The following is a 144,179-nucleotide window of genomic DNA, read 5'->3' on the forward strand; positions in this document are numbered from 1 at the left end:
TTTCTCCAACAGTCAACTATTTTCATAAAGAATATATATATTTTTCAAAGTCAACTTTATTGTCAATCTTACTCAGTTTGTGTTTATAGACAGAGAGATCAAAAAGACTTTTAAATCAAATAAAATTATACAATTTACAGATATGTATACAAATATATATATATATATATCCTATATACACCATCATGTATAATGATGGTGGACACTTCACTGTCTGGATGGCAGCTTGCTGGTCTCTGCTCAGTCGCATTGAAGCAAGCATTGCCTCAAGCCCCCGACCCCCATGCCCCTTCATCAGCTCCGGCACGGTGACAATGGCCTGACAAAAGCCATGCCATGCCACACTGTGCACCCCTCAGTGCAGACCTGAACCAGTCTACATCCTGATTGGCGATGTCTCTGGCCAGTGGGTTGTATGTCTCCTAAAGTTGAGACACCGGCTGGACTACTTTGGAAGTGCCAGGCTTCCTCCACTGGCTGACCTGCCAATGCTGCAGCGTGGCTGCATTTGTACATCCCCCGTGCACAATCACAGACAGCACTCTGCATCGCGCCATCGTTTCCCATGCAGATCTGTACAAATAAAGTAAGTACCATGTTTGTTAGCATGCTATAATAGATTGAATGAGCAATAATACAAGGATGGTCTGGATCTGGGGGTGGGAGGGGTTATTTTTCCATAGTTTTGTCCTCTTGTCTGATTGTTGTTATTGTTTGTTTTTTCTGTATTTTTTGTAATTTGTGTTGTACTGGTTGTGATTGTACATTGTATTTTTCTAAATGTGTATGAATACATTTTTGAAAAACATTTGATCAACAATAAAAAAGGATGTGGTCAGGATCTAGACTCAGTGTGTAGTTTATTAATTAATCAATGCTCTCTACATTAGGAAAACACATACCAGTGTACCAGAGGGAGTCACACACAGCTGTGCCTGGATAACCAAACAAATTGACAAGATAACCAAAACCCTTGACTCTACACACAGCAAATAAACTCAAATGACACAACGAGATGTAAAAGGATATCACACATACAGTATAGTCGATATAAAACTGGCCGCTTCAATCTGAAGAGCAACTAAAACAAAACACGGGAGTGTACCTTGTTCTTGTGAACACTAATGTTATCCACAGCATACACAGAGACCACGAAGTTCTTAAGGAGAAAACTAGTTACTAAAACAAAACACGTTAGTGTACCTTGTTAGCTAATGTTAGCTAGCTGACATTAACGTTACACATTGCACTCATATTACTCACCGAAACCTTGTAAAGCCGGTCCCGCTACAGAACCGACTAACTCCCCTTTCGTGTATGTCCAGCTCTCAACGTGTCCAGACTTGTAGTGATGTTCACCTCGTTTTATACTTTTATTCTCATTCTGAAAGAAACAGGTGAAATTTGCTAACGTGACGGCCGTCTTTGTGATGGTGACGCGTATTGTGCGAGACCAGAGAACTGTAGTTCACTCAGCGGTTTCACACGAAAAAATGTGTAACTTCACAGTTTTACGACACATTTTTATTTTTTTGACTTGCAAAATATTCTTTTAAATTGACAAACATCATATGTGTCATTCGTGGCACAATTCAAACGGGATCAAAAGATAACCTTTCTCTCTCCATTGACTTCAATGTATAATTTTACGCTTCCGGGGTCCCATGGAGGCTCCCGGAAAGGGAGGGACTTCGCCTCTCTATAGACTGAGAGTTACGTCATCTCCGTTCACTCCAATGGACCACTTTTTTACAGCAATGGCGGATCGTGGAGCCTCTCAATCGTTCCCCGGAAGTTAGCGCCAAGGCTAGCAGAGCTGTAGAGTTGCAGCATAATAGACCGTTCGTGACGGACTTTTAAAGGTAAGAAGAAGTTTAAAGATTTATATTGCGGATATTATCAGTACATCTGATTCAAATTAACATGTGTATTAAAGGATGTCAGTGGATTATCCCTAAATTAGTAGATTTAGGGAACGTTTACAGATAACAGATTAAGCTAGGATACCGAATCAAGTTAGCAACACACGTTGAACAGCCTTTTAATTGTACATTCCGTTCTCTTAATTAGACCCTCCAGAAAAACGCGATTCTGCGATCGCAGAAATTACCGCATAATCAGCAAAATGGCGCATATTTTTAAAAAGCCGCATATTTATCAAAAGGCCGCATAATCCCCGCATTTTTCCACACAAAGTTGAAAAAAAAAAAAGTTAACTCGTCTTGACGTGAAGTAGTGATGATGCGCGACGTCATTAGCTCGCGCATCACAGAAGGTAAACAACACCGTAGAGTGAACGTGTGGAGCTCACACGAGTTTCTCTTCACCAAGATGAACAAATCTAATCCATCTCATTTACCGACGAACATTTCTGCTAAAGACCGGGCAAAGCAGTACCCCGATGTCTGGGGGGAAACTATTCTGCCCCCCGTGCAACTGTGTGTTGGAGCATAAGAGAACATCGACGGTGACGACCCACTTTGATTCATTCAAACATTCGAAAATGCTTTCTGCTGCTGCGGACAAGAAAGCCAAACAACTCACGTTCACCGAGGCATCGACCTCCAAAACCCTTTCGAGGGCTACACGAAAAGAAGTGAGTAGCCGACAAGATTGAAGCTGGTCAGATAACGAACGAGTAAATGAAAACAGAATGAGGCGGAGAAGTGTGTGTGTGTGTGAGAGAGAGAGAGTGTGATTTAAATAGCCCAATTGCTTTTACAATAAATAAACATTGAATGTGTAATTGAATAGTAAAGGGGTTTAACGTTAGTGGCTGGTTGTGTGTGAGAGAGAATAAATAAATAAGACAGCCCAATATTTATTTTTTCCGCATATTTCGCAACTTTCCGCATATTTCGCAACTTCCCGCAATTTCACCGCATAAAATCACATAAAACCCTGCATGTTTGATCGCATAATCAAGGATTTTAGCCCGCATAATCAAGGATTTTAGCCCGCATAATCTAGGATTTTAGCCCGCGTTTTTCTGGATGGTCTACTTAATGTCATTTCGTCCAACGTTGTTGAATTAGAGAAGAGGGGCTTCTAAACGGGATTGTATGCGGGGGTGGAGGGAGTTAAATATTAGATAAATATAACTTTGGTGCGTGTAAGAGTGAGTGTTTTTAGCAGAGCCATATTGTGTCCTTGTGATTATGTTAATAATAATGGGTTCCATTTATAAAGCACTTCATATTTGAAATTCAAATCCCGAAGTGCTACAAGTAGTGAGCATGAACAGTATAAATAAACATTACACAACACGGTAGAATTAATAAAAAAGCAATACAAAAATAAAAAATAAATAAAAGGGTGATAAAAAGGTCTAGGCAAAGGCTCTTTTGAAGAAATGGGTTTTGAGGCCTTTTTTAAAAGCCTCCACGGTCTGTGGTGCTCTCATTTGGTCGGGGAGAGCATTCCACAGGCTGGGAGCAGCCGAGCAGAAGGCCCGGTCTCCCATAGTACGGAGCTTAGTCCTGGGGGGTTTGAGGAAATTGGAGTTGCTGGAACGGGTGGTCCGCAAGGAGGTATGGGGGGTGAGGATTTCCTTGAGGTAGGGAGGGGCAGTTCCATGGACACACTGGTGGGTGAAGACGGAGACCTTGAATTCGATCCTTAGTTCCACGGGTAGCCAGTGTAGTGCTTTAAGGATGGGGGTGATGTGATCATATTTGATGTTGATTATTACCTGTCTGTATAATGTTGCAGCTCAGCTGATTTTGGATTGATGGCAAAGGGAGAGGGACTTAAGTGAGAGTGAAAACACAAGGTAAGTTTAATACTACTGTTTTATATAAGTAAACACCTTATCTCCCCAAGGCAATTTCCCATCCAATAGGTGTGCTATATAGGTGTGTATAACCCTTTCTCCTGTCTGTTACTCCCTCTTTCAGCACAAGAACCAGAGGGGGATTCAATGGAGCCTGAATACCTGCACTGAGACCCTCACCCTGCACGCTGAGGCTCAACTCTGTGTTTTTCAAGCCTTTCCCTGTTTTTTTGTATTAAACAAAACATTAAGCTTTCCCAATGGTGTGGTTTTCGTTTTGTGAAAAAGTGCAAATGCAGTGTTTGTATATAATTACATCACATATTTTTTTGCTGTTGGTCGTGAAATTGCTCCTGCTGACTTGAGCCAGCCATTTTTTCCTCCGCTTTGTGTCAGTGGGGAAGCCGTACTTTCGTACTCCTTTCTCGGAGCGATTTGAGCATCCCCAGGCAGCACAGTAAACCAGGACAACACGGAGGAAAAGGCACAGACAAACTGCATGATATGCTATTCAATGTTTATTGAATTCCATGTATTTGCAATGGATGTTCCTAAAACAACACATTTAATATCATCATCATCATGCTGCTGCTGCTGCTAGTCCTTTGATAGTCACCTGTCCTTTCTGAAAGCCATAAAGATGACATTAGTCATTTAGATAACTTGTGTCCTCAATTACCATGGGATTACTGAAACTACCATGAATTTAAGAAAATGGTAGAAATTAATCTAATCTGAATTTTAAAGCATTACTTTAGATCCCCTCCCTCTAAATATATCAATAAACATTAGAAAGTGATGCTCCTGACTACCATACAAGTTTAAGAAGATAATATTGGTTTTAAAGAATTCAAAGCTATAAATAAACAGCAACAGGCTCTTTAACCAAGGCACTGTTAGCCTAACATGTAAACTAGTTGTTCACACTAATCCTAATATTATCACTTAATATTAGCAAATTCTATTTTATTTTTTAAAACATATTGATGTAAATACATACACATATCGATTTGTTGTATAAATATTGCAAATCAAAACCTTTATTCACTAATAATTATCAAAAATCGTAGTTCTATCTCCTGTTATCAATGCATTCACATTGCCCGCCATGAACTTCCGGGGAACGATCCTCGTCTACATGAACCACGTGACGATAACAGTTTTTGGACTTCCGTTGTCGTAACTCTTCTATCTATATGGCGCTGGGAATAACGATAGACGTGAACCGGCCCTGGAACCGCGTTGGTGTTAAAGGGGCAGTAGAGAGGTTGTTGAGGCAGTGTGATGCCGGCAGGAGGAGGCTATGAACACAGGCTTTACACTCTGCATTTAAGTGATGGGCATTTAGATTCCCTTCGGGGACACAAATCTTTTGATTCAGGTCACTTTAAAGATTCGTTCACTTATTCGTTCACCGGTTCGCAAACGACTTCTGGTGATTTGCACGTTTGCGAACGATTCGTCTTTGTACTTAATTCGTTCAGTGAGTCTTCACTACTGCCGAAGTCCGTACAAGACGTTTGCTGGCGTAACATTTATGATATTAAAACACATTTTACACCTCACCTTGTTGCCCCATGAATTATGCTCTGGGAATAGGATACATATTATTTAAGAAATATAATTGGCCTTTGTTAAATCTCATACATTTGTGCCTGACTATATGATGTATTACAGCAGGCTAGCACGTTATACTTTGAAACCCATGCACGTAATATGTGGCCTAACTTAAATCCCAAAGCATTAAACTCCATTTGGCCGAGTTCAAAGTGAATTCAAAAATATATCCTCTACATCGGTGACGATGTATTCATATTCAATGTACCCATCTAGCGGCTAAGCTAGTGGGACACTACGGAGCCCAGCTATCCGCCCTCTGAAGCTTTTAGGGCCGACAGGGGGAGGAGAATGTCCCGCTAACGCTGTGTGTGTTTCACATTAGCGGGACGCTATGGAGCTCAGGTATAATAATAATAATAATAATCCTTATATTTATTATAGCGCTTTATCAAAGACTCTCAAAGCGCTTTACAAATACACATTACATATATACATGTAATGGTAATCTACTGTGGACAATACCCACAGGAGCAAATTCGGGTGAAGTGTCTTGCCCAAGGACACAACGGCCTGACGCAGTGGGGCGGGAGCGGGTTTCGAACTGGAGTTCCCCAACGCCCCCTTGATCTGATGATCAAACGCACAGACCACTGCGCCACCCGTCCCTTAATATATATTAAGTATATATGGTATCCGCCCACTGAAGCTTTTAGGGCCGACAGGGGGAGGAGAATACAACGCTGTGTGTATTTATCGTCCAGCTAGCGGCTAAGCTAGCTAATAACGCTAATAACGCTAATGACGCTACGGTTCAGGTATCCGTCCTCTGAGGCATTTATGGCGGACAGGTTGAGGAGGATGTCCCGCTCCTGTGTGTGTGTGTGTGTGTGTGTGTGTGTGTGTGTGTGTGTGTGTGTGTGTGTGTGTGTGTGTGTGTGTGTGTGTGTGTGTGTGTGTGTGTGTGTGTGTGTGTGTGTGTGTGTGTGTGTGTGTGTGTGTGTGTGTGTGTGTGTGTGTGTGTGTGTGTGTCCTAGCATTACTATACTTGTGGGGACCTACATCTGTCTACACAGTCACGTGTCGGGACTCGCCTCCCTTATGGGGACAAAATGGAGGTCCCCATGAGGGGAATCATTAATTTTAGGGTGAAGACTTGGTTAGGTTTAGGATTAGGGTAAGGTTAAGGGTTAGGGTTAGGCATGTGTTGGTTATGGTTAAGGTTAGGATAAGTCTCCAGGAAATGCATGTAAGTCAATGTAATGTCCCCTGAAGTGATGTATACATGGTGTGTGTGTGTGTGTGTGTGTGTGTGTGTGTGTGTGTGTGTGTGTGGTGTGTGTGTGTGTGTGTGTGTGTGTTTGGTGTGTGTGTGTGTGTGTGTGTGTGTGTGTGTGTGTGTGTGTGTGTGTGTGTGTGTGTGTGTGTGTGTGTGTGTGTGTGTGTGTGTGTGTGTGTGTGTGTGTGTGTGTGTGTGTGTGTGTGTGGCCTAGCATTACTATACTTGTGGGGACCCTCGAAAAAAAGAAGAGATATTACGTCACAGCGGAATATCAAAACAGAGGCCCGGGGTGCAAAACGCATCAATGACAGCGACCCTCTACCACACAGAACAACACCATTTATATAAATACCTATCATGGGCACCCACAGCCAAGTAACAATTACAAATGAATTAAGTCGGCACGGCGGCCCACATTGAAAATGACTTAGGCATACCTTCGATGATAAATCACTGAAACACAAAGTCCATCCTCCTGTCCTTTTGGATGAAGCACTTGCGGGTCATTCAGTTGATCCTTTGCCACTCCAGTTTATCATTGTAACTCAATCTTGAAAATGACTCGGTTAATAATTTCGCAACGATGTCATCACTATCACTGAAGTGAGCCATCATGAACGAATTTATGCTAATCATAAATCTATCCATCATAAATCTATCGTTTAGATTTATGATTCGAAAATAATAATAATAAAAGTAGGGTAGACATGTGGATATTATCCGTCTGAACAAAACGTGCATTTATCTAACAGGTTCGTTGTCCACAGACCTTATTTCCAGCTATTTTCCAAAATCCTATGGAGAAATTCCAATGCTTTCTGTCGAGGGAATCCGAGCGCAGCTTACTTCCGGGTTTTAGGACGCGTCACTGCACCACTTGCATAGACCTCACAGCGGGCGGAACTTGTCATAAAGTCCGCGAAAAGAAAGCCCGCCCATTTAGAGGGAAGATATGATTGGTCAATTGTACTGTCATTTGACATTACTCTCTGGTTGAGTTACTATAGCTGGCCCTCTGTGAATGTAGAGAGGGACCAACAAGCCCTCCCGTCTTCACAGAACTCGCAGAGACGGCATTTAACCCTTCACATTCCAACAGAAACTGAACAGGCGGATTCGAAGGATTTATTTCTTTGGAAATATTATTTTACACCCAATTAAATCAAGTTATTTTGGTAAAACTAATGAAAAACTACAAAAACATATTAAAAAAAAATATTATTTCTTAGAATATCTTAGGCCCTCACAGAGGGCCTAGAGGGCCCTGACGGCTCGCCACTGGTTGGTTATGGTTAAGGTTAGGATAAGTCTCCAGGAAATGCATGTGTGTGTGTGTGTGTGTGTGTGTGTGTGTGTGTGTGTGTGTGTGTGTGTGTGTGTGTGTGTGTGTGTGTGTGTGTGTGTGTGTGTGTGTGTGTGTGTGTGTGTGTGTGTGTGTGTGTGTGTGTGTGTGTGTGTGTGTGTGTGTGTGTGTGACTCAAACAAACGAATCGTTTTGTGGGAGGAATTAGTTCATCACAGAGGGCCTAGAGGGCCCTGACGGCTCGCCACTGGTTGGTTATGGTTAAGGTTAGGATAAGTCTCCAGGAAATGCAGTGTGTGTGTGTGTGTGTGTGTGTGTGTGTGTGTGTGTGTGTGTGTGTGTGTGTGTGTGTGTGTGTGTGTGTGTGTGTGTGTGTGTGTGTGTGTGTGTGTGTGTGTGTGTGTGTGTGTGTGTGTGTGTGTGTGTGTGTGTGTGTGTGTGTGTGTGTGTGACTCAAACAAACGAATCGTTTTGTGGGAGGAATTAGTTCATCTCGTTCACTTCAAAGATTCGTTCGCGAACGACCCATCACTACGCCCCTGAGTGTGGCCATTTGTAATGTGTATAAACAGATTGGCCTTTAGATGTGACCTGACTAAACTAATTACAAGCACATTGAACATAAATGTTTTCCACAGAAAGTATGCTGAAAGTACTTCCACAGAAGTATTTTCTGCTTATGGATTGGGCGCCTGCACTCTCTTACGATTTTAAACTGTATTCGTGCTTATCAATCAAAGCATCAGTGAACTCAAACAGGAAATGTTTTTCAAATGACCATGCTGTCCTTGTACCGTAACGCTGTGCTAGCCAATTAGCTGCCAATAATTACATGCTTGTGTGTATTTTAGAAATGGAGCCTGGCTCTGAGCGCTGTTATTAGTGTTGTTTAGACAGTGAGGGGGGTGACAAAGTCACAAAAGGTCTCTTTGAGAAGCTCCTCAGGTGCTTTCTGTCACTGCAGTCTGCGTTTTTATCTGATGAACTGTGAGATGAAGCTAGCATTCTGTGGTCCGCTTTAACATTTCCTAATTGCGAAAATACAACATTTTGTACTGTAGGTTGTAATGGCTGTGGAGACCTAGTGGCGCACAGAAATAGCGATAAGAATCAAATTGCTCCTGTCAGCGACAAAAACTGTCTCTGTTCCTCACAAGTTGTTGCCCAGGGCCTAGTGCACCATAAGAGCGCTTTTTGAAATGGAGCTGAATAAGAAACATTATGGCAAGTAGGAAACAGAGCTTGCATCACAGCGTTTAGGTAAGGAATGACAAGTGGCCAAACCATTTAACATCTACTTTAGTATACAAGTACAATGTATGACTGGGGAGTTTTCATAAAATCACTTGGTTCATTTCCTTTGCTGTATTTGCATCCTCATAAAGGATTTTTTATAGGGATTCTGAAAAATGAAGTAACTCCAAAAATGAAATCAGCATGTGTGAGCAAACAGCTAAAATCCCTCCAACTTCTAAAATGAAGTGAGAGAAGCCTCACAGACTCTTTATAATAGCTGGAATTGTGCAATATAATTCACATATTGCATATTTACCATATCATTCATTCTTGATATTTTCAGTACTCACTGGAGATGCTCTATCAGCATGTTCTGTCCCGTCACTGTTACTGAGCAAGTGTGTGTACAGTTTAAGATAAAAGGCTGCTCCTATCTGTTGGCAGAGGGTGTGTACAGCAGATCAGCACGCACACTATTTACTCTCTGGCCCTGTGCCCTGACTTCTCTCTCACGATGGCATCTGACGTGGATTCTCTGCCGCTATGTCCCGACACTTTGATCCGTCACATTTTTTACCTTCCTGAACATCAGCAGAGCTAGGTTGGATATTGTCACTTGGACAAGCTGATCCAGTGACAGCATTCAAACTTTGTGGAGCCAAGTGTAATAGTATTGCTGGCAGCGTCCACTGTGACATTATAATTTAGCTAACACCCTCATTATGGTTTAATGGGGCTGTAAGAGTGACATAATACTTCAGAGACCCTCAGCTCAATGGAAAACCCCCTCAAAAATGATCTGTCTTAGACCCAGAGTTTTGTTACTATGTCGCTAGCACCTGCTGCTTGCTACCCCCCCCCCCCCCCTTCATACCTCTTTTCTTTTCATTCTTCTCTGCTGCCTAGCTATTTTTTCAATCTTGCATCCGCCTTTTTTTCCCCTTTTGCTATTTGTTGTTTTTGTATTCTGTAGTTGTTTTCTGACTTCAGGTTTAGGCTCATTCCTATACCTTTGTTTTGTGTAAACTAAAGCGCTACACTGTAAAAGAGAAAGAAACGGCTAAATATTTTCATGGAAATGCATTATCTACGTTCAGATCTAAACCTGGATGCCAGTCTGTTTTTAAACATTCATTCACAGAAGCCTGGCACAGGGTGCTAACAGTACAGCGATGATGAGGGTGATGACGATGAAGACAATAATAATGTTAAAAGTAATGGAATACTACTCTTAGGTCTGCAGCGGCTGCTTACGCACATATAGGAGTGAGTCACAGGGAGGGGAGGGTCCTCCCTCCTTTGCAACACTTTGGTGAGGTATTCAAATAGTGGAGTGAAAAAAACTGGTTTGACAGACAGTTACACAATCTGGATTATTTGTTATGGAATGCAGGGTAATTTGTGGTGATGTGTTGATGAGGGGTATGCGTCCACATTTCTTCATGAAAAACAAATAAACGGGCAGAAGATGAAGAACAAGTTGAAAAAGGAGAATCAATATGATGAGTCGATTTAAAAATCCATAAAATAATCTTGCTGTGTACTTTACATCAATTTACATCTTATTTTCATAGCTTTGACCATATTTTAAAATTGAACGCACCACAGTTCGAAAGAGATCAGAAAGGTTGTGGACAAGCAAATAGTTAAGCATTTAAGGTTAAATGTAAGTGAGCTCATGTAGCTGCTGCGTCTTTTGGTCGGTTGAAGCAGGACGTTGCTCTACAAACATGTTTGAATGTAACCTTGATGGATGTTTACAATGGACAGTTTTTTCAGTTGGCTAATCCTAACCCGTATTGTGTCTGACCCGGGGGTTTGTTTGTCTCAATTATGCAAAATCATGTGTTTCTGTCCTCTTTCTTTTTAGTCACACAAGCTCTGTTGGCAGTAGCAGTTTGTCAGACTTAAATACCTCAACAATTATTTGATGGATTCCCACGATATTTTGTTCGGATAATCAATGTCCCCAGAGAATGAACTGAAATAAGTTTGATGATCATATGACTTTTCATGTAGCGTGATCAACATCTCTTTGAATAACAACAAACATTAACAAAACATCCTTATTAAATGTTAACAATGTTTTGTGTTGATATGTCATGCCATTGACGTATTTAAAAACCCTCTGAGGCAGTCTTTTAACCTGGATGGGTAACTGAGGTGTGACATGCTCCAAAAATAGCTTTATGTCCTCCCTGCAGTGGTTCCCATGCCTGTGACAGAGAAAAGAAAGTAACACACTAAACTCTAATTTTCTCAGGTATACAATACACTGCTCGTCCATTCATGAATCTATTTCAGCCTCACACAGTATGGAGGATGTGGAAATAAGGATACTCATAGCTCCGGGGTATGTGTGAGCACTATAACACAACCGTTTAGGTCTAATGACACTTCAGTCGCAGCAGACACACACTACTGATTGTTCTCCTCACTGTGGAGTCATGCACTTGTTTGCTCTGTGCAGAATGAGCCCCTTACTTATTTAACAAGAAAACACAAATAAAAGGCCAGCTGAAAGAGCCCTTTATTGTCAACACGAGTGTGCTTTAAATACCTAGATGTCTTTTTCTTGCTGTATGTGAATGTGGCGATACTGGTGCTGAGGCCTCCAATACAAACAAAAAGTTGTATTTTTCCCTCAGTGTTAGGAGTGGAGGTGTGCCCGAGAGTGTGTGTGTGCATATGTCTGCGTGGTGTGTGCATGCATGCCCACGTCTAGTTCCATAATATGTCCACATTTCACCACAGCGCCATATCCTGCATCACATTTTCCCTGGTACAGATGTAGCTGGCCCATGTCTGCCTATATGTGAGCAGGCATACATACTGTAGCTTGGCATTGTGGGGTAGTGGAATAAGTACACACACACACACACACACACACACACACACACACACACACACACACACACACACACACACACACACACACACACACACACACACACACACACACACACACACACACACACACACACACACACACACACACACACACACACACACACACACACACACACACACACCATTAACAAGCTGGATAGCCTCCATTTTGGCTGTAAGGTCTATAAACCAACGCAGTGCAACAGGGTCACACAGTTAGAAACATGACCGCTGCCTGAGTCACACGGTTCTCTTAAAAAGTCTTGTGGCTTGAGGTATTGTTGGGAAAGCACATGAAGCATTTAAGGTATATTAAAGCGCGAGAAAAGTTAGGTAGGTATTGATTCCTCCAACAAAATATCTCCAATTGTGTATGTTCACACAGAAAAAATGGCATTGTCGCAACAAGTTATGCTTCAAAACTGTAGCTTGTGGATGCAATAGCTGGCATGTCAACATGCTTCATTGTGTCTTATTCACCATCTTACAATGTACCCTCAACTGACATATGTCAACAATGGCGTCTGATTACCAGTTCCTCATTTAGTGCGTGGATTTTAAAAGTTATACGTGAACATGCAAATAATACAAAATAAATCTTTGTTTTGGTTTAATCATTAATTTGTCCATTTCTCGCAGTGAAAATGCTAGGCCTTAATATTGTTAAATGAAATATTTGTTAAAGCTCTAAAGCCATTTTCCCTGGGCAGCTGCTGAAGAATATATAAGTATATAATTGATCAAGTTGTATAATTTCAAATTATCCAAATTAGGCTTTTTCCAATATGTTCATGAATACATAAATTGTAACTTCTTCTCCTCCATGCCATCTTTACACAATGTTCCCACTTCCCCAGCAACTAATATAAAACAAATATGTTGGCAAGAAAAACACTATTCAGAGTAAAATCTGAATTGCATGAATTTCCACTGATGGCTAAGCTTTAAAAATCACTATGCTTTTATCATGTTTATTGATATTTATGTGGAAGGTTTGCCAGGGGAACCCTGATTTAATTTGTAAGAACTTCCAGCCTTTTTTATTAGTACAGTCCCATAGCCTACACAGGCTGCGTAATGGATGTCTTTAACAGTTGGTAAAATGACTCTAATGACTTCAAAGTGCACTATTGATCATAGCTGGTATGACATCAAAAACTCTCTGAAGTCTTTTAAAAAATGCCTGCAAATGAAGAGTGTTTTGCTGATGTGGCACATTTCCCATTTTGCTGCTAAAGAAATCCATGTGAATCTCTCTCTCTCTCTCTCTCTCTCTCTCTCTCTGTATAAGTGTGTGCACATGTGTGTGTCATGTTAATGCTCCGCAGTGTAACTTTACTTTGGGCTCAAAGGAGTAGTTTGAATTTTTTTTGAATGGGATTGTATGCTGATTCCATTCACATACACTCAGTATTTAGCTGAAGCAAGCAGCTGGTTGGCTTAGTTTAGCATAGAGTCTGTAAAACGGATAAGCTAGCATGGCTCTGTCCAAATATAATAAACCCACAATGAACACCTCTAAAGCCCACTAATAAGAAGTAAAAATAAATTGTTTGGAACATTTTTAAACTTAGTTCTTTTAATTTACAAGAAATTACTTCATTAGCTTTAGATACGCTGATAGTATGAGGACCAAGTTAGCTGCACGTTCCCCCAGTTTGCATTCACTTTCAGCTAGTTAGCAGCTAGGCTAACTAGCTGCTGGCTCCAGCTACATATTCAATCTTCTCATCAACCTCTCAAGAAAAAATAATAAGCATATTTTTTAAATCTCAAACTATTCCTTCAGAGGGATTCATTAGTCTCTACGAAAAAGAACATTATCCATTGAGTTCGACATGCGAAGATAATGCTTGCACCGGTTACTTTCCACTGCCAGCTGTAAGTATCTTTATGATAAATGGCATGGTATCAGATTCCTACAATGAACATACATTTGACCAAATGGGTCAGTTTTATGATATTTAATAGTTAAGGATTTCACTAAGCCAAAATAGCTTTAAGAGCGTGAGAGACGGTGAGGGAGAGTGCGGAGAGAGGGGGCTTTTAGTTCATGAGCTGGTGGCCCATCTGGTTTGAGTTACTGAAACCCCCCTACTCAATTAGACTCAGCATGATGTAAATTAAACGTCAGACTGGAGAAGCTATCACTTAAATTGGGCCTGTCAAGTATTGTTCTCTCTCCTCAGCATTCCAGCGGGGACCATCAGTCCGAAATGATTTGTAGTTAGATTAAGGTTACCACCATTTCTGATTTGATTTGGGTGCTTGGTTTGAAAGCAATGTCACAAAAGTGATTTGCCTATTATTGGGGATATTTTGTTTGTGCAGCATATGCATTGCAGAAATATATATCTTGTTTTCAGAAAGAAAAAAGCACGTCAGTTTACATTTTCAACTTTCTGATGATCATTTGTTATGTCCCTCCTCTTAATCCTCCACAACATTCCTCTTAATGTTACTTAAAGTTTTGCCATCCAACTCCTATATTTATGCTTGAATATTAAAAGTCATTCAATAGGAAGGTTTAGAGAAGCAGTTTTTATGTTTTATGTTTCTCCTCTCTTGTTGCAAGGCAAATGTATTAGGAGTTCCCTGGTTATGGCGATGGGATTTTCCCAAGACTTTCTCCTCTTTCCTACAAGCTACAGCGTCTGTACAGTACATGCTAATATCCAGGATTGTTATTGTAATTTAACTTTTCTCAATGTTTGCACCGTTTCCAGAGAGTAAAACCAGGGCCTGAAAAACGGCGATCCGTAGAAAAGGTCACACATTCCCAACTGCTCCCAGTGGGAAAAAAGGAAAGTCCACACCTTCTCAGGAACGCAGAGGCCTACTACCCTGAAATCTGACAACAATTACCACATGAATCTTGGCATATTAGAATAACACTTTTCTGCAGACCTCAACTCAATGTTGTTTAGTCAGTCTGGAGATCATGTGCAGGCTATTTAGTAGTTTTAGCTGTAAAAGCTATCATTGAGAGTATTTACGCTTCAACCATATCGGTTGCAGAGCTTAAATCTCACACCACAGATGCTCCACGTTCCATGATACGCAGGCTCAAAGCTCTGTTAATCACAAACGTAAGACTGCACGTGTTTGTCACTGAACTATGGAGCCTCTATCAACATTGCATCTCGAATTCCAATGTACCTCACGAACATAAAGATTGAATCAAGTGTTATGAAAATGTGACAGCCACGGTTTAGCAACAGCACACGATGAGAGCATAGACGAACTACTGACTCGATGCCAGAGCACTCTCAAAGGTGTAAGACTGCTGATGATTGCCATAATTGTTGGAGCAGAGGTCTGATTCAACTCATACAGAGAAATGAAAAGCTTTCAAACTCTTATGTTTCCATAGGAACCTCTCTAACATTATAAAGATGTGGTCTTACTTTACTGACAGCCTATACACTTTGCTTTAATGTTTTAAAGTGTGACTCAAAGGGTTTGTGTTAAACCGGATTTCTCTGTAGCGCCCGATCCTCTGAAATATACTTTACAAGGAGGTGGACAAAATAGGGGGAACATTTGAAGATAATCCACTTTATTGCTAATATGACTGCAGATGTGGGTCATATTAGGTTGCTGATTTGCTGAACTGTAGGGAAAAATTACAATAAAAGTCAAACACTATATGCCTCTCTCCATTGCGTTTCACCGTGTTTACCGCATGTTATGACAATTTCTTGAAATTGTTCCTAACGTATTGAGTTTTTTTCTGCAATTGCACTTTAGGAACTTGGAGCTGGATGATTTACTACTTTGGCGTCAAAACATAAAAAAATATCAAAGAGCTGATTTCTAGATCTCTTTTATAGCAGACAGACACTGACTTACAGTCAACCTTAGACGACCCAATTTTGAAGCCGCCATGTACATATGATTAAAGTACCGCAGGAAGTTCTTTTCCATGTTTACATTATGTTGTCTACACCCTGTGGATAAATAGTACACACATTATGTCTTTTATTAAGGACACTGCCTTGTTTAGGCTGTGAGTCACTTTTAAATAAAACAAGGGGTTCAGTAACTTAATGCTCAGCTCAATCATTTTAAATCCAGGATTACTGGAATTCACAATCTTTTCATTATTTTTCTATCCTTAAAGCCTGTTCACAAATAAGTTTGAGGTTATTTCAATAGCATTATGTTTCAGCGTGACATCTCACAGATTGAATATGAAAGAGTTTCCCTTGATGTTCACTTTATTTCATCATAGGGCTCAAAGATCTAAACTATCGCAACATTTGAATCCTGCTTAATATAGCACTGACACAGAACTCCATGAAATAAACAATGTTAGTATTTTTTATTAAACTATTGCCACAAAAGAATCCAGAATTTTTCAAAACTGCAAAGGATACACAACCATTTTTCAAAGTTTAAAAGAAGACTGTAAGAGATTGCAAACATACCATATGACATTTTTAGTAAGTGTTCATGAGACAAACATCCAATGGTTTCATGTGTAATTAAGCTAAATCGAGGCTGACATATTCTTCATGCTCTTCTATTTAACTGACATGTGTCCACTATGAACTTGAAGCAAAACAAATCTGTCAAACATTACAGTGTACGAGGTGAAGCTGGTAGTAATTTAGCTGGTTGTGAGGTGGGTGCAGATTGAGACACGGACCAGGCCAAGTTCTCTGTGTGTCAACAAGGTGAGCTCATGGGAAGTCCCTGATTCTCCCATGTCAGACAGACAGAGACACATTTTCTCCAGCTCTGGAAGCCCAGTCCCAGGCCTTTTCTTTTTAGAGGCTTCTAATCCTGGCTGGTGCGTGGTTCTGACGTCACAGGGCCTTCCCCCCTCTGTCTGCCGATGTGCCGTACCCACACTCTCATTTCCTCCACAGCTCACGAACACCAATCTCTGCCCTGGTCGTTTTGCCTCTGACGTCTGAGCATCTGATTAAAAGAGACGGCCTCTTCTGGCCAGCTGAGGGGCTGAAGCTTTGGGGGAAGGCGGTGCTGAGTGAAAGTGTGGGCTGGTGTGGGTATGAGGCAGCCAACCAAGCTCCCTCCACTCCCCTCATTCGATCTTCCCCACTTCCCCTGCTGTATGTCTCCTTGAGCTACATCATGTGACCAGGAAGTGTGGCTCCCCTCCACTTCCCCTCCTGACAGAAAGGAAATATTGTAACAGAGTGGGCCGGCGCTGGGCTCTGTTACGTCGCTGGTTAAAAATAACTGGCATATTTAAGGCTGCCGAGGAATCCCAGGGCAGGCAGAGGCTGGACAGCCTGCCGCCCGGCAGGAGCTCTCCTCCCTCGCAGTGTGTTTCTCGCTGACTTCTCGCTCTCGCTGCTTCCTCTTCCTAACCCGTTTTAAACCCTGCTACATGACCACGACCACCACCCCATACCTCAACCACATTTTCCAATGCCTGTGGAAGCCCACCACAAAATTATAGGACTTGATGAAAGCCCAGTGTTGGTTGGTCGGTTGCGTTCCAGCCTGACCGCAGCTCTGTCCAGCTTCAGAGGCTTGGTTGGGACTGTCCAAACAAACAACCCCCCTGACTCAAACCTCACCCATATGCATACCATCACACAGCACAACTGTCAACCAGACCCGTCTGTTAGCATAGGAGCTTTGGAAAACAAATACAGAACTATTTTGTCATGAAGCTGACCAGAGCTAATTTTTAACTGTGATGGTTTATATACAATGTTCCACTTGCTGGTGGATGTCTGGACCACAGTAACAGGTGTGGGGAACTCTTCGGGCCTACAAACTGGTAAAGCTGAACTCCAGGCCTGGATCCATCATGTGTTTTCAGATCACATAGCAATTTAGATTATTATAGGCTGGGAAAAAAAGATGTGAAGTCATTGCAAAACAAAACAATTACCGCTTCACTGAAATCCTACCATATTGTAGATATAAGAGCTGATCAAATAAATATACAACTATTTAGATCGTCATTTTAGTCAGATTTATTCTGACATTCACTGTTTCCATTTTCTCAAATCGGTTAAAATGTTGCTATTTGCCGTTTTATATTACTGTTTTAATTGTATCTTTTTTGGGACTTCGAAATCTTCAAATAATTTCCAACAATGAGAAATGATGACTCTGAACTAAAAAACACAGTACCAGAGGAAAGGATTATCGCAGTTAGACCTGTAGTCGGCTCCTTGTTGCCTGACCTGTTCAAAGGTCCCTTGGCTTTGAAATGACAGAAAGTTCCTACATATATAATTTCATTACAGATAATGTGAGTTGGAGTGGAGGGAAGTGCAGCAAGATAAATCAAAAAAGCTTGACTCAGCTCTCAAGAATTAAGGAAAGAATGAAAGCTATTTTTTAATTACTGATCAGCATCTGGAAGAGAGCAGTGAAAACCTCAATATCTGGAGTTATGATCCGCTGGTACTCATATTCACGTGGGTGCTTTCCCAGAGGGGGGACTTATCTGAGGGACACCAGCAAAAACCGTGTCACTCGCATACAGGCAAAGTGGAGTGGAAGCCAAAAAGAACTCAAGAGCTCAGCCATGGAGTTATTTGACTAATACATCAATTTCACAACTGTGGGACTTTATTACGTGCCGTTTGATCTTGATTTGATTATTAGCTTTCTGAATAGCTTAACCACAGATCATGTCAGCTGCACAGTGACGTTTTTTAAATATTAAATGTCTAAGCTGTCTCTCAGCACGGCCAAGAACAAAACCTGAAGAATGACTTACTACAGAAGATGCTTCCTCCTGGAGAAAGTGTCATGACATCCACACTTGATCCAAACTGAGGAACAACTTTATCAGGACATGAATGAGAGGAAAATGCGATCTAAGTATCGAGTTAGTACTCATCATTTATCCTTGTTTTTACGACAACATTACATCAATCTCTCCACATCCCAATCTTGCAGTTATCTCACCAATGGCGTTAACATAGCGTAAATATCTGGAACTGTGTAACGTTTAAGAATGATTCATTATGTGGGCAGGCTTTTATATTCTCAGCACTATATATACTGTAAATAAATGTTGCATTACCATATCCCACACAAGGGTTTGGTGTGAGTTACTAAATTACCATGACTTCATTGTGCCAGGAAAAGCACCCAGTGGTGTCATTTTCTCTTCCTTTATCTCTTTTCTCATCTCTCTGTCATTATTGCGATGCAAAGCAAGTCAGTAGTCAAAGTCAAACCTTTGTTTTCAGGATCATTTTCAAAACCATTATCTCCCACCATAAAGAATATGGCTATAATGACATGGCTGCCATTGTGTTTCTACCTGCTGTAGGAAGCAGGTCTTCAAAAACAAGACATGTTGTTCAAACATTGTAGGTGTAAGGCCAACACATCTAACCACACGATTTGAATAAATTGCAGAAGATACTCATATTACTGTTTGAAAATCCGTTGGATCAAATCTTACTGTCAATAAAACAAACATTTATAATGAGTTTCTCAACAGGATGTACTTTTTATTGACCAAGTTCAATTTTTTTTCCACCAGCTTTTGTTTACGGACTAAAGACAAAAGCATTCATGCGTGCACACCTTTGAATGAAGACACCAACATACACTGACAGTAACTGTGTGTTGAAGTGACGGCATGTTTGTTGACATGCCTAACGGACAAGATCCTGATGCAGCAGGATCAGTCGCTGGCCCTTTGTTTGCTCTTGCACTGAACACTTGAGCCAATGTGTCTAATTATGCTGGAGAGAGAGAGGTTTGTGTTAGCTCGTGAGCTCTGAGCAAACACTGCCTGGACTCGATTCAAACAGAGAACAGTTCTCAGGAAACATGTTCCCAGGTAAGGTATGGCTGTTATTTTCCCTTACATAATGTCCATTATAATTGAGTTTTTTTTCTCTTGGGGCTTTTTTTTTTTTTTTAAAGTAGGCAAGAGTGGGATTTGCAAATAATATAATTGAAATATGATTAGTTAGGGTTGTTTGCAATTCAATAATTGTAAACGCAAGAAAGACGCACAGCCACCATAGGTATTAATTATTATGTTTAGATCTATCAATATTTATAAATGGCATTAGTCTGATTACAAAATGTTTTTTAAGACTAGATTATCTTTGAGAATGCTAGCTATGCATTATTTATGTTATATAAGTTATGTATGTTTGCATAATAGTTTGCCTAAATAACTAGGCTACATGTATAATGTGGAAATATAGGCTTATTGTGCTACCAGCTTAAAAATAGGATATTTTGATAAACATTAAAACACTATAATCTTGCTTTGCAAACTGTACTTACATCTGTGCTATGGGGGTGGAAACATATTGCAATCCAGTGGTGTAATGATAACCCAACGTCTACCCACAATACTTTGCATGATTACCTTTGGTAAAATCATTGCACTTGTCTATTATCACAACAAACAGGTGGAGCATGAATGACAAAGTTTTATTTAATTAATATATATATTTAATTAATATGAGAGAATTATTATTTTTAGGCAGAAGACTAACATGTTTGACCACCCTGGTGTCGCCATGCCTGCACGTGACCCTCCTAACTTTATGAAATAGTGCTCACTCTTATCCTCATGTATGAGAAATATGCGCTTCTTCACCTACATTTTCTCAGGGATCACAGAATAAGGATAGGTGCCGTTGCTATGAATAGGCTACAAACAACCCTCCCTCTCCTCCCTGCTCACCCCTGCCTCCCCCACGTGCTCTCTGCCTTGCGCTAATGTTTTGTATCCAAGCAACGAGGGCGTGGTCTACCATCCTGCTCCAGTTTATTAAGGATACATCTAGCGCGGCTTCCTCAGTTCAGGCCGCTGGTCCCTGCATGGCAACAGGCGCAAGGGGTTCCCCCTTACCAAATATCTGTTAGTGTTTAAAACGCTCTGTGTGTCTGCTTCTCCCCGGCGCGCCCTGCAGCGGCAGCATGTCCTGGAATATAGTATAACGCGGAGCAGAAACTTTAAACCCGGGATCTTGAACCCAGTGCAGCGAAGATCCGCCGAGAGGACTCCGCATACCGATTCTCATTGATGAGGTGTGGACCTGAGAAACTTTTCATGCACATCTACCTGTGGACTACTCACTGTTCCAGGATCACTCCGCAAGGATTTACTATATATTCTCTTTTATTTCAGGCAGCCTGCAAATGACGTCGAGATGGCTTTAGGGGGTATTCTCCCTTCAATTTCTACGTTCGCCAGCCACCCCACTCTCAAGAGCAAATCTATAGGAAGTGGCAATTTGGTAAGTAGCCTGTGGTCACTTTTTATGCCGAATAACATCACCGATATGTTAGAGAATTGTGTAACCTGTTTTCTTTTTACTGTGTAGTTGTTTTGTGTCGCTCCCGTGTTATTATGCTCAGTCAGAGCTTGACAGCACGCTGCTGGGGCGTGCACCGGTGTACACTCCAGCAGGTTCCTAGCGAGCATGGAGAGAGTTAAAGGCGCACATGGGATACTGCACCCTTCCTTAGAAAAACATCCTGACACCCACTGTTATTATTATTATTTATACATTGTGAGTTGTTCAATAGACCACACATTGTTTTCCTAAATCAAGTGTTACCTATTTAGCCACTAGTGCTTTCCAGTGTATTTGTGAGTGAGAATAATGTGTTTTATAGGAAGTGCCACAGACACTTGCTCCATTAGTCTGAGCTCTGTAGCCTAGCTGTCAAATATAATCACTCTTCAGATCTATCTTCTTTTCCGTTTGAAGCTTAGAGGAGACGGATGTCTTTATATATTCAAACAAGCACTTGTATCTAAGTAAAACAGTTTGATATTCTCAACTACTCTCTGTATCTTTCCCACACCAACAAGCAGCTCAGAAAAGCATTCGATAACGCCTCTTTAACTTTCTTGTAGAGATGGAAGGAGGAGTTGTCCCATCTTAAGAAACCCAGTGTGCCAACCGGAAGCAGCCGCTCGGACCCCGACCGTCCCACTGCTACCAGCACAACGAGCCCCAGCATGTCCACGAAAGAAGAGCCTGACCTGGACTTGGACTACGACTTTATTCTTTCTAACTCTATCCTACAGCAGCAACAACAGCAACAACAACAACAGCAGCAGCAGCAGCAGCAGCAGCAGCAGCAGCAGGAGGAGGCCATGGCATGCAGCTCTGCCCAGACTCTGTCTCCTTCCCCCAGCTCTTTCTCCTCATCCTACCCTCTCCCCTCCCCTCAGGACACTTCCAGTGACCTCCTTTACACCATCCCAGACATCAGCGACGTCTCGCCCTCTGGAGGCTTTGTGGCAGAGCTCATGAGACCCGAGTTGGACCCGGCATACCTCCACCCCACCAGCCTCCACGGCAAATTTGTGGTAAAGACAACAATGGACATGGGGGAATACAGCCAAGGCTTGAATGTAAGCAAAGCCTGCGTGGCTGCGGTGTCAGACCCCACTCCTCCACGTGTCTCGCCTTCCTTTGCGTGCCACAGGATAAAGCAGGAGAACCTCAGTAACTGCACCATCTCGCAGCCCATCGACCTACACCTGGGCCGGGGGGGCCAGCAGCAGCGCCCCTGCCAGCTGGAGCTGCATGGCTTCCCAGGCGGGGGGAGATCCATGACAGGCGGCAGGTTATCCTCGTCCTCGTCCCTCTCACCGGACCATCCTCTCAGCCGGGAGCACCAGATCCTGGGACACCCCCACGCTCAGATCCCCCCCCAGGGATACCACCACAGCTCCCCGCAGGGCTACACCTCCTTCCCTCAGCCCTCCTCCCTGCAGTACCAAGGTCAGAACACGTTTATTTCCCTCATTATTTAGAAGGTCTTATTGTAATCTCTTATAGCTACTAATGCAGTGACTTAAATGTGGGACGAAAAAACTCACATCGTGGTTAAGACAACAGGGATATAAAGTTTGTAGATTCTAGTAAAATACTTCTTATTATATTCTTCCTTTAGGGCTTTAATTATAAGAAGTTTGGATTGAAACCTACATGCCATGGTCTTGTCCAACACACTTTGTTTTCATCATAAAGTTCTTTAAAGATAAGATAAGACTTTATTTATCCCGAAGGTTATTGTTGTGCCAAAGTTACAAATATACAATAAACATGGCAGCAGCATAATAATAATTTGACTGCACTAAAAGTGCAGTCAAAAGAGCAATTAAATATCAACCACCCATAAAAGGAGATTAACAGATGCTAAACAAAACATACCAGATATCTGTTTGTTATTATAGGATCAGTATTCATTTTCTATTGTTGTGTCCCTTTACGTTAACTTTTCACACTTTCAACTTTAAAAAACGATTTTAAGATGTTATGTTGCATCTTGATGTACCTCAAAGGAAAAGAGTTATATAATTTAAAGAGACATATTGCAACTCTACTACGGTATACCGAAGTATGCGTTTGTGATAAAATGTTCTCTTTAAAAAATGATCATCCTCGTTGTTGAAGTACTTAAGCCCTGAATATTGGTACCGTGATGATGACGGTGATGTTTTGACCCCACAGATCCCCTCATGATCTCCAGCGGGGACTTACCGGAGGAACCAAAGCCCAAACGCGGCAGGCGCTCCTGGCCGAGGAAGAGAGTCGCCTCACACACTTGTGACTATGTTGGCTGTGGCAAAACGTACACTAAGAGCTCCCACCTCAAAGCACATCACCGCACACACACAGGTATGAACTGTATGTTTCTGTCTGCCATTTATATCTGGCTTGAATAAAGGATGACACATGCAGGCAGCTTTTTATATTCTTAACAAGAGAAAAGTATATTATTTTAACTAACTGTTTAATGCAGCTTTTTCCGACTGTTTTCATTGTTCAGAGTTCATTAATACCCAAAACAAACAGTGGATTATCAAGTCATGAATGGGGGTTATATGGGTGGGGGGGAGGGGACTTGTTTGGCAGGTGCTGTGAAACAGGTTGACACTGATCCCTGCTCAAATACAAACCCCAGGCGTATTAGCTTGGCCTTTTATACACTAGCTGTTGGACAGCCCGGACCTCTTTTCTCCTGGAGGGGGGCTGAAGGGAGGTTGGGCCGGTGTAACCTCACTAACTGCTCCATGTGTGTATTGTGTTTTCCATCAAAGGGGAGAAGCCTTACCACTGCGACTGGGAGGGCTGCGGCTGGAAGTTTGCACGTTCGGACGAGCTCACACGCCACTACAGGAAACACACGGGCCACCGGCCGTTTCAGTGTCAGAAATGTGACCGGGCCTTCTCAAGGTCAGACCACCTCGCTCTACATATGAAGAGACACTTATGAGACTTGGCGATGTATGAAGGCTCCAAAGAAAGACACAAATATGTTAGAAACAACCCCTGACTTTACCAATTTAAAAAAAAAAAAAAAAAAACATAATTTGCCTTCAACCTGACAAGCTGTGGTGTTCACAGCATAAACAGAGGGTGTGCAGGTGACTTGAAAAGAGCTTTTTGTCAGGGTTGTAAACTTTTATGAAAGGGACCAAACTGGAATTTGTCTTATTTAACCGACAAAACTTGGAGGACCAGGTGCCAACAGCTTTTTAACTGGAAGTGTATTTCTGTCAGGGAAACCAGGAGCAACAGACAAACATCTCCAGAGGCCTTACACCAGCAGCATGCCAATATAGGCTCTTATCAACTACACACTGTTCCAAATACTGTATTAATAAAGACATCTATATTTATATACACATTTCACCTGCAATGCCATAGATTTCAGGTACAATGTTAATTTATAGAGAAGGGTGCTCAGTGACTCTGAAGAAAGTTGTTTTTATTAAAGAAAGGTACCAAAGATTATTGAAAATATACAAAATGGTGAACACTATGAAAAGTGCCATATGGTTGTTTGTGTGTTTCCCAGAAACCTCTCCTCCACAATCTGACTTAAATCAGGTGAACACTTCACTTGTATGGCGATGGCAATCTTCAATGCACTGCAGTTGTGAAGTGCAATAATTTATGTGAGACATTCATATTTTTGTATTGAATGAGTAACTCTGAACAAAACGATTTTTGTTTATAGCCAAAATATGTAATATAATCTTGCATTTTGTACATTTGTAAATAAAAATGCTTTGTTAATGTTTTGTATTTTACACTATATTAAAATAAAATGTATTTGAAATAAGAAAACAACAATGACCTTTATACTCTTCAGGCAAAAATCCTCCTGTATTTCCCTGGAAGTGTAATGGAGAAGTATTTAAATGGAAGCTAAGCTCACACACAATATCCCCCATGATAATAGCTGTATCGCCTCAGGCAAACTATCACAATGTTGCCGTTAAAAAGATTTTAAAAGCCTCTCCCACAATGTCCTGTTTCCATGGGGTTCTTTTCACCTGTCAGGGGGAAGAATAGGAGGACAACCGAGTTACTGGCTGACATTCAGAGGTGACACCAAATCTGCTGAAGCTCTCAGGAGCACAACATGAAATAAAGTCAAAGAAGCAGCAGGGAGATTGTGTTTGGAAAAGATTATGCATCATGTAATGTATCCAGCTATATGCTTTGTTTCAACAAAACAGTGCATTATAATATTTTAGGTTATTTGCATAATGCTTTGAACCGATGTTAATAGTTGTGTTTTTTCCTCACTTGATTCTTTACAGAAATATAGGTCATGATTTGGTAAAAAACAAGACAAACCTCTTGTTGATTAGTAAACTTTCAAATTATTTTAATCTGTATCTGAAGTGCTGATGTGGAATGAACAGTTATCTATTTATTTCATGTTCATATAATTCTACTGTACATAATGGCAACATAACATGGCACAAAACAAGTCTTACAATTCAATCACACACGCTAAACAAATAACGTATTGGTAGTAGTGATAAATGGTTTTTAAAAAAAGGAGCTGGACATACTGTATGTATACATGCGTTTTTAAAATATGTATTTAAACTGACTTAAGTGAGCCAGTAAAGTGAAGGCACCATTACACTATTCATTAAAATAAATGTTGCTACATTAACCTCATACACGGTCAAAATAACAAATACACCTCTGATATTCTCTCATCTTGTGACAAACAGCTCACTCTGAGACATGCTCTGGTCTCTGTTGCCCCCTACAGGTCGCTTCAGGTTGAAGCACTCTCAGGGCTCGTCTTCAGCTTTTACTCCTAAATTGAGGAAAGTCCCTTTTTTAGGACTTTAAACATAATTCTAGATGTTGGCGTACATTAACAACCCTGAGGTAACTTATCAAATATAAGCAGGGGGTTACATGCAGATGACGCTGAAAGGCGCACATGCAACTGAATCCTTCTCTACTTTTAAGAGGACACACATGAATTTAATTATTATTCAATTCTGGTCCTTTAAGTCATAACCTACCAATATATTGACTCCAAGATGAATTCACAATGTCATAATACTGCACACTTTAATGTAGCCAAATAACAGCTGAAGATTGTGGCTAAGTAATGTAGCTCAGGCAGTACAAATCTAACCCAAACATGGAGGCAATGCACATCATTTTATTCACTTTCTGTAATGTACATTTAAATAACTCTATACTTGTAACCCCTACATAAACAGAGGGGAGGTTTATGTATCAGGAAACAAAAAATAAATACGATCGACTGCGTCATCACCGAAAAATGAAATTCAATACAAAGTGTTTAATGTTAAGCTTCTCTTTGGACTTCATATTTAAGTCACTCCATATAATCACAGCAGGAAAGGCGGTCCTTATATTTACTTTGAAGTCTTTATTTTACCGTTTAAAGTCATTGAAACTTAACCCTACCACATGCATGTAAAGTATATACATGTTTAGAACACTTCTCCAGACTTTTGATGTAAATGCAGATGACTGAGGTGAAATAAGAACCAGTGCAATGCATGTTTGTTTGTTGTGCACAGCTTTAATTTCTTAAATCTCCATTACATGTCAACTTAAAAAAACAGAACAATAAGAGTGCATGAATCGGATCTGCCCCGAACAAACTGCATTTATAATGGGACACAATTTGCAAACTATAATCATTAACTAAAGTTTAAAAAAAGGGATTTCTGATGCAAAAGTATTGTACTTTAATTGTTCCTCCATTATAACTGATCACCAACAACATCTTGTTCACCAGCTGATAATGATCCAGTGTTACGAGTACACATTTACTTATCTTGGAAATGTATCAGGCTTGTTGAACACATTAAGCAATCAAAAAGTAGAAGAAGGAATAAGAAAAAGATCAAAACGACGATCTAATCATCTTCAAAGTTCTGTTGTAAAAGGAAGTTGGCCGCCAAGTTCTCGTTCTTCTCGCAGGCGAAGTACGCCTGTATAACGAGTCCTTCTGGAAACCCTAAAGCTTTTAGCTGCAATAAGAGAGGAGAGATGCACATTAGCCAAACACTTGATAATGTATGCTTTACCAGTTTCAACTAGGTCTAAAACAAGATAGTTTTAGCATTATTGTCAGAGTTGTGCGTCATCTTTGAGCTCTTCTCGGAAAGCAGGACTGAACTTCTTACAGATCTAAGTGACGGTGCCTCACCCTCTCAATGGCCTCTTTCTCCTGTGGCGTGACCTGGATGTAGCTCATCTGACTCCCGCCTGCCGCATCACCTGCAGTCCCCCCTGCTCCCCCCGCTCCTGCTACACCCCCCGCCGGCACCGCCTCTGTGTTGGGTTCATTCAGCATCTGGATGAACTGCTCTTGGTGGCTGCTGATCTCCTGCAACGAAAATGTAAAGTTTAGACGCGGACAGTGGAGGCAGAGAGTAATATTCAAACCAAAAAATTACAATACGCAAATAAAAACTAGGTAGACTCCCCCCCTCAAAAAGTCTCGCTTCTAACTGCTTAAGATTTTAAGGCTTCATCAGTCTCAAGTCCACTGAGATATTGTTTGTCCAACAAAGCTCAGGATACTGTAATACTCCTCATGATGTAATCTTGATCTGTAAAATCAGTGTTTGCTCTGACTATTGCTTTAACCATGAACTCATTTAATCAGAGCTGTGTTGAGCCCCCCCCCCCCCCCACCTGCAGCAGCTCGGGGTTCTCCCTGCCAATCTCCTGCAGCAGCGCAGGAAGCAGAGCAGCATTCTGCTGGATCAGCTGACGCATCACGTGGAACTGGGGCTGATTCCTGAGGAAATTCAGGGGGTTGCCTGAAACAATGACATGTTAATCAGACGTTGAGCAGCAAAAAGCCAGACACAAAAAGAAATTGGTTTAATAAGGCTGTTGAAAAATGAAGAATAGTAAGGACAGCGTACCTCCTCCAGCACTTGGAGAAGATCCAGTGTTGGCAGGAAGGCTAATGCCACCTATGGGTGCAGAAGACACTCCACTCACTGGAGGAACTACCGCTGAAAGGCCTGAATCTCTGCCTGGAATACCCTGGAAGAAAAAAAAGATTCAATATATTATAACACAGTATATTGATGTCACATAACTGCTTGTACTTCTGTGTTATTAGGTGACATTTCAGGATTCTGATTATTAAGAATGCAACTCAAGAGTTCTGAAGGTCAGGGTGGAACATTTGTCCTGAAGGTCACTGGCAGCTAAACTAAAACTTACATATTCAAAAGGCACTGCATTTACATGATCCAGCAATTTACTCTAATGGCGCGTTTCCACTGCAGGCCTCGCTCGGCCTTATTAGGCCCGGCTCACTTTAATGCTGCGCTTCCATTACAGTTTAGGAACTGGGGCAGTTACTATAGTAACGCAGTGTAGGCGGAGCCGTGACGTCATCTTCAATGAGAGCCCCAGAAAAACAACACAGCCGTTAGCTCTTAGCACTCACAGCTCATCATATCTGTTCAGAAACTAGACAAAAGTTAAACAAGTACAAACCACAGAATGCCTGTGTCATGGCGAATACAGTCTTCTGGTTTATTTATGTCTGTAGGCCGTTGTTGTGAGTGTGGACCGTCGGAGCATATATAACGTTAGCTTAGCCAAGCTCCATTTAGAAAACAAGCATTCTAAAAGGGTTTTTCGTCTGCAGACTTGTCAAAGCATTAATTCATGGTTTTTACTAACCGGTATCAGTATGTTGTTACGTCGGCATCATTTTGAAACGTGTATTACAATTAAATCACGGTCAAATATGTTCATCTTGTTGTAGTTGTAGCCCCCTTGCCAGCGATTCTCTCTCTAGTTTAGCATACTCAGCCCGACTCAGCCTGGTTGTTCCTGGCCCTAGAACCACGATTTAGTCGGGCCAGAAAAAAGGTGAAAAAGTAGCCCCGGGCCAAAACTAGGCCAAGTGGAAACGCAACCAAAAACGGGCCCTGCACGGCTCGGCACGCTTAAAGCGAGCTACCCGCTGCAGTGGAAACGCGCCATAAGACACAGACCGCACACTGCTCTCACCGTGAGCAGGTACTCCACCGCTCTGTCGGGGTTGTTGAAGCTCGCTCTCAGAGCTGCCACCACCTGCTCCCTCTCGTATCCCATAAGCATCATCTCGGTCACCATGGCATCATATGATGGGCCCGTCACTAAAGGGACACACAAAGAACAGGAAACACCACTTCAGATAATTAAGAACGTACACCAAAAAAACAACAACTCATATTTCAAGATATATTTTAAAGGTCACTTAGAATTTGTTGAGACATTTATCAGCATGCTGTTAAACAGAATACATGTTTTTAAGGTCTCAAAACACAACAAACATCTTTAATGCGCAACAGGGGACGAGCATCATAGGAAGTAGCATACATACAAAGATCAATTCTCTACCATGTCTCATCAAAATGAACTGCTTCAAAAGCTGAAAAGTCACATCAATGATTCATAATAATTACAGGATTTGCTCTGAGCAAAGCAATATCTGTGAAGCTAAAAGCGTGTGGCCATGGGGAGCTGTGGGATTATGTTTTTCGGCCGAGCCGCAGTATCCATCTGATTATTGATTTTAAAATATCCATGCGAGTTTGATATAGATATTCACAAGAAACAAGGTTGCCTACAATGACACCTGGTTTACATGTGGGTGCACAGATTGATCAAATACAAGATTAAGCCCAAAGGCATTGAGGGAACCACAATACTGTTGTCTAACAAAGGGTGTGGTACTTGTTATATCATATCTATAATTACATTTAAATCCGACACAAATCAATCAATAATGCCCAACAACAATTGTAGCCTTACCTAGATTTGAAACTGCCTCATCAATCAGTGTGTTTGTCGAGGCCTCAGAGCTTCTGCAAGAGAAAAAACAGACCATGTGTGAGGCGTGATCTGCACGATGCATCTCAAAAGAAGACTCACGTAAACCAGATAGATCTAGAGACACACTCCCACCCATCCTTACCCGACAGTGGTGGACGCTGCAGCAGCAGCCGGCGGCCTCTCCTCTGGCTTGTCGTCTGTAGAGGAGCGCTCTGCTGTGGAGTCAGAGCTGGACGAGGAGGCCGCAGCGCTGGGAGCCGAGGAGGTGGATGAAGCCTGAGGTGCGGCTGAGGCTGCTTTAGCCTGCCAGACAATATTTCATCATACAAACATTCAAATTCTCCTGTATCGCTTGATAATCATAATGGGTCATTGTCTTATAAATTGTCCTTGCAGAAATAAAGAAGAAAGTGTGTGTGTATAGAAAGCAGTAATGTTATAGCTGTGAATGTAGCAGTCGAGTGTGTTTAGGCTGTTTGCTAAGTTAATGTTGACAAATCAAAAGCCACAGAAAGAAACATGTGCTTATAGTTTATGTTAGCGCATATTCATAATAGGGTTGCAATTAACTTTTATTTTCAATAGCTCGTTTCATTTAGAAATGTAAAAAAAAAGTGAAAAATGTCCATCACAAGTCCAAGGTGATGTGTGTAACTGTGTTGTTTTGGCAAAGATATTCAGATAAATATTTTTTTATATTCTCCTGAAAAAAAAAGGTATGAAACTATTTTTAATTCACAAACCTTTGTCACCATGACGACCACAAAGTTCTTCTCATTGATATTGTATTCTTTGAGGGCTGTGTCATCGCTGAGGACTTTACCTGAGAGGAAAATGAATCAGATAAAGGAGTCACAACACTATTGGCTTTACCTGATATGAACTTTGTAACATGTGGGGATGTAACAATAGATGGTATCATGTAAACACTGATTTGAAGGTTGTTGAGTGGAGAAACCGCCTGCTTTTGTCATGCATCGGATTCCTTTTGTTGCATTGTTTTTAAATGTGCGTATATGTCTGAGAAGCCACTTTAAGTAGGTCACACTAAACCCTAGGGATGTAACGATATACCGAATATCGCAGTAAATAAACGTCCCAATACCGTCGTGAGACTGACAAAATCTACAGCGATTTTTAAAACAAATATTATTTTTTTAAAACACTTTTTTTTGTTTTAAACCTTTATTTAACAAGGTGGTCCCATTGAGATCATCGATCTATTTTTCAAGAGAGACTTGTCCAACATGGCAGCAAGTAGGTTACAACATGAACATAAAACAACAGAACACAAAAGGACATTGTATTTACAGGGCTACATTTACACACCTAGAGACATTGACAAGTACCAACAGTATATTTATATCTCGCCCTGTCAATAAGCCTCACCTTCTTGGAAAAAACTGTATTGTTTTTGAAGTGGTGGAGAGACAATGCACAGTTTTACCCACTGCTGTCACCCATGGCCAAAGCATATCTCTCTGTCCCACTGAGGTGTCGTTAGACTTTTTCGCTGTCCGTCATTTTGACAGACAGGATCGTAAAATATCCGTCATAATCCCTTATTACCCGTCGGGTCTGAACAGTTCACGAGAGAGCACGCTCATGAACTGTCAACCGGGGGGGCGGTGTTATGCCATGGGTGCATGCACCTCGCGGGAGCGCGCACAGCGTAAAGCAAAACCTCCCAGACATGTATTGATCTGTATGGCAAAGTACTGTTTGGAAACTATATCATTTCCTTTTGGAGGGCATGCACACCAGAGCCTCGCTGCGGGGAAACGTTGGCGCTGTTCCGAGTTTGTTCTAATCTGTCAAAATGACAGACTGCTTTCAGATTTTTCCGTCATTGTTAAATAAAATATTCGGTTAACGCGACCACTGCTGTCCCAGCAACATCAGTACCAAGCGAGAGAGTTTTTTCCAGAGCAGGGGATATTGTAAATGCCCAAACATCCCAGCTTATAAATACCTGGAAATGTGGACATTCTTATATTCCTAGAAACCTGTGATGATGCTGAGTGAGTGACTAGTGAGTTTGAGTTGAGTTACTTGAAAAACTAAAGTGAAACTTCATTTATTTTATTGCAGGGTCTGATTATTAAATGTCCTTGTTTATTTGTGAGATGCAGTGGCACAAAGAAAATGCCTACTTTGTTTGGTAGTACTAGTACAGTAGGTACAAAAACACTGGTTTTCTTGTTCTAGTCTGTTACTGTCACTTTGTTTTTGACACTTTAAAATACTGCTATCCTACTAAAATGCTGTCCAAATCAGATGTATTATTTAATAAAGAAACATTTTTCGAGTAAAATTGTTTTTTTTAAATTATTTGTTCCCCCCTTTATTATTTAATATCGCGATAAATACCGTACTGTGGACTTGTTATGGCGATATTATCGTACCGTGAGTTGTTGGTATCGTTGCATCCCTACTAAACCCCTAGTCTGAAAGCTACAATATGTGATACATACACAGTGCCTATAAACTGTATTAGGGCACACTTTGCATGAGTAACACTTGATTGCACAGGAGATTTGTTTTACATAAGTACGATATTACTAGTGTCTAAAATTAATGAATAGACTAAATATCTTCACTTTCAAAGCATAGTCAAATGTATCTAGTTGGTAGACATGTGCATAACAATTTATAAGCTAATATAGATAGCATTTGTGACAAATCTAGGCTCACTGGTACAGAATACACCATAACATGGAAACACATGTTAAGTTTCAGCATAACACATTGCTTACATCACTAAAATGTGTGATGGCTTAAATCACACAATACGAAATACACATAAGGCATGTATTTGGGTACATTTCTTGAAGGTTAAAAATAGACTGGAACATACCAGCATATATCAGCTTCAGTCCACCGACTGAAAAATGTTCCTTTCCTTTCTCCTGTTCGATCTTCTCTTTCAAAGCCTTGACCTGTAAAAAAAGCATGAATTTACAATCCATGTAGAACAAATATTACAATAATATGAGTTACCATTTCGCCCTGCCCGAACTTAAGCACGAGTTAGAAGATAAAGTCCAAAGTGTACTTCATAAAACTGGAGTTTAAAAAGGTATGTAATTCAAACATTGAATACATTACAATTGAGTCGAATAACGACGTTTTATTTTATTTGATCTAATCCCAGGTTAAAACTTATTTTTCACGTGTATATTCAAATGTGTGTTAGTAAACTATGGTGGCTTACTTCACACAACGTTAGCCACATGCAAACTCATCGAAAGTAACGTGTTAAAGATGCTTTCTTTACATAAAAAAGGGGGGGGGGGAGAGTTGTATTAAAAATGTACAGTATATTTTAGATATAACAAGTAAGTAAATGAAAGAGACTGCAGCAATAAACGCTTAATGGTGGTTTATAACGTTACAACTACACTAAATTGGCTAGTTTAAGTTGCCACTAACGTAACCTTTAACGTTATAATTTCTACTGCCTCCTACATGTAACTCATTACAGTTTATCCCACAGAAAATTAACTGTGCTAATTTATCACAACTCAAACACTAAACACAAGTCTATGGTAATGCTACCTTGTCACCCCCCATATAGAGCCATAGGTGGGCTGCGGCTAAATGCTGACAATACAAACTACTTTGCTGACCAGTATTAATTTAAATGGGCCTCTCTGTCTCAAGTCTGAATCAAATGAACGCCATTAACCCCAAGAGTCAAGCAAGCTAAAATATATCAGTGGCGTTTAGGCAAACCCGTCTATCGGTCGTCTAATTTGAAATAGTCAAAAAATAAAGTCCTCCGTTCCAGGACGTATCCAGCCCCACTCCACCCCCCTCACGGATGCATGGTTTCAACTCTCACCGTCTCCTCTTCATCGATGTCGACTTTGAACGTCTGCTGTTGTAAGGTTTTCAAAGTTATCTGCATTTTGTCGGTAGAGTTGTTATCCCCGGGCTAAGTTTAAAGGTTGTAGATCCAACTTGCAAGAAGCTTGTGTGTTTGTGTTGGCTCATTACAAGCTGTCAGCCGCCATGACTTTTCGCTTTTCTTCTTCTATGTAACATACTAAAGCTGCAGCGCTCCTAGTGGTTATCCTTAACTATGCAGCAAAAAAATATTTTAACAATTTTTAATAGGAAATGTTACTAATTTCTCACCTTATATCTGATTTTAAAAGACCAAATTACAAATAAAAGTATTGTGCTCAACTTCAATACAAATTTGAAGAACTTTGTACTAAAAGTAGCACGTCAAACAATAAGCAATTGGCACGATCTTGGTGGTATAATATTATATGTCGTTTTTGATTGCTATTACTGAAACTAATATTTGAGCTACATTTACATTTTGTAGTTTGTCATATGCAGCCATTTAGCCACCTTATAAATGCTACCATAGGATAGTTTTGTATTATTACAGCAGGGCTCTGTCCAATGACAATATCCAGGCCCAGTAGTCAAAAGCATAAAACCTGCCGTTAATGGAGTGAAGTATCATGAAGACACATAGGCCTACCTCTTATTTTATAATTAATATTATATGCAGCCTAATGTTTATAATATACTCTCACAAACACGCATGGCTGATTTAGGGTGTACTTTTGAACAACAATGTTGTTGTAGGCCTACTTATGTTAAAAAATATGGCATGTTTCACTTCGGTTTTGTATCTTTGACATACTGTGAACTTTTAACAGTGTGACAAAAACGTATTATTATTGAGTTTGACAAACATTGGTGGTGCAAACTTGCTTCCATTAATGAACTTTGTGTAATGAGTTTGTGTTTTAAGCTGTCAACACAAACAATCCAAGGCCCTTCAAGCATGGATGCATTTCAATATTATCCTTTCAGCACTCAGTATTCAGAGGCTTTATTGACTTCTGTCTCACATGCTGCACAGCTCTCTGAGAGGACTGTTAAGTGTGGGAGATAATATGCTGGAGCTCAAAGGGGTCTCTTCCTCAGGCCACTTCTCCCTTATTCTCATATCTCTCAACCTCTCTTTCTATCACCGTATGTGTGAATCTGTTTATCTCCCACTCCTTTCAACTGTCTCTTCACTTCTGCGACTCTTATCCTCCTCCCCCTCTCTTATCGTCCAGTTATTATGACAAGGGCAGTGTCCTTTCCTGCCTTGGCCCGAGCGCACACTCATAAGGCATTCCTTGTGTTGCTCTCTCAGCAGCAGCAGGAGCAGAAGCAGCAGCAGCAGTGTCCCCTTTTCCCGTCTCCTCACTGTGGCTGTGCCTCTTGCTCCTGTCTCCAGGGGTCGTCAGTCTGCCATCGGGCCACCTCTGAAGTGGTGAGCCACAGAGATTACAGGCTAATCCCTAGTGACTTGAAGATATTTTTAAGAGATGATGTTAGACATGTGAAATAAAGACTCGGCCCCTTCTAAAAGAGGCAGAAGAGGAAATTCAGAGGACATGTGCGACAGATAGACTTTTCCAAGTTCTGCTTTCTAGTGATACAGGGATATGTTGAACACATACCAACAGTGAAATATAAAGCAAAAGCATAGCCTGCTGATTTCAAGGACTAGTGGTATTTAGGGCGCATGAGCTGCAGCATTTCATGCGTGTGCATTTCACAGACACACAAAGACGCACACAACACACACTGGCATTTGCACGGTTTGTGGTTTTGGTCAGCGGAGCTCTTGCAGGGTGTGGAGGGGAGTGAAGAGAGAGAGAGAAACAGAGGGGTGGAAGGGTGTAACACAGAGTGAAGGCCACTGGTGCCTTCTCAGCCCCAAGCTATTTCCTGTGGACGAGCTGCTGGGACTATTATTGGTTGTTTCAAGGGCTCTGTGGACATGTTACAGAGGAAATCCTACAGTATGTCACTAAAACAAGAAAACACAACAAGAGCTAGAAACAGCTTCTGCTTACAAGAATCATATTCAACATAAATATCCAAGTAACGACTTCACTATTATTTGTTCAAATTTGATAGTTTGTTAAGAAAAGAGGCATTAAATCTGATCTGATGAGATGGCACTTGCCTTTTACTGACTTGGTTCTTTGGAGCTCTTAATAGTGAAGCACTTCACTTATACTTAATTTCTCAATTTGATATTTGAGTAGCTTGCTTATCAGTGAATTTGAACAGTTTGACATCTGAGCTAATATGCATAACTCACTGATTTAGAGGGCAGCGGAAATTATATATCATCCATGAGAAATTATATTATGCGTGTCATCAAGCATGTCAATTCTGAAAGTATCTTCTAAAGTGCAGCTTGTTTCCCTCCTGAGACCCAGAAAGAAAAAGGTTTCAAATTTCCTTTTTTTTTTTTAGATCACACAAGTCTTTAGGGTGGTATTAACATAATGACACAAAATAAAAAAACATATTTAAATTTTTGTTTTATTGTGTGTCCTTTGTAGAGGACATCGGGTGTTGGTTATGCGAAGTACATTTAGACAACATTAGAGCACAACAACTCAATGCAACAAATACTGAGCCCTCATTTGTAGTACTCCATCCTTTTTTGAAATGCAGAGATACATCTGACACTTGAGGCACTTGATGTATGTTTTCCCACTGCATCCGTCTGCCATGAACCCTACAGAAATCTACATGTTAGTTTTTTTCTGTAACTGTCTCCTGCTCTTCCTAAGTCAATGCCTCCTCCTTTGAGTTATCAACCTCTTCCTCTTCCTCAATCACTGCCTGTGGATCCTCATCATCTATGTCTGAGGCCCCGGCCACACGAGGACGAAAACGGTCGTTTGCGTTACTGTTTAGTGTCAGACCGTTCGGCCACACGAGGACGACCGAATACGGCACTAAACGACTGCGGAAACGATAACGGGTCCCAAGGTGGATAGAACGGCATACGCAACGCTCTGGGGGGTCCAACGGCTCCGTGTGTACGCCCTATACGATCATTTTCTGATAATGATGAGGCAATAGCCCCGCCTCTCCCCACCTCTGCTGCTCACCCCGCGTCAAAGTAAACTGCACACTGAATTCAAATTATTTATCTTTCTCTCGATATGGACTTAACGTGAGTGAAGTCTAATCTGACAGGACGGAGACACCTCTCAAACTACCTAAACTAGTTATAAGTTTATTTTTACTGTCGGCCGGGTCACTCATTACTGGATCAGCTGCTGCATGAAACAGACACTGACGCTGTCCGAAGAGAGGGAGGAAAAAGAGAGGCTCCGTGTATTTTATTATTATATTATATATAGTCATTATTCATTTGTTTTAAAGCTCAATAAATAACAAAGAAGACCTTTGACCGGCACTTTTATAATATTGTCCGGAAGATTTAAACTTTAATACACGTTGCCTGGTGAAAAACTCTGCCCGGTTCCCTCGGCCCCCACCGCAGAGAATAAACAGAAGGGCAACCATGACAACCATGCTTCTTCGCTGCTTTTGTGGAGGAAGTTACAGCGCCACTACAGGCTCCTGCATATGTACTGCAGCTTCTCCAGCGGTTGGAGCTAAACGGAGCTGTCTTGTGTGGACAGACACTATCCGGTGAATATTGCGTGTGGACGGAAGCTTTTTTGCGATTGCGTTTGCGTTAATCCTATGCGTTTAGTCGTTTTCGTCCTGGTGTGGCCGGGGCCTGAGTCTCCCTCAATGATTCTGTTCAGATTTCTCTCTGCCTTGGTGAGTGAGCTGCCTCCATTTGTGTTGTGTAAAATGGGGGAAATAAAAAGTTAGCAAATCCCCACATTTAGTTTTAGATCAAATAATTATTACACTGCTCTGAAAACTCACTACACTAACTCCTAAGATGTTCCCTTACTATAATTAATTAAAAATATTGAACTCACAACACTGGTAATTACAAAATTACCATTTCTCTTTCTATAAATAGTGCTTGTGTTGATGGACGCCATTTTGAAATACAATGAAATTATCTTTTTCAGCCACACCCCCACATGTCATATGTTTGAAAAGCCCAGGATGTCCTCTGTGGAGTACAATTGGAGTTAATGCTGTGGCATATATAACCTCAAAGTAATGGGCCAAAAACCAATGTGCACCACAGAGGACAAAAAAATGAATGGGTGGGTCTCTGGAGGATAATGCTCTATTAAGCGAAAGAAGACAATTCAAAGCCCTGATTGAACGTACATGATGTGTCTGTACAAAGAGAAGGTACACATATAACCGTTATCTGATAACTTTATTATCAAGTTAAAAAAAGACAATGAATTACAATATTTACAGAATATCCAGAGATAAATGGAATAAAATTGTAAACAATCATTCTAGGCAACATCACAACCCACCATCAGGTAATCAGATTTATATGGGAAGAAAGGCAAGAAGGAGAGATTCTAGTGTCAAACTATGGAGACAACAGTCTGAAAAGAGAAATGCATCAGAAACAAACTAAACATATATACAAGTATCCAGTGTGTTGTCAGCAGGGGCTTAACTTTGGGTAAACTGGGAATATCACAGTCTAGAGACTGCACACAGTGAGGGCTTTATAGTCATTTTCTATAAAAATGATCACAGAACAGCAAACAATTTTGGGTTGACAGCTTCATTACCCAGATTGTCCCAATTCATCAGCTGGGGCTTTCAAACTGGGCAACAAGCTGCTTTACAAACCTTATTTCTACAACAACATTTTAAAACAGTTTTTCTTTTAAAAAGTGACAAGCTGGTCCTGAAAAAAAGGGCTTTGAGATTCAGCACCAGCTCAGCAGGGTTTTCAGGTTTTACAGGAATGAAGAGCATAGTGGGGCTACTACATTCCCACTTCTTGTCGACTAGTTAGAGGGAGCTGAAGTCTTTACTGGTGATGGATAGAAGATACTAAAGTGTCAGATGTTAGATCGGACATGAGTCAGCTAGCTCTCAGAGGGATCTAGAGGTCGACATGGGAACCCAGATGGTGCCTTAGCCCAGAAAAAGGACCAAGCAGAAGCAATTTGTTTCCTTGTCTCTTACTTTGCCGTGTTTTTCTTCACAATACAAGCCCTGACTATTATTAGTAGAGAACTGCATCATTTTCCTTCACGTGTTTAAATATTGTACAACCACATTGCTCTTCCTATCTGCTCATTCCTATTAAAGTACAAAAAAGGAAATATTTTTCATTGTAACCGGACATTGTACAACAGCGTGATAATGTTGAATTGGGGACTCAAAAAGCCCCTAAGGGTTAGCTATCATCTTTAGATTTCTTTTTTTTCTTATTCTTTTTTCGAAATGAGAACACCTAAAGAAAAAAGGGGTTACAGTATCCTTTCTGAAACACCACGGTTTAAACACTTAACGAGTAGTTTTGTTTTCTATACATGGCTGCAAACATGTGGGTTCCTGGTTCAAGACCCACATTTCTAATTTCCCATTTCCATTAATGGTTCAATGCTTAGGAAAGACAATCACAGCAGAAAACACAGCGGGCTTGGTAAATATTTTGGTACCAAGAACACAATTACATTAATTGTGCTCTTGTACACATTTGATATTGTGGTTATCAGCATTTTTAAGGATTGTTTAACGTTGCTTATTGTTCTTATTTGAATGGGACACAAATTAAAAATAATTGCTATTCATTATCTTATAAGGCTTTAGGGCATTCAAGCAGCAACTTCCAACAAATACAATCTCTGCCTTTTGTCAGTATCAACAATAATAATGACATCTTTATCTAAAAAGAAGCACACACATATGCAGGTTATGACATTTGACCTATTACGCAATTTAAAAGGGGTTAAGTTGGGGGATTTGATACCTTTAAATCAATCTTCAACATACAGTGGCACAAATGTTTATGTACGCTAAAACACCTAGTCACATTTGTCTTTTCAGTGTATCCTATCATGTTAAAACTGGAACACAAACTGTAGAAAAACATGTTTGTGGTGTCAGTCATAAGTTTTTGAGGAAACGTCTCAAGCCAAGATTTGAGTTTAATGCTTAATGCCAGCCTGTCCGTCATAGTAAGCTGAACAATCTGAATGTGGGCCATGTAGAGGGACCTGGATAGAGTTGAGGCAATCACCAAGGCTAACTGTGAAATGCAGAGAAACCTGTCAATCAAGCAAACATGGCTCCACCTATACCCAGTTCAGCATGGAATTTAATTTGTGGTGCTCACAGCATTAAAATAAAAACAATCACATACTTAGCAGCATTTCTTTCCATAAACAGCATCCCCTTTCACTTCACACGGTAGAACAATGAGAACACACCATCAACAGTTTTCATAGGGACTATTGTATTTAGTAATTTAAATGAAAACTGCTATATTTTTAGGCTGTTAGTATTACAAAATAAATTCCATATAACTCCACAAATCTTACAGATGAAAATCTCAGAAGTATGGCAAATAAAACAAAAATATCTGCATTGCAGGGGCAGATGATATTTATCATTTTTGTTTTCTTGTCCAATTGACACTTTGTAACCTCAACATCCTCTTTGCGCTACCTGGTTAGATGCTCTACCACATTTTTTGTGCTGCTACTCACTGTGCAATTAATTGAATCCAATTCAATCCAATCTGATTGGTTTAAACAATCACTTTCAAAATGGCCACTAAGGCACACTTTTGAAGTGAACCTACCAGCTGAGGCAACAGATATGTGTGGTTTTAGCATTGATTTCCTTGTTACTTCCAACCAGCTGACATTATTTTAAAGCCATTTAGTGGCCATTAGGGGAACTGCATTTTAAGGCACTTAAGCAGTGGCTTTAATACTCAGCCGTATATCAGCCTCCTCCTAATTTTCATTTGCGTAAGCACATACAGTTTTTTAACGGAGCCGGTTTCTGGCACATCCAATTATTAATTTTGCACTGAAAAGACAAGTGTAATCTGTATGGATCAAGAAAAACTGTAATTATGTTGCAGACTAAGGCCCCGTTTACATGGAGACGATTCGCGTTGTATCTGCTACTTTTTTCTATCGCATAGACGGTTCGTTCACACGAGGCCGTAACGGAACCGCGGAAACTGACCCCTCAAACAATAACGGGTCCCAAGGTGGGTAGATCTGCGGACGGAACGCTCTGGTGGGTCAACCGGCTCCGTGTGTCGGCCCTATACGGCATAGCCCCGCCTCTCCCCACCTCTCCTGCTCACCCCCGTGTCACCCATTGCACATTGCTGATGTGTTTCGCCAACCACAACAACCGAGTGTTTCGAGTCAGGCCCCGGTATCTCGCAGGACTGTGCACCCAGCAGGAGCCTCCAGCTAGATTTGATCGATATGGACATAAATGCGAGTGAAGTCTAATCGGACAGGAGAGAAAGATCAGAGATCAGCTGCTGCTGATGGAGACACGCAGCGCTGCATGATCACCTACAGCTCCGCCCGCTGTGATGGAGCGATGAGCGGAGCAAAACACACACTTCAAGTTAGATCATCACCCTTAGCTATTTTAATTACCTCTCAAACTACCTAAACTAGTAATAAATATGTTTATTTTTACTATCGGGTCACTCATTACTGGATCCGCGAGCTGCATGAGACGGATACTGACGGGCTGTCGGGAGAGGGGGAGGAAAAGAGAGACTCCGTTTATTATTCTTATATTTTTATATATAGTCGTTATCAATTTGTTTTAAAGCTCAATAAATAACAAAGAAGACCTTCGACCGGCACTTTTCTAAGATTTAAACTTTAACGGACATGTTGACCGGCGAAAAAAACAGAAGGGCAACCAGGCCACCATGGCAACCATGCTTGGGAGGTTTCCTTCGCTGCTTTTGGTGTATTTTGTGGCGGAAGTACAGCGCCACTTACAGCCCCGGCATATGTACTACAGCATCTCCAGCGGGTCGAGCGGTCTCGTGTGGACGGATACATTTATTGAGCCGATTGCGTGTGAACGGAAGACTTTTTTGATATCGAATTCGGTTCATTTTCGTTTCCGTCTCTGTGTAAATGGGGCCTAACTCTTGCCTTGCTCATCGACAGATAGCAACTGTATGTCACATGAATTCAGCCATGACACTTTAAAAAATACCACTGTTGCTATATTGATCATCTGTGCAAAGGTTAACTGTGATATAGTTTAACCTGGACTAAAGACAACATGGTAGCTCACAGGGAACGGGAGATTAAAACGGTTTCAATTATTTGATCAGTGAAATTACTGGACAATAAACAAGGCAAAATGCAAAGGTTGCCACAGGCTGAAGGCTTATACGTAGTATAATTTTAAGGGACTAAAATATAGCAATTTGCTACAAACATTGGGGCAAAGTATTTCTACAAATGAAGGAAAGATGCTTTGTGGTTTTTACTAAAATAGATAAGGTGCAACTCTTTCTCAAGGAACACTTCTACACATTTAACACAAGGCTAGGATGAAAAAAGTTCAACAAGACATGAGGAAGGAAGCTCTACAGTGGGCCACGGTTTTAAATGCTTTCATATCTCGTTTGTTCCTTTTGGGTACATTTACAGTACCCCTGTTTTAGGGGAAGTGTAATAAAATAATAAAATACTAAAATTTTGTTCATAATTTATAAATAGCTTGGTTTTACTTATGTGGGATCTCTTACTGTAGGTAGATTTGACCAGAATGTCAGCAATAAAGAGTTCTGTTCACTATTGGTTACCAATATATTAAGATCTGTCCTAGGGGACTGCCCATTTAAAGAGCTCAGCCGTTTTATGCAGCACAATCTAATACTTAAATATGTAACATCTAAAATCTAAGTAATGCGCCAACTCAAAAGCAGTCACTTTTTTTCAGGTTCAATCTTCTTTTTTTTCTTTAAAAGTTCTATTTTATGATGCAACTCAGTGCTGATCTTACTCGATGTTATCAGTTTCTATCACAGTATCCCAAGAGGCTACAATCAGTTCAAGCAAACTGTTGATCCTTTTTGGTGTCAAGCATTTCTTTGTCGTCCACGTACTGGCTTGGACTTGTCAGTGATAGATCAGCGGTGTTCGCTTCCTCAATGCTGTTGTTGGACAGGTCCAAGCCTGTGTCCAACAGAACAGAGGAGCCAGTGGAGGACGAAGCTGAGGCCTCCATCGCAGAGGTGGTGCTGGTGTCCATCTGGCTGGTGTCCATCTGACTGTTGTTAACCGTCCTAAGGGAGCAGGAATAAATGCTTTTAACATGTGGAACGATGTGAACAAATGTAAGGCTACTAGTGGGGGAACCAATTCATAAATGCAGATATACACTAATGAAATAAATGCATACATATGCAACACATATAAACATATGCCTTTGAGGCTGCACTTTGAGCTAAATGCTAATATGCTCACAATCAGAAGTCCTTTATTCATCCCACAAAGGGAAAATCTACATTGTAGCAAAGTATAGAAGGAGATGAAAAAAAGTAGAACACTATTATATAAAGAGGCATGCACATAGTATTTAAAAATGCCAATGTCAATATGCTCAAGTTTACCAAGTATGTTTATGTTCATCTTATTAGTTTAGCATGCTAATTAGCCCTAACCACAAAGTACAACTGAGGCTGATATGAATGTTGTGAGTCCTCACTTTGACAGGAAAGTATACAAACTCAAACACAAAATGAAAAAGTAGAGAATTAGAGAAAAAGGAAATAATACTAACATGCCGTGTCGCAGAACATGGCGTTCCCACTCGAGGCTGTTGGTGAAGCAGCGGCCACAGAACTCACAGGGAAGACGCTTCTCTGCCCCGCCCGGCGCAGAACAGCTGCTGCTGCTGCTGGTGGGAGAAGCAAGGACTCCTGGGAAACAGATCAAATTATTTTAAAACAATGGAAATATTTAGCGATCTAGTTTTTTATTATCAGGCAATCAGTATTACATACAAAGCAATGTATTATAAACTAATGTCTTCACTTGAGAGCAGGCGTGATCAGAATTGATTAGCTATAGAAACACTTTTTCCTTCACTGAGCTACCAGTCAAAATCTCTCGGTGAATAATAAGCCAGAAGAATGGAATACAAAAATCAATTTAAATACAAGACAGTAGCCATTTTGGAAGAAAACACTGCTCATGAAGAATAGCTTAAACACATTAAACAAAGAACAAGTAACCCATGGGACTCCCACTAATCTGGCAGTATGATTGCTTTCTTTCTTATTGCCTCCAATTTAGTTGGCTTAAAATTAGACACAGGAGATTTTTCACACACTTCACATTTAAATTATAAAATGTGTGTGAACACAACAGAAAATGGCTTTTCATCAGATAGCCATTTAAAGTTCAATACCAAAAGCTTTTGTAAATAAATATATTTTGTGATATGCCCTTGCAGTATGCAGGTTGTCCTTTAGATATAGACTATCAACAGAGTGAGGATGAACATGAGTAGATATTATGTAGAACAGGAGAGCAACATAGATCACTTCATTTGTATTTACCTTGTTGGCGAGGCTTCTCCTCATCCAGCCCTCTGACTTCATCTACATCTTCTTCGTCCTCCAGCTCATCCTCCTCTTCCTCTTTGATGTTGCCCTCCATAACGTCATCATCCATCTCTCTCTGTTCCTCCTCCATGTTCTCCATCATGTCCATGTCTTCATCCTCGTCCTCCTCCTCTGCAGCATTTTTTCTGCCTCTAACCATCTCAATGATTTCTCGAGCCTCCTCCTCCTCTGCGCTGCTTCCTTGTTCCTTTATCATCTCCAGCTGGTCCAGGTTGACCCGGCCCATCAGCTCGAAGTTCCGGATCACCTGATCAGAAACAAGGAGGCAACAATCAGTTTGGTATAGTGTGCTCTGGGCAGTATCTTGGAGAAGTCCCTGTTTTTATCTGGGGCAACTTTCTTTTGCCTTAACAGGTGATAGGACACTATATTTGCGCAATTTACATTCACGTGTTTTCAGGTCTTCCTTCTTTAAGTAATAATCTTAAAAAGTTGATACATCAAATGACAGACTCTCTCGAGCCAGAGCCATACATATATGCAAATAGAGTTAGGTTTATACATATACTGAATGTGGTCGCAGCTGTTTGTCTGTGTAAATTGCACCACATTAGGGTCTCAGGATTGTAAAGAAGCGTTTGCGTAATTTATTCATTTTTGATTTTTCCAAGCTAAAAGTCCAATGCATCTGTCTGGTGTGCGATAACTTTGTAGTCTATGTGACCCTGGTCTACAGAAGATTATTACTAATATATCACTACCACTGCCAGGGCAAATAACTTCAAACACTTGCTGAAGAAAGGGCAAACAAAAAGCCTGTTCCTGTGTCAGTTAGTTGGATTTTACTGCTTATTTATAGTTTCCTTGCCGGATTACATATCATTTCTTTAAAAGATACATCAGTTATTTTAAAAGTTCTGTTCACAGGATAATTAATATGTAATTGCTGATGATATGTCTGATTTGGTAGTTGTAAATTGGATTTGTCGTAATATGTTGACACTGTAAATATGAGTGAATTGACAAACAATTGCCAAAAACCAACAAAATCCATAAATAATTATTGAACAGGTTATATTGAGTGTGCAAACTGCAAACATCTTCTGTTACAGGCGTTAAGCAGACCGATGAATAATACTTATGGGTTAACCACATCATATAAGGCTCTCTGTCTGAGTAAGGCAGAAGGTCTCTAATTATATTCTAGAAATCAATTATGTTAGGCTTATTAATCTAAATCTAGTTATACCAAACTAGTCTAAAGGATATTGACTCTCACCTTGTGCTCCAGGCGCAGATGCTCCTCTAGCTGGCTGCGTTGACTGCTGTCGTAATAGCAGAGCTGGCACTGGTAGGGTTTGATCTCAGCGTGCTTCTGCAGGTGCAGCTGCAGGGCCTGGTCACTGGAGCATGTGAAGGTGCATTTGTGGCACCGGAAAACGAGGCCCTGCAAGTGGCGCGACAGCTTGGAGCGGCTGAACTCCAGCGGAGCCACACGCTCCTCTGGTGGAGGGAGAGGGGAGCAAAGTGGGCTATTAGGTGGAGAAAGACATCCTACATACACAGCAAGTAAGTTATCTAGTGGCTTTTTGTGGTAAGGTCAAATGCACGCTTTTATTTCGACTTTAATGGCATCTAAAGGAATAGTTTGACATTTTGAGAAATACTTCTAAGTGCTTTCTTGCCCACATTAAGAAAAGAAGATTACTACCACTCATGGTAAGTGTGTTTAAGCCAGTAAGCGCAGACACTTCATGCCACTCCAGGAAGTCACAGGAATAGTCCAGGAGCAGCCTTTTCCAGTCTTTATACGAAGCTTGATCTTTTCATTGTGCATTTCTCAAAATGTTTAACTAAGTTCACTCTGTTTCTGATTCCAGTTTGCATGCTGCGTACCTCTATGCAGGACAATGTGGTCAATCATATTGCTCTTGTGTTTGGTGTGGTAGAGGCAGAGAGGGCAGCGCAGGTCTTTAGGGAGGTTTTCAGGTGCATTGTTGTTGTGACCGGCCTCCACATGCGTAGTGAAGGTATTCCTGAGATAGATCCAGAAGAACAGAAACAAGGATCATTCAAATATTCAGGATATTTCTCCATTGCTTTTACATCTCGCGGTTTACAGTTGTATCTCGGTAATTGTATTTCCTCTTTACTCACTTGTAGCAGGTGAAAAAGGAACAGTCTTTGCACTTGAAGAGCTTCTTGCCTCCGTGGCGGTCTCTGTAGTGCCGGCGCAGGCTCTGCATGTACCCAGAGCTGAACTCACAGAACTCACAAGTGAGGATGCTGTCTGGTCGATTATCCGCCAGCGTTGAGCTGCCAGGTGTCGAACTGGAAGACTTCTGACTGCGGGAGGCCAGCTGGTAATGACTGAGCTGCTGACGGACATCCGCTGTCTCCAGGTATGATGGATCTTAGAGAGGGGAAATGGAGAGAAACGTGTTCATTATTATTTTGTCACATACAGTACGTATTCAAGTGGGAATAGAACAGATAAAAACAATGCCTTAAGGATTACACTTTAGTTCCCAACCTTTTTGGCCTCTTACATAAAAAGCAGAATCTACTTGGGGCCACTGCCATGTTTCAAATGTTTGAAACGTCTCAGATGGTTCCATTGAAATGTGTCTTTGAGGCCCAGAAACCCCCCCCCCCCCCCGATCTTTAAAAATATTGAGAAAATTCCCAAAAGTTAATGCAGACTTTTGTTGCAGAACCTTCTTTTTTCTTCATTTGTAATCCACGTCTAATGACCGCTGAGATGTATCTTTTGAGGGGGCCCATCTGTATTTGTAGTAATTTATCACCTCTACTTCCACCAGTTATAGCAGTAAAACAATAAAATAAAATCAATGTTTCAGTATTAACAATCAAATAATGTAAAAATATAATGATCTATCAGTCACAGGGGGCACATTATGAGTACTTTCGATGTACTTTCACCTTTTTCTTTTCAATGAAGGAAATGTTCTTGTAATTTAGTATTTTCATATACTTATATTGGTACACTTTTACTTAAGATCTGCATCCACATCTAGTCAATAAATATGTTTTTGTAACAAAATGTCATCTTCTCTGCTTATTTAAAAATAAGCTAGGCACTAGATTGCAACCCACAAGAGTCACTGTACATCTGAAACTCCAATATTTAAATCCACAGTTTTGCACAGCAGGATGGAGTTTAACCTACTTTATCGATCTCCTCCTCATTAATCTCCTTTTTATTATTTTTGAAAGATGTCTGATTATTACTTCTAAAAACGAAATATTATGTAATAGATTTTATTTAATAAAATGACCCCACTCACATAAAGAGCATAACTATGACTGCCATCACGTGTCCCGTACCTTTTACCCTTCTTATTCCTTTTCTCAAGAGTCTATCATATCAGTGAGAGAGCTCATCTTCTCGGCCTACTTTGAGCCTCCAACACATCAATAAATAAACCACAGTGACACTAATAGAATATCTATCCATGTGAAAAATGCCTCATTCAGCACTCAGAGTATGAGAAAGCTTGGAATAAACTAATAACTTTTCTTATAAACTTTTACTTTACAGAATGCTTCAGATCGAATTTCTTACTTTTGCAGATGGTAGAGAGAAATTCACACAAATCAAACAATGCCTCAATTGATGTTTTTAATATCCTCTCCGCATTGTGGAGATGAGAAAGCAGATGGACAGCAGACAATGTGTCTTTTTGAAGGGCTTAGGAGCCCAAACTGTCCATTACATCACATCATTAAAGGTGGAATATACTTCTGAGAGGAGAAGTTAGGGAAGGAGAACGCCTTAAATATATTTTAAGGATAACCTTAAAGCAGCAAGAACTTGGGTCTTATATTCACACTTTTAGAGCCAATCAAATCTAAATCTTTTCAAAACAAACCCTGTATTCCTTTTCAAATATCAGAAATGTAGACATCCGACTGAAGGTAGCTGGTTTTGGCATGCTGGAGAGACATTCAATATGTCAGCTCTGCTCTCTCTCAATGCTTCTCTTGTCTTGGTAGGGCCCAGCCGACAGTGGTGGTTGGTGCAATGAGGAATGCTGCCCTGCTTAAGCTCCAGGGAAGATTCCACCGCTCCAGCAGCAAGGTGACAGCTGCTGCCAAGAACACTCTGCAAGCTGTGCAATGCACCGCCACTAAAACACCTCAAACATGGCATCACATCAAGGAGCTAGCTGCTGCAGCAACCTATGAGAGGAGGCCTCTGTGATAGGAAGGAGTCAGTGATCAACATCAAAGAAGACTGAGGTAATCAAACCTCAGCAGTCAAAACCTTCATTCTCTTATTTATTAAACCAATTTCCGATACGTAATCATTGAAACAACTGCTGTTTTTTTCCATATTTATCGCTAATGTGATCTGTTACCCTAATAAAAAGCACCTTTGATAAAAAGGTTGAACCAGAAAATGTAGATGTTTTAGTCCGAATGTGAATGAAAGAGCTATTAAGATTTAGTTTTAGTTATATATATTTTCAAGAACATGACGTGTATCATATATTTTCAATATGGCTGGATCTGCAATGATAAGTCAATTGATCTTATAAATATAAGATAAATAAAATAAATATACTGTACATGTGTTACTGTACAGGATTATTTCTAAAAACATAGCATTTGTTTCCATCAAATCCTCTCAAGGAGTTAACACCAATGTTAAGAAACTAGATTCTGCTTTGATGCTAGATTGAGGTTTTCTAAATCTGGCCCTGACAATCCTATCCTATGATCTCATCTCCATTAAAAGGACATTATCTCTTACCATCCGGGTCCAAGGGAGTTTGCTCTGTGTTACTGGCCGGTCGGGGGGGCCTGGGGGCTCCGTGAGCAGCCTGGGTAGCAGCACGCAGTTTGGGGAGGGTCAACGCCTCGCCGTGGTCCACCAGAGAGTGCTCCTTCAGCTGGCTGATGGTCATAGAGGAGAAGGGGCACGACAAGCACTTGTATGTGTGCTGCTCACCTGGAGGGAAACCGAGAAATGTAAAAGTCTTTATAAAAATCGTTGCGATAATGAACCAATCCAGCACCATAAAGAAAGCTATTCCCCTCGGAGCCAATCTGCAACAAACATGTCACTTAGTGCTCCTCATAGTCTAATTAGCCTGATTTTGACTGAAGAAATATCAAGCTGCAATGTTTATTTTCATTGGCTTGAGGTATCACACATACACATAATTCTTTCTGCAATACCTCAACATGCACTTCCCTTGTAGGCAATTTGGAAATCAAATCAAGTTTTATTTATATAGCACATTTTTAAAACGAATTTTGGTCGAGCCAAAGTGCTGTACATAGTGTAGTAGTGTAGTACATTGTTAAACTGCTTGTTTGGTTAAAACTTTGAATGTAAACAGGGATATATTCAAACGGCCAGAGGTAGGTGAGTCTGAAGGGGCAAATTACATTATTGAGGAACTTTCAACCTTAATTAGCATGAAGGTAGGCGTGCAGGTTGGTGAGACGTACACATACTGTAGGAAGGAATTTTATACAATGCCTTCTTTTCATTTCAAACTCACGATTAAGAGCCATGAATACTGACCACTTTCTTTGATTTCATGCCATTACCTTATGTGACTGGGCAGCTTTGACAACGTTATGAAAGCACCGAACAGTGATTTATAACATCTTGCTTCCTGCAGCTGTTTAATAAACTTGCTTAACAACCCTAATGCAAGCAGCATCCTGAAGAGATGCACCATTACAACCAAATCAGATCTGATAGTAACATAGCCAAGCAAGTGGTTTATTAGGGAAAACTACTTCCTAATTGAACTATTTCTGGTGTGCATCAATCCAAAGTATCTCTAGCTTGTTGGACTGTGTTCAGGGACAAGATAGGGAAGCACTAATCCAGGATATAAATGTGTGGGTTTTAACAAAATCAAAAAAATCTCCAAACTCCACTTTTCAAATGAAATCACAACACAAAATGTGCGAATACACCACAGCAGTTGTTAACTCTCGGTGCTGCTATTGTTGCCTAAAATCAGACAATTGAGAGCCCTCAGATGCCCCTTGAAAATCTGCTTTTCTAGTTTGCCAGATCTGAGATTGTTCATTTTGCGTACTATGCATTTGGTTCCCAGGTAGGAGCTTTTTTATATTTGCTTGAATGCGAATCTCTTTGCCTGCCATCTGGCTCCCTCAACAGCAACACAACGATCACAGGTGGAACAAAAATCACGTTTAACCACGGACACATGTAGTCATGTTCTTTTGTACCGTACTGAGTCCTTCATCACTTTATTCCCAAATAAACATAATTAACGATTAATTAATCTAGGCTATTTGTGCCTAAATCCAAAAAGGATTCTTTTTGATGAGCTTAATTAAGTGTATTTAATGTTTTTGGTGAATGGTGAAGCTGCTCCTCCACAGCTGGCCATACTGGGCAGGATAAGCTAAGTCAAGCACAGCATCCTTATGTGGAAGATGATAAACAAGAGGCTGCTATTCTGGCCCGGGAATGCCTTGTTAGTCACGGCAACAGCTGTACAATTAGATTTAATGTGTGTGTGTGTGTGTGTGTGTGTGTGTGTAGGTTTTTACCTGTGTGTGCCTTATGCAGGTGGCTCTTCAAGCGACTCACGTAGGCAGATTTAAAGGGGCAGAGTTTGCACTTGAAGGGTTTGTGGTGGCCGTGGTGAGACTGCACATGTCTGTCCAGACTGGCACAAAAAAAACAAAGCAGAAGGGAGGATATGAGATAAGAGGATAAAAGACGGGGGAAAAGTAGATGGAAGGAGGAGAGAAGGATGGGACATAAAGAGAGAAAGTGACAATAATAGAGAGACAGCATACACTGATTTCTACAGCAGGCTGTTTTCCGCAGCATCTAAAGCGCTCTATTCTGTTTACCTCATAAACAACAGCTACACATTTCCAAAGACTACAGAACAAGGAGCCGTGGGGTGAACTCATCTACCCACAATCCCTTGGTGGGAGGGAGCGTGTGAGCGCCTGTGGGGGCAGTGGCTGTATTTTTAATGCCAGACTCCTAGGTGGCATGGGAATGCGGCTTCTTTCTGGGTCAGGGCACATACAGTACAGAGGGATTACACCTGGGAGCTCAGAGGAGAGGAGGACTCTCGCTCTGTGTCTCTGTGATGGATACGACAAATCACACTAACAAAATGTTTGTCTCGCTGTAATGTTTGTCTTACTCTCCAAGGAGGCAGGAAATCTGAAAAGATTGAGGATTCAAAGGGATTTCTACAGGGTTTAAAATGTTGGTCTGTGCAAATGGAGTTTAACATTTGCAGCTGGTCTACGATTGGTTATGTATGTAAGGATAAGAGTTTAAAATGCACCGCTTTTATTGTTTATACAGCTTATATAATATATGTTCTCTAATAATCTGCATGAGGGATTCACAGGAAATGAAGCATGCATGTAATCCAGTATTATTGATTGTAATTTTATCTCATTATATCACCCTCACTATTCCTGAAGCCATATCACAGCAGCTTTGAGTTATGCCTACTGCATATACAACATTTCATCAATTCAATTGGAGCTCCATGGGATGGCTTTTATTTTGAAGCAGACACAGGGTACTCAATTTGACTGATATTTAACTAATTAAACTTGCACTAACCTTAATGAAAAACACTTGTGAAAGGTACAGTCAGAATACATCACTGGATAAACACGTTGAGACAAATAACATTAAGTCAAAAATGAATGCGTTTAATTCACTCCTTATAAAGTCTCATCCTATACACAGGGGGCAGTAATGTGGATACATTGTTAGGATTGTGGACACAGACTCCTCTCTACTCACTTATGTCTGAAGGGTGAGACGAACTGGCAGTACTGGCAGTTGTATTTGTCTTCTCTGCTGAACATTGCCATGGCTGAGTGGCTCCTCTCATGGGACCTCAGTCCCTGCATGGACATGAAGACTCGGTCGCACTGGGCACATGGGTGACCCCCCGCTGCTAATCGCTGCTTCAGTTCGCCCTCTGACACCACGGCCCTCGCCGCTGCCACCAGGGCCGCTCCTCTTCCTCCAATGGCCACCCTCTCTGGTTCCAGTGTCTCTGCGGCAACATCAACAGATTCTGGGGAAACCATAATGGAGGGCGAGGGCCCCTCGAGGCCGTCAGCTTCAGCTGCTTCTTCCTCCTCCATGTCACCATTCGTCAGGGTCTCTGAAGGCAGGGTCAAGGGGACCTCGCTGACTTCCTGCTGCAAAACAAAGAGGAGAAGTCTCTGTTGATTTTGTCTGTCACAGCCTTTTTGTTATGCCAACCCACAACAGGGCAATGAAATGAGAGAGAATAAGAGTAACAATTTATTTAGATTGTCCAATGTTGATACTTAATCAGCTTCCAGATGGATGACAAAAATAGCTGTTCACTGAAGTATCACTAAGACTCTACCGCTCTAACCGGTTTTTCCTAAATCAGGCAAATCATGTTAACAGCACATAAGCGACAGTTAAGCATCTGTCTAACACCTCTGGTTCTGCCTGTGCTCTATCAGCTGAAGTGTTAGTTACAGCTCTCTCACTCACCCTGTGTAATGTCAATTGGATGCATTTGTGCTGAAGATCAACATGTGGTTATATTTTTGCCTTCAAAGCTTGTCTATGCAACATCTGTTGTTTTCCTAAAGCCGCTAAAAAAACCTGTCCAAAATACTTTAATCTGGAGTACGAGCCTCTTAATGAAAGTGTTTATAGTCCAGGACAAATGATGGAAAAACATGACCGGGTCAATTATAAGCAACTTTTAACAGTCATATAAAAACAACTGAAACCCTGATCTGACACTCCCCGAGAAAGGAAATTAAATGACACAAAACTTCATATAACAAAACAAATAAGGACCTAAAGCAGAAAACCTTGCACATTCGCACACCAACATACAATCTAACTGCAAAACAAAACTCCTCCGTCCATTTCCTCTTCCTTCATCTGCTGGAGTGCTGGCTGGTTTCCGTTGTCACAAGTAGACGGACAATCACTGTGACTTTTTTATTGCCTCAAGGAAGCTCATTGGCTCTGTGGAAGGACCTGACCCTGCATTTCATGTGGCCATAAATAAGATGTGGCATCCAAAGGCCCAACCTTTCTATCCAGTCTGCTCTGACTGCACTCTCTTCATCCAAATGTATCAGAAACAATTGCATCCCTGGAGTTTAAACTGTAATCATGTCACTGTGATAAGCTACTCTCATTTTCACCTTCTTCAAAAACATACAGTATCCTGGTAGAGGTGATCAAAATACACAACAAAAGTACTCAATATGTGTAGCAGGCCTCAGTTGCAGAAGTGAGTACAGTACATGTTATAAGAGGAACCAGGCCTCTGTTTGGATGAGGCGTTGGATCTTCAGGCCTGTTCCTCCCTCTGGCAGCCTCAGTGGAATACTAATGTTTGAATGGTAACCCGCCGCTGCCCTAAAAGTTATGGCTCACTACGCTGTAACTCCCCCCCCCCCTTTACTGCAATGGGACAGTGTTGTTTGTTTTCTCTGGGGGAAGCTGACAGACTGTCTACCCTCCATCAGTAAGAAACAAAATGGGAAACAGGAACCAAGTCAAGTAAAACAGATCACTGCAGAGCATGTGGGATGAGGAGTGTGGAAGAGAAAAACCTACACAATATAGAAATAATAATATGAATAAAACCAACTCCATTCACCTTGACATGTCCCTCTTTGACCTCTCCATATTGGACGTGCTTCCTCAGGTGGTTGCAGATGGCTCGGAGGGTGGGGTGCATCTCTACACAGAAGTTACACCTGAATCCTATGGGAGCTTTATTTTCAGGGCTTTCCTGTTCATTGGGAAAGAATGACAAACAATCAGTAGTTATATTCACAGTATTTGTTTCTTTCAGTTGTGTCTTGCCCAGGGACACAATGACATGCTGACTGCAGTGGGACTCCAACTTGCATTATAACTGTTTTTCATTTTTGTTGACAGTTGAAGGGCAATTTGAAATCCACAATTATCCTTGTTTTGTTACTTAAGGTACTACTGCAATGATTGTGGGTTTACGGTCATGTTATGATACATTAACAATACTCTCAATGATTAATGATGTCGGTACAAAACCTTTGCAGCCCATGACAAGTAGTTAAGGAACAGCTATAGTATTATAGACAGTGGTAGCTTAAAGCATAATAAGAGATGCATGCCTCAGATATTATGCTGGTTTTATTCTTTATTTACAAGCTTTAAGGCAGACATGTATCTATGCTTACCTTCTCAGGTTTGGTCTCGGGTTCTGTTGCTTTCTGTTTGCTGAGCAGCTGCCTCCTCCTCTCCTGCCTCATGGCCCTTTTCTGAAACTCCTCATTGTGGTTCAAAAGATGTTTAGCCAGATTTGGGAGAGTCAGGAACTTCAGCTCACAGTGAGAACACTTGTACAACTCAGAGTCCTCGTCCCCGGGACCTGGCGACACCACAAAGTCCCTCTTCAAGTCATTGCTGTGGTGGTCGCTGTAGTGCATAGAGAGCAGCTCGCCTGTACTAAAGGACAACCGGAAGCATTTCAAACACTTGAATTGCAACCAATCCAGCTCTCCGTCCTGCTCGGGTTCAGGTTGAACTTCCGGCACTTCCTTTTCATCTTCTACCATTTCATTGACATCGACCTGCTCGGGTTCTTTGGCATAGATAACGGTAAAGTAGCGACCAAGCTTGCTGGTGTGCTGCTTCTTGGGGAAGACACCTGGGTGGCGTTTAATGTAGTGAGAGACAATGCTCTTCCTGCTGAAGGCCTGAAAGGGGCAAAGAGAACACTTTCGTCTCTCCACAGCCAAACGCAAGTCTTCACTCATTTCTGTGTTTTCCTCTTCTGGCGGCGGGGCTGCTATCACTTTGATAGGCGTTTCAGTCAAAGTCTTGGAAGCAGCCAGACAATGGGTATAATAGGCATCAATATCGTGCCGCTTCTGGTAGTGTGCTGCCAGACCTTTGCGTATAGGGTTTGTGTATGGGCACAGAGCACATTTAAAGACATTGTTTTTACCCTCTGGCTGTGCGCGGACGTTGTTGTGCTTGATACGGTAGTGCCGAGCGATGCCTTTCCTGGTGGAGCAGAAGTATTTGCAGAGCTGACACTTGAACATAGCATGTTTCTCTGTCTTATTGACGGGTAACTGGGAGAGGGCAAGGTCCAACTTACCGACCTCCTGGACTTGTGCTGCACTTGATATATTACCACCACTGCATTCCGCTACTGGCTCTCTTTCTTTACCGGGAGTGAAATAAGTCATAGAAGCAGAAAATATTTCAGAGGCAGACTGATTGTGATATTTCTCATAGTGGATTTTGAGTTTCTCCAGTGTCCCATGAGTGTACGTGCACATTTTGCATCTGTATGCCCCGTAGCCTTGCCTTTGAGTTTTGCACTTGTCATCTCCCTCATTTACGTCAGGGATTTGCTCGATATCGTCTGCAAAGTCTTCCGCAGTGACTTTCACTAATGGGTGTCTCTTTTGATAGTGAGTTAGAACACCATGGATTCTGGAGTTAACATACGGGCAGTGACGACATTTATACACAGAGCTGGGGTTGATGTCGGCCTCCTGTGCAAAATCTGCAGCCTTTACTTTCATGCCTGGGTGCTTCTTCCCATAGTGAGTGAGGAGGCCATGGAGACTGTTGTACTCTGATAGACATACAGTGCACTGGTAAGTATTGTTAGAGAGGGAAAGACGTGGGTGGGGAGGATGTGGGCTTTCTTGAGGTGTGGTGACAATGACCAGCCCACCATCATCTTCAACAGGTTGGCATTCAAAAGACATTTGTTCTTTGACAACCTGCTGGTTTATATTTTCAGCTGAGCCATTTCCTTTGATAATATCCAAAAGCACAGATTCATCCCCTTTAATGGCCCAAGGGTGGACTGCCTGATAGTGACTAGTGATGTCCCATATTGTACAGGCCTCAAAGGCACAGTCTCTGCATTTGTAATGTTTAGTTTCCAAATTGCCCCCTTGTTGGGTCTCCGGACCAGCCCATAGCTTGCTGGCCATGTAAGTGTAATCCACATTGTGCTCAGGATGGCGTCTTTGGTAGTGGAGCAGCAGACCCTGGGGTTCAGCGTGGGAGTAGATGCACCACTCACAGTGGTAGCCAGCCTCCAGGACGCCATCTTGGTAAGCCCAGTGTAAAATGGTCATAGCTGTGGCTTTAACAGTGGGGTGCTCTTTCTTCAGATGTTTCTTCAGGGCATAGATGTAGGGGGATGTGTAGGTACAGTGTCTGCACTTCAGTGAGCGCAGTGACGTAGTGTTTTCCGGGTCCGGAGGGGCTGGGATCAATGCAGAGGAGACTGAACTCGACTGAACCATCTGTGCACGCTCGCGCTGACTCTGGACAACTGCAGTGTGACGACGCACAAGGTCAGCATTGGCCTTGGTCTCCTTATGCTTCTTCTGGTAATGGATTAGCACTCCTTTTACAGTGCGGTTGCCATAATCACAGTGCTGACAAAAGAACAGCTCGTCCTCACCTTTCTCACCACTTCCTGGTTTCGGGCTCGTGTTGTTAGACCCATCATGACCGTTGTTTTGAAACTGCTTTAAAAACTGTTTGGGAGCCGCAATTTGAAGTTCATCCATTAATTTCATCAAACCAGGGGTTGGGGCGCCATGTTTGATATATTTTGCCGTCACTTTTACTTCAGGGTGTCTCTTTTGATAGTGGACCAGCACACCAACAACAGATCTGTTACTGTACACACAGTGTTTACAGTAGTACATCTCTTCATCCGAACCATACGGCGCTGTGCTCTGTTGTTTTGGAGGCGTTGCCATGCTTATATTATGTGAAGAGTTTGCAACAGACTGCGATTGATCCACCGTGATGACCTTCATGGTTTTCTGTATACGGAAATAAGAAGCCTTTTGCTCTGGGTGTTTCTTCTGATAGTGGACCAAAACAGAGTGCATGTTGGGGCTAGAAAAAGAACACACATCGCAATCATAGACAACAACATTACCACCAATAGATTCTTTAAGGTCTGCCTCGGCATTAGGTTCCGGGGTCTTGGGGGCGGTTTTCGGCACTGGACTGGAAGACGACCTTGGGGTTGACGTGGCTGAGTTCAAAATCTTGGGGCCCGAGTTTAATATTTCCCTCAGGGTTTGAGATTCACCCGTTTTTGGAGACTGCTCCACTACATAGCTAGAGAAGATCATAGCATTGTTTATTTTCACTGTAGGGTGCATTCTTTGGTAGTGGGGCATTAGGCTCCTGACATTGGGGCTTGTGTACGAACAAAAGCGGCACATGTATACCAGATTTGGTTGGTTGAAGTTGAGCACATTGCTTGCTTCAGGGTGGTGTTCCATGTAGTGTTGATGCAGATCGTTGTAATTTGTGTATTCGATGTAGCACTCTAAGCAGCGGAAGACTGCACTGTGGTCCTCTGAGTCCAGGATGTACTTAAAGCTGAACTTGATGTAAGGGTGCATCCTCTGGTAGTGGGTGCTGACGCTACGAGCTGATTTGTTGTGGTAATCACAGTGTTTACAGTAGAATCGTGCTATTCCTACTTCCTCTGGATAATCAGCGTTCTCTTGGATAGCACTGTCGCTGGGGTCCGCAGAGATGTTTTCACTATCATCCGATAGAGTCATTGATATAGGAATGTTTCTAGGTTTTGACTTAGGGTTGCTTTTTCTTTTTCCTATTCTGCCTCCCTCTTGAGAAGTCATTGATTCTCTTGCATTAAGCTGTTGTGTGTTATAAGTGAAGACAGCGTTTTTATTGTCATGGTTTCCACTGTCTGCCTCAGCACCGGCTTGATTTTCTCCTGCGTCTTCATCATCCATGTCATCTAAGTTTATGATCATGTCCTGTTGGCTTTGGCTTATCTTACTTTGAAGGTTACTGGCGATTTCATCAATTCTAGTTCTCTTCTTAACTGAGGACAAATCCAAAGGCAAGTCGTTAATGGACTTTCTGGCTCTTTTCCCTGTTACTAAGGGCTTTTTGGTGGCAAGTCCTAAAATGGAGGTCTGAGTTTTTTGTAGAAAGATTGGAGAAGCGTCCACATCAGAGTCCTGCTGGTCAGTCAGCTGGCTTTCAAAGGCAGAGGGATCTAGGTCATCACAGTAGGAATGCTTATGCTGCTGGTGAACCCTCAGACCTTTCAGAGTGGTGGTGGAGAAGCTGCAGAGCGTGCAGCGATGAGGATTCTGCTGGTCGTTCGGTGTGCTGGTTAACTTTTTTCCATTGACTTTGGAACTAACACTACCCCCATTAACTGGCTCTGCAGCAGTGTCATTGTGAAAATCTGGACTATCACTTGTTAGGTCCATGGTGTCTACATCTGAGGAAATGTGGCTCTGTTTGTGCGTGCCTAGTTTGAGAGGGCTGGTGCAAATGAATGGGCATTCATCACATTTATACACTGTGGTTTTGCCAGAAAGATGAATGTTTTCAATGTGGCGGGAGATGCTCCGCCTGTGCATGGTGAGGAAGGAGCAGAAGGGGCACTGAAATCGGTTCATGTACTTTCTAAAGGGTATTCCTTTAGTCTCCAGTAATTTATTATCCTCATCAGTTAAAAGCTGCTTTGCATCTGCTGACAGGGTCCCGGTATAGCTGGGATCATCCATATCACCTAACTCTTCTTCATCATCATCCTCTAAGCTGCTGTGAGAGTCCTCCTCATTGACAGCGTCGGCGTCCATCTCTACGATACTTTTGGAGACATCAGATGAAGAGAACCTCTTGGACAAAATGGAGGAACCTGTGCTGTTGGGTGCTACTGCATTCATCTGTGTGTAATGAAAGGATGAGATCTCTTGGACTGTTTTCTCCAAGGTATTTTCTGATGTTTTTTCTACTGGCTCTTTCTTTTCACCAACATCAGTGGAAGTTATCTTTAATCTAGTCTGGCTTTGGGAAGCGGAGGGAGAATCTGGTTTGGGTGAGCTTGCACTGGCCTCCCTTTCCAGCTCTGCAATGCTGGAAACTATCTTGACCTTGTCACTGTGTTCCTTCACCACATGATCAGTCCAGCTGTCCTTCTGGTCAGTCTGATATTCGCACCATTCACAGGCAAATGTTCCCTTCATGAGTCCACCGGCTGAGTCAGATTCCTCTCCGGTCTCAGTGTATTCTGAAAGATCTCCAGCACTCTCTGCGGGAACCTTATTATGATACATTAGTTGGTGTTTCATTATCCTTGCTTTGCGTGGAGACTTGTATGTGCAATACTGACAGGAGTACACTTTTGAATGGTCGATTTGCATTATGACGGTGTAGCCGGGCTGCTTAGCTCTCTGCGATGAGATACTTGCATCAGAATCTTCCTCCACAACATTATGCACCTTTTTGGTGTGGTTTCTTAAGAATGACTTTGATCTGAAGTAACGGACACAGAACTTGCACTGGTAAAATGGTATGTGGTTTTCAGCTGTCTGCTTCTGTGGTGTTTGGTTGGAATTGTCAGTAGAGTTGGGGCCTGAAAAAAGATGAGAAAGTGTGTGAGGTTTCTGCTCTAATTTAAAATGTCAGTTTTTTTAAGATAATAAAACCAGCAACAACTCATAAATAATATGCTCCTCAATGAAATATAAAACCATTCTAGTATGCAGAGTTATTTGTTTCCTAATCCTCAACAAATTAATCTGTAACATCTGATTCAATGTAGTTGACATACTCATTCCAGCTTTAGGAGGCGTATAATCCTTTTCATCCTTGTCCTCATATTCCGCCTCCTCTTCATCCTCGTCTTTCAGAGAGCCAGACCCATCTGCATCTGCAGGCTGCAGGAAAACGGTGTGCACGTCCTGAATGTGGGTCTTCAGGTCCTCGTATGACTCTGCACGGAAGTCACATCCGTCACACTGCAACATCTCCATCACTGAAACCTGGGAGCACTCCCTGGAAAATCAGGGAAACCTGCAAAGAAAAAGAAATAGAGAGAAATCATGAGGAAATGCAGCATTACATGAGGTTAAACAAGGATACAAATAATTCATAAGAATCAAGGTAAAATACCACAGGAGCCATTTAGAGTTCAAGTAAGTCAAATAGTATTTTCTACAGAAACGAGGCTGCAATATCATTCTGTAATATACCAATATTCAGTTTAATGAACATGTCCTTCCATAAACATGAGCTTGGTGATAATCCAGCATGATTACTGATGGAATTCCTGCTGTGAACAAAGAATAATCAAGTGAAGGATGGATGACACACATTTCACAGAACCATTAAGACCATGGCCAGAAAACTATATAATGCTTTGAAATGCATTATGATTATATTTTCAAAAGCCAGCCTTTTCAAGTTGTATTTGCAAGAATTTGCTACAAAATATAACATGTTGTTGGAAATATGGCCCCTCAAGTAAACATGTGACTGTGATTGCAATTATAATTATTCAGACATAACATTTGTATTTCTTTATGATTGATTTGTTGTTGAATAATGCATAGGTCTGCAGGTCTCCCTTGAAAAAGAGACCTATGATCTCAATGGGACCAATCTGGTTAAATAAAGGTTTGAAATGAAATAGGACAAATTAAAATAGCACATTTTTACTTCTATTAAAAACTAAATCAATAGTCAAGTATGTCACTGGTTGTCATTGGTCCGGCAGTTGCTCAATCAGTAGGAGCTTAGACTGTGAGCTGTAGGGTCGCCGGTTCAAGTCCCGGACCAGACCTAAATATGGAGTGTGGACTTCTACTTGGAGAGGTCCCAGTTCACCTCCTGCCCTGCCGTGGTGCAAGGCACCGGACACCCCCCTTCCCCCCTCACTCCCATTGCTCCCCGGGCGCTGTACAATAGCTGCCCACTGCTCCTAGTACTAGACTCCTGGTACTAGGATGGGTTAAATGCAGAGAACACATTTCACTGTGTGTGCTCTGCATGTGTGACCATTAAAGAGGGTTTCATCTCTCCCTATTCTCTCTCTCTCTCTCACTGAAATGTGGAACTGCAAACAATTATATTCTCAAAAATGTAATAAAGAAGGCCTGTTTGTTCATTTATTTAAAACTGTAACAAATAACCACTGTCTCATTATGAAAACAAAGCCACACTGAGATACTCACAAATCTTTATAACAAAATAATATTTTCCCTAAAACAATGCTGTCAAGAAACTCTGATAGAGATCCTCATATAAATGATGAAGAGGAGAATTCAGCAGATGCTGATGTTACTTAGAATACTAAGAAGGTCCCATTTTTTAGCATGGCATCAATCTAAGAACAATGGAGGGACTGAAGAGGGATTATGGGCTGATTTGTCCCATTTTTATTACCTTGGGATAAGCAACAGCTGGAGAGCAGCCCCACAGCTCAGTATTTAGAGCAGACTATTCCATCAGATTGTATCAACTGCTAGTCTGAAATAAGATTGAATGAATCAACGGAGAGATGAAGGCTTATGTCTCTGGGCTGCAGTTTGGACTTGGCCAGAGCAATGTAGTTGATGATGTGCCCATCATTTCACAGCTATTTCATCATCGCTGGCCATTTTATCTTGAAAAAATATAAAATCACTAAATTGAACATGTAACTCACACTGGTTATAAGATGGGCACCTAAAGGGCACCCTTTTGGTTCTTGAATAAAAACCTAATTAACATAACCATCACATTTTAAACATTTCTGGAAGCATATTTTTATATAAAGCTGGTAACTGTGGTACATGCCATTGTAAAAAAAAAAAATCAAAGCTATTGTATTGGAAATATGTTCTCAAATAACACATGAGTTTAAGTCTAAAATGCAGGAAGGTAGATTATAATTAAATATTAATATTATTATCATATTAAAGTTATTCCAATGCTTATTATGCTTGTTGTATGTCTCAGATTTAAAAAGTCATCCAAAGTTATCAATAATTTAGTGCCGGCATCAATCGTTATTCAGCTTAAAGAAAGTAAAAAGATGGATGCTGAATATCTGTGAATTGGTACCTCTCAGAGTCTATACAATAACAGTTATTCTAACAAGCTGACATTCATAATAAGGCTCCCATTCATATTCAAGCTGCTCATATCCAAGGCCCATTCACAAAGACACAACTAACTCTAACTTTATTTCCCCGCTGTGGGACTCATAAAGGACTTCTGATTCTGAACATGGAGGATCTGTAATGGCATGAGTATGGCAACAGTATGCAGAGTATGTAGAAGGACATCTTTCATTACATAAAGTTAAATGTAACTTAGTAGTGAAAAGGATAAAACACTCACTGCACTATCCAAACTAAACACACATGTTGTTGAAAGCTCTATATCTTTATAACGAGTATTCATTTGTGTATTCCATTAGGCAAAGACAGAAATATGTTTGCATGTATTCAAAGAGGATTAATACTCCACTGTGCGAGCATGACCTTCACATCACACAGACGCCATGATTCGTGTCTGTGATCAATAAATACAATGTTACCAGCATCACCTCTACTTATCTTCTTATATTCTTCTTAGGAGGCTTTAGAGTGAGATTGGCATTAATATATCAACACTATGCACTTTCCTTTAGGGCATTGTGAATTATAGATAACACTTTTATTTTATTCAGCCAGATGCTGTATTTTGTAGAGCCAGGGCAGGAAATATATATATTTGTTTCTATAATTATTGCTCGATATTATGTAAAAAACAAACAATACATTCTTTAATTTTAAGTCAATAGGCAGGTCAACAAAGTATGCAACTAAGTAGAAGGTAAGGAAATATACCACGCAATGAGCCTCTTGTTTCACTTTGGTCCTAGATTACTTTTAAAGATTAACTTAAAATGCTGTGTTTTTCTCAAGGTCGAAGAATGCATGACACAAATACATTTGTTCCTTTCGGAAAGTCTGCCCATTTTTTAAAAGGATAAACATTTTAGAAAATCACATACTCTTTTAAGGTAAAAATAAAACATTTTACATTGACAGGTAATATTCAATATAAAACCCAACGAGACAAGTTACGAATGACAACTTTTTTTACCCGGATCAAATTCAGTTCACTGAGCTGGACACTCGAGACAATGACATTTCAAGTGAGATCAGGCCAGAGACAGTTGGGAATCCCGCCCTGCTTCCCACACCCAACTGGCCCGAGAGTGGAGAGCTCCATGTGAGCCGGCCGAGCTGCCAGTATGTCCCTGAGCAACCAGGGGATCCATTGTTGCTCGGGGTCAGGTTACAGCCTCACCACGGGGCCCCACCCTGCTCTCTTGGCAGTTCACTGCTGTTTTGAACAAAGTTGCCTCCTAATGCCAGGTTCCTTGACATGGATATCAAGAGAATCCTTTCTGGGAGAAGGGAAGAGGAATGCCCGGGGAGAAGAAAAAAAAGCCTCCTACACAACCACCATCTGCTTTAGCTGTGTCTTTTCAGCCAGACAGTCCCCGTGCAACACCAAGTTAATGGGTGAGATTGTGTAACTGCTTTCATCTAGTCAGCTGGGGCTCGAACAGGCAGAGACTGAGCTGCTCAGATCCTCCTCTGAGCCGAGCTTCAAGGGCAGCCATTTTAGGAGCTGACTATGTGCGCTTAGGTGTTCAGCCAGCACACAACATGGACCCACAGATCTGATCCTCTTCCTCAAAAGCAGGCCGCCTGACACTGGAGAGCTGCTGACGTAAATCTATCTGCCAGATGCACGGGGCTGTACCCAAGCCCTCTGCCCACACAGCTCAGCAGAAAACATCTCACACTCTCGCCAGCCTGAATTCGCCCCGGTCATTTCATTTCTCAGGGACATTATCTCTCACATGAAGGGATGAAATGCTGCAATCCCCGCTCCAAAGAAAGACATTAGGTCAGAGCAAGCACCGACACTGTGGGGAGAAACTGCCAGCTACGTTCCACGAGGGGGTCTAAAAATGTGAGGCATGTCTCAACTTCTTTATCTCAGAGCTGCTCTGAAACCCTGAGGAGAAGGGGGCAGAGAGAAGCAGAAGGGGAGCCTGAAGGGGAAGGGTGGGAGGAAAAGGAAGACAGCGAGAGAGCCTGACAGAGCCACCTGGAATACCTTCAGTGGAATTCAACTGAGCACAAAGCCATCAGACTGGGCTCCCCAGATTCCAAAGTCTACCGACATTTGTTAATCACCAACCGGTCTCTCTGCATCAGTGAGCTCTGCCAGCAGTCACACCCTCCACTCAAACTGGCTGACAGCAGCTGCTCTGTCTGAAAGAGGGCCTTTGAATAAGCCAGCATTAAGCTGATTAGGAGTACAGAGGTTTTGTCCTTAACTGTTGGTGAGCGCTACCATCTCATGCCGGCAGAGAGAAAATATGCCATATATTATTATTATTATCATTATATGTTGAGCATCCTGGCTCCAGATAATTCATCTGGCAGCAAGACGGGATGTGCCTCTTGTCAACATGTTCACCCTCAATAATTAATGACCCATTGATTAAAAATGACAGCCTACTTCTTAAACGAAAAATACAGAGGCAATAACAGAAGATAGCCAGAGCCATGGACATCGATTGTTTCTGAAGAGATGAGATGACATCAGAGAAAATCAATACATTTTTACTTTCAAGAAAGTTATTAAAAAAGAGAGAGAAGGAAGAGTAAAGGTACATGTATAAAGCTTCATATTCTGAAGTTTTTCCACAACATGTGTTCAGCAGAGGAAGATCTCATAGTGATAAAGAGAACATGTTACGTCACAGTGAAAGAGAGAATTTGGCCTCTTGCTCAAACAGGAGATAGAGAGCTGATGATCGTCAAGGCTACTCCCTTCCTCTGATGTCACCAGCCCAGGAGAACTCGACACACTGATCTGATAGTGTGGTTAACAGTTCATCTACAAATAACATGAATATACGAGAAACTACGAATTGAAACAGCACCTGTCATACACAAGTCTAAACGTTGCAGGATGTTTGCAAGGATATTGTAATGAGTCTGTATTTGAACAGGTGTTCAGCTATCCACCTGCTCTGTATCACAGATATAAAGCTATAGGAGAAAACGTTTAAAGTACCACAGTGTTTCATAGATAAGCAATGTCATGATAAATCTTAAAAGAAAAAAAAAATACACTGTATATTAGAAGTTGATAAAGTCCCCTTGACATCACCCTTTGGTCTTTGGACCACAGCTTCGAAGGCTCCAGTTTGGCATTTTGGCCAAAGCCATCATGTTTTTTTGACAACAGAGGGTGAAGCCGAATACAACCGAAGGGTGAACAAGATATTTTAGGCAAACCAAAATGTTACAATTAACTTCCATGAACTGAACATACACTAAAAAGGTTAAAGTTGTCAGATGAAAACAAAGACAGCACCCAGCGCGCACAACATCATGGTAGCAACCCGTCACAAGAAAGCCAAAGCTTGAACACCTCTATCAACTATTTTACTCTAAATGGGAACATTATTTACAAAATGAACTTCATGTTGTACTGAAAAAGACTTGAGTCTAGTCTTTGCGACCATAAACTCATTATAAACAAATCTAAAAAAACGAATTAGAAGGGGTAATATTTTCTCATACATTTGGATTTTGCAACTAGAAGAGTGGCCAGCTGCTGGACTTTGGAAGGACTGCAGGTTTGAATCTCATGCATTTTAAGGTAATTGATCAGGACAGTAGTAGATTTTTGCATGAATTCAGCTTTTGCAACCCTTTTACTTGATTATTTAAGCATATATTTGTTGTGGTTACACAAGACATAAAGTTGCAATGTGCACACTGCCTATCTGTGTAAATACGTTTCTATGACAATCTCATCAATGCCAAAATCAGTGCCTCTCCCTTTTCTCAGTTACAATGTTCACCTGCCATTTGAGCACATTATTCCACATAAAAGCACTTTCTGCCATGAAATGTGCCACCTTGTGACAGGATGCTGCAATAGAAGAATCCATTCAAGGGTAAAATAGATCTGATAAAAAAAGAGAATATGACAAAGAACATTTAAAAACTAGCTCTTAAAGAGCTTAGAGCATAAGGGAGTGCAATTGTATAAAAAATGATGGAACGAAATAGCTTAAAATGAAAGAGGTAAAATACCAGCAAAGAAAGGCTTTTACTGTGAAGGAGAGACACGTCACGTACACTAAAGTTGGACAGCAGCAAGCACATTATTTATTTTCAATGCATTGGTGATTTTGTCTTTCGATTTACTATTAAATAGTCACATTTCAGAGGATGCCTCTTGAATATAGAGCTTTTTTCTGTTTGACGTCATATTCAACTAAATATCTTTACGGCTTTGAACTGACAATACAACTGCAGATATATTAACAGAAAAGAATTGATAGATGCGGCCCTAATTGTAATTTGTTTGAATGAGGCACTCCAATTGCACATTAACATGGGTGATGTTAAAAGCACTAGTGCAAACTAAGTGAGCCTATCCCTTAATATCAAATTGACAAAGCACCATTACTTCAATGGACCACCTACTGATCACCTACTGAGACGTTGTCTTCCAACAGTGTGTGCAGGCCTCCCAGTGCTCTACGTTGTGGTCACACTTTCTGTTGTGAGTTTAATGGACATATAACAGCACAACCTGCTTTTCCTGAATGTGCAACAACAAAAAGCCTCTGTGACTCTGAATCTATGCAGTGTTCCTTTGCACAATGTCGCAATATCATATTGATATATTCTGTCAAATTAATGTGATTCTAGAAAAGTATTAATAAAGATAAATCAATGTTTTACCATTACATCAATTTCAGATCAGAAATCCTTTATCTGTCCCGCAACGGGAAATGTACATGACTACAACAGCAGATAGTGCAGATACGTAAGTGAGGGGGGGAAATTGCTAAGTATGAACAAAAACAAAATAGCAGATATATATATATCAAATATGTTTTCTATTAAAAATGAATCACAGTTGACAATAAATTATTTGTGGCCGTACACCATTTTTAAAAGTTCTATAAATGCCATTTACTGTTTTTTTTTAAACAAAATCACTTCCACTATTTGGCGACAAAGTAAATATAGATAGTGAAGGAAGTTTATCAAATCTTTGCATTGCTATTTATGCATTTACATCACATACTACTAAAAAACTTCTTGGCTGTTTTTGACAATACCTGTCTATAACAGTCTGACAGCCTTTCAGTTGCTTCATATCTAAAGGCTCAAAACCTTGTTGCGATATCTGCTGATGCAAGTATGGGCCAAGCCAAGCAGCAGCAAGACATATTTATTTTGGTACCAAACCTTTAATCTTTCCCTTTACCAGATACAACTGAGAGACTTTGAAACCAGAAAAAGTAAAGAAAGGCTTTTGTTTCAGATTCAAATATTCTTTTTACCCATCGACACCTGGTCACTGGTGATGATTAGAGCCTGTCCATGACATCATTCAAAACTGTGCTGCCATTATTAGTTTCTCTGGTTTTACTATTTATAAGTAGTGTTTGAGTAAAGTTAATTCTTTTTTTTGGTATTCTATAAACTACTGACAACATTTCTCTGTGTTGGAATTCAACAAATGTTGTAATGGAATGGCCACCTTACATGTAGAGATTGAGATTTAAGAAACATTTGGAATGATCTCTTAATTTGTTCCAGAGCTATATTACGGTTACAAAGTCATTTGTAGACAATAGTAATTTTGCAGAAAAGTTAACAAATGGGTATTATTCAAATAGTTAATTAATTAATTAATTTCCTCATAACTCACTGAATATGTATGGGTTTGATACTGCAATTTGAAGATATCACCTATGGCTCCAGAAAGTTGTGATTGACATGTTGTATAATACTTTGTGACATTAAAGACCAACACTTAAAATATAATGGAGATAATAATAACCAGGTGTATCAATGTCAAAGCTACAGACCACACTTCAGATGTTTGTGTTTTGTGTGTGTTACTACAACAGTAGTTTATTTTTTGTGCAGCCCTTTCATGCAAGCTCTTTCAGTATACCTTTATTCTCCCTACGTACATTTTGACTTTAAATTACTCTGAAATGATGTGAAATGCTCATTATCCAAATCCAGCAATTCCAACATGCTGGAGGTCTGTTCAAAAAGGACAGAAGAGCAGCTAATTTCTATATTTGAGAGGCTGAAATAACAGCCAACATTTTTTTTTTGGCAAATAAAGTACATTAAAATAAATAGAATATGAAATAACATTCTTTCCGGCATTAACTGATACACTTCTGACATAATGTTAGGCTTATTCCAGTTGTTTTATATACAGTAAGCAGACACAGGGCTGCTATAGACGCTCTATACACAGCCAAAGGGTCACCAGGAAGCATAATTAACGTTTGGACTGTCGGCTTACATGCAACCATATGTGTCCCTATATTCTCTCTGCCCGGCTCGCACAACATTCATAATAGAGGGCAAATACACATACATGCACACAGTAAACCAGTAGCATCACCACCTTAAGTACACATTCAGGATTGAATTACAGCATCAATTTGTCTTGGATTATTCCTGAAGGTCTCAAATTAAAGCCATTAATATGTCCCATAATGATTTACTACTTCATCATTTATTCATTGGAAGGTTACTTTTTAGGGACTTTTACCTTTATTCGAAGCAAGGGGGAAAGGACACAGAGTGTTGTATGATGATTGTAAAGGCCCCTGAGAGAGAAGTGTGATTTATGATGTTTGGCTTCATGAAATTAATAAAATTGACTTGCCTTGACAAGCTTTGGAAGTGATTTTGGTTCACATTAGGTCTGATACTGTAAAAATGCAAGCCAGCCAGAATAACAGTGTCTGGTTAGCAGCGATTCTTTGGCCTGGGCAGAGCTCACACTCTCGTTGGTTCACAGTCGGCTTTTATCTGTCAGCACTGTAGCAGATAACAACACTGGTTCAAAAGAGAAAAGCTGGTCCGACCTGAATGACCTTCATATTCCAATACTGTGCTGCTGCCTAATCCCTGCACTGAAGAATAATATATTGACAGAAACAAACACTACTATTATTGTGCTAACAAGCATATAAAGTGGAAACATTGTAGGCAAGTGCTGTTGTTTTGCTCAACGTGTTCTATGTGATAGGATTCCTGCTACAAGAAAAGTTTACTGGAAACCAAAACTCAAACCATGAAGAAAGGGGAAGAAAATGAACAAATGGAAAACATGCCAATGAGTTGCCAATTTGGTAGAAGAGGGGTGCAACACATCTCTATACACAGATAACAGCATATATGGAGGTAACAGGCTTTTTTCAAAATAATAATGTGTAAAGTGGCTGAATGTGAAACAATTAAGTTGTATGTTGTCTCTTAACTTCTAATAGTACAAAATAATAGTGATGTAAAGTAAGCTAAAATAAATAAAGGAAGAAGTTCAGCAAATCTGGAAATTCAACGCCCATATGACTTTATCTACCAGTGTTAGCTATCCCTTCAGGGGTGGGGAACCTTTTTCCTCTCAAGGGCCATTTCAATTTTTACAATATCCTCAGAGGGCCGTACAAATTATTGACCTCTGCTTAAAAAAAAACTAAAATCACAGCCCATTCATTTCATTCTGTGCAAAGAAAAAGCAACCTCTTAATCCAGATATCTCACCATGGCGTATGCATGCACGTGCACGGTGTGGCGTGACCACCAAAACAGAAAGATATGGACACACAAGATGTGTGCAAATATATTTAGTTTCCTATCCATGTGAACATGATTTAAGTGGGGGGGGGCGACCTAACGTCCTCTAGGGGGGTCCGGGGGCATGCTCCCCCGGGAAGATTTTTTTTTTAAATGTTGAAGTTAAAAGCATCAATCTGGTGCACTTTGAGAGCAAAATTAGGAGATCTATGGAAACATCTCTCAACACCCATATGAAACAGAACTGGAAGCAGATTTATTTTTCTTTATGAATATTTGACAAATCACTCCCCTTTCAAACTGTATTCTTCTTTATTAATAACAACAACTTTTTTTACTGTCATATAGTATTTTATACCTATACCTATACGTTATTCTCTTATTTTTTTATAACTATAATGATCATATAAAGATGTGCCTTTACCTCACTGGTTGTAGAAAAAGCGTCTTATATTCGTTAGCATAGCTAGCTAACCAGATGCTAATAACAACAAAGTTATTGACTGTATGATCAGTATGACAGATGAACAGATCGCCACTGGGATGTCTCACTATGGGATGCCCCTCATCGCGGAGCAAACAGAAGCATCAATCTCATTACGCCAATCCTGATTGGCTGGTGATCTTGACGTCAGCGTCAGGGGAAATCACCCCCTATAAGTAGCTTGCGCCACAACGCATGCGTCATTCAAAATAAGCACCTCTTCTCGCTTCACCATAGCAAGGAGGGCCGTCTGGTGAGACATCTCACTTCATGTTACTCTGAAGACTGGGGTTATGTAAGTAACCTATAGTTCTCATTCATAACACTCCGTTCGATGTCTCACTATGGGATATTGTAGCTCCCGTATTGCCAGACGAGCTTATCTCGAAAATCACCGATCAACCAGAATTTAACAGGTAGAGTCCCGACTCAACAAGGTGCCCAGCACTGCTCGGGCCACGCTTGGAGCGGAGACGTCTAGCCTGTAAAAGCGGACAAAAGTGAGTGGCGAGGACCAGCTCGCCGCTGCACAGATGTCTTGGATGGAAACACCCTTGAACAAAGCCCAGGATGTAGCCAGGCCCCGAGTCGAGTGAGCCCGCAGACCCGAAGGTGCTTGCAAATTCTGACTCGTATAGGCCAAAACAATTGCCTCCACAATCCAGTGGGAGAGCCGTTGCTTAGTAACAGGCTTGCCCTTGTGAGGGTTAGCCCAGGACACGAAGAGTTGGTCATTAAGACGAAGCTCCTTTGATCTGTCCATATATGTGTGTAAAGCCCGGACTGGACACAACTAGTGCTGCGTACCGGCAAGCCGAACCGGTACTGGACTTGTAAAAAGTTTCGGTTCAAGTCCGGTTAAAACCGGAACGTCGGGAATCGGTACTTGGACTCGCAAAAAAACTAGCACTTACGTATATTCTGGTATCTGTGGTTATTTAAACATTCCCTGATAAACGTTATTCATCGTCAATAAATGAGTGCTAATCCCAGTGTGCTCAGTGTACAACATCACATGTAATTTCACCTTCGATTCACCGTTTGAAAACGTAGCATTTCGCCACATGCTAATGCTAACCGGAAGTGAAGAATTTTCAGAATAAAAGTATTAAGTTAATAGTGTGAACTTCCGGTTTTTTCAGAATAAAACTGATTTAAATTAAATAGTGTATTTAATTCAAAATTATGCCATATCAACATTGATTTTAATTTCTAACAGTATGTATGTACATCACTATGTATGTAGTATGTACTGTATAATGTACACATGGTGTACAGACAGTACAGTACACTCTGACTGTACAGTCACTACAGTTTAGCCTATACTGTACATAGTAGGTGTGTAACAGTGTAATGTGTATAGTCTACTCTACACTCTACTTTTCAGCAACGTTTTAGGGATTTAGGCTCAGTCAGCTCAGGGACTGTTTGGTTACTTTAGTTTGGTAAATGAAATAAATGTTTGAACTTTGTAGTAGTTCACTGTAGTTGCTGGCATAAGTCATTTGTAGACTAAGTGGCAAAAAGTGTTTTTTTTACATTTGTACTTTGTAGAGAAATGTAGACACAAGTTGGACGGGAGCACAATAAACCTGACGAGTTTGAATTTGAGTTGATTATGAGTTAATTTTCAATTGATAATTAGCTCACAATAAGTTCACTTTAGTTACTCACACAACTTGACACAAGACATGGGTTCAGGTCCGGACTTATAAGTCCGGACCTGAACCTGAACCTCTGGACTTGAGTCCGGACCTGAACCTGAATGTGAGTCCAGGTACGCAGCACTAGACACAACAGATCCTGCTGCTGCTCCCCGGAGGAAACCAGCGGCGGAGGAAATGCCTCAATGTCAATTGGGCTACACGAACCAACCACCTTTTGTGTAAAGGCAGGGTTGGGCTTCAACAACACTCTCGTTTGCCCTGGGGCGAACTGAGTGCATGGGGGATGTACAGACAGTGCATGAATATCACTGACCCGCTTGGCGGATGCCAGGGCCAGTAACAGCACTGTCTTGAGTGACAGATGTTTCATGTCAGCTCCTTCCAGGGGTTCAAATGGGGTCATTCTGAGCCCATTCAAAACCACTGCCAGGTCCCATAAGGGCACCAGTGACCTGGAGACAGGGAGGAGCCTGCGAGCTCCCTTCATAAAACGGCAAACCAAAGGATGTTGGCTAGCCTTCTTACCCTCAAAGCCCACATGGCATGCAGCAATAGCAGCCAGGTACACCTTGATCGTGGAGAAAGCTCTGTGTTTATCGATCAAGTCCTGTAGAAATGATAAAATCACCCCGACAGGACATTGAAAAGAGATGTGTCCTTCTTGAAGGCACCACTCCTCAAACACCCTCCACTTACAGTCATAGAGAGACCTGGTGGAGGAAGCTCTCGCACTCTGAATAGTGTTTATCACCTTCTGAGGGAGTCCCACTGTATCCAGATTGTACCACTCACGGGTCAGGCCCATAGTGAAGGATCGCCCCCCCGCCTGAGACAATCTGTCCCTGCGTGGTGGGGGCTGCCATGGCTGCCCGCACAACAGCTGATATTTCTCCGCCAGCCCGTACGTTGCGGGCTAGGGCAGAAACATCAGAGTAAGTGTGTTGCGTTGCTCCTTCACTCTGGCCAGAGTTGGGGGTAACAGAGCCAGGGGTGGGAACGCGTACAGAGGACCCGGAGGTCAATCGTGTACGAGTGCGTCCCCGCCTAACAATGCGTTTAAATCGTGCATTAAAGAGAACAGCTGTCATTGAGCATTTTTCTTTATGCGAACAGATTTAACGCGGCTCCGCCGTAACGCACCCACAGCGGACTCACGATCCTTGGATGTGGAGTCCAGTCTGCATAGAGTGGTGCACCTCTGGACAGTAGTTCTGTGTCGCTCTCAGAGAGAGGAGACGTCTGCCGCTCCAAAGGATCAGTTTGTGTGCCAGTGTGTGTGACTGGAGACAACGCAACCTCCCTTGGCGGTTCATACACGATATCGTGTTGTCTGTCCTCACGAGGGCATGGTGTCGTCTGAGAGAAGTCAGGAAGCATTTTAGGGTGGGGAACACCGCTAAGAGCTCCGGGTGATTTACGTGCGCCCGCTGGAGGTCTCTGCTCTAGAGACCTCTCACCGGGTGACCTTCGTAAATACCCTATCAGCCTGTCTGACGTGCGTCCATGGTGACCACTTTCCGTGAAAGGACAGCACCCGTAGGCGCGTCCCGCACTAGAAAAGTCGGGTGTAGTGCCACTACGCATTACATAATAACCAATACTCTCCGCACTTCGTGGCGCGCGGGGTATAGTTTTATTATGAGACCCATGTTGAGCGGGTGCTTTACGAAGACATTTGTCTGCGTTTAGGCATCTCTCGAGGCGGCGGGAACACATTCACGGAGGGGAGAAGGAGGGGCTGTCACTCCACTCGCTTCTTCTTGCTCGACTGCTGGCCGAAATTCTGGGTTGGCTAAGCCTGAGCTGCAGCCGGAACCGGAGATTTTCTCGGCCAACTTGCCCTTGTCTCCAGCCTGGGCTGGGGACTCGGGGTGGGCTGCGACCTCTGCTTGTCCGGTGCTTTAAACCGGGCAGAGTTCGCTTGGGTGAAGGACTGCTGCTGCGAAGGCAGCGGCTGGACCCTTCGAGGGAGGTAGAGGTGGAGTGCCTCGTCCTCCCTCTACTTCGTCTCACACCTCCTTTGCATGGAGGCGAGAGCGGAGCCGAAAATTCCCTCGGGAACGATGGGCATATCCAGCACATCTTCCCTTTCTCGGTCAGGGAGGTTGGTGAGGTTGAGCCATCTCGCTCTTTCCTGCACCACCATGATCCCCATTACTTTGCCCGTGGCCTGGACGGCGCAGCGTTGGACACGGAGGCAAATGTCCGTGACCGCTGCCATCTCGTCCAGAGTGGCTGCTCCCGGGCTACCCGACAGGTCCTCGCAGAGCTCCGCTTGGTAGGCGGTTAGCAGCGAGGACACGTTCAGGGCCCTGGCGGACAGCGCTGCAGCTTTATAGGACTTTTCAGTCATTGTGGACTGAAAGCGGTCCACCTTTGCTGGCAGCGTGGGGTTCCTGCTCTGTGAGGGGCCCACCTTTGGTAGAAGGTGGACCGCCACCAGCGGTTCCATGGGCGGTATGCGGAGCAGGCCGAGCCTCTCCATTCCATCGCAGTCCAGGGAGGAGGCACCCTGGATTGGGACCTTGTTGCTGAAGGGCCGGTCTCTCCACGAGACCGACACTTCATCCAACATTTCTGGAAAAATCGGGAGGAGTTGCCTCCCTTTGCCCGCTGTTTGGGGAAGATGCTTCCCTTCGTAGCGGGACCTGGAGGTCTCCTTGGCCATTTCAGGCCACGGAACATTGAGTCTGACCGCAGCGCGTTTGCACACGGCCTGCAGGTCCATGCTCAGACCGGGCGAAGCTGGTGTGCTGTCGCCCGGGAGAGCAGCCCTCGCTCCAGGGCCGATGACATGAAGGTGTCCTCTTCTTGTTCATCTGACTCGGACAGGAGGAACGCCAGGGCGTCCTCCTCATCATAATCCAACTCGAGGACATCCTCCGCGGGTGAGAACATGGTGAGGTCTAACCGGGAGCCCCAGCTTGGTAAAGCATGGGAATCCGTTCCCGCGTGTCTTGTCGTCACCGGGTCCCGGCCTGCCAGGGCGCGGGATTCCGGTTCTGAGGCCATCGCTGATAATGAGCCCCAGATCGACACGGAGAGGGGTTCGCTCTCTGTGGCGGACGCCCCCGTGTCTTGACTGCCGGCCGGCGGGTCCATGGACATGGGGGGGTATTTGGGTTCAGTCTGTGGACAGTGAAGCTTGCCCGGCTACTGTAGAGATGTGCTCTGAAGCGAGAAGAGGTGTTTGAATGACGCATGCGTTGTGGCGCAAGCTACTTATAGGGGGTGATTTCCCCTGACGCTGACGTCAAGATCACCAGCCAATCAGGATTGGCGTAATGAGATTGATGCTTCTGTTTGCTCCGCGATGAGGCGCATCCCATAGTGAGACATCGAACGGAGTGTTATGAATGAGAACTGCGTCATGTGTACGGCTCCTTATCGGTACTCCAATTTCTGAAGTGCTGGAGTGGCGTTCTGGTGCTCTCCGTCAGAACTGCACCCCTGTCAGTCGAGACATATACCACGTGATGAGACGTTAGGCTCGTGTTGTGTTCAAGGACCCTGACCTTGGCCAGGAAAAACAGGCACTCGGTTGTTTAATTTTTTTGCGGTCTAGATTTCTTACATTTTTTTCTTTTTTGCGTGTGTTTATAAATTACCTCGAGGGCCGTACCAAATTGTCTCGCGGGCCGTATACGGCCGGAGGTTCCCCACCCCTGCTTTAGCCTATAATACCTTGATTCATGTATGTAAATAAAAACCTGTAATGATAATCCTCTCTAATCCAATATAGTTGATCCTTGGAATGAATTGATAACACCACAATGTAACCACCTGAATGTGAGAGACAGATTTGTGGTTACTGTAGTCTTGATGAGCATATCTGTTTCATTACTACAGCCTCTCAGTGATAAGACCAACAGAGAGCTGGACAGTGACCTCACTCCTCTCTGCCTGTGATCAGAGCAGACAGCTTCCTTAAATGATGTGATCACATGGTGCTGCTTATTTCAGAAAGTCTGAATACACAGAGATGAGACATCGATCCCACCTGGCCGATCAATGCGGCAGGCCTTTTGAGAGGAGATGTGAGGAATCAATAATGTTCGGTATAAACGTTTTGTCATAACATTCATCAAACATCTGCTGGAATGGAATGAAAGAGAGGGGAATGGCATGAAATACAACAGAGAAAAAGCAGAATAGAGCAAGAAATACAACAGTAATGCCATCCCAAAGGTCCCTGTATCGTGTTGGCATGCATACTAATAAACAAATAATAATGTTTTAGTTTGTATTATCAATGAGCTGAAGAAAAATGGCAGATTTAAACATTAAGCTTAACCAGGTAGATATCTGGATTCTTCATACTAAGACAATTCATCTTAATAATAAATCAACCAAGTGTTAACGCGCTAAAGGTCTCAAACGTTACTGAGAGTCGCCAAAAACATCAACATTGTCATAACATAGTGTCAGCCACATGACTAAAAACACTGGTGTTAATCTGCCTACAAATCTGTTTTAGGAAGCATATGGCATAAAAAAAGTAGGTCAACCATTAACTCAGATAACACAGCCTTGACCAGAAACATTCTTCTAGCTCTCCATCTTAAATCCATCTCAAATGTTGGATGTAAAGCAAAATACCCCCCATTAATGCTCTTGAATTTTAAATATTGCTCAGTTTAACACTCACTCACTACTACAGCCTGATGTGGTCTGATATGACCAGTAGCTTACGGTGGCTAATGTGAGCTAATGTTAGCTAGAGGTCTAGCCATTATGTAGGACTGCATCTTTTGACTGCATTGGTAACTGCCTCATTTGAGGTACTATCTTATTATTATTTTTATTATTATCTTAATGTTTTTATCAAATTGAATATCACAATTTGTTTCAAAGGATTTTTAAATATGTATTTTTATTTTCTTATTTGGTTACATTTCAGTAATCCATCCATCCATCTTCTCCCGCTTATCCGTGGTCGGGTCGCGGGGGTAGCAGTTCCAGCAGAGAGCCCCAAACTTTCTTTTCCCTGGCGACATCAACCAGCTCTGACTGGGGGATCCCAAGGCGCTCCCAGGCCAGCGAAGAGATATAATCCCTCCACCTGGTCCTAGGTCTACCCCTTGGTCTCTTCCCAGCTGGACGTGCCTGGAACACCTCCCTAGGGAGGCGCCCAGGTGGCATCCTAACTAGGTGCCCGAACCACCTCAACTGGCTTCTTTCGACGCGAAGGAGGAGCGGCTCAACTCCGAGTCCCTCCCTGATGACCGAACTTCTCACCTTATCCCTGAGGGAGACACCAGCCACCCGGCGGAGGAAACCCATCTCGGCCGCTTGTATCCGCGATCTCGTTCTTTCGGTCATGACCCATCCTTCATGACCATAGGTGAGGGTAGGAACGAAAATGGCCCGGTAGACAGAGAGCTTTGCCTTCTGGCTCAGCTCCCTTTTCGTCACAACGGTGCGGTAAAGCGACTGCAATACCGCTCCCGCTGCTCCGATTCTCCGGCCCATCTCACGCTCCATTGTTCCCTCACTCGAGAACAAGACCCCGAGATACTTGAACTCCTTCACTTGGGGTAAGGACTCATTCCCTACTTGGAGTGGACAGTCCATCGGTTTCCTGCTGAGAACCATGGCCTCAGATTTGGAGGTGCTGATCCTCATCCCAGCCGCTTCACACTCGGTTGCGAACCGATCCAGTGAGTGCTGAAGGCCGCAGACCGATGAAGCCATCAGAACCACATCATCTGCAAAAAACAGTGGTGCAATCCTTAGTCCACCGAACTGCAGACCCCCCCCCCCCACGACTACGCCTCGAAATCCGATCCATGTATATTACAAACAGGATTGGTGACAAAGCGCAGCCCTGGCGGAGGCCAACCCTCACCGGAAATGGGTCCGACTTACTGCCGAGGACCCGGACACAGCTCTCGCTTTGGGAGTACAGAGATTGGATGGCCCTGAGTAGAGACCCCCTCACCCCATACTCCCGCAGCACCTCCCACAGTAACTCCCTGGGAACCCGGTCATACGCCTTCTCCAAGTCTACAAAACACATGTAGACCGGATAAGCGTACTCCCAGGCCCCCTCCAGGATCCTTGCGAGAGTAAAAAGCTGATCCGTCGTTCCACGACCAGGACGGAATCCGCATTGTTCCTCCTCAATCTGAGGTTCGACAATCGGCCTGACCCTCCTTTCGAGTACCTTGGAGTAAACTTTCCCGGGGAGGCTGAGTAGTGTGATGCCTCTGTAATTGGCACACACCCTCTGATCCCCCTTTTTGAAAAGGGGGACCACCACCCCGGTCTGCCACTCCTTCGGTACTGTTTCCGACTTCCACGCAACGTTGATGAGACGTGTCAACCATGACAGTCCCTCAACACCCAGAGCCTTCAGCATTTCCGGGCGGATCTCATCCACCCCCGGGGCTTTGCCACTGTGGAGTTGTTTGACGACCTCAGTGACCTCCCCCCGGGAGATTGGTGTCGATCCCCCGTCATACTCCAGCTCTGCCTCTAACATAGAGGGCGGAGTTGTCGGGTTCAGGAGTTCCTCAAAGTGTTCCTTCCAACGTCCCAACACTCCATCAGTTGAGGTCAACAACGTCCCATCCTTACTGTACACAGCTTGGATGGTTCCCTGCTTCCCCCTCCTGAGGTGTCGGACAGTTTTCCAGAACAACTTTGGTGCCGCCCGAAAGTCCTTCTCCATGTCTTCTCCGAACTTCTCCCACACCCGCTGCTTTGCCTCGGCCACGGATGAGGCTGCTGCCCTTCGGGCCTGTCGGTACCTTGCAACTGCCTCGGGAGTCCCCCGGGATAACAAATCCCTGAAGGCCTCCTTCTTCAGTCGGACGGCTTCCCTGACCACCGGTGTCCACCACGAGGTTCGAGGGTTACCGCCCCTTGAGGCACCTAGGACCTTGAGACCACAGCTCCCCACCGCGGCTTCGGCAATAGAGGCTTTGAACACCGACCACTCTGGTTCAATGTCCCCAACCTCCACAGGAATGCCCGAAAAGCTCCGCCGGAGGTGTGAGTTGAAGGCCTCCTGAACTTGGGCCTCCTCCAGACGTTCCCAGTTCACCCGCACTACACGTTTGGGCTTACCAGGTCTGTCCAGAGGCTTCCCCCGCCACTCGACCCAACTCACCACCAGATGGTGATCAGTTGACAACTCCGCCCCTCTCTTTACCCGAGTGTCCAAAACATACGGCCTCAGGTCCGATGATACGATAACGAAATCGATCATGGACCTTCTGCCTAGGGTGCTCTGGTACCACGTACACTTATGAGCATCCTTATGTTCGAACATGGTGAGTCATGGATTGGCCATAACAAACATTTCAGTAATACAAAATAAAAATAAACTCCTTTTGTTTGTTGATTTAGCATATTTATTTTCAGCAACAACAATAACATATCCTTTTTTATATTAATGTTTTAAACTCTTCTGTCCCCCATGGCCCAAACAACACAGAGTTCTCATTCATAACACTCCGTTCGATGTCTCACTATGGGATGCGCCTCATCGCGGAGCAAACAGAAGCATCAATCTCATTACGCCAATCCTGATTGGCTGGTGATCTTGACGTCAGCGTCAGGGGAAATCACCCCCTATAAGTAGCTTGCGCCACAACGCATGCGTCATTCAAACACCTCTTCTCGCTTCAGAGCACATCTCTACAGTAGCCGGGCAAGCTTCACTGTCCACAGACTGAACCCAAATACCCATTTCGGTCGCCGGGTGCTCGCCGGCTACTCCTTCTGCTTCGCAGAAAGACGGTAGTACTAACGCAGTTAGTATTAAAATCGACCTCGCCCTTCTCTTCCCCGGAAAGTAAGGTAGGTCCGATTTGTTTTAAGCTAGCAGCACACCTGTTGCTAGCTCGCTCCCTCTCTACCGACACCACGGTAGCGAGGACGTTTTTTCTTTTCTCTCCTCCACGGAGGGGAAAAGGATTAAAAAGGAGCATACTGCCACACCAGTCAGTATTCTCCGGGAATAAAAGACCCACACTGTCCTTTTCTCCGGATTAAGGACAAGGTGGTTTTATCTTTTCTCCCGTCCCACCTGTCGAGAGCGGGCCCTCTCCACGCCACGAGGCGGCCAAGATGGACGCCCCTCTCCCTCACACCAGAGGAGTCAGGGACTCTGCTCGACTGGCTCGACTCTGCGGCTGCGGGTTGAAGATATCGGGCACAGACACACACCAGGTCTGTTCATCCTGCCTCGGGCTGGAACACGCCCGAGGCGCTATCGACAACCCCGGCTCATGCGGACATTGCGTCCGCTTCACTGTTAAGAGCCTCCGCCGACGGTTAGCTCGACAAGCTAGCCTGTCGGAACAGGACCCCCCCATGTCCATGGACCCGCCGACCGGCAGTCAGGACACGGGGGCGTCCGCCACAGAGAGTGAGCCCCTCTCCATGTCGGTCTGGGGCTCACGACGAAGAGGAGGATGCTCTGGCGTTCCTCCTGTCCGAATCGGATGAACAGGAAGAGGACACCTTTATGTCACCGGCTCAGGCTGCAAAGCCTGAGGCAAGTGCTGTTCTCCCGGGCGATAGCACACCAGCTTCGCCCGGTCTGAGCATGGACCTGCAGGCCGTGTGTAAACGCGCTGCGGCCAGACTCAACGTCCCGTGGCCCGAAATGGACAAGGAGACCTCCAGGTCCCGCTACGAGGGAAAACATCTTCCCCAAGCAGCGGGGGAAAAGAGACAACTCCTTCCAGTCTTCCCGGAGATGTTGGATGAGGTGTCGGTCTCGTGGAGAGACCGGCCCTTCAGCAACAAGGTCCCAATCCAGGGTGCCTCCTCCCTAGACTGTGACGGAATGGAGAAGCTCGGCCTGCTCTGCATGCCGCCCATGGAACCGCTGGTACCCCACGCTGCCAGCAAAGTCGGACCGTTTTCAGTCAGCAATGACTGAAAACGCCTACAAAGCGGCAGCGTTGTCCACCAGGGCCCTAAATGTGTCCTCGCAGTTAACCGCCTACCAAGCGGAGCTCTGCGAGGACCTGTCGGGTAACCCGGGGGCAGCCACTCTGGACGAGATGGCAGCGGTCACGGACATTTGTCTCCGTGTCCAACGCTGCGCCGTCCAGACAGACTGCGCCTAGCCCGTGGGCAAGGCAATTGGGATCATGGTGGTGCAGGAAAGAGCGAGATGGCTCAACCTCACCACTCTCCCAGACCGGGAAAAGGAGGATGTGCTGGATATGCCCATCGTTCCCGAGGGAATTTTTGGCTCCGCTCTCGCCTTCATGCAAAGGAGGTGTGAGACGAAGAAGAGGGAGGACGAGGCACTCCACCTCTGCCTCCCTCGAAGGGTCCAGCCGCTGCTCTCGCAGCAGCAGTCCTCTGCCCAAGCTGCCTCGAACTCTGCTCGGTTTAAAACACCGAAGACGCAGAGGTCGCAGCCCGCCCCGAGTCCCCAGCCCAGGCTGGAGACAAGGGCAAGTTGGCCGAGAAAATCTCCGGTTCCGGCTGCAGCTCAGGCTCAGCCAACCCAGAATTTCGGCCAGCAGTCGAGGAAGAAGAAGCGAGCGGCGTGACAGCCCCTCCTTCTCCCCTCCGTGAATGTGTTCCCGCCGCCTCGAGAGATGCCTAAACACCATCCTCAAGTCCGCACAAACACACGTCACACGTTGATTGATTCCTCTGTCATAAAACATTTGCCGCTGACGCATCCAGGCTTCAGGCCGAGGGCGCAGCTCAAAAAAATGAAAAGAAAATCAGCAGCTACGGCATCTCTCAAAAGGCGGATTATTGACGGGTCTGTGAAGGCACCACCGCCACGCGCACACGCAGTGCCGGCTGGGGTCGTAAAGGCTCCACCGTCACAGCATGCGCAGTGCTGGCTGGAGCTGTAAAGGCACCACCGCTACGCGCAGTGCCGGCTGGGGCTTTAAGGGCTCCACCGTCACACGCATGCGCAGTGCCGGCTGGAGCTGTGAAGGCACCACCGTCACGCGCATGCGCAGTGCCGGCTGGAGCTGTAAGGGCTCCACCGTCACGCGCATGCACAGTGCCGGCTGGAGCCGTAAGCGTGACATCTCAGCTGGCTCTAAGGAGCATACAGCAGGAGATACTCACGACATCTGCCTGGGCTTCTCAAAACAGTTATACTTTATCTGTTTTCACAAGCCCAGAGCGAGGCGAGTCAACCCATATTCTGGAGAGAGAGGCCCTCTCTTTCCTAGAAAGATGGGTTTTATCTATAATGCCCACCGAGCAGAGTCAGATTACGCAGACAAATGTCCTCGTAAAGCACCCGCTCAACATGGGGCTCATAATAAAACTAAACCCCGCGCGCCACGGCGTGCGGAGAGTATTGGTTATTATGTAATGCGTAGTGGCACTACACCCGACTTTTCTAGTGCGGGACGCGCCTACGGGTGCTGTCCTTTCACGGAAGGTGGTCACCACGGACGCATGTCAGACAGGCTGATAGGGTATTTACGAAGGTCGCCCGGTGAGAGGTCTCTAGAGCAGAGACCTCCAGCGGGCGCACGTAAATTACCCGGAGCTTTTAGCGGTGTTCCCCACCCTAAAACGCTTCCTGCCGTCTCTCAGAGGACACCATGTCCTCGTGAGGACAGACAACACGATATCGTGTATGAACCGCCAAGGGAGGTTGCGTTGTCTCCAGTCACACACACTGGCACACAAACTGATCCCTTGGAGCGGCAGACGTCTCCTCTCTCTGAGGGCGACACAGGTACCGGGAGTGATGCACCTCGGGACAGAACTACTGTCCAGAGGTGCACCACTCTATGCAGACTGGACTCCACATCCAAGGATCGTGAGTCCGCTGTGGGTGCGTTACGGCGGAGCCGCATTAAATCTGTTCGCATAAAGAAAAAATGCTCAATGACAGCTGTTCTCTTTAATGCACGATTTAAACGCACTGTTAGGCGGGGACGCACTCGTACACGATTGACCTCCGGGTCCTCTGTACGCGTTCCCACCCCTGGCTCTGTTACCCCCAACTCTGGCCAGAGTGAAGGAGCAACGCCACACACTTACTCTGATGTTTCCGCCCTAGCCCGCAACGTACGGGCTGGCGGAGAAATATCAGCTGTTGTGCGGGCAGCCATGGCAGCCCCCACCACGCAGGGACAGATTGTCTCAGGCGGGGGGGGGGGGCGATCCTTCACCCACGCCCAGAGCGCGGGGCACTATGGGCCTGACCCGTGAGTGGTACAATCTGAAGTCTCTCTATGACTGTAAGTGGAGGGTGTTTGAGGAGTGGTGCCTTCAAGAAGGACACATCTCTTTTCAATGTCCTGTCGGGGTGATTTTATCATTTCTACAGGACTTGATCGATAAACACAGAGCTTTCTCCACGATCAAGGTGTACCTGGCTGCTATTGCTGCATGCCATGTGGGCTTTGAGGGTAAGAAGGCTAGCCAACATCCTTTGGTTTGCCGTTTTATGAAGGGAGCGCGCAGGCTCCTCCCTGTCTCCAGGTCGCTGGTGCCCTTATGGGACCTGGCAGTGGTTTTAAATGGGCTCAAAATGACCCCATTTGAACCCCTGGAAGGAGCTGACATGACACATCTGTCACTCAAGACAGTGCTGTTACTGGCCCTGGCATCCGCCAAGCGGGTCAGCGATATTCATACTGTACATCCCCCATGCACTCAGTTCGCCCCAGGGCAAACGAGAGTGTTGTTGAAGCCCAACCCTGCCTTTACACCAAAGGTGGTTGGTTCGTGTACCCCAATTGACATTGAGGCATTTCCTCCGCCGCTGGTTTCCTCCGGGGAGCAGCAGCAGGATCTGTTGTGTCCAGTCCGGGCTTTACACACATATATGGACAGATCAAAAGAGCTTCGTCTTAATGACCAACTCTTCGTGTCCTGGGCTAACCCTCACAAGGGTAAGCCTGTTACTAAGCAATGGCTCTCCCACTGGATTGTGGAGGCAATTGCTGTGGGGCCCGTACAAGTCAGAGCTCGCAGGCACCCTCGGGTTCGCGAGTTTTTCTCTTGACTCAGTGTCTGGCGGCATCCTGGGCTCTGTTCAGGCCTGATGTCTCCCTTTCAAGACATTGGTGCAAGCGGCGAGCTGTTACTCGCTGCTCACTTGTGTCCGCCTTTTAACAGTCTGGGCGTTCTACTCCCAGGTTGACTCAAGCAGTGCTGGGCACCTGGTTGAGTCGGAGTCCTACCTGTTAAAATTCTGATCGGTTGGCGATTTTCGAGATAAGCTCGTCTGGCAATACGGGAGCTACAATATCCCATAGTGAGACATCGAACGGAGTGTTATGAATGAGAACTATAGGTTACCTACGTAACCCCAGTGAGATGTCTCACCAGATGGCCCTCCTTGCTATGGTGAAGCGAGAAGAGGTGCTTATTTTGAATGACGCATGCGTTGTGGCGCAAGCTACTTATAGGGGGTGATTTCCCCTGACGCTGACGTCAAGATCACCAGCCAATCAGGATTGGCGTAATGAGATTGATGCTTCTGTTTGCTCCGCGATGAGGCGCATCCCATAGTGAGACATCTCACTTCATGTTACTCTGAGGCCTGGGGTTACGTAAGTAACCTATAGTTTTGGTTGTATTATCGGCTATCACCATGGGTTAAAGTAGTCATGGTTTGACCTGCTCTGGATTCACCAACGCTCTATTTTTAGGGATTAAGATCAAAACCTTCTACCTCGGTTTCGTTAGATCACAAGTTCCATTTCCTGTCGTGGGAATAAACCACAAGCTTGCAAAATTAACATTCTGTGTTTGGTAAGAAGCAGTCCTACCACTCAGCTCAGAAGTTTTAGGAACACATGAGACTATTGGTGAGTTCTTGTTGAGGGTAGACTGCTATACTCTCCTTGAGTTATTTTTAGCTTGTTTTGGGCCTCTTGGTAGTTTTTCCTTTAGAGCTTCCTCTTTACATGACCATCCATCATCGCTGGATGACCTGGTCTAGATAAGGTCCTGATAGTGCCATAATTCCTCTTAGACTTTTCTTCAAGTTTGTCCTTCCTATGTTCCAAGAAAAAATAAAGGGTATTCAATCAAACTTTATGTCTTTCAAAGTCTTTCAAAGTAACTCCCAAAGTTCTGCTGGCTTCTTGCTGTCAAAGCTTGTCTCTGTCCATTTTAACATTTACAGAAAATCATGTTTAGAATCAGTTCACTCAAAATAAGCTTGAAACACTTGAATACAACTAACTGAATCTCAACACAAAAACAACCTGGAGTAAGTGAGGCATGTGCATATTTACACATGGGGACTACAAACAGTAGACTTGTGTGTTTAACATTATTCTACTGATTAGTTTAACGCAATGAATGAGGGGATACATTTTTTTTTTTGGTGGTCATTCAAAAGAAATAACTGCTTAGTTTTCTCGTATTGTCCTGGAGGTGCAGAGCCTTTGACACATGCTGCATACAGTGAGCTTTGCTGATCTGTCTGCAGCCTGACCTTCACTGGTGTCACATTCAGAGGGCGTAAACAAGAAGCACATCACCACTTCAGGCCCTGGCCAGTGGCCACCCTTAAGGATTCAATGTAAACGAAAGATCAGAGGCTCACTATTTATCCTAATATGATGACCGTGTGGCTGGTCTAATGGAACAAAATAAGGCATATTACTGCCCTTGAAACTGGTTTCCTTATCTAGATCATGCTTCAATCATGACTCAACATCAAAGTTAATGCATCAAACGGAGGATTTTGATTGTTGGACCTCAAAGTATTCTTTTACTGAGACCTTCAAGCAAGAACTCACATCAAAAAGAGAGACAGAGAAGCAAAAAGAGATAGTGAGGAATGCCATTAGTATGGCTCCCAGTTGGAACACTATGCTAATCCCATGTAGAGATGATACTTTTCTATTTTATGTCTGGATCTATACTGCAAGGTCAGGCGGTGCATGTGTCAGCCTGTCCCTGTCTGACAGATGGTTACCTGACATCACCCACAAAGTCAGACAGCCTTTAATACTTAATATCGCTGCACTCTCTCTCTCCTCTTTATATTCAGTCTCTGCAAACCAGGACGCTTCATTTCTCAATCAACGACATCCAACTTGCAAGTTTGTTTTCCTCTAAAGCTGCACCCATAAATAAAGAGAAAGGACAGAAGCTGGCCATCTTGGTACAAGTAACCTTGCTCCAAGGGTAGCCTTTGTGTTTAGCAGATTTGTCCTCGTGAAAAGAGGACTGCTGCTACACAGAGGACTCAGTAGTAACATTTGCCCTCTTTTGCAGAGAAGACAATGACCAGGCAGATTAGGAGGAGTCTCGCAATAATGGCTATCTTCTGTGTGTGATTCTGTCTTCAGGTTGTCATGGTGAAAACTCACCTTAAAAAAAGGAAATGATTCTCCATTCAAAATGAAGCGCTTAGAGTATTTTTACATCTCCTGCATCTACCTTTAATCATGAGCCTTCAGATATATTTATGTGACCTTCAAGCCTGAAATGTTCACTGCAACAACAACAGACGGCTGCCATGCCATCTTAAGCCTGCTGGGTGTGAGGGTTAGATAATGAAAACCCTTACATAGTCACCATCTTCATTCCTGTTAACAAACCCAAAAATGAATCTTTTCATTGAACTGAAAAAGCTCTTAATGAAAAAATACAGTTCTTATGAGAAGTCAAAAATCTAGTAGTGTAGTGGGGATAAGAGGTGGAAGCAAGCAGACGTGCACGCTTTGAGTTCCTCTGGAAGCTCAACCTTCTTTTACAGTCACCTCCCTTGGCTCTCTCTCTCATCTCTCTTCCTTTCTCTCTCGGGGCTGACAGAATTATCTTCTGCATCAGAGCTGAGGCTGGGCCAACGCTCCACACAGAGGACTCCATTTCACGCAGCCAGCCCCACTGTGGCCAAGGAGACACTGCCAATCACACTGGAGTATCAGTGGCATGGCCGTCCACCATTTTGTGCTCCTCAAGGTCTTCGACTGTCCTGCTCAGCTGAGTGGAGCTGCCTCTGCTGGCTCTGCTATCTCGTTACACAGATGGAAGTGTTTAGCTTTAAGAGCACAGACCTGAGCGAGCAGCTTCCTCTGCTGACTGTCATGGCAGTCAGCAGAAGCAGAAGTGAGATGTGTGGGTTATTATGTTCGCTGCAAAAGATGGCCACCTAGAGTGCGGCTCTGCGGTTCTTCACAAGCTGAACACAGAGAGAGATCTGAGGATTGTGCTTCTAAATACGGAGCTTTCAAAAGCCCTGTCTTACATAGCCTTCAGTAAGTTCTGCAGATAACATCAAATACAGGTGACCCAACATGTTCTACAGTAAACATGTTGTAGTGCTTCCATGAGATGCTTTTTTCCTAGACTGAGAATCATAAAAGACTAGACTTAGAGCAACATGATTAAATATTCCATCCAAAAATGATTAAGTGCACCATTTAATTAATGGCCTTAGGCATGATTATTTTTACAATGTTATATTGAAAGGAATAAGTAGATATATTTGGTTTTTCTCAAGAGGTATTTTCCCTCGAGCTCAGAGAGAAGAATTCTCAGAAATGAAGTACTGTACACAAGTAGGCTATATTTAAAAATAATGTTTAGCTACTCCACATAGAGCACATACTGCACATGTTTGCAGTCAGACATACAGTATGAGGCTGTAACATGCTAAATTCAGATGTATTTAGGCAGACACAGACGGGTTAAGAAAACAATGCTGAAGAGGCGGGCAAGTGAAGGATGTCCAAGGACAGATCTTGGAGAGAAATCAGGAAGTGTTTTCCCACAAAGACAATCACCCCAGGAAACCTTACATTCCACAATGCCTCTCATACCATTTCCTGACGTACAGTAAATCAATCTGCTGCTGTCTCAAATAAAATCTGTAACAACTTACAAAACATGTAAAAAACTGGAAACACAGACTAGTCAGCTCTCAAACCAAACTCAAATCCAGTCACATACTGTATACTAGTTGTATGTTGTGACGATGCAATGACCATGAGCAAAACCGTCTTCCACCTTCTAACCTTATCTCAATCAAAGGTCTAAAACATTGGTTTCATTCTTTTTTTCTATTAAAAAGCCTTCAGCAGTATCCAATTCCACCAATTCACCCAAAAATAAAAAGATAACAAGAAAAAGCTGAGGTGCACTGAAGAGTTTCTTGTAAGTGGTGCTCTGTGGACAACTGCCAGAAAACACTGCAATGCTGACTTCCTGACAAGGCAGTTACTACAGTTACAGGGGGTGGGTGAGGTTACAAGCTAGTCAGGATGGAGTATTTCAGAGTGACCAAAAGAGGACACAGGAAGCAATATAAAATAGTAGAAACAAAGTCAAACTGAAGGTACACTGAGACTGGTTTGCTAGCAGAAATACACTTGTTATTTTGTAACCTAGTGGTAAGTTTTATCTACAAAGAAGAAGTGAGGTTCCTCTCCAGGTTCAGCAAACCAGCAGCTCAACAAGTTTGAGAAGGGAAAGATGAGAGACCCATCAATATTAACTTACCACTGAGACCTCCTTTCCGAGCTCTTAAATATTTAATCGTCCTTGGACAGCTCTGTTGCTTCGTAGGCCGAGCCTTCTACAAGACCACTCCTGTTCCTGCTCAATGAAGGCCTTGTCTGGTGGCACCACACTGCCCAAGGAACGGGCGTCTCCAAAGAATTCAGGATTTCCCCCCCCCACCACAGGCAGCTTGAATCTGACAGAGTTGGTTCACTGTCTCTTATAAGAGAAGGACATAAATCATGAATTTTTGCCAGGAACCCTAAGTATGTTGGTCGACGGCTTAATTTATCTCAGCGTACAAACTGTCCCATCTGCTTAGACACATTATAGCTGAAGACTAGTAGACACAACTATGAGCTATACTGAGCTACAAGCATGTTTTTCCAGGAGGGGAAAGGTAGCTTGATGTCTTGATGGAAAGCAGAGAGGAGGAACCAGTTCTGCAGCAGTGTAACGTGGCAACTGACAACAGAAACTGGAATGACACCTCTTAGCAAGCCACTTCCTTGTTCCATTTAAACCCAGACGTGGTATTGCTATTCCAAATAGACCTTTACCAGTTACACATCATTGACTCACCTAAGCATAATGTAAGAGAACCTAGTGAGGTTTTTGCTGTGCTGTAATGACTACAGTGTTTTGGATCTGGGGCCAGTGTGTTCCAGCACACAAGTGTAGCAGAAGGGCCTGGCTGCATCTCATGAGCCATGCATCATGTCAAGAAAGCACTCACTGGAGCATTTCAATTTGCTTTTGTGCGTCTCTCCGGCCTTCTTCACTGCCCCAGGTGGAGAAGAATGGAGGAGTGCATCACCCAATGTGAGTGAGTGAATGGGGGAGAAGGAGGGGAGTGTGTGTGTGTGTGTGTGTGTGTGTGTGTGTGTGTGTGTGTGTGTGTGTGTGTGTGTGTGTGTGTGTGCGTGCGAGGGACACAGAAAAGTACAAGAGTGAGTGATGAGCTTCACAAGCACATCCTTCTAGCATTCAAACCATCACAGAAGTCTCTCTTGTTTAATCCTCTGTCCTCTATGTCGAGCTTTTTAAAGCGTAATCCTGAAATACCTTGCAAAAATCCAGTTATGTAATTTTTTTTCCTGAAAGTTTCTACCATAGTTCAGTTCTGCCCTGTCACCTTAAAGATGAACTGCAGTAAAAATGTCAATGAAATATCTTATGCAGAGGTCAAATTCAACCAGTTTCGGTTGAATAGCCTTTGTAGCTAACATGGCAATAATATTTAGTCAGTTACAAATCTCCACCATGAAGATACAATTTTATACAGAGGTCAATATAAAATATGACAGTATCTTATAGCTTGTTGCATAATACAATCATATCCTTTAATCAAATCCCATATATTATGAATGGATTAGGCTTAAAGAAACAGCAACTTTGGAAATATGAAGCACGAGTAAACACTAAAGTTTAAGAAACTATCCAGTATTTCTCTTCTGGAAAACCAAGCCCCATGTTAGTTTGAATTCATTAAAAAATAAATGCTTAAAAAGATATCATGTTAGCAGAATATCAACAAAAATACTTAAGATTTTAAATCTAATTAAGCAGGGCTATAATGTATGATTCTTTTCTCATTTAATCTTTGTCTCAATTTTCTGGAGCTTAAGGCCACATTACTTAATGTCTTCTTTAATCTGATTAAAGATATTCGATTTAGTAATATAATAAATGACAAACGAAAGCAATGGTATACAATTATATCGGTTAACAAGTACTTTAAACAGAGAAAATATGCAAATACTGGATCAAATAATCGACTAATTATTCCAACTTTGCATTTAGACACCGGCCCTCCAGATCCCCTTGATTGGGTAAAAATGCAGGAGTCACCTTAGGGCCCTGTGCTTTTCATTTTTAAAATTAATTTAGAGGAGTGTATTGCCAGACACATTTGTAATTAATTACCACAAAGTAATTGCCACAAAGACAACCTGGGGACATCAGGAGCCTCTGAGAGCCTGGGGCCCCGATGCAGTTGTCTACTTTTGCCATGTTAGTTATCCAGCCTTGGTTTACTACAACACTTCTGCTACAAAGGCAATCTCTGCTACAGAAAGAGCAAACAGCCCTGACCTCCGTGACCTTAGCTGGTGAGTTAAACTAGCACACAGATTAGCTCCTATAGTGTGGCAAGAATAAGCTTCACAATGAGGAAGAATGTATTACAGGCTTGTGAAAGTTACTTCATGAAACTGGAAGAGACAACAGACAGTGTCAGTATCCCAGAGACAATCTGTGTCAAAGAAACATCACAATCAAAAATCCCTGGGCTCATTTGCAGAACATGCACCATCCACCCAGACTATATCCATTGCACCCGTCTGTGACACAAATGTGTCGACAGCAGCAGATTCCTGTCCAGCCGTCCTCTATCGGCTCCTCCTTGAGAACCTGTTTGCCCTGCCACGCCAGGGAGAAGGAGCATCGCCTCCATTTTGATTGCTCTTCTCAGCCTGAGCATTGTCGCAGCACAGTGTGTCAAGCCCACAGTCTCCTTGTCAGCAAGATTTCACACAGTGGCCAGGGGAACTGCAGAGCGTAGCACACACACACACACACACACACACACACACACACACACACACACACACACACACACACACACACACACACACACACACACACACACACACACACACACACACACACACACACACACACACACACACACACACACACACACACACACACACACACACACACACACACACACACACACACACACACACACACACACACACACACACACACACACACACACACACACACACACATGCACACACCACAGTAACAACCACAGGAGCACACTTCAGCTTGCAAACACACCTCCACTTTGCTGGTCAACACACACCTTTAGATTAGAACGTGTGAAAAGTAATCTACAGAGGATATGGAAAGCATTACGATAGAGGGCTTGTAAACAGATGACCATTCGTCCAAATTACTTTTAAAGTATTTTTAACACAAAAAAACGAAACCAAACGCAGAAGTAAGACCTCACCCAAAAAACTGAAGGGTCCAAAAGTGTAAATAAGAAGTCTAAAAATTATCAACACTTAGCAATGATCAACACTTACGCCATTACAGTTTGTAGACAAAAGCAGCTGGACATTTATTCACCAAAAACACATTTAAAACTAAAAACAAGAATCATCTTGAGAACTTCCTTTCAGAATCCGCAGCAAATACTTAACTCTATCTCACACAGAAGAAAGAGTGTGCTGACACCACTTTGTTGAACATTAACTACCTGCATGGCCAAAATACTGCATTATTCAGCATTACAATTCCTATCTCATACAAGTGTCCCCTCAGCCATCACAATCACAAACATATACTGCCCAGAAATATAATTTTCAAAACTCTCAAAAACTAAATTAACCCAAATATTGACACACCAACTAGTTTTAAATCCAGCAAAAAATGAAAGCAGCAAGTTCATGGAGTTAACCTTGAAAGCCCCACGAAACCCTCACTTTTCAGAGTTCTTCTGCTTCCTGTAGCACACTCAACTTCCGAGCTGAAAAAGAAGCAGAAGAAGAGGAAGAAGGAGAAGGAGAAGAAGAGGTTGTGGTCGAGCATTTATGAACACAACCTTTGTTCTGGCGTGAGGGATCCTGCCTGTCTGACTCCAGGCTCTCCTTGGAGACTCATCTGCTTTCCTCCATTTTATGGTGAAGCCCTACTAGTATGACATACCTGACAGCAAAGAGGCATCCAAACAGTGCAGGGGACAAGCGGGTCACAGTGTAGCAATAAGAGCAGAGACAAATACTTAGAATTAAAATATTACAAAAGCCACCATTTCACCACCATCAACAGATATCTAGCTCCAACCCTGTGGAGAACCAAAATCGCCAACAGATAAGGTTTCTTTTTATAAATTGAGAGGAGCAGAGGAGGGGGGGAACACATATAGCTTCCTCACACTGGACATGGCTTTCATAGAGTGTGTGTTTGTGTGTGTGTGTGTGTGTGTGTGTGTGTGTGTGTGTGTGTGTGTGTGTGTGTGTGTGTGTGTGTGTGTGTGTGTGTGTGTGTGTGTGTGTGTGTGTGTGTGTGTGTGTGAGAGACTGGACCAGCGGCTATGCCAGCTCCTCTGTGTCGCTAATGGAGGCTGGTTGGGAGAGGAGAGCAATCCGGTGCAATGGCTTCTCCATGAAGCTAACACGCAACAACACGCACGGCCGGAGAGGGGACGCACAGCCGGGGCCAATAATTCCCCTGACCAGACATGTCAGAATAACAAAACACTCCGGTGCTGCTGAAACACGCAGGCGACACTCTTTACACCGCCGCGTCCATTTCCTTGTGTCACTTTGACAACACACCGAAAGGCGACATAGCGGTAGGTTGGTTAGGATATAAACTGGGAAGCGAGAAGACCCACTTGACTTTGGCTGCATGGGTGCCAGCCGGAGCGCCCATCCGACTAAAATCTCTCCCCGGCTTCCTCTCACAAGTCGGCTGGACTAAAAGGAGAAAGGGTGGTGGAGGCAGGCGATCAGCTCTTTCCAGGTCATTCACGAGGCGCTTTCCAAATTATATCCCATGATCTACCATACCGACGTTCTCGCAGACCTTGAAAGCCCAGCCGAAATCTTGGCGAAACTGGAAATATAGTGCAAGAGGAAAAAACTCACTGGTACAATCTTCTCCTCAAGCGATCCTCCCAAAAGTTGTCCTCGTATTTCATGCGTGCGCCCGGTCGGTCTAATGGATGATCGCCATCTTTCCTGCTTCTCCTTTGCTGCAGCTGCAGATGACCTGAGATCCGTCTGTCTCTGAATAATGAGCAACCACACAGACAAGGAAGACAATCTGCAAAGCAGGCTACACAAAGAAGTTTGGGAGACTAGCAAGCACCAGAGGGTGCACAAGAGTTTACGATGAGACGAGGGAGCATCAGCAGGGTGGACAACGTCAATGTCTGAGATCCTCATCCTTCATCTAGACTGAAGTCAGATAGCTTGCAAAGCCTTATCAGCGGCTGAGACCACCACCAGATACATGCGGGCTCCCACTATTTTATGTAGGCTTTCCATACTGTGTCTGCCACGTCATGGGGTTATCTGCAGTTCACTTTGGTGGTGATGATGCTGCTATTCCTCAGTTATACACACAGACAAGATATAAAAAAGGAAAAATAATAGATGGATAGATGTGATGATTCACACTTGATACACATTATAACAAATACATAAATCAAAATATACAAAAAAACACCAGTCCCATTAAACACTGCCCCCATCCAATTATCATAATAAAACACCCCAAAGGTTAATCATCATCATTCAAATACATCACAAACAATACAAATGTTTTAATTAATTCTGCCCCTCATTCATGGAAAAAATATGGCCGATGTGTTGCAGTGTGTTGTCATTACACTATGACTGTAAAGTGGACGTGATGCTGCTGCAGGCTGGCTTCTCTGTCCACCAGCTGCTAACAAAGAGGGAGCCCAAGACAAAAGGTGCAGGGTCCTGCTCAGATGTATGTCAGACAGAGGAAGGATGGGTGCGTGGGTGGGTGGGGGTTGAGCGGCAAGAAGGGGGCACGCATGAGAGGGTGGGTAGTGAGGAGAAGAGTCTACCTTGCATGATTGAGCGCATATAGTGTCCTCCGAGAGCGTTTGATGGCTTTTGATGAAAATAATTTAACATGTGTTAGCTGTGCTTATGACCGCAAATTATGCACTTAAATCCATTAAGGCTATTTACACAGTGTAGAGGCTCTTGTCACATAACTGCACTGGAAGATATTGAGAATGTCACGATGAATGTAGATCTTTTGTCAGGCGCACTTACCTTCACACATTCAAACAATCTAGAGCATTAATGTCTGATTGCATTCCATGTTGTGAAGCTCTTTTTATTTCTAGCACTGACCTTAGTTGATCTTAGATTCTTGCAGCTGAATGAGTTTCAATATCACAATAATACTCCATTTAATTGAAAGTTACATTGGCTCTAGGGTTTATTTATTAATCTTGTAGAACAATGGGAAAAAGATAGTCAACACAAGCTAATAGGTATATTTATCTAAATGACAGTATGTTTACTTTTGATACTTGTTCATAGTCATTGCTGCTATCATTATGATGTATTGTTGTGCGAGTAAAATGCATTGTGTCTTGCAGACAGTAGATGGCAACAACAACATCTGCCCTCATTATAACAAATGCATGTGAACTTTAATTTAAATGCAATTAATTCCGAAAAAGTTCTTTGAATTCCAGAAACATGTTTGTAAACCTGATAATCCTGTTTCGAAGCCTCAGTCACAGATCTAGTGTAGGGGCTTGTGAGTGATTGTTTGCTGATTTAACGGCAGAGACACAGAGACGAATTAAATTTGTTTAAGATACAGACGTAGTAAATCATGTTTGACAAGTGTCAGTGTTGCCCCTTGTGAGATTTGGTTATGAATTATGTATTGTGGAATACATGTTTTTGTGACATTTAATAGAAAACTTCAGATAAGAAATTATATTCAGTCTGTCTTTATATCACCAACTTCCAATCCATGACACCAGTGCTAATACAAGTGCTAGGTTTTCCACAATACTGTTCATGAGTGTGATCCAAACAGTGTTTGAAATATGTGACACCATGGGATCTGAATCATGTGAGAATATGGATTATATAATGTGCTTTTAAGCATAAGGTAACAGATGGCACAGGAATGAGCCTTTTTTTTAATGCAGGTCGATAGTGCCAGTTTTCCTGTTGCAGTGACGTAAATAGCCCCATGTATTTCCAAAACACTGTGGCAAAGAATCATTTGGCCCAAAAATGACTTTCTCCTTCTTCAGGTTTACCTCTAAATCTCCTTACTTCATTGATTTTGTTTTTCCTGCTCTTTTAAAATGTAAAAACACAAAAAAATATACATTATATTTATACCCTTTACATTTTTGATGTCTCAACAGATCTTTGAAGGAATGTCTCCGGTGTAGGAAGTGAGAAATACACACAAAGACACACACACTGTTGACAGTGCATCCGGTGGGTGCCAGGTAGCAGCCCGGGTTTATCATGCTGCTTGGACATATGGTTTCTGCGGCAAATCTGATTAATATGGGATGGCCAGGAGTCCAGCGTACAGCAGAGGACAGACTACACCAGGACATCCCCACTGGTCCGGCCTCCCCCTCACAACACACCAGGCCTCCATCCAGCACGGCTAAAAACAGACCGGTCGTCAGCGACTCAGATGGTCCAAGCGGTGGGAGACCGATGCTGCACAGATTTAGAAGGTAACCAAGGACTCTTAAGATGCATTACAATTCATGCAGCACTATTTCACTGTGAACATCTTTTGATTTAATTTGTATTTGTTGAAGTATGATGAGTACTCAGAAAATAAAGAAAAAAGCAGTATGAAACAGTTTTATAATTGCTTGCGTAAAACCCTCACACCCCATCGCATTTCAAATGTATATAAACACTCGCTGCTATATAACATGTGCAATATTATTATTATTATTATTATTATTATTAATGTGCTATGATAACGTGGAATTACGTATCTGCCACTATGTTTTTTTTTGCACTACTAAATACTGGTAATATTTTCATGAATTATGTGACCGTCTATGTTTCATGTTTCCTGTAGATATTGAATTGCTCTTTTTACTGCACTTTTAGTGTACAGTTTACTATTATGCTGCTGTGTTTATTGCATTTCTGTAACTCTGGCACAACAATTTCCATCGGGATAAATAAAGTCTTATCTTATCATATTTATTATAATAAAATAATGACAAAAAAGAGAAAATAATTGTAATAATAATAATAAGGAGGGAAAAAAGAAAAATAGGTTAATACAAGTAAATACAAATAAAATATACTAAACTCAATAAAATATATTTAATGTAATCATTTCTTTAGGCTTTTGCAAATACAAATGATAAAATGAGCCACTGAGAGCTTTTTTTACAATATAGACCTGCCCTTATAGAATAGTATCCTGTATGCTGTGGAGAACTCAAATGCACCTGCTTTAAAAGTTCCCAAGACTGGAATTAAGACGCAGAGGAGTCCTGTACGGGTCAGTAAACATTACGAGCGGTCCACCATGTGTGCCAGCGGAGGGAACAGAGGAGATACAATTATTTGTTGCCCTGATAGAGTCTTTGCGCATCTTCCGTTTCAAGTCTGATTGTGCTGCATGTTCACATCTCTTTGACTTTTCTCCCACATTAAACACAGACAACTCCATGAATATACAATGAGCACATAAACATAAATATGAATTATGTTATAGCTTGAACTAAGACGGACAACCATATGATGGATTCCTTCATTGGGCAGATTTTGACATAAGTGATTTATTTAAATGTGTTTTTTTTGTGAGGTTATGATGAAAGAAATTGCAATACCTATTGTTGTTTCTTTCATCAGTATCTACACCATCTCCCCACAATCGGCTTTCTTCAAAGATTGCACTGCAGTATGAGAAATCACTTGAATCACAAAACACAAGTATAACAATGTGCATAAAAATGGTAATAAAACCATTGGCTTTTCCCTGCGAGGATTTTCCAACTGCGATGTTACATCTAGAAAATTGTCAAGGCATGAGCCTAAACGGAGAATGATCATGAATTATTAATGCTTCAATTACTATTTCATTTAGATAAGCCCTTTAACCTCTCTAGAAATGCTTCATAAATGTCTTCATGTCTTCAGGATTACCAGAAATGGTTGCTCAGGCTGCTGTACTTTAAACAGACTTTCATTTGGCGTGTTGTGTGAAATTTGCATGTCCTTCTTGTGCTCACACAGCTTTCCTCCATGTGTTTGACTACGTTCAAGCAGTTTAAAGATTTAAATGAGGTGAATTTGAGCTCCTATGTTGACTAAAGATGTGTGTTTGTTTGTTGTTTATCCTGCAAACTAGTGACCTGGATAGCGTGTGTCCTTTGTTGTCTTCACAATGCATGCTGGGTCCAACTCTGCAAGAATCTGAAGAGGTATAAGTAAATATGGACATTGACAGAATGGAGAATCTGTAAATATGTTCTAGAAAGAGAACCCCAATCAGCTGGGTGTCGCTGAGTCTTTATTTTTGGGTTTGAAGTGAAATATTCCTCTAAATCAAATGAGAACAGGCAGTACCATTAAAGTGCACTTACAGTCAATATCAAAATAGCACAATGGACAATGCCTGCTGTGTAATATGTATGCAATTCGTCAGCAGTCTCAATTTTAAATGCTCTTTTGAATGAGAGCACTTTATATTTTTTGTGGAGTACAACCATTTGTGATGGCATAACAAAAGACTCAGAGTGAGCATTTACATGTTTTACTTTCAGGATATAGAAATACTCAAAATGTTTCTAATTATTCAATTTAAAGAGTGTTGTCACTTATTAAGGACACCTGGTAATATTGTTATTTTTAGAAGACATTTACAAAACATTTTACGACATTTTTAAATGACCTTCAGCAAAACATGACAAATATGCTTTTTCACTTTCACTTGAATCTGCAGTTAACAAAAGCAAAGCAAATTGTTCAAATACACATCAAGGTCAATAAAAGTGATTTTAACAATTGAGCTGTTTATGCAGTCTCGTATTAACAGTTTGTAAGAAACGTCAAATACATTTGCATGCAGTTCACAGCTCATTTGTAGCTATCATATTTAAATCTGTACATGCTAACCCTAAGTGTATCCCCTTTCTAAAGGACAGAGACATTTCCCTGCCACTCCTGCTTATGCCTCTTCTGCTTCCTGGCTGACTGGCTGTATCTTCTTCTGTGGTGTTTATGGTAACAATGCTGTATATGAGCGATCTGTTCACTTGGACTGTATGCAGACAAATGGATGCGTAAGAAAGCTTTTTATTTTCTTATCAGATCAATATTCAATATTTAGGGTTAAAATAAAAGACAGCGACATTAGTTAATGTTTTTAATATCACTGTGAATATCCTAATATGCTAGAGACTTTGTGGGGCTATACTACATGGAGCTAAATGATATTGCCATCATGGCACCATGCCCACACTGAAAATATTAGCTATAATCTTTACAATGTTCCCCATATGTTAATAGTTTCTAATAAACATTGAAAACAAAGTCAAGCTGAAGCTGATGGGAATGTTTGTAATTTCAGGTATTTGGTCATATTCAAAGGATTGAACCCAACTGAGGATCGGGCTGGATGGCAAGTTAAGGGATGACCAAAGGTACAGTACATGTGAACATTTTTATGGAATCTATTTACAATCAAGCCAATAGTTATTCAGATAATTTAATCAAACCACCATGTGTCAACTAGAAGGTGACCTCATGAACTTCTGAACTATATTGTGCCAATCCATCTTGTAGGTGTTGAGATATTTCACTGGATAAGTTGAATTTAACCTACAGGTAATGCTATTAAAAGTCATGGGATCACCATACTCTTGGTATTATCCTTTGGAAACCATGAACATCTTTCCAGATTGTATGGCATAGTAGTCCTTAAAATGTATCAATCTGGACCTAAATGGTAGACAGATCTACCGACTGCTAGCATAGCTAAACATGAGCACTTATTAGTCTTATTTTTTGTTTAATCTGCTTTATGTCTTTTTGTGGTTTAAAATATACAATTGGCCTATGTGCAACTTGTAAACACACTGTCCCCTGCAGATTTTATTCACAAGTGCTTTTCAGTATCTTTTTGCACAATATAAATACCATTGCATGTGCCTGTGTGTGTGTTTCTGTGTGTGCAGGGGGATAATTTCTCATCGTGGGGATTTTTATTGCTTTCAAGTCCTCACTCCCTGACCTCAGTGAAGTGATTGCTTCTGATAATGCCATTAACCACTGGCCTGCAATTCTCTGGGGCGCAGTCAAGAGAATCAGAATAGAAAATACTTTTATTTCTGAGAGATAAGTGGATGTTTCTCAGCTGCGATTTATCAAATGGCAGAAATTGACCACATTTTATTTGCTTCTAACTAACTGAATCAAACATTGATCAGTCCTCAACTACTAAGCCTTTCATTTGTATTCCAGTGGCTGAGGGGGAGAAAGACGGTCAAATGAAAGGGAAGTAACAAATCACACTTATTTGTTGAAAAAAACAAAGGGCTTTTTTTTATGGTTGTAAACAGCAATATAATAGTGTATGATAATGATCTGAGCCTTTTGTGTTAGGCAAGGCAAGGCAAGGCAAGGCAAGGCAAGTTTATTTATATAGCACTTTTCAACACAAGGCAATTCAAAGTGCTTTACAAAAAATGAAAAACATTAAGAAAATGGCATTTAAAATCAGTCATTAAAAAGAAAAGCTAATAAAATAAACATTAAAAGAAAAAATACATGGATAAAAGTTACAGTGCAGTCTAAGATATGAATAGTTCACTTAAAAGCAGCGACAAAAAGAAAAGTCTTCAGCCTGGATTTAAAAGTAGTAAGAGTTGCAGCGGACCTGCAGGTTTCTGGGAGTTTGTTCCAGATATTTGGAGCATAATAACTGAACGCTGCTTTACCATGTTTAGTTCTGACTCTGGGGACAGAAAGTTGACCAGTCCCTGAAGACCTGAGAGATCTGGATGGTTCATAATTTAGCAGGAGGTCAGAAATGTATTTTGGGCCTAAACCATTCAGTGCTTTATAAACCAGCAGCAGTGTTTTGAAATCTATTCTTTGACACACAGGAAGCCAGTGTAAAGACTTCAGAACAGGAGTGATGTGATCCACTTTCTTAGTGTTAGTGAGGACTCGAGCAGCGGCGTTCTGAATCAGCTGCAGCTTTCTAATAGATTTTTTAGTGAGACCTGTGAAGACACCATTACAGTAGTCGAGTCTACTGAAGATAAAAGCATGGACACATTTTTCAAAATCCTGCTGTGACATTAGTCTTTTAATCCTAGATATATTCTTTAGGTGATAGTAGGCTGATTTAGTAACTGTTTTAATGTGACTGTTGAAACTCAGGTCAGAGTCCATGACTACACCTAGATTTCTGGCTTTATCTGTTGTTTTGAACATTGCAGACTGAAGCTCAGCGCTAACTTTTATACGTTCTGCCTTGGCTCCAAAAACCATTACCTCAGTTTTATCTTTGTTTAATTGGAGAAAGTTCTGACACATCCAGTCATTGATTTGTTCAATGCACTTACTCATTGAATTGGAGCATAGTCTCCTGGTGAAATTGTTACGTAAATGTGCGTGTCATCCGCATAGCTATGGTAACTTATTTTGTTGTTCTTCATTATCTGAGCCAGTGGTAGCATGTAGACGTTAAAGAGAAGAGGCCCTAAGATGGAGCCTTGAGGTACCCCACATGTCATATTTGTCAACTCAGATGTGTATTTACCTATAGAAACAAAGTTGTTTCTGTCCTTTAAGTAGGATTCAAACCAATTTAGAACTGTTTCCGAAAGTCCCACCCAGTTTTCCAGTCGGTCTAGTAATATGTTGTGGTCAACAGTGTCAAACGCAGCACTGAGATCTAATAATACTAACACTGAAGTTCTGCCACTGTCTGTGTTTAAGTGGATGTCATTAAAGACCTTTACAAGAGCAGTCTCAGTGCTGTGGTTTGGACGAAAGCCTGACTGGAACACATCGAAACAGTTATTTAAATGCAAGAAATTACTCAACTGTTGAAAAACAACTTTTTCAATGATTTTACTGAGAAATGGCAGGTTTGATATGGGCCTGTAATTGTTCATTACTGAAGCATCTAGATTATTCTTTTTTAAGAGCGGTTTAATGACTGCAGTTTTCAGGGCCTGTGGAAAAATACCTGAGTGAAGAGATTTGTTTACTATATGAAGTAGATCTGAGGCCATGCAAGGCAAAACATCTTTGAAAAATCCTGTTGGAATAATATCAAGGCAGCAGGAGGAGGACTTCAGAAGTTGTATAATGTCCTCTAGGTTTTTATCATTAATCTGATGGAATTGTGTCATGGTGTTTGAATTGATGTTAAGTGGACACAGAGACAACACATTTGCTGTACCTGTACTCTTCTCCCTCAACCAAACATCACCTCCTGGTTTTAATTACATCACGAAACCCCGCCCCTCACGCCGTGGTGGTGGGCTGGCTGTCATCCACAACCAGAACATCCGGATTACAGAACTCACCCTCCCCTCAGTACCATCCTTTGAATTCCTCGCCTTCAAAGCCCCTCCCTCACTGACAGTCATCCTCATCTACCGGCCCCCCAAACCGGACCCCTCCTTCCTCTCTGATCTCACTGAACTCCTCATCATTGCTTCATCCCTCTCCCCACGTCTGTTACTCCTTGGTGACTTCAACATCCACATGGACTCCCCCACCTGCAAACATGCCTCTGAACTTTCCTCCCTTCTGGACAACTTCTCACTTACCCAACATGTCACCTTCCCCACCCATGATAAAGGACACATCCTTGACCTTGTCTGCTCCACCAACCTCCCATTACTCGACCTCCACCCCTGCCCCTTTCCCCTCTCTGACCACAAACTTATACAGTTCGCCATCACCTCCCCTGTCCGCTACCCCCCCCCTTCCAGGAACATCACCTTCCGTAACCTACGCTCTGTCGATCCCCAGCACCTATCCCACCTGCTATCCTCTACTCTCCCCCTGGACTCGAACCTCAGCACACCTGATGACCTACTCAATCACCTCAACTCCACCCTTCTCACCTCCCTCAACAGCCTGGCCCCCCTCAAAAGGAAAACTGTCACCTTTACAACCTCGTCTCCCTGGTTCACCCCTGCACTCCGTAGAATGAAACAAACCGGCCGTCAGCTTGAACGCTTAACAAAAAAATCATCCCTCACAGTTCACCACCAATCCTACAAACTTCATCTCACCACCTACAGAGACGCCCTCACTGCCGCAAAATCAGCTTACCTCTCCAACATCTTCACCGACCCCTCCCGCAACCCCAGGACCCTCTTCTCCACCGTCAACAAGCTCCTCAAACCCCGTGCCGACACCCTCACTTCCTCCACTTCCACCTTATGCAGTTCATTCCTCCAGTTTTTCTCGGACAAAATCACTGCCATTAATCTCTCCCTATCCGCTTCTCCAATCTCTCCCTCCTTCTCCCCTGACCTCCCGACTCCCCCTCCCCACGGCCGCCTCTCCCAGTTCACTCTGGTCTCCCCCTCTGAAATTCTCAATCTGATCAGCTCCTCCAAACCCACTACCTGCTCCCTTGACCCTCTTCCCACCCCTCTACTGAAGTCCTGCCTCCCCGTCCTCTGCCCCTACCTTGTCAACCTCTTCAACTCCTCCCTGTCCCAAGGAACCGTTCCCTCTGCCTTTAAAACTGCTGCTGTCACTCCCATCCTTAAAAAACCCGGTCTGGATCCCTCATCCCTCAGTAATTACCGCCCCATCTCCAACCTCCCCTTTCTCTCCAAAACAATAGAACGCATCATCTCCAAACAACTTCACCGCCATCTTCAATCAAATCACCTCTTCGAACCCCTTCAGTCTGGTTTTCGTCCCCATCACAGCACAGAAACGGCACTCGTCAGGGTCCTCAATGACCTCCTCACCTCTGCTGACACCGGTTCCCTCAACATCCTCATCCTCCTCGACCTGAGTGCAGCCTTTGATACCGTGAGCCACAACATCCTGCTCACCCGACTCCAAGACATCGGTATCGAAGGTACTGCACTCAGGTGGCTCCAGTCATATCTCTCCGACAGATCCCACTTCATCTCCCTCAACAACCACTCCTCTGCCACCGCTACAGTCACCCAAGGTGTTCCCCAAGGCTCAGTACTCGGCCCCCTCCTCTTCATCATCTACATCCTCCCCCTTGGTCAGATTCTCCGCTACTACAACCTGGACTTCCACTGCTACGCCGATGACACTCAAATCTACCTCAGCACCCCATCGATGGCACCCCTGTTTCCCCCTCAACCCAGGCACGCAACCTCGGGGTTATATTCGATCCCACCCTCTCCCTTGACTCCCACATCCGCCAAGTTGTCAAAATCTCATTTTTCCATCTCCGCAACATTGCCAAGATCCGTCCCTATCTCACCCGCCCCGCAGCTGAGCGACTCATTCACGCCTTCATCTCCTCCCGCCTCGACTACTGTAACTCCCTCCTATACGGCATCAGCTCCACCTCCCTCAGTAGACTCCAGCGTGTTCAGAACGCAGCCGCCAGACTTCTCACCCACACTAAATCATGGCACCATATCACCCCGGTCCTCAAAGAACTACACTGGCTTCCCGTTACTCACCGCATCAACTACAAACTCCTGGTCCTTACCTATAAAGCCCTCCACCATCTGGCCCCCCCGTACCTCACTGACCTTCTCATCCCCTACCATCCTCCCCGGACCCTCAGATCCACCTCGGCCGGCCTGCTTTCCACCCCCACTGCCAATCTCCGGAGCTTTGGAGACAGAGCCTTCTCTGTGGCCGCCCCAAAACTCTGGAACTCCCTCCCCCAAGACCTCCGTGAGTCCGAGTCCCTCACTCTGTTCCAGTCCCGCCTCAAAACCCATCTTTTCACCTCTCTCTATCCGTAAAACACCCCCCCACTCATTTTCGACCTCCTCCTGACTGCCACTGTGTTTTGTTTTGTCGTTTTTGTTGTTTTTTCTTAGTCTGTTGTCTACCTGCCCCAGTCTATCTACCCCCCCCCCCTCATATTGTAAAGCGTCTTTGGGTATTATAAAAGCGCTATATAAATCCAATTTATTATTATTATTATTATGATGCAGAGGCACTGACTGCTTGTCTGATTTTCTGAATTTTGTGAAAAAGGAGGCAAAATCATTGCACGCCCTGGTGGATAGAAATTCAGAGGCTACTGACACTGGGGGGTTAGTTAGTCTGTCGACGGTAGCAAACAAGGCACGTGCGTTGAGAAGAACGATTGTCGTGCGTTTTTCAATTCCAAATTATAAAGGCCAAGTCTCTCTTTATAGATTTCAAAGTGAACCTGGAGATTTGTTTTTCGCCACCTGCGTTCAGCTTTTCGACATTCTCTTTTTTCTGTTTTCACGGTCATGGTCTTTCTCCATGGAGATATTTTCTTGCCAGACACTTCCTTTACCTTAATTGGAGCAATGGCATCTATAACATTTTGAATTTTTGAATTAAAATGATCTACTAGCTCATCTACTGAGATGTTAGCAGGGGCAAGTGTGGAAGAAAAATTCTGAGTAAACATTTCCCTAGTATTTTCAGTTAAATATCGCTTTGTGGTTACCTCTTTTTGAACATTTTTGTGAACAGAAATAGAGCTCTCAAAGAAAACACAGGAATGGTCAGAGAGTGCAACATCAGTCACCACAACCTTAGAGATATTCAGACCCTTTGAGATAATTAAGTCCAGAGTGTGCCCCTTATTGTGCGTGGGCTCCGTCACATGCTGAGTCAGTCCATAGCTATCAAGAACACAAAACAGTTATTTTGCCCCTCTGTCCTGGGGGTTGTCAACATGGATGTTAAAATCACCAACAATGACTAGACGGTCAAAGTCAATACACACTATAGACAGCAGTTCAGTAAAATCATCAAAAAAGCTTGCACAGTATTTGGGTGGTCTATAGATATTTAGGATAATTGTTTAGGTGTTAGGGATAATTGATATAGAAGATAAATTCTGTCTTAAATTTTAGGGGTTTTATATTGTAATATAGAGTAAACTGGAGTATATAAACATAGCGTGGTATCATAATTTATCTGGATTGCGTGCAACCATTTACTCTTTTGTTTCATGTTGACATTTAGGGAAATGTTTGTTGGATTACCACTTTTGTTCAGACTGAAATATTTTAACAAATGTTCGATTTATTGCCATGACATTTGGTAAAGACGTTCATGTTCCCCTAACATCTCTGTGATCCTCTGACACTTTAATCTAATCGTCACATGGTCAGAGTTATTACAACTGATGATGTAAATGGCAAATGTTAGCAAGTTTAGCAGCAAAACATGGTTATCATTATAACTGCTTAGCATCATGTTTGTGTTCAAAACACCTTTTAGTTCATTCTTACAATAACACTTGCACCGCTGGATACTCTCAGTCTAGTTTTATGCAAAGCCCTTCAAGCAGCATCCTGAATAAAAGGTGTTGTGCATGTCAAGCTTATGTATTTTAATTTGTATCTCAAAGTCTCTACTGAACCATCGCTTTCACGTCACTCCCTCTGTCCTTTTATCTTTGTTTCTGTCTGCAGGCGTTACTGAAGGTGTCCAGTCTTTATCCCCATCTGTGTAACAATAAATCTGCTCTGCCACAGGAACTAAAAAGTCCCCAGGTGAGAGCTGTGCAAGGAGGCCCTCCTATCAGGGAACAGCCAAGCATACAGTGGACAGTGGCATCTCTGGGATTAAAAACTGCTGCATCTACTGTTAGCCTGGCCCATTGACGGATGAATAAAGCCTTGGACTTCACCTTATTGAAAGAAGGAGAGGGCGCCCGGGGAGCCATGAAATCCATAGACCCTTCTTTAAATGGGTTTGTAAGAGGCTTCCGTCTAGCAAACCACGGCTGAAAGAGCCCATTAAATAAAGCTCCTCAGCAAGGAGCACGGGCAGATTCATCAGAGAGTAGAAGGCAAAGATAATGATAGCTCATGGCCAGATGTGAGACCATGTCAATAACAACAAACAAACAAACAGTCTTCTCTCACTTTTTGTGAGACAACTCTCTTTGGGCATTGTGTCTTGGAAATGCAGGTACGCATGGACAGACACATAATGTACACACAAGTTTAGAAAGAAAACACGAGCTAATTTGCCACTGTCTGGACTCTTTTCTTAGTCAAGCAGTCTCACAATCTTTTATTCACCGTTTTAATTATGGCTCTGATTATGGATGTGAGTGCTGGAGAGCAGCACCTATCAGCATACGCTAGAATTTTCACATCTAACTTTGGATTAAGAATCAGGGTGGGGACACTAGCCCACCTTCCTTCTCCCTGTGTGGTTTGGCGAGACCTTCACAGCAAGAGAAGGTGGAATGCAGCCGGGCAGATTTGAATATCAATGTGGTCAGATAGGATGGGAAGGAGCTGGAAGGAGGGAGGAAAGAAGGCTGAGGAGGGCCTCTGGCAGGACAGTGGATGCGATGGAGAGAGAGAGATTTGTCATTTGCTCTCTGTTCCACCTGCTCCCCTGTCATGCATCCTGCCGGGGGGGAAATACACCATGATGTCTGAGGGGAGACAGAGGGCTGAGGTGGGGTGGAGGGGTCGGGGAAAGCAAATATAGGCAGGGGAGGAGATGGACACGATTGAGAAGGAGACAAAGGAAGGCAAGATAGACAAAAGGGAGAAACACAGTTAAAGAAAGGGAAGAAAATAATGCATACCGTTGCGTATTTGAGGTGCCATGTCCTGAAATGCAGGAGCTAACTACAGGGGCTGGTAGGTATGCAAATAGGAAAGTGTACCAGTGCGCCACCAGATTACTTTTCCTGCATTTGCTATTCATATATTTGCAAGGTGACTCACTTCAGACAAAGCAGGTGATCAATAGCTCTTTCCTTTCTCCCTCCTGCCTTTCTCCTTCTCTCTTCTTCCTTCACATCTGAATAACAGGAGCAGAGGAGAGCAGGAAATGCATGATGGATCCACAGGCTCAGCAGAAGTCATAAGCCTTGTAAATGCTGCAGCCCACAATTGCATGCCCGCAGATTTGATATGTATTCCGTCAGCGAACCCTGTTTAATCCATATTCCTGTCAGCTCCCCTTAAAAGCATCTCGACTAAGACAGGGAGAGTTTAGAGAACAGGAGAGAGACAAACAAGACACCAACATGCAGAGCTAATAATCACACCTGAATAACTGAGAAACATTTCATCTTCCCACTTTGTTCCCCCTGACCAAATCTCCCTTGCTGTCACTATCTATCAGAGAATGACTTTGCCAATAGCATCTAAGTACCTAGAAATCCATTGACTGATTGCATGGAGTTAATATTTTGACTAAAATGCTTTTGGCAAACTAAAGCCCAGGTTGCTAATGGATGTACTCGACTTTGGGAACCTACTTGAAATGTTGACATACCACCTGCTGTTCGCTTAATGAACATCTAGTGAAGCCTCTGCAAACGAGATGTTATTTATATTAGAAAATCATATTATTATTGTCAGTGATTTTGAAAAGTTGTCCCTTATATCTCTTCAACCCATTACGCAGTATTAAGTTATCCCACCCCCGACGGCTGCCATCGACAGTGGGATCATCTCGGACCTTTCTCTTCCTCTCCAGCTTCTGTCTCAGCCCGGCTTCTCATATTCCTTCTTCTTCTTAATGTTGCTGCCACTTGGGACCGCTACATGTTGTTCCACTGCTGTATTTTCTTCCCTGTCCATTACTGCGCTGACTGGTTGTGTGGCCACTACTCATTTATCTTACTAGACCTCCAGTCCCACAGGACCCAAGCTATGCTAGTCTCTCACACGACACCTTTATAGATCGGTCACATGAATCTGTCTGTATCAGCTGCCTTAGAAGAAGTCTAACTTTTGTCTCCTATGTCTTCTATTTACTTTTGTTGTGGTATTTCTTCTGCATTTCTACTTCTTTTTTGTTTAGATGGCTTGGACAGATACAGAAAAGGCCTGAGAGAGAATGAGGATGACATGCAGTGAAGGGCCAGGCATTTAAATCTAACCCGGTAATGTAACAGCCAGGTGAGTTACGCTTTGAGTTTGACTTGACTTTAATATCTGTCGCAATAATATTTGAGTTTTTGCATGATGTAAGACAGCAAACAAGGTTCCTAGATGAGAAAGTGTCTACAGAAGGCTGAACTTTGAGCGAAATGCTATCCTGTGCATGCTAACATGCTCTAAATAACAATGCTAAAAGGCACCTTCTTTGCATATAACATTCGCTTGTAAGAACAGAGTACAGGCACTGGATAAACACTTTTTGACATATTTCACCTAAAACCACAATTTCAAACCTAATAGGGGAGCTAAAGGTAAATTCAGGTGATTACTGCGCCTAATAGGATACATTGTCTTTGAAGCATGAATATCTGCACTTAATTTCATGTATATCCATCCAAAAGTTGTTGAAATATGTTCAATTTAGTCAGTTAAATACAACATCTTTGAATAGGGGATCTCGAATGCAAGGACAGCCATCTCATGGGATCCATAGGTCCAAAGCAGATATAAGTCTCCAGGTTAGATTGGTAGATGTAAACTGTAGTCGGCATATTCCCAACAAACCTCTGAGGGCTTTTGTCCTGGTGGAATCTGAGATGAGTTCTTCCTTCAAGATCTATTTGATTCAAAAGAAAGTACTGCGGGAATAACATTTCATTTATAAAATCAGGAATTCATAACATTGTACCATCATGTTAGGATGCATACAGTACAACAAACAGGATGTCTGTGATGCACACAGCATTACAAAATGCCACTCTCTCTCTCCAAGGTCACACTTCATCTCTCCACCAAGGCTGTCATGCAATCACGAGAAATAAATGAAAAACATCCTGAGGGGGGAAACCACAACAAACACCGGGCCTCTTAAATCCCACAAAGGGGATTTGTAAAACCATGTGTAAGGTTCACAAATCATGTTATTTGTTTTAAAATATCATTTGTATTACTACTTTAGGTATGAGAAACACCTGTCATATTTGCAAATGTGGTACTCCCACTTATTTGTGAAATACATTTTGAATTTTTTCTTCAGGTCAAATATCAGGAGACAAATCCAAGACCCCAGGCGACATAGTGACCCATTTCTTTGAGTGGCCATTTCCCTCACATGACTTCAGTGTTTCTCTTCACCCAATTCTGGGAAATGCTATTTTCTGATCTTTGATGCTCTCTCTGATCTTGTTTTCCGATCAAGGTCAGCAGTAAAATACATTGTGTGTGAAATAAAAAAAAAACAGAACGGCTGAAGCTTCTCAAAAAGAGATATTTTTAAAGAAACAATGATATGACTATATTGCTTCTGTATGAACAGTTGGAGAGTTATAATTAATTGCCAAGAATATAATTAGTTGTTAAAAGAATATATATCATTTATTACCATGACTATGTATAGAAATTAACTGGTGTTATTTGAGGCATCCTCAATGTGTGACACACTAATTTCTCTCTCAAAAACTCTAAATCCTGAATGCCTATTTGAAAAATCCAATTTTCTCTTCAGGATAATTAAAGTTCATTCCATCAAAAATCATCAAATCCAAAATTATAGTCCATGAAAAGACACTTTGTTATGTTTTCCTTCTCCTTGATTGCTTGTACCCAGTCAGGTCATTGAGTGAAACAGTTATGCAAAAGCAGGTATGTAATATTAAAGCCGGGGCGTAACTCTGGAAGCACAGAAGAAGTTGTCGGCATTTAATTTAATTTCTTTGTGGAGATTTCTTCCTGAGACAGTCGACGGCGTCAGCAGATTCTCGCCGCTGGCACGAAATTCATGGGACAAGTGTCCATGTCAGCACTTTCTCCCCCCTCAGCCGGTTTGTAAAAAAGGACATCACAGTTGTCAGCTGCGGTAAACCCAAATTATAAGGACAAATACAATAGTGTGTCTATGAGTGGGGCTTTTCAAAGAGGATGTCCTTTTGGATGAACGATATGATAACTTCTGCAAGATCTGTACACGGTTTGACAGATCATGTAGCTCCCCTGCATGTGTGTGTGTGTGTGTGTGTGTGTGTGTGTGTGTGTGTGTGTGTGTGTGTGTGTGTGTGTGTGTGTGTGTGTGTGTGTGTGTGTGTGTGTGTGTGTGTGTGTGTCTGTGTGTGTGTGTGTGTGTGTGTGTGTGTGTGTGTGGTGTGTGTGTGTGTGTGTGTGTGTGTGTGTGTGTGTGTGTGTGTGTGTGTGTGTGTGTGTGTGTGTGTGTGTGTGTGTGTGTGTGAGGAAGGGTGTGGATGTCAGTGTGCTAGGTTGGCCTGTGTGAGTGCAGGCATGTATTTCTGTAATCTCTGCATGTTCGGTATGTATAACTTGAACTGACTCCTGAGATTTCTTCTGAAGAATTGTAAACTAAAGTGATATTGCAGTTGTGTTTATTATTTCCTAACTTTTGAAAGGGGATGAAGATGGATTGGACATATTTGTGTAGACAGTGTCTGTAGGAGACCAACTTCTGTGGACTACTGCCTGGGGCACATCACACTGCTTTCCAACTTTGATGTGTATCCCGTTATTTCACTTGCACTTTCTATTGATTGCAATTTTGTAACTTTGCGATGCATAACATTTGTAAGAAGCCATTGTGCTGCACAGTTTTGGTGTGTTTTTTACATATTATATAAAGAAAGGATTGTCTAGGAATTATGAGCTTTCTCTCTTTCTTGTGACCACCACACAATGCATGTTGTGATTTGAGAAAGAGTGGATCAATAAATCATCTAGTCCACTTTATTGACCAATATAAACTTAAGTAAGTTTGAGATCATTTAAAAACAGTACGATCATTTAATAGTTTGTCAGCCAATGACCACTGTGAATTGTAAAAACTCCAGCTCAGTATCACATAAAAAAGCCTCAGAAATCCTTCAGCATTCGATCTGTGAGAGAGAGCTGCAGGCCCTCAGTTTGAATACAAGTGGTATTAAAACTCTTTTTAGTGAATGTATGCACACTCGAATTACCACAATGGAGAAAGTCGAGTCTCTTGAGGAAGACTATGTAGGAGGAGCTATCACTGTGTAAAAGTGAATACATTTTGGTAATGACAATTTAAAAATATATTGTATATTATATATGATGCGTTAGTTACGCTTTAAATAACTTCCTTCATGAACCCTTTTCATGCTGCCATTGACACACTCTGATAGAGAGTGTGAGGTGAGTCAGGCTCGGCATTAGTAGCTGGGAGGTGTGGATTAAGGTTTCTGCTCATTAGACAGAGGTAGCAGACCTATAATCCCCATCCTCCCTCATAGCATCAACACACACTCAGACACAGGCCTAAATACATACACAGAAACAAACACCCAGCTCAATTCATTAAAAGTTCACATTCATCAATGTTGCATGACCAAATGGCAGGAGCCGCTCAGCCTTTCAGGTTTTACCCAGAGCTGCTGATGTAACGGGGGGAAATGACAGCAGGGTTGCAGCAGGTGTACATGTTGAGATTTTATCTGAGAAACACTGTGGGAATGGCTGGAATGTTGCAGCACCTGCATCTGGATTATGGCTGCGGTCTTTTTCTGTGCTCTCTGAATCAGTGGGATGGAGCTGATGCAGAAGTCTAATCCTCCCCAGTTCTATCAAGACTCTCACAGGGGGTCATTATGAAGGTATTGATCTGTCAACAGGCCATGCTGAATGTCACAGCAAAGAAAGAGGTAATTTTGTGTTTCACATAGCACGTATTGTGGTCGTGCAGAAAAAGAGTTAGTGGTATAAGGAAACTTTAAAATAAGGATTAGATGTCAGGAAGTTATCTGATATCGGAAGTACCTCATGCCCACTGAGAGGATGTCATGAAATGGTTGAAGTCGAGCTGATCAATTACTCAATCAGCTATATGTAATCAACATCTTCATGTTGGTTGTATTTATTCATTCACATTTAGACAAATTATATTTTATGAATAAAATAAAAATAGAATGGCAACATATTTCCTACCCCTCTTACTGCATATTGTTAAATAAAGTAAAATAAACACCTGTTATGATTTAAGGACATTTTCTTTATTTGTAAGGAAATTTTTTTCACATTTCATGTAAAGCGTCTTTGAACATTAGGAAAAGCACTATACAAATGATATATTGTATTGTTATTATTATGGTATATGAATATGGTGCATGCCACAGTAAACTGTAATGTTTACAGAATGTAGTGATTATATGTGTCGCAGTGTTGCATTGATTTCTAAGGTGTGTGCTTGAAATGGCTTCTGTTTAAATTCCCCTCAATGATCTGTTTTCTCATAGGTACTGTAGAGGAATCGTAAGTATTTGAAGCAGTAATTAGCTTTCTGTTGCGTGGGATGAGATTGGGAGTGCATAATGTCGACAACAGTGCAGCAGGAGTGAAAACAACATCTTAATGATCCAGTAAGTTTGTGAACTAATTGGTGTACATCAACAATGACAGCTCTGAGAGTTTTCGGAGCGGCAAGGTAATCATGTCTGCTTTAATAAGCAAAAACGTAAGCAGCAGCTACGTCTCAGTGGGAATATTCAATATGTTTCTGCATTTCCTTCTGGTGATGGACACACACACTGGCTACGTGTGTAAGATGTTTAAATGTTTCAGAGTGAATATTTGTCACCATTTCATGAGTTTCGCTTGTTGCTGGTCTGCTCTTTTCTTTGCACACAATCATGGGAGGACACAGCAGCTCAACAACCTGCACCTTGTAAAAAGAAAAGAAGGAGCTCTACCTTATCTGAGAAACACTGGAGGCAGCTTGTCAGGTTTCGGATGTTTTATATTCAGGGGTAATATCCGGATTCAGATGAACAGAGGAGCCCAGGTGTATCTGGTCACTGTCTGTGCAGAATTCAATCAAAACCAAAAGCTAGACCTGCTCCCTCTGCATCTCCCTCTCCCTTCACTATTTCTCTTGATTTCACTTCAATTCACAGTGGTCTGTTGGCATGAATGGTATATGAGCGATGTTGCCCCCGGCATCTAACAATAAACATTTGTATTTCTTTGACCATCTGTGTATACATAAAGTCTGAGCCCTTTGTGTTGCCTCTCCATTTTCACTATCTCCTCCCATCAGGTAACATATCTTTTGACAGGTTATCAGGATTTAGTTTATATTTTTCCTACATCCACAGCCATGCAGATATTGGGATTTCTGAACTACTTTCTGTCAAAAACAGTAACGCCTATTAAAAAGAGTTGACATCCTCTTTTGATAATTTTTGGCAGAGCTATTGACACAATTTTTCTTCTTTAATGTTAAAAATGTTATCAATTTAACAGCTTTTCAAATCTTTACATTATGGCAGTAATACAAAAGAAATGCAAGTACATTTACCCATTACTGTACTTGAGTGAAAAGTTGAGTATTTGTACTTTACATTTAGTTTTTTTATGTAATGCTGCTCTTTTTTTTAATCCACTACATGTTAGATACAAATATATTTTTTAAACCATCACATTTATAAATAGCTATACTGTTAGTTACACTAAATATTGATATTTGACATGAAAAACATACAAAATACAATGTATGGTGGATTTAACCAGTGGTTCCCAATCACCACCACCCGGCCAGCAGGCTCTCTGACACAAATCAAACACACCCACCAGGTGCATTATGGGCCTTGCTAAAAAAGCTAATGTGCTAATGGTGGATGCTCAGCAGTGACTTCTACCTGCAGTAAGGTGTGTTTTAATGTTTTAACATCAATCCCGGTGTGCAGCAGGCTTTCTGCTTTAGTGTGTGTGAGCTGTGTCTGCGTTGTGTTGTCTTTACATCTCTGTGTTGTCTGCTTTGTGTTACTTTACCCTGAAGCCAGGCTATTAAATGTATGTGGAATAATAATGCGTTTAGCACCCACTGAGGTGTGGTAGCTTTTTGTGGTTTATTGTTGTTTTCTTTGTTTAATTGTCTGAGTTTGTCCTGAGGCAAGGCTACACTAAGACTGTTGTTCATTTAAATTGTATGCACCAGCTGCAAATGTACATCTATAGAATGGAAATGTGTTTCTAATTTGGACATAAGGGCTCTGTAGTGTGATGTTGAACCATTGTGTACTTTTTATTTTCTTTAAAGTTCATTTAGCCGATTATATTTCTATAGGACTTTGAATGTAGGGCTTTCACTTGTAATGGAGTACTTTCTTTTTTATTCAAAGGTAATTGTACACATTCTAAATGTGGTGAGACATGGTTCAAAAGACCTTTAAATAAAATGGATTGCTTGCCTAAAAGATTGGAAGCTCTTCACCCAGCCACGCTCTGTGGTGCACACTTGCTTTGTGTGTTTGTCATCACACTTTGTTGGGCAGGGATTGGATTTTCTCTCTCCATTTGGGCCACCAGTGATTAGATGAGTCCATGTCTGAGAGTTTAATCCTTGTTGAAGGAGCACCAAGTTGCATGTGGTGATGCACGCACACACATTCACACGCTCACAGCAGTTTGAGACCCAGATGTATCTTTTCTTTCTAAGTGGAGCTGCATCTGCAGGGAGGCGTGCGACCCTCATGGCACAGATTTAGCCATTCATTTCCCTCAGACATTCCTTTGTCAGACCCATCACCCTCGTTTTCTCTCACACAAATACACACACCATGTGTCAGATGTACCAGCAGCAGGGGATGGAGAATTAGAGCAAAAGGCCAGAACATAAAGAAATTATAATGTCTTTTAAAAACACTCTGTAAAATAATCCGGTATTTCGTTTTCTCGTGTGTGCTCTTTCTTTCCCCCCGTTTGTGTAATTAAAAAATAAATAAAAGGTTTATGGACTAAACTGACAGTGAACCATAGTTCACTGCATTGTGTTTGTAAATCTGCTTCAGCCAGAAGGACAGAGCGGTTTTAGCATAATAATGCAGCTTCTCTACTGTACATTAATATTCATATTTACAGCCTCTGACAACTTGGCCCCTCTTCCACCTGTCAGACATCTGTGTCACACAGTGTGTCTTTGCACATATACATATTAATTCATAAATAATCAGTAAGTTTACCTGGAGGCACAGTTATAAAAGGAGATTAGTAAATACATTTCACTGATGCTACTATATATTCCCCCCAGCCTGTAAATGTGCCTCTACCAGTTGTCTATACATTTGTGATTGATATAATGACTCACTAAAACACATTTAAAGATGGTTGTTTTGCCACACTTATGTCCTTGTTGCTTGTTTTTTGTGTATTCATGATCTTTTAGTTTATTCTCTGTTATAGTCGTTCCTTTGTGGTCATCTTGCATCTCTCCTTAGTCCTTTGCCATGTTTTTTTGTGTCAGTTTGCATGTCTTTGTGCACTTTATTAAATATCTATTCAAATTAAAAGTTTTGACATGAAGAGAAAAGAGGCCTGCTGTTAATTCCAGTTTAATAGTTCGGGTGTATTCATGTTGCATCAAATTAATTTGGGGGGTATGCGGTCACCGCTGCCTAGATAGCCGGTTCGAATCCCAAGCCGGCCGACCAGTTCAGGCAATAGAAAAAAGAAAGTCATTCTGTATGTTAAATGAGTAGGGTTTTGTTGTTCCATCTTGGATGTTGTTGTTCCGTGTATTGCAAGGCCTTTTAGGCTGGGCACCATGTGGTGGAAGGTGCTTGAATCAAATGAAATATCTAAAAATATAAAACCCGTTTTAATATTAGGTTAAAAGCCATGTCAAGAGTCCAGAAAAAGGTATTTCTAGTGGCTTGGGTTTAACTTTTTGAGTCTTCTTTGTATGCATACAAATAAGTCTGATCGTGCCACAGCAGCTGCCTTTGCTCTATCTTCCTGTGCGACTCATGCGTCCTCTGGCTCCATCACATCATGTCACTCATACCATCCTTTACCACACACAGACACACAGCATCTTACTCATTTCATCCTAAATACAAGGTCTGCTCAGAACATATTTCATCACACACATGCCATATGAAACGGGCAACAAAACAGAGTTGCCGAAGCTCTTCTTTGCTTTCTTTTACATTTATTTTTCTGTGAGCGGCCCACTCTCCTTGAGATTTGTCTCCATGCATATAATGAAAAGGCTGTTATAATAGAAATGTGAGATGCAGTTTCTCCACCCTGCAGAAGTCTTACTGAAAATCTGTTTTGTGCATTCAAATGTGAACTAAGTCCAGTTATTTTAAATGTCTGTCCTTCCCAAACCATTTTATTGAAATGGGAAACTGTGCATGTGCCATAGAGACATCTGGTACCTGGGCGAGCCCCTCTCAGAACGGTAATGTTTATACATGTCACTCTGGCATTTCATTATTTGTGATCATCTTTTCTCTCGGGAAACACATAACATATCTTACAGCGCAACAATGGCAGTGTGAAGGTTGCGAGAGGTATCAGAGGAATCTGATTTCTTTCAGGGGAGAAAACATGAGGCTTGTTTTTCTGTCATTTAATTTTGAAACAAAAGCAAAGGTGATTGAGGTGGAATTATAGTAACAAAAGTGGGTTTTTTAGATGCAAAGAGTTGGGTTTTATATTGCCATGTAGACTTTTTATCCCCAAACAATCACATTTCCTTCGTGTTTTTATCTTCGCCGGTTCTCTGCGGATGACGCTGAATAGCTATTCGACAGCCTGTCTTGGATGACACTTTTTATTGCAACGGAGACAGTGAAAAATAGTTGGTTCCTTGCATTGATGCCTGCCTCGTTCTCTGAGGTGAGCCCCTCGCAATTAGTATGCAACAAAGACACCGCAATGTGGCTGCAATCTAACTAGAGAAAATGAAAGTTGTGGAAAATATGATGTGTTTTCAGAGCCTTGGGAGAAAGGAGCTAATATGCATGTCAGTCAAGCCTACTGGCAGCAGATAAAGCAGAGCAACCATTTTATGCCTGAGAGTGACTAAGATAATGGTGTGAACTAACTGACCAGGGTCCTGTTTTCAGAGTCAGTGACCTCCAAACAGGGATTTATGCAGAGTGAGGGAGTGAGGGAGAGAGAACAGGGATTCTCATTTGTCCGAGACGTCATTCAAATCGGGAATGGAGTGACACTTCAATTAACTCCCCGTCCTCAACAAAGTTTACCTTGGTCTTTGGAAAGGTGCAGTATTTCATTTCAACCTGCAGGATTAGCCAATCATATTTCCAATCTCAGACCTGTCACCATGGTGTCGCTGTGCGGCAGCTGGTAGTCATAATGACAATCTATTCTCCGGGAAGTGAAGAGTTGTTTTCCTTCAATTTTCCAAACCAGAGAAACATTGTGTTTTTACTCACTGGTCGCTTGCTCTCATTTTCCTTCTTTATGCTAAATACAGTTTTTGTCTGGCTGTTCTGATAATCCAACTGTTTGTCTACAGGCTTTGATTTATGTCCGTTAGTCTATCCTAAGGTCTTTCACTTTTAATACATTTGCTTTTATATTGTTAACAATTTGACAATCTAATTCCTTTTACTGTGTTTTTGTTTGCACCATTATACACCAAAGCAAATTCCTTGTAAAGTATGTGCCTACTTGGTAAACCTGATTTTGGAGTTCTTTATACATGTTTTCTGAAATTAAACGACATATTTCCAAGACTATAAATAAATTGCTCGATTTTCAAGAAGCACATTTCTTCTTCCAAGCCTCCTGCAGAGTGTGGAGAATGTTTTCTGAATTTAAACACCTTCCACTCTGACTTGAATGATTAAGGTTTTGAAGGAACACAAACTAGGTACTCTCAGGATTTCAGTGAAGTAATAAATAGGGACCTGACATAGTTCCAGATGTTGCAGCAGGACGACTCTGGCCAGCGTCTCCTCCTGCTACTTCGAGTAAAGCACCATCAGACGACTGAGGAATGCAAACAGATGTTTAGCATTACTGTACGTAGGCCCAGTTTGGCTTGCTTGTCCAATGAAGGATGTCTTGAGGGCTGACAGTGTCATTGCCTCCGCTGCAACCATGGATGTCCACGATGATGGGGTGTGTTGTCTGCTGCTTTAAAAATCATGCCTCCGAAAAACATTACTGCCGTTGAAACATGACTTTGAAGTACAGCAGTACAGATCAGGACTAGGAGGCCATCATGAAGCCTTCAACAGATGATCCTGGAATAGGCCTTTGTTTCTTAAAGGGGTAATACATAGATTTTACATATCAAAGTACAATGATTTGTCATGGGAGCTACGACTCAGCCCTGGAAAGCTGTTGTATAATGTTGTCCATGACATTAGCCTGGTCTGCGATACTTCATACATTTAAAAGACACCGTGCGTTAATAACTGGGGGCTCGATCGGTAAACAAGAATAGGAGGGTCTCATTCCAAATGTTTGACTTACTTACAGTATTAGAAGTTTATGATTAGATTTTCTCCACATTTGAACCTTACAAGATACCCAAAAAGTTAAAAAAGCTTGGCTTATAAATATTTGCATTTTACATAAGACACCACTTGTCATTTCCCCTCTCCATCCGACAGTCAGTGCAGTCTAATTAAACAGAATTTTTAAGATGGTTTTTTTTTTTTAACGTAATGACCACTGATGAGTGAAAATGTTGGAAAACTGAAAGAAAAAAACCGACTCCACATATCGCAAAAATGCATGGTTTTGTTGGGAACTCATTAAGGTTTTGTTTTGCAGATTGAAAATAGCATTTCTCTAACCACATTGTTGTTTTTATTACCAGGAAGGTCCCCAAGCTATAATATGAACCTGAACCACAATATTTCCCTGAACTAAGTACTTATTTTAACCCAAATAATGATATTTCAATAAACCTAAACAAAGCTTAACCTTGCATCAAAAGATGTCACAGGCAAATCATTTCCAAGGCATTGACAAACTATGAATTTTGTCATTTAATGTGAGGACTTGTTGGATTGAGTTGATGCCTGGAACAGAAAAAAACAAGATAGTCAGAATCACATGAAATTGCAGTTTAAAGACAGGGATTTTATAGAGGAGCACCCTTTTACACATCATTAGTCAGTTTATTTAACATGTCAGAAACGAAAACATACAACAATAATATATATATATATATATTCTTTTTTTCCTCACTCAAATTAATAATTATAACAAAGTACAAAAAAAAATAACAAAAAAACCCCAATAATAATTCTCAAATAGTCTCTGTCATGTTCAACAGGGGCAAGAAGAAGCTTAAAAAAACTTTTCTGGTCCTACACATCATTCAGAATGTGTTTTTTTTTATGGTTAAAATGTTCCCGAATATCTTTTTTAAATATGTTTATCCTCTGCTTCCCTACACTCGTATTACTTGTGGTTGAGTCTCACCACAGAGAACAGATGTATGTTGACAATAACTTTTTATTTTCTAGCCCCGTCGGCTATTTGTCCCTCAAAAAATTAGAACAACTGCTGTGTTATTGTCTCATTTGTACTCTCTCTGTTGGTGGTATCTATTCATTGCACTAAAACATATGAGCCTCCTTTTATTTATTTTATACATTCAAATTAGTGTTTGCACAATAAAGCTTTTAGTGTGAGGAGGTAATGTTGCGAATAAATCATGCGATCACGACTCTGCGAGCTTTTGATGATTTGTTCACATAAGCAACATTTGTACATGAGCTATTCAAAATGTCACATCAGTCAGTTGAGTAAAGAATGACTGAGTTATTAACACACTTTCAAAAACAAGACAATATTGATGTTTTTCATATGCTTTCTTGGTCTCCACTTTCCTTTCTACTATTCAGCAGCTAACAAATGGCCCTAATTTAATTCATGCATGACAATATGAAACATCATTAATTTAAAATTCTCAAAATGCTTCAACAGGTTTTGTTCTCACTCTCGACATCAGACAACTTTCCTACGTTACATCTGCATCACCAATGATCAAAAGCCACCGCCAGTCACACACACATCAAATACTTCCCCTTTTTTGCATTTTATAGCACAGGCTCATTTCAGCTGATGCCCAAATGACAAATATGATTCCCTCTGTAGCTGTGTGTGGTACATGACTCTTCCATCATTACACACCTGTGCATCCATGGTCATGAATATAAATTCAATTCCCAATGAAGGAACGTGTCACTACAAAACAGCATCTAATTAGAATATTCATACTGTACGCCAGGTCGTGCATGAGCAAATATAATAGAGCCATGTGGTGGAAAGGCAAAAGAGAGGACATGACAGAGGATAAAAACGGTCAGGAGAAGGAGTGATGGAGGCGTCAAGAACTGACAATACTACTGATCTTAATTAAAGGTGGGGTAGGTACATTTGTGAAACCGGCTCGAGATACACTTTTTGTTATATTCCATGGAATGCTCTTAACAACGCGACAGCAATGAATATCTTAAGTGCTTTGACAAAAAATACATAACAAAATGTCACATGTGGAAGCCGTAGTACTGTAAAAAGCACAACCAATCATTTTAGCCGGCAAGTAACTGGATGGCCTACCTGCCTGTCAGCCTTCCATCTGTGCACAAACTTATCTCGTGCCCTCATTGGTCATGTGCGCGTTCGTGTGTGTTGGAGGAGGGGCTCTGTAAGGAAGTGGCATATTTTTTACGGCTGTGTATTTTCAAATTCTAGCGCACTCAAGCTGGTTTCTCCAAAATTACCTACCCCACCTTTAAGATGTTCTCTGCCAGTGTCCAAGTGTCCATCTTGGGTTGCCGTCCGGAGTTGTCCAATATGGCGGACCATCTCGCACATGCGCAGTACAGATCGGGCAGGGGGACGGATCGGGTAGTGATAATAAATATATTATTCTGTTATAATTATTGATGTGCTCATCACCTTAATGTTGCAGCTGGTAAAGGAGGAGCTAATTGAAATTACATGATATACTGCTGGTTAGCTTATGAAATTCACCATGGGATCAATAACGCTTTTATCTTAACCTATAATATTAATAATACATGATAAAATATGTCTTTATATTTTGTAGTGTTCTGAATCTTCTAGAAGTATGACTTTAGCATCTGAATAGAGCATCACAATGTACCTCTCACACTTGACCACACCCCAAACTAATGGCACACACATTTCAAGGTATTGTATTGTTATGAATGCTTAGTAAACAGTCTTAAGAAGTCATGGTATTAAACTAACTGTGAATTTATTTTTAAAAATGTAAGGAACGTCCAGTGGCTGCAGAATCAACCCCCGGTGGCACCAGCAGTGAAACCTCGACCAGAACCACAGAGGAGTCCTTCCACTTGATGCTGAGCCCTGCACTTCCCTGGCAGAATCCACCATCTGCACCACACCGGCACCGCTCGGAGAGAGGCCAAGCACACTCAGCACTCGAAGGCCTCCGGCGAAGCGCAGGATGATGATACTAAATGAGATACTGTCTACCGCTGTTCATTGTTCAAGATTGAAATGTAAATGTGCAAGCCGTTTTTCTGCCCCTCTATTCACATGTAGCCTTTCATACGTGATGGTTTCTTCATTCTCGAACTGTTGTGGAGCAGAACTATACAGTTGCAGGATTAGTCTCAAGTACCTCAATATAATTATAGTATGTCTGCACTTTATGTGCTCATTTCATCATTCATTCATGTATTTTATATTCTACTAAAACTGAATCAAACTATAAACAAGGTGGCCTGTTGGGATTAATATATATATATATATACAGTTGCAAGAAAAGGTATGTGAACCCTTTGGATTCTCCACACATAGCGTTGTGTGTTCCTTCCAAACAACTCAACTTTGGTTTCATCTGTCCACAGAATATTTTGCCAGTAGTGCTGTGGAACATCCAGCTGCTCTTTTGCAAACTTCAAACGTGCAGCAATGTTTTTTCTGGACAGCAGTGGCTTCCTCCGTGGTGTCCTCCCATGAACTCCATTCTTGTTCAGTGTTTTAGGTATCGTAGATTCGTCAACAGAGATGTTAGCATGTGCCAGAGATTTCTTTGAGTCTCTAGCTGACACTCTAGGATTCTTCTTCACCTCATTGAGCATTCTGCGCTGTGCTCTTGCAGTCATCTTTACAGGACGGACACTCCTAGGGAGAGTAGCAACAGTGCTGAACTTTCTCCATTTATAGACAATTTGTCTTACCGTGGCCTGATGAACATCAAGGCTTTCAGAGATACGTTTGGAACCCTTTCCAGCTTTATGCAAGTCAACAATTCTTAATCGTAGGTCTTCTGAGAGCTCTTTTGTGCGAGGCATGGTTCACATCTGGCAATGCTTCTTAAGAAGAGCAAATTCAAAACTGGTGTGTATTTTTTATAGGGCAGGGCAGCTTTAACCAACACCTCCAATCTCGTCTCATTGATTGGACTCCAGGTTGGCTGACTCCTGACTCCAATTAGCTCTTGAAGAAGTCTTTAGCCTAGGGGTTCACATACTTTTTCCACCCTGCACTGTGAATGTTTACATGGTGTGTTCAATAAAAACATGAAAACATTTGTTTGTGTGGTATTAGTTTAAGCAGACTGTGTTTGTCTATTGTTGTGACTTAGATGAAGATCAGAACACATTTTATGACCAACTTATGCAGAAATCCAGGTAATTCCAAAGGGTTCACATACTTTTTCTTGAAACTGTATATATATAATATATCTGCATTATTTGATCCCACTTTATGCTTTGCTCTTGCTGCTTGTTTTACACTGATTTGATATCTTATTTCTTACTGATGTAAAGCACTTTGAACTGCAATCCCTTGTATGAAAGGTGCGATACAAATAAAGTTATTATTATTCAGATTGATGTTTCTCTGTTCATTCTCCCATTATCCTCCTCAATCTGCCTAGAAGTATTTTAATGTTGTAGCTGTTACTATAAACAATACTAATGCCAGGGCTGCAACTGACAGTTATGTAGGCACATTGTTATTGTTTCTTATCACTGTGTGATTAAAAGAACATAAATAGCAGGATAGGCAATGCAAAACTTTATTTCGCACCTTCATACACACATAACACAACATTAGAATGAGCTTTTATCAACGCCTACATGATGATAACCTGTCAACATGACATTAATACAGAGCGGGCAGAACCCAAATCTAGCTCCAGTGCCGCACGAAACATGTTTTCGATGGACGAGAGTGAAAATGGAAGCACACGCTATTTGTTGTTTGTTTATATCACGGTCTGTTCTTCTTCTCTGTCTTCCGGTTGTTGCCTCTTTTGAATGACGAATACACACTACCGCCGCCTGCTGGTAAGGAGAGTTATTGCCACTCACGCACTGAAGTCTTTGCGGTGTGTTCCCGTGCGACACATGGCCAAGACGCAGGAGAACACGGCGACGCAACAGTCGGCGTCAGCGAGTCCTCTGGTGACTGCTTGGTGTGTCAGGGCCTTTACACGCACCAAAGTTATATTTATCTAATATTTAACTCCCTCCACCCCCGCATACAATCCCGTTTAGAAGCCCCTCTTCTCTAATTCAACAACGTTGGACAAAATGACATTAAGAGAACGGAATTTACAATTAAAAGGCTGTTCAACGTGTGTTGCTAACTTGCTTCGGTATCCTAGCTTAATCTGTTATCTGTAAACGTTCCCTAAATCTACTAATTTAGGGATAATCCACTGACATTCTTTAATACACATGTTAATTTGAATAAGATGTACTGATAATATCCGCAATATAAATCTTTAAACTTCTTCTTACCTTTAAAAGTCCGTCACGAACGGTCTATTATGCTGCAACTCTACAGCTCTGCTGGCCTTGGCGCTAACTTCCGGGGAACGATTGAGAGGCTCCACGATCCGCCATTGCTGTAAAAAAGTGGAGTGAACGGAGATGTCGTAACTCTTCTATTATATGGCTCTGGAATAGCCTATACAGTTATGGATATTAGAAAGTTATTGTCATCGAAGCAGGCGCCACAAGCTGCAGCAGCAGCAGTATCAGCAGCTGACAACAATGTCATCACCAGCAGTCAAGAAATGGATGATGTTTCAGGTTTGTTAATCTAATGGTGATATCTGCACTCTGGCTGACTGAGTAAGAAGTGAAAAAGAGTGATGTAACGTTAATGTTATAGCTAGTAACGTTAAAGTTATAGCTAGTAACGTTAATGTTATAGCTAGTAAACATGGAGTAACCACACTAAGTATACCCTTATATGTTAGTATGTATACAGAACATGACTACAAATTATCCTAAGATGTAACGTTAACCCTTCATACCTCAGTCTACTTTTAAGACACTAAAATAACGTATTCCAATTTGTATTTTGTTTTCGCGTGGAATTATACCGGCTCTCGTTTCAGTACACATAACAACAGAACTGACAGGCAACCCTCTGAATCAGACTTCGATTGGCTGTGACTGCATCCACTCAGTGTCCGATTCAGAAACGTGACTCTTACCCTCTTTACGTCACAAACAAAGATGGTGGATGAGAATAGATCTATAAAACGATAAGCAATGCGCCAGAATCAAGGTGAGACTATCCGCATCCTTTAAAACTCTACGCACATTCGTTTCACCTTAATAAGTAAACGACTATTTGAGTGAGTTAAGGCATTAGTTTGCTTCATTAAAGGGTGTTAATGATTGTTCTCCAGTGCCTTTTGTCTGCTTTAAGGTGTTATTAAGGTAGGGTTAATGTTGCTCTCAAAGTGCACCAGATTGATGCTTTCATCTTCAATATTAAAAAAAAAAAATCTTCCCGGGGGAGCATGCCCCCGGACCCCCCGAAAGGAGGCGACGACCCCCCTAAAGGATGTTCGGTCCACCCTCCACAACAAATCCTGGGCTAAGCCCCGGATCTCCTACAATCCGCCACTTTACAGGTCCAGACTCCTTATCATACTCTCATACAATTATTTCTGCAGCTAATCTTAAGATATAAATAATTATCATAATTGTGTTCAAAATGCCATATAAGGTCACTCAATTTTTGTCTTGAAAAAGTTCTAATATGTAAACAGATGTTATAGTTATTGGTTTTAAATGTATATACATTTGTTATTGATTGTTAACTCTTATGAAAAATGGTTAACATTGTCAATATAACATGGCCAGTAGTATTAATAACATGTATAGCTTATATTCATCAATACTTGTCAAGCTCAGCATGTAAATGTTGTTTGTGGGGGTTAAAAGCTATGTGTTTGTGTCTTGTACGTGGCGATGGCTATACTCAAGCTTTTCGGCGAGGAGGCTCAGACATGTCACAGGTTTTCCCTGGGTATCAGTCTTCATCAAGTTGAAATGCATAAGTTTAACACCGCTGACCTTCCCCCAGCTAATGACCCTTGTTATCAGACGGCTCCACACCGGCACTTTACACCAGGGAGACAGTATAAACAACAGCCTCGGTTGACCGGTCTTCAATCACTGCTCCATAATGGCGGTTACCTTGGCACAGTGATATCCGTCATCATCATCCAGCATTTATTCATCATAAGGAATGAGGCATTAGAAACTGCAGAGGGTCATGGCAGAGTGGTGACAGGGGCTCCCCCTGGTGTGATGGAAAAACCCTAGGAGCTCCATGCTGGGTTCGGCAAAATACTGATCACGATGTGAACAAATATATTTGTGGAAATTGAAGTGTTTCAAAAAATATTGCCAGAAAATTATAGTAATTTAAGACCTTGTGAAGGTTGTCTAGCGCTCAGAGAACTGTTTCGGTTTGTTTGTTTGTCTTACTATCTATGTATCTGTCTTTTTCTCTCTTTTGGGACACACTGGTACACCAGCATTTTGAAGAGAGCCCAGCAGAATGATGTAATTGAGAAAAATAACCTAATCTCTTTATTATTATTTTACTGGGAACTTGCATCTTAGGCTAAGTGTAATCTAAATGTAACTAAATAAATAAAGAATTCATTTAGTATTTCGATTTTCACACAAGAAAATGATCCATGGAGATGTGTTGAAACAGCATTTCATTTTTCATTTAATTTAATTTTTATTTGTCATGGTACGCAAAACTCACTGTACACTAATTGCCAACAAAACTTGTCTCTATTAACACACCATTGAGCGGAAAGGAGCAGGAAGAAGAAACAAATCTTATATGACCTGCCCCTTTCTAAATAAACAAACTAAATAAAAATAGATGGTCTGCCCTTCATAATACACTTTCTTTTTTTCTTTTTTTTCACAGCCAAACATAACAGTGTCTTAGTATACTAAGAAAAACACAAAAATTACTTATTTCCCTCTTTGCGGTTAACGGAAAGAAACAAAAAACAACAACACCAAAACATCACATGTATAAGGAAAAGGAAAAGTGCAACACCCTCATCTAAGTCATACTGGAGAAGAAGGTCAGCATTAAGTGGGACTCATAACTGCCAATAAATCAGTAGTTATTGTAACCATGTTGCAGGTGTCGAGGATACAGCAATCCTTAAAACTGAAATGTAATGATCAAACTTAAAAAGGACTCAACTTGTGATGACAGAGCTTTGCAGATCATGAACAACCTGTAAAGGCTTTGTACATTCAGTGTGAAACTGTGCAAACAAGGCTCCGTTTACAGTAAGCAGCGTGCTGACAGTATCTGTGGTAGGTTTACAGACGGCTCCATAGGGGGCTGTGAAGAGGAGGCTCTGTATCCCACAGGAAGGTTTGGGAGCAGATGGTTGCCTGGGTGTGCAGGCTCGGTGGCAATCCTTCCTGCCCTTTGTGCACGTCACCCTGGCATCACGCAGCTCCTTCGTGGAGGGCAGCTGACAGCCATCACCCACTCATCAGCACCATGTTTGAAGCATGTCCCTGGTATGCGAGGAGGCAGATTAAAACCAGATTGTGGTGGAGGATTTTACGTTTTCAATCATTGATTTGTAAAAATGAAGCCGGATGGTTATGGGAAGTCCTGGACTTTCAGATGTGTATGGATTTATTTTGGTTTATATTGAGGATTTTGTTAAATTCCCTAAAAGTCGACCAAAATGGCGATATTGAAAATGTCTTGGCCATCCCTGATTACATTGAATGAGAAGAATTGTTTACATCCATTGTAATTTTTGCTAAAAGCCTAATATGTGAAGCAAAGCTATTGTTATGGGTTTACACAACTAACTACTACTTGGTTTGAATGTGAGTATATTAAAATATGAGTATTAATTACAGATGAAAATAATCCTCATAAAGCTCCATGAGCAACATTTGCCTGACTGATATGGTTAATAATGAGAAAAGGTTGTTGTTAGTGCAACTGAACATTACACTCGTGTATTTACTCGTATACCTTCAGATACTAAACCTTTTTTAATGGCCAGATAAGGTAATTATCAACATTCTCAACCATTTTGATTTTGATTATCTCCAGGTTGCTGGCAATACAACCAAGAGCCAGCATTGTTCAGAGTCTCCACATGTTGAGCATTCTCAATCACCGTGTACAGCCACCTGTTTCCCTGTCCTCTCCAGACATTTCCTTTTTTGTTGTGTCATACTTCCTCTTCCTGTCCTCATCATCCATCCAAATCCAGTCCTTACTCCTCATCAATATCCATTTCCTCCCTCTGCAAACTCTTCACTTTGTACACACAACAAGAATTAAAAACAGATGTTTACCCCAGTATTAAATATCAACTTGACCCAGGCAACACTCCTGTTCTTCAGCAACTTCACTGGCTCCCCGTCAAATCCCGTATCGTTTTTAAGATTCTGCTCCTCGCCTTTAAGGCCATCCATAACCTCACTCCTCTGTACCTCTCTTATGCTGGTGTTATGTATTGTGTATCTTGTTTTTTATGTGTTTGTACGGCGACCTTGAGAGCCTTGAAAGGCGCCTATATAAAATAAATGAATTATTATTATTAACACTCAACCTGAATACCTGTGTAAAAGCATTATTAGTCCAGCCAGCGTTGATGTTTGCTGTTTCTACACCATGAAAGGCTCTCTCTACCTCCGCCTCGCTCTTTTCCCCTTTCCCTCTTCCTGACTGGTTTCTAATGTATTCTACCCCTCTGGTGGCCTCTAGCCAGGCCCGCTCTTATGTTCCTTAACAATGGAGCAGGAGGAGGTCACTTGATGCCTCTCCTTAGCACGACTCCGCTTTCTTTTGCTCTCCTCATATTCCTTAAAATGCTGTTTTCACATCTCTCTCCTTTCCTCTCCTGTTTTCTGTCTGCTCCCCTCCCCTTTTCATCTTCTCCATAGCCCTCTGGGTGAGGTTGTCCTACCAGGGTGTATCTAAGCTCTCTCTCTCTCTCTCTCTCTCTCTCTGGCACGCTCTCTCTCTCAGGAGGAAAGAAAGAGCTGAATCGAGGCACATTAGAGAGGGCAGGTTCCTCAGAGGACACTGTGACTCTTCAACGTAGAGAAAACGGCAGGAATGTGCTCTCCATTGAGAGCATAGGTTAAGAATGCATCTGACTTTCATGAGCAAGGCCAGTTTGCATCCTCACAACGTTTTGATACCTTAAAAGTTTATTAGCCAAAACCACAGTCTTCCTCCAACTGATAATGTCAAATAAGTAATTTGTTAAATACAATAAAGCAATTCAGTGTTCTCAGACAACCCTTTCTTTATGAACCTTGCTTGATGTATGTAATGTTGGACACATCAAAGGGCATTTCCAATATTGCTGCCACAATTTTGTAAACAATCTCATGGTATGTAATAGGATTGACCTTTATTGAACCAAAGTTCCTAGCCTTACTATGAAAAAAGCCCCTCAGGTAGTCGAGTACATTTGGATCTTTCATTCTACCTTTAAATAAATTCTCACAATAGCTGCTGTACTGTATAGCCTCTTTCTGTCAACCAGCCTCTTCAGCTGCTCCTGGTGTCTCGTATGTGGAGTCAGCAGAGGAACTTGCCATCAAGTCCTGATCGACCTCCCCCAACCCCTCCGCTCCTCCATCCCGGTCCTGGACGCTGCTGGCGGCCATGATGAATGATTCATCCTCCCAGCAAAAAGAGCTGACTCATCGCTGCATTTCAGCTCCATATTTCCAAAGTGGGCAGGAGCTAAATGGCTTTACCAATAGCCGTGCCTTTCTCATCATCTACAGCTACCTTCTTGTTTTGCTGCTGAATATGCAAGATCAGAAATATAGCATTGACATGTAGTGCTGCACTTTCAAGAGAAGCCTTAAAGGTCAATGTATCTCTCTGGGCTGCGGCTAATTACAGTGTAGAGTGTCCATATATACTATTTTCAAATAGAGGTGTATTTTATCTAATGTGCTGCCTCATGAGATTGCTTCATTTGAATTGAGAAATATATTTCTCAATTCAAATGAAGCCGTCTGATATGATCTTTTAATTAAATGATCATCCCAAAAGCTAAGGTATCTAAATCGTCAAAAATCTGACTGAAGTCGATGTCTGTCTCTTTGAAGATATTAGTTTGGGAAGTTGGTTCAAACAAATATTCACAAACATTCGCAGTGTGACATTCGGAGATGAAGGACATTTAGTTCTGCTCTGCTGCTGTGGGCTAATGGTCTATAGCAGATTCATTTTCCTCACACTACTGTACGTGAATGCAGTGTGTGTTTGTGTGTGTCCTTCACTTCCTTCTTTGGCATTTATTATGGACATTTGAAATTCTGTACCAGTTTCTAGATCGAGCAGAGGGGATTACTCATCTGCCTCAGATATTGTGATCCTTGGTGGTGCTTGGCTTTACGGCTGACTTAATGAGAGTGGAAGGCTTTGTTGTTGAGAATTTCTCTATTCATCCAAAAGGGAGGAAAGGTGCTCCACTGAGGAGAAAGGGGGGAAAAATAAGGTAGCTACTCTCAGCTGCTTTTCTCGGTGAAAAGGAATGACAACTAATACCTGAGGGCACTTCCTTATCTCCAGCCTGTCAACACAGACAGGCCATATCATTCAACAGGAGCTTTACTCAACGAGAAAAAGCCATCCACCAATGGGAATAAGCCCTTTATTGAAAACAGTGGTGCTCTATCTCTTGCTGTGACTCAGTAACCTTTATCATACAGTGTTTATGGAAGAATGGTTCCTCACTCTGCCAAATACTGAGAGTTTCTTTCATTTCCTAATTTCAAAGCAAGGCTCTGATGTTCTCGGCTTAGAGGAAACAGGATGAGGTGAGGAGGCAGGAAGTGCATTGTGGGACAATGATGAGATTATCGGAGTGAGGAGAGAAGATCACGTTGAGATTCAAAAGATGTGCTGACCGCAGGTGGTGATATAAATGCGAGTGTGGCTGAGAACGTTGCTCTCTCACACTTTTTTCCTTGATCCCTGTTTAAGGATCACAATTTGATGATGCCATTTTAAAGCTCTGCACTTCTTTCCTGGTGTTTTTGTGCAAAACTTGGAAAGTGGAGAAACATTGTCACTGAATGAGATGATTGAAGTAAAAAAAAAAACAGACTTGAGAAAGATGCCTTATGAAGCAAAGACTCAAATGGTAATCAACAACATTTCTTAAAAAATCAAAGTAAAGAAATGAATTCCTCTGGGGAAACTGGATGAAAGGAGCTGTGCACAGAGGTAAAATAACACAAAAATGTGTCCTTTACATTTCGTGAAACCCAAGAACAAAACCATCTGAACCAAATCATGCAAATTCCCACTGAACACACATTCATCTAATCTAAAGAAAGTAGACGTTTGCACATGTTGTGGTAATAGTCATATATAAAGAACTGACATTTAGAGACCCTCCTTTTGAAAAAGCAGCGCTCAATCCTGCTGAGCTCTGGCAATTTCCTAATGAAAGACAACCGTCAAGAGAGCCCCCTACCTTCTCCTGACACAAACACAAAGTGTCTCCCAAGAAGAAATCGATGAGCTTCTGTGGGAGGTGGCGATATGCCACAATCGACTACATAGCCCACTAAATAAGCAGCCACTGGCAGACGATGTTAAATGAGGATGGGAGGAGAAAACCCATTTGGTCACAGTGTTGCTCTGATCCCCTGAGTGCAGGAAATGATTCAAAGATATGAGGTAAAAAGCCAAACGGTCGTACGTGTCCTTCCTGTTGTGGACTGAATTTTGGGTTGATTGATCTTTTATGTACAATGACGGACGGACAGATTGACACCGCCATTTGAAAAACTAAAACGCAACGCCTTTCTTTTTATTTTGAATACAACAGTTTAATTTAAATGTTTCAAATTTGAGCTTGTGTACTGAAATTAACATTTTAAACATGGTGAAATGGAGCTGTTATGCTCTGTACAGCTGACACAGATATCTTTTAAATGTCTTTTTACCTTTCCCCTCTGATACTTTAATTCTTGGTTCTCCCCAGTAACACCAAGTCTTGTGGACTTTGTCTGATAATGACAGTGATGGTGAAGTATTGAGGACCTGTCGTCTCCAGAGTTATAAGCAACTCACATCCACTTGCATCTCGCTCTGATATGATTGGTCGCTGAGTTAATTGTGGAGGTCACGGATGGATGGGGAATTGAACCTCTTCCTTGGAGACCACAAAAACTAGATCACTCAGAAGGAGACGACATCATTAAAAGTATTGCTATAATAATGTAACCATTTCTTTGTTCTTTGTATGATCAGTGATCAAAATTTGAAGTGAATGATATCAACTTGAATTCAGTGATTGAGGCTCGGTGGTATGATCTCTTAAATTCCAGTCTTCTTGTATTCATGAGGAATGTTGTATATTTAGGCATTCCTGAATCTTTTCAGACTAACTTTTTCAAACAAATGTATGTACAAGGCCTTTGTTACGGAACACAATTTGCTACTCGACAAGTGACTACACTTTTAGGGAACAAATGCTCTTAGTTTTGTTCTAAATGTTGGCTGTCATGCTCGTTTCTAACGCACTGTCTTTATTTAGTTAACTTACTCTGTGTTTATTTGAATAATAATGAATAGTTGCGTGTTATTGATTTAATGGTTTTGTGTGTCATGATCAACTGATTTAGTTTTATTTTTTCATATGTTTTTATAGAAATGATTTCATTTCATTTCATTTCAAACCTTTATTTATACCGATAAAATCCCATTGAGATCATTGATCTCTTTTTCAAGGGAGACCTGCTCAAGTAGTTCCACATGAAACATAAAAACATAAACAGAACAACAAAAGGACATCATACAGCATCATTTACATAATTATCCACATAAACAGCTACCAATAGCTTCCGATTGACTAGCATCCAACCGAGCTTTAAAAACATTTAGTGGCACCAGATTGTTCAGTTTACATTTGGGGATGGGTGGCGCAGTGGTCTGTGCATCCGATCATCAGATCATCAGATCAAGGCGGTGCTGGGGAACTCCAGTTCGAAACCCGCTCCTGCCGCCACTGCGTCAGGCCGTTGTGTCCTTGGGCAAGACACTTCACCCGGATTTGCTCCTGTGGGTATTGTCCACAGTACATGTATAATACCAATGTGTACTTGTAAAAGCACCTCGATGACCTCGAGGCGTGAAGATGGACGGTGTGGCGCAGTGTGCTGTGCAATGATCATCAGATCAAGGGGAGAAACCCGCCGCTGCTGCGTCTGTAAAGCCGGTGTGTCCTTGGGCAAGACACTTCACCTGAACTTGCTCCTGTGGGTATTGTCCACAGTTTCTGACCATTGCATGTGTGTATATGTAAAAGTGCTTTGAGTCATTGAAAAAGCACTATAATAAATGTAAGGAATTATTATTATTATTTAATTTGCAGACTATTCCAAGACAGAGGAGCTGCACATCTAAAAGCTGTCTTCCCTAAGACAGTCCTAGCAGTTGGCACATTTAATAAAACCACAGCATGCGATCTCAGGCAGTAGCCACTTACAATTTTCCGTGAGATCAGGGAGCAGATATAAGATGGAAGTTTCCCTAACATGGCTTTGTATATAAAAATGTACCAGTGACTGAGCCTCCGTACAGTTAGTGAAAGCAAACCAGCCCTTGCATACAGGGTACAGTGATGGGTTAATGCTTTACAGTTTGTCACAAATCTCAGTGCACTGTGATACGCAGCATCTAACTTGACCATTCAATTGGCAGGTGCATTCATATACATTAAATCACCATAGTCCAGCACAGGTAAAAAGGTCACAGAGCCTTTTCCTGGCCTCAAGCGAGAAACAGGACTTGTTCCTGTAGAAGAAACCTAGCCTAACCCCATTGACATGAAGTTTAAAAGTGATGACATGGATTGGTTGAATACTCGATTCTGATTGGTCAATTGTGATATTTCAGAGATGTTTTATACTCGATAACACACCGCTGCACATTATCCCGTACAGAAATGCATTTGAGAATCTAAAACACAAAACAAATACAATTGTATTACAAAACTATCTTTGATATCTTTCTTGACTTCATGAAGATTGTCACTGAATTTGAATTAAAATCACACAAAAGACATAGTAAAGTCATTCCACCGAACAAAATGCTTTTAAAAAATACTGATTAACAATTCATTTCATGTCATTGACTTCCTTTTATTTGATCATCAATTCAGTTTTTGTCTGCATATCTGCCTCTCTTTTGATCCAAGGGAGAGCAGAAAGATGAGGAGCTCCTCCAGACACAGAACTGTTCCAGAGATAGTCAAGATTAATGATTGAAAACAAGTGGGCGAAGCTGATAAATAACAACTATAAATACTGATGCTTTATAGAGCTGGTGAAGGATGGAGCTTCGCACATCAATAAGAGCAGCTCATTGTCTAGGCAGTGAAAAGGAAAAAAAAAGTGCACTGATTTGAAACTGAATGAGAGCTTCTGATGGTGAAAAGTAAAGGTTACTGCACCTGACATTTTGTCCAAGTAGTCATTTTTGTATTCAAAGCACATTGAGGGCTGTTATGCTGTTTCTCATTTTAACAACCAGACTATGTGGTTCACTATGCATGGTTGCCCAGTAGCAAACAATAGCTTATGTTGTTAGAGGATCCTTTCTTTTTTGGTCCCAGAATAGAGGAAATGTTTGTTTTCTCTCCATGGTGAGGTTGAGATTAACCTGAAGGTCTCATGTTTCTGTGTCCGCTGAGACTGGATGGGTAGATGTTGGATGCTCCCCAGATGGGTGTCGGGTGTCTGGGATCTCCATCACGATGAGTGTAAGTGGTTGTCTTAGACCAACAGGGATGTCTGTGTCAACATTAGTCGTGACCACGTTCAGAATTAGGCCCTGTTTGAGGAAATGTAGCTTTGTCATTGTCTGAAGGTTTTGCGTTGGTGCTAAGACCTTTTTAAAGCTTTACTTTGGAGCGTCAGCATCCTTTTTCGTACTGCTAACCTTGTAATCATTGTGACTAAAGACCTTTTGCAAAACGGTTTTAATTCAGACGGTACACTGAAGTACAAAATATTCTCAGTCCACTGTCCTTGGTCAAGCTCAATAAAATCTGGATTTATGGGCGACTCAAGCGAGTAGTCCCACTGCAGATAGCTATGGTTTTGATTTATACTTAAACATCACATTTCACCAATTGAGAGCAGCATCGCAACATTAGACGGATGTATCCTGCAGGATCAGGCTATTGTGCCGTAGTCCTTGCAGTATCTACATTCTGCCTTGTTTCATTACTGAATATGAAACAATTTTGTATTTTGCATAATTGTGGGCCGTGGTGAGCAGAAGGTTTCAATGGAAATGGGTTGGATGTGTGACCTGACACAAGAGTCTTTTTCAACTTGATCATGTTACTATCAACAATATCCAACAGCATCTGAAGCAGTCCAGGATAAAAGACTTGATGTTAGCCAATAATAACAATACATGTTTTTGTGGTCACTGTTTAGTTATGTATAGAGCTTCAGCACGTAGCTGTTGTAGGTAAAACATAACTTCTTAGTGCAAAAAGATGAATCAAACTGAAGTTACCAACAACCGCATAATAGCTGATCTGACTACTTCCTCTGGGAAAAGCTACTTTGTTGTCCTCTTCGGTGTTGAAAGATCTTGCCAACAGGCCTCATCTCGATCATAAAATCCAACAACCACTGTTGTTTCATTCTCTCTTGTTGCTCCTAAACTATTAAACATCTTCCCACAAGGTCTCTATCAACTTAATATGTTCACATCTTTTATAGCTGTATTTTTTTTCTTTGGCTTTTAATGGATTTTAAAACTTTTGCTCTGTCCCTTGAGGAATACAGAAAAACCCAGAAAGAATAATAATGTGTGTTGCTTGAGTGTCCACAGTGGGTGCTCACACTAGCTATTGGAAGCAATGGGAGCTGAGCTATTCATATCTTTTCCATCGTTAGCTTTGTCATAAAGAAGGACAAGTGAAACACACGAGCAGTAGCCTACTTTGACTTGACTGCACTAGATTCTTCAGAGGAGGATTTATTTGTTCACCTTTCAGAGGGAAACAGGTTATAGATCTTCATCCTGTGTTGGCAGTGAAGTCACTAGCCTTGAAATAAAAAATAAACTTAAGTAAGGTTAAATCAAAACAGCTGTTCTTATACGCGACTGTAGACTTGTCACTGCTACACTGGGTGTGTAGATGTTGTAGGTCATTCCAATGATGTTTGGCCTGGTCTTATATTCAGACTGTTGCATTCCTTTCCAGAGGTTGGTCTTGGTGCCAGGGTAAGCTGGAGTAACAGATGGTTGCTGGAGCAAGTCTGGCCTTCCCCCCGCCTCTCTCTTTCACTTCCTCACTCCCTCCTCACAATAACCCCTCTGCTGTTCTCATGGTAACACTATCTGCCAGGTCTGAAGGATTGGATTTTTACAGGACACATGAGCTGCGCCCTGTACCAGCGGTGGACACTCTGCCTCTGTCCTCCTGCACCTCCATTTTTTTCTCCGTCTCTATTGAGTGTTTCATTTCTTCCTCCCTGCTGGCCCAGGATCCCTTTGTCTCCTTTTGCTGTCTCCACCTCTCCTCTGCTCATCTGTCATCGCTGCTTGTTGAGTCAACGGTGCCTTCTCTTCCTGCTCCTGGTTTTTGTTTCATCATCTACATATTCCAACCATGACTGGGTTTTATCAGTTAGCGTGTGTAAATCTAACTCCGGTCTAATCTCTTGCATCTGCTGCGCTGTTGTTCCTCTATTCTTTGTTTCACTGTATCTTCAAACAGCTTGCCTCCACTGTATCATGTTCTCCAGACTGTGCTGATAGTCTTATCACAAGGCTGATGATTTCATCTTGGGATACGATCAATCACCTTAAAGGATTGGCTTCTATTTTGGTGTAAGGTTCTTGCTCGTAGTGTTGCCTGTTGGTGCTGGGACATAAACATGCACAGCCCCACACACACACACACACACACACACACACACACACACACACACACACACACAACACACACACACACACACACACACACACACACACACACACACACACACACACACACACACACACACACACACACACACACACACACACACTTATTAGGGATACTAAATTGAAACAGGCACAGCATGGTGTAGAAAAGACAGACAGCTGCTCTTTGGACCAACTTGGATTTCTGAAACAGTGGCCATCTGTGGCACGCCGATTGAGTGGGTGACCACTCTGAATTCAAAACATCTACACATCAAGTGAAAGACCATGCACGCACGCACGGACACACACACACACACACACACACACACACACACACACACACACACACACACACACACACACACACACACACACACACACACACACACACACACACACACACACACACACACACACACACACACACACACACAAGCCCCTGCTCCATCAAAGAAGACATTCAAATCACGAGAGTTAAGAAAGAGAAGCTAGTTTCCTGCATGTCTTGCCATCTTCCAAGGTGAGCTCGTCTTGCTCCCTCTACCTCCTCAATCCCCCTTTCTTCCTCTGACGGTATTGTAAATGGAATGAGTCTGGTTGCATTGCTGTATTACGGTGGGATAAAGTATCAGTGCGGGTAATCTTCCGTGGATTAATGGCTTCTTCTTTATCTGCTGCGGCTGCTCTGCTCAGATGTCTGGCCGGGGCCAGGAGCCTCCTGCTGGAATACTAATGACAGACAGACAGACAGACAGACAGCTCCAGCTCTCCGTGTCCCCAGCCCCAGCCCTGCCCACAGGAGGTGTGTGTGTGTGTGTGTGTGTGTGTGTGTGTGTGTGTGTGTGTGTGTGTGTGTGTGTGTGTGTGTGTGTGTGTGTGTGTGTGTGTGTGTGTGTGTGTGTGTGTGGTGTGTGTGTGTGTGTGTGTGTGTGTGTGTGTGTGTGTGTGTGTGTGTGTGTGTGTGTGTGTGTGAATTAAAGAAAGGGAGCACATATGTGTAAAGTGCATGTGCATGTAGATGAAGAGGGCAGACAGCAGAGACAGAGAAGGAGACTGCTGGTGTGTGTGTGTGTGTGTGTGTGTGTGTGTGTGTGTGTGTGTGTGTGTGTGTGTGTGTGTGTGTGTGTGTGTGTGTGTGTGTGTGTGTGTGTGTGTGTGTGTGTGTGTGTGTGTGTGTGTGTGTGTGTGTGTGTGTGTGTGTGTGTGTGTGTGTGTGTGTGTGTGTGTGTGTGTGTGTGTGTGTGTGTGTGTGTGTGTGTGTGGGTTTATTCGCCCCCCGACCCTGTCGCCTCCTTTGTGAGGTAGTCGCCGTCCTCCTTGTCCTGGCTGACACCTGCTTTGCATACAGGAGGGAACAAGCGGAGAGGAGAGGAGGGGCAACGATGGTGAAGTGAGGGTCCCCCAGGATGTGAGAGAGAGGGACACAGAGGGGACGGAGGGTGGGAGGGAGGAGATACAGCAGATTAGTAGAAGAAAATAAAGCAGACTGATGGAGCGAGAGAAGATACCAGAGAGAAAATTGAGAAAGGAACAATAGGAAATATGAACAGATCCCAGCGACTCTTTCCCTTTGAGGCACTGACAGAAACTCATTTTGTAGTAAATAACGTGCTGGAGTGTGTAGTCATTGTGGCGTGGTAGCTTCACTTCCATTCCTTTAGCAAGGTCACATTTACCCCATATAGACCCTGAGCTAAGAATATCTAGTAGGTCCTTTTATGAAAAGGAAAAGGACCAACACTAAACGCCATCTGCTTCCTCAGTGAAAGAAGAAAAGAAGAGGAGGAGGAAAGGAAGAGGAGGGGGAGTGACAGAAGCACACCATGTACCAACTCCTGGTCATGCTTATGTGAACAGAAATGCAGAGGAGAACAAAAGAAGACTGTACGCCCCGAGCGTACCCCATTTCCGAGGAGGCACAGGAACCAATGTTCAGAAGCACCAGCAGAACATCTGACCAGAGTGCAAATGAAACGCCAACATCTGAGGAAACTTCACATCAAACCGTCCTCAAGAATTGTTGCCATATTACCATAACTGAATGGATTACTGTAGAAACAAATGCTTTAAAATAACTAACTATAGTCACAATAATGTGCTCTGAAGTAGCAGACACTGTGCTTTTAAAAGCCAACATTGTATTCAAAAGTGCACCTCACCAGAGATTCACTTTTCTTTTGAGCAATTTTGAAACTATGACCATAACAATGACCTCTAAAATTGAATGAAGCATTTCTTTCAGTCTCACTCTCTCCATAAAACATGGATATTGTGAGCATTCAAAACTTGGTTTCTATCCAGGGACCTTGAGCCTGTATTAAAGGTCACTCATACATACAAAACATTAATAAGAAGCACACTTCCACACTTCCTCTCTCTCGGACAGTTTTTTCCTTTCAATGACAAAGAGCGGCCATCCTTATTGAGCTGACAGAAAGGACGGTTATTAAAAAAAGAGAAGTTTAGTGCAGACAGTTAAGGCCCACTATCAGTAATTGTGAATGGCAGATTATTTAATGCTACTTTTGGGCAGCAGAAATAAACTGTAAATACAAATTAATCATGTTGTTACCTTTTTATATAGCAAAGTGGTTAGCAACCAGTATCTTGTTCATACATCCAGCCGACACAGGACACCACTATCATTATTTTGGAGTCGTGTTTCTCACCACATGTTTTACAAGTGCAGAATATTTTATACATCATTGTTGTTTTATGATTGAAATAATAACATCTTCTTTCAAATTGTGTTTTCACCAGTTGCAAAATATGTTAAAAAGCTTGCAACTGAAACACAAGTCATATTTGTTTCGTTCAATACCAATAAACTGTATTGGCATTATACGTACGTACAGTAAAATGGAGATGTATAAAAAAGACCTAAGGCCGCAGTGCCATTGTGAATTTTGTTTTTGTAACCTTAACGTTTCATGTTTAAGTTTCTATAAACCTCAATTAACAAGAATCCTGTATTACTGTAAAAATCCAGTGTAATGTCAGTGGCAGTGTATTGAACCAAACCACAGTACACACACCACATTAATATAGCAGCTGTTGTTCTTTAACATGCCAATATAAAGTGGAAAGTGATGTGCAAGAGTTACATAGCTAATATAAGTTTAGTAAGTGAAATATCAACTTAAACATATTTACATTCTCCAGTGTATCTGATTCCTACTCTCCCACTCAAACACAGCCAGCTTTTTGCAGTCACATTAGATCAGCTCCATTTTTTTGGAATTCTGCTCGCAGCTGTTCTTTACAAGTCAGATCTTGAATGTTGGTAGACATTGGCGGCCGCTTGGTTTGGCCTTCAGTGAGAGCTCTGTGAAGGGACTGCTGTGTGAACGAAATAGAGAGATGTTGTTCATACAACACCATAGCCTTGTCCTGATGCCCTGATGTGATCCTCCTGTTAGTATTTCCCCCTCTCCCTCTCTTTCTCGTTTGCCCTCCATCTGCCTTTCTCCTTCCTTCTGCCTAACTTCCCTAATGGAGTCTTTTCCTGTGTGGTCCCAAGCAGCTTACTTTACTTTCATTTCACTTGAAGAGGTAATGAGTTTGATTGCATCACCCGAGTCATTTGACAAAACATTTTATTAGAACTTTACTTTGATCCTTTATTTAATCCCAAAAGGAAGCAGTTGTCAGTAAAAATAGTTATCTTCACAAGTTTTGCTGTTACTACTATGAAACTTTCTATTCAGTATTTGTTCGTCCTATTTTTAAGTGATATATCATCAATGGCTCAGAGGGTGCACGCAGTCCCAAAAGAGATCATGTCAGTGTGTTTGGAAAGAGGCCAACCAGTTTCCAGCCTGAGACATCGCGTTTAGACTGAGCTGGAGCAGGTGCACAGCCACAAGCCAGAAGATTGCAGCTAGTTTAACACTTTCAGTCATTTTAATGGACTGCTGGTGGGAGGTCTGGTGGGGTAAAATGTCAATGAGAAGACAGAAAAAGCAAATGATTTGAGTTTAAACAAAACAAACATTAGAAAAACATTGGCTCATGATAAACAAAGATGAAATGACAGCAGAGGTATGAATGTGTGTGGGTCATGTTCGATTCTTTGGAGACAGAGAGGAAAACAAAGGGCCTTGGTCTCACTGGTGGTTGGAGGGATTTGGTGAGCGAGCGTGGAGGTGTACATGTGATGTGTGTGTGTGCCCCAGAGCTCTTTGTGCCTTTTTGATGGACTCAGCCTTTGTTGCCTTTCTGTGTCACATGCACCGACACAGAGAAACTAAAGAACACACAAGCAAATCTATGTACAATTTGAAGGTTTTGTTGGATTGTTGGACACACAATCCTTAAAACGCTTATCTTGTTGATTTTTCAAAAAATCTTATTTGTTTTTCTCAACATTGGGATGTCATTTTAGATGTTTTTGAAGATCATTTTTATTTTGTCCAGCACCTCACAACCTAAAATGTCCTCACAAGAATAGTGACCTGTCTATAGTCAATCCTCACAAGCACTGCTAAACCAGACCACACACACACACACACACACACACACACACACACACACACACACACACACACACACACACACACACACACACACACACACACACACACACACACACACACACACACACACACACACACACACACACACACACACACACACACACACACACACACACCACACACACACACACACACACACACACACACACACACACACACACACACACTCACAACCGTGCAGGCAGCTACCATTGGCTCTGTGAAAAGGGTCCCCTCCTGTCCCCTTCCCTTCTTGCCTTGCCTGCAGCTGCTGGCCAGCCTGTCAGTTCCCAGGCATCAGAGATGACGTGTCCTCACGCCACCAAGTGGTAATCACCTGTCCTGCACCACTCAGCCACTCAAATTAAGGTTGCGGCCACACGAGGACGAAAACGGCTAAACGCATAGGATGAACGCAAACGCAATCGCAAAAAAGCGTCCGTCCACACGCAATAGTTATCCGGATAGTGTCTGTCCACACGAGACCGCTCCGTTTAGCTCCAACCGCTGGAGAAGCTGCAGTACATATGCAGGAGCCTGTACGTGGCGCTGTAACTTCCTCCACAAAAGCAGCAAAGAAGCATGGTTGTCATGGTTGCCCTTCTGTTTATTCTCCGCGGTGGGGGCCGAGGGAACCGTGTATTAAAGTTTAAATCTTCCGGATAAATTATAAAAGTGCCGGTCAAAGGTCTTCTTTGTTATTTATTGAGCTTTAAAACAAATGAATAACGACTCTATATAATATAATAATAAAATACACGGAGCCTCTCTTTTTCCTCCCTCTCTTCGGACAGCGTCAGTGTCTGTCTCATGCAGCAGCTGATCCAGTAATGAGTGACCCGGCCGACAGTAAAAATAAACATATTTATAACTAGTTTAGGCAGTTTTAGAGGTAATTAAAATAGCTAAGGGTGATGATCTGACTTGAAGTGTGTGTTATTGCTGCAGCGGGAGGAGCTGCAGGTGAGCAGAGCTGCGTGTCTCCGTCCTGTCAGATTAGACTTCACTCGCGTTTAGGTCCATATCGAGAGAAAGATAAATAATCTGAATTCAGTTTACTTTGACGCGGGGTGAGCAGCAGAGGTGGGGAGAGGCGGGGCTATTGCCATCATTATCAGAAAAATGAATGTATAGGGTGTACACACGGAGCCGTTGGACCCCCCAGAGCGTTGCGTATGCCGTTCTATCCACCTTGGGACCCGTTATCGTTTCCTCAGTCGTTTAGTGCCGTATTCGGTCGTCCTCGTGTGGCCGAACGGTCTATATGACACTAAACAGTAATGCAAACGACCGTTTTCGTCCTCGTGTGGCCGCAGCCTAAGATGCTAGTGTTTATTGCTTTGGGTTAGAAAATCAAACTATTGTGCTTATGCTGAGGGTGAGGGTATAATTAATCAGCAATATGAGGAAGTTCATCTTTACAACAGGTCACAAGTATATTGTAAATATTATGCAGGCAAGCCAGCATTGTAAGCCTGTTTGTTTGCCCATGGCAATTGAGATTAGTCTACTTTATCAAAAAGATCTGTGTATGTACTATCTTTTTAAATGGTGGAACATTATGGACTACGCTTTAGCACCACAAACAGGCACTGGCATCCTATTCAAGACCAAACATATATTTGTAATTAAATATAATTAAAAAGATTGAGTGATTTCCTAAAATGGCTGGGAAGGTTGCATCAAAATGAATCATTTAAATGCTGGTCAAGGATCTCTTTTGAGTCCAATCATTTTGTTGTTGACATTAAGGAAAATCTCTAGAATCTTCCTTTTAAAGGTGACATGTCATGCTTTTCCGGTTATTGCCCGTCCCCTTGTGTGTTATGAAGGTTTTTATGCATGTAAACGGTCTGCAGAGTCAAAACCCTCAAAGTACACCATGTAGGGAGTAAAACTCTAAAACAGAAAATACCTCCCCAAAACGCCTCGTTGGAGATACGTCACTGTCCATTTGATTCTTCCGGGTACATCATGATGTCATGTCGTCCCCGGAACGAAATGGACCAATCTGTGGAGCCGTTACGTTAAGCCCCCGCTGATTGGTCCAAATTGACCAATCCACGGACTTCCTCACACACTCAGTGCATGCAGCTCTGCTGATTTCTCCTCCCTGGCTGCAGGCTGATAACAGACAGTTGGGATCGTGGCGAAATTCTCTCTGCAGACCCATTCTCACAGCGTTTATCAACCTTTTTCTTACTCAATATCAAGCCACACTTATTGTTTTTATTTCGGCTGTGACTTTGTGTGTGCTCAGGGTGAGTTTTGCTGTGTTTCGCTGTGTATCGCTGTGTATCGCTAAACAAGGAAATCACACCTCCACGGAGCTTTGCGCGATTCACAACGTCCCGATTGGTCCCGACCAATCGGAGCACACTGGGCTCACAGGGAGGGGGGGGGGCACCTGTTTGAACTCGTTATCAGTATAAAAGACAACTGTCCACAACCCTCAAACATGGTCAAGACCAAAGAGCTGTCAAAGGACACCAGAAACAAAATTGTAGACCTGAACCAGGCTGGGAAGACTGAATCTTCAATAGGTAAGAAGCTTGGTGTGAAGAAATCAACTGTGGGAGCCATTATTAGAAAATGGAAGACATACAAGACCACTGATAATCTCCCTCGATCTGGGGCTCCACGCAAGATCTCACCCCGTGGGGTCAAAATGATCACAAGAACGGTGAGCAAAAATCCCAGAACCACACGGGGGACCTAGTCAATGACCTGCAGAGAGCTTGGACCAAAGTAACAAAGGCTAACATCAGTAACTGTTTTGTCAGAGCTTGAGAAGTGCAATTCGCATCTGGCTCCAGTCCAGCAGGTGGAGACAGGGAGCCTACACTGTAAAAACTGGGATTGGGGTCAATTAATATTAAATAAATAATACCAAGTAAATTATACACAATATAAATGACTTTGTGTAGTTTGGAATCACATTAAGCTAAATTCAAACAATTTTGAATAATTTATTAATTGCATTTTACTTAGTTTTGCCTCAATAAAATCAGCTGTGGATTACTGAGTAGAAATTAATGGTATATTTTTAGTAGCATCAAAAATGCAAAATATTGATACATTTTACTCATTGGGAGGTTGTCAGTTCCACTGCCTTTACACTTCCGCCCAGGCATTTTGCGGCACATGGTCATGTTCATCGTGCGTCTGCCACACTTCACTTCGAGACTGCCAGTTTACCAACGGTAAGACCTGCTTTATTGTTGTTAATTAACACACATTTTTTAAATTACGTTGCTGTTGCAGTTGAACATCGTTTTGTGTTACTCTAAGTTACCAAACATGCCAACTTTACTGGATGTGCATGGCTAAACTAACTTTTCAAATGTAGCTAATGTTAGCATTAGGGATTCAGTCAGTCTGTGTTGTCTTTGTTTCGACTAAAAGCATTGCAAGGAGAAAAAAGGTCGGTACTATGTGACAATAATGTTTGTGTTGACTGTTATACCAAATGTACT

At 42.2% G+C, this 144,179-nt stretch overlaps 3 protein-coding genes and 1 long non-coding RNA gene across 4 annotated transcripts; 2 read left to right on the forward strand and 2 right to left on the reverse strand.

Annotated features, from left to right (window-relative positions):
- Positions 1-20,818: 20,818 nt before the first annotated feature.
- klf4 (Kruppel like factor 4) lies at positions 20,819-24,496 on the forward strand. The gene is made up of 5 exons (XM_034095999.2): positions 20,819-21,042; positions 21,143-21,251; positions 21,878-22,754; positions 23,487-23,654; positions 24,077-24,496. The coding sequence occupies exons 1-5, from the start codon at positions 21,038-21,040 to the stop codon at positions 24,250-24,252; spliced, it is 1,335 nt and encodes a 444-aa protein (XP_033951890.1). The 5' UTR covers positions 20,819-21,037; the 3' UTR covers positions 24,253-24,496.
- A 2,334-nt stretch (positions 24,497-26,830) lies between these two features.
- On the reverse strand, positions 26,831-34,157 carry rad23b (RAD23 homolog B, nucleotide excision repair protein). The gene is made up of 10 exons (XM_034096578.1): positions 33,970-34,157; positions 32,983-33,064; positions 30,869-30,948; positions 30,268-30,428; positions 30,105-30,157; positions 29,319-29,446; positions 28,211-28,334; positions 27,975-28,102; positions 27,484-27,663; positions 26,831-27,304 (listed from the first exon to the last, which is right to left on the reverse strand). Exons 1-10 carry the CDS (start codon positions 34,033-34,035, stop codon positions 27,191-27,193), a joined length of 1,116 nt encoding a protein of 371 aa, XP_033952469.1. The 5' UTR covers positions 34,036-34,157; the 3' UTR covers positions 26,831-27,190.
- A 4,089-nt stretch (positions 34,158-38,246) lies between these two features.
- On the reverse strand, positions 38,247-93,549 carry znf462 (zinc finger protein 462). The gene is made up of 13 exons (XM_034095716.2): positions 93,195-93,549; positions 60,090-60,331; positions 54,670-59,891; positions 54,105-54,239; positions 52,238-52,644; positions 51,004-51,122; positions 49,214-49,411; positions 46,594-46,849; positions 46,333-46,472; positions 45,716-45,939; positions 44,431-44,743; positions 43,650-43,788; positions 38,247-43,152 (listed from the first exon to the last, which is right to left on the reverse strand). The coding sequence occupies exons 2-13, from the start codon at positions 60,289-60,291 to the stop codon at positions 42,918-42,920; spliced, it is 7,590 nt and encodes a 2,529-aa protein (XP_033951607.1). The 5' UTR covers positions 60,292-60,331; positions 93,195-93,549; the 3' UTR covers positions 38,247-42,917.
- Positions 93,550-108,084: 14,535 nt separating this feature from the next.
- Positions 108,085-109,410, forward strand: LOC117456464 (uncharacterized). Its single transcript, XR_004553246.1, has 3 exons — positions 108,085-108,178; positions 108,933-109,061; positions 109,197-109,410. It is a non-coding gene; the product is annotated as an uncharacterized lncRNA (long non-coding RNA).
- Positions 109,411-144,179: the final 34,769 nt, after the last annotated feature.

This window comes from Pseudochaenichthys georgianus, chromosome 12, assembly GCF_902827115.2.
Source record: "Pseudochaenichthys georgianus chromosome 12, fPseGeo1.2, whole genome shotgun sequence".
Taxonomy (NCBI): domain Eukaryota; kingdom Metazoa; phylum Chordata; class Actinopteri; order Perciformes; family Channichthyidae; genus Pseudochaenichthys; species Pseudochaenichthys georgianus.

Excerpts from the sequence above, each read along its gene's own strand:
- klf4 (XM_034095999.2), top strand. Across the intron at positions 21,252-21,877 it reads CTATAGGAAGTGGCAATTTG|AGATGGAAGGAGGAGTTGTC; the intron begins GTAAGTAGCCTG and ends ACTTTCTTGTAG. Across the intron at positions 23,655-24,076 it reads ACATCACCGCACACACACAG|GGGAGAAGCCTTACCACTGC; the intron begins GTATGAACTGTA and ends TTTCCATCAAAG.
- rad23b (XM_034096578.1), bottom strand. The coding sequence starts at position 34,035 with ATGCAGATAACTTTGAAAACCTTACAACAGCAGACGTTCAAAGTCGAC. Across the intron at positions 33,065-33,969 it reads ACATCGATGAAGAGGAGACG|GTCAAGGCTTTGAAAGAGAA; the intron begins GTGAGAGTTGAA and ends CTTTTTTTACAG. Across the intron at positions 27,305-27,483 it reads AGAAAGAGGCCATTGAGAGG|CTAAAAGCTTTAGGGTTTCC; the intron begins GTGAGGCACCGT and ends CTCTTATTGCAG.
- znf462 (XM_034095716.2), bottom strand. The coding sequence starts at position 60,291 with ATGGAGATGTTGCAGTGTGACGGATGTGACTTCCGTGCAGAGTCATAC. Across the intron at positions 59,892-60,089 it reads GCCTCCTAAAGCTGGAATGA|GCCCCAACTCTACTGACAAT; the intron begins GTATGTCAACTA and ends ATCTTTTTTCAG. Across the intron at positions 45,940-46,332 it reads CCACATTGTCCTGCATAGAG|AGGAGCGTGTGGCTCCGCTG; the intron begins GTACGCAGCATG and ends TCCCTCCACCAG.